At 42.0% G+C, this 142,400-nt stretch overlaps 10 protein-coding genes and 3 non-coding genes across 17 annotated transcripts in view; 2 read left to right on the forward strand and 11 right to left on the reverse strand.

Moving 5' to 3' along the window:
* LOC128458094 (TBC1 domain family member 10B) overlaps positions 1–2,422 on the reverse strand; it is a 9,399-nt gene extending 6,977 nt beyond the window's left edge. The window contains exons 1-2 of the mRNA XM_053442743.1: positions 1,937–2,422; positions 1–952 (exon numbers count right to left, since the gene is read on the reverse strand). The exon at positions 1–952 is cut by the window's left edge and continues 80 nt beyond it. Coding sequence (XP_053298718.1) covers positions 1–933 — 933 coding nt within the window. The 5' untranslated portion in view covers positions 934–952; positions 1,937–2,422. The remainder of the gene's footprint in view (positions 953–1,936) is intronic.
* A 2,056-nt stretch (positions 2,423–4,478) lies between these two features.
* Positions 4,479–12,228, reverse strand: hsd3b7 (hydroxy-delta-5-steroid dehydrogenase, 3 beta- and steroid delta-isomerase). Its single transcript, XM_053442745.1, has 6 exons — positions 11,975–12,228; positions 9,936–10,091; positions 7,606–7,714; positions 6,839–6,938; positions 6,567–6,729; positions 4,479–5,568 (listed from the first exon to the last, which is right to left on the reverse strand). The coding sequence occupies exons 1-6, from the start codon at positions 12,132–12,134 to the stop codon at positions 5,156–5,158; spliced, it is 1,101 nt and encodes a 366-aa protein (XP_053298720.1). The 5' UTR covers positions 12,135–12,228; the 3' UTR covers positions 4,479–5,155.
* Positions 12,229–22,848: 10,620 nt separating this feature from the next.
* On the reverse strand, positions 22,849–42,374 carry setd1a (SET domain containing 1A, histone lysine methyltransferase). Of its 2 annotated transcripts, none has more exons than XM_053443073.1 (21): positions 42,342–42,374; positions 41,159–41,303; positions 40,976–41,074; positions 40,603–40,873; positions 39,858–40,000; positions 39,466–39,722; positions 37,176–38,838; positions 35,472–36,458; positions 35,138–35,305; positions 34,204–34,288; positions 33,975–34,117; positions 33,641–33,680; positions 33,375–33,552; positions 33,218–33,261; positions 31,351–32,651; positions 29,812–30,160; positions 29,505–29,686; positions 25,662–25,772; positions 24,611–24,730; positions 24,327–24,464; positions 22,849–24,234 (listed from the first exon to the last, which is right to left on the reverse strand). In XM_053443073.1, the coding sequence occupies exons 2-21, from the start codon at positions 41,294–41,296 to the stop codon at positions 24,061–24,063; spliced, it is 6,591 nt and encodes a 2,196-aa protein (XP_053299048.1). In that variant the 5' UTR covers positions 41,297–41,303; positions 42,342–42,374; the 3' UTR covers positions 22,849–24,060. The 2 variants fall into 2 exon arrangements, with proteins under 2 accessions (XP_053299048.1, XP_053299049.1); XM_053443074.1 differs by having other exon boundaries at positions 42,213–42,354.
* Positions 42,375–44,451: 2,077 nt separating this feature from the next.
* ccdc47 (coiled-coil domain containing 47) lies at positions 44,452–49,294 on the reverse strand. Of its 2 annotated transcripts, none has more exons than XM_053442941.1 (13): positions 49,141–49,294; positions 48,026–48,324; positions 47,807–47,908; positions 47,265–47,439; positions 47,031–47,152; positions 46,873–46,938; positions 46,640–46,741; positions 46,402–46,512; positions 46,134–46,219; positions 45,974–46,032; positions 45,775–45,884; positions 45,506–45,673; positions 44,452–44,948 (listed from the first exon to the last, which is right to left on the reverse strand). In XM_053442941.1, exons 2-13 carry the CDS (start codon positions 48,314–48,316, stop codon positions 44,868–44,870), a joined length of 1,473 nt encoding a protein of 490 aa, XP_053298916.1. In that variant the 5' UTR covers positions 48,317–48,324; positions 49,141–49,294; the 3' UTR covers positions 44,452–44,867. The 2 variants fall into 2 exon arrangements, with proteins under 2 accessions (XP_053298916.1, XP_053298917.1); XM_053442942.1 differs by having other exon boundaries at positions 49,146–49,266.
* Positions 49,295–49,917: 623 nt separating this feature from the next.
* Positions 49,918–54,138, forward strand: dcaf7 (ddb1 and cul4 associated factor 7). Its single transcript, XM_053442917.1, has 7 exons — positions 49,918–50,301; positions 50,607–50,765; positions 51,331–51,442; positions 51,538–51,656; positions 51,747–51,956; positions 52,512–52,629; positions 52,879–54,138. The coding sequence occupies exons 1-7, from the start codon at positions 50,164–50,166 to the stop codon at positions 53,049–53,051; spliced, it is 1,029 nt and encodes a 342-aa protein (XP_053298892.1). The 5' UTR covers positions 49,918–50,163; the 3' UTR covers positions 53,052–54,138.
* A 1,329-nt stretch (positions 54,139–55,467) lies between these two features.
* Positions 55,468–80,473, reverse strand: kcnh6a (potassium voltage-gated channel, subfamily H (eag-related), member 6a). The gene is given in 16 exon segments (XM_053443466.1): positions 55,468–55,749; positions 56,510–56,717; positions 57,324–57,513; positions 58,200–58,487; positions 58,586–58,685; positions 58,946–59,139; positions 59,744–59,996; positions 60,680–60,879; positions 61,644–62,061; positions 62,771–63,196; positions 71,042–71,244; positions 72,724–73,033; positions 73,504–73,607; positions 73,818–73,991; positions 75,950–76,180; positions 79,924–80,473. Coding segments are annotated over 16 exon segments (3,657 nt in total). The 5' UTR covers positions 80,000–80,473.
* Positions 57,216–57,287, forward strand: trnac-gca (transfer RNA cysteine (anticodon GCA)). The gene has a single exon. It is a non-coding gene; the product is annotated as a tRNA-Cys (tRNA).
* trnac-gca (transfer RNA cysteine (anticodon GCA)) lies at positions 60,455–60,526 on the reverse strand. Its single transcript has one exon. It is a non-coding gene; the product is annotated as a tRNA-Cys (tRNA).
* Positions 80,474–87,129: 6,656 nt separating the features above from the next.
* On the reverse strand, positions 87,130–92,150 carry gfap (glial fibrillary acidic protein). Its single transcript, XM_053443430.1, has 9 exons — positions 91,630–92,150; positions 90,259–90,319; positions 90,059–90,154; positions 89,739–89,900; positions 89,522–89,647; positions 87,947–88,167; positions 87,817–87,860; positions 87,392–87,474; positions 87,130–87,171 (listed from the first exon to the last, which is right to left on the reverse strand). Exons 1-9 carry the CDS (start codon positions 92,148–92,150, stop codon positions 87,130–87,132), a joined length of 1,356 nt encoding a protein of 451 aa, XP_053299405.1.
* Positions 92,151–97,796: 5,646 nt separating this feature from the next.
* trnac-gca (transfer RNA cysteine (anticodon GCA)) lies at positions 97,797–97,868 on the reverse strand. Its single transcript has one exon. It is a non-coding gene; the product is annotated as a tRNA-Cys (tRNA).
* Positions 97,869–102,872: 5,004 nt separating this feature from the next.
* Positions 102,873–123,565, reverse strand: map3k3 (mitogen-activated protein kinase kinase kinase 3). Of its 2 annotated transcripts, XM_053443041.1 has the most exons (17): positions 122,266–123,565; positions 117,967–118,038; positions 117,306–117,427; positions 115,262–115,302; positions 114,719–114,818; positions 114,066–114,179; positions 113,718–113,838; positions 112,814–112,947; positions 112,333–112,406; positions 112,074–112,141; positions 111,447–111,542; positions 111,160–111,321; positions 110,406–110,554; positions 108,550–108,681; positions 107,323–107,452; positions 107,005–107,182; positions 102,873–105,485 (listed from the first exon to the last, which is right to left on the reverse strand). In XM_053443041.1, exons 2-17 carry the CDS (start codon positions 117,968–117,970, stop codon positions 105,257–105,259), a joined length of 1,854 nt encoding a protein of 617 aa, XP_053299016.1. In that variant the 5' UTR covers positions 117,971–118,038; positions 122,266–123,565; the 3' UTR covers positions 102,873–105,256. The 2 variants fall into 2 exon arrangements, with proteins under 2 accessions (XP_053299016.1, XP_053299017.1); XM_053443042.1 differs by lacking the exons at positions 117,306–117,427; positions 117,967–118,038; positions 122,266–123,565 and adding an exon at positions 116,516–116,663.
* Positions 123,566–124,054: 489 nt separating this feature from the next.
* limd2 (LIM domain containing 2) lies at positions 124,055–130,765 on the reverse strand. The gene is given in 5 exon segments (XM_053443163.1): positions 124,055–126,894; positions 126,897–127,035; positions 127,124–127,260; positions 127,503–127,547; positions 130,618–130,765. Coding segments are annotated over 5 exon segments (345 nt in total). The 5' UTR covers positions 130,621–130,765; the 3' UTR covers positions 124,055–126,873.
* Positions 130,766–139,389: 8,624 nt separating this feature from the next.
* The window catches only part of ddx42 (DEAD (Asp-Glu-Ala-Asp) box helicase 42), a 7,544-nt gene continuing 4,533 nt past the window's right edge, over positions 139,390–142,400 (reverse strand). For both annotated transcript variants that reach the window (XM_053442860.1, XM_053442862.1), the window contains exons 15-18: positions 141,824–142,050; positions 141,613–141,723; positions 141,301–141,411; positions 139,390–140,800 (exon numbers count right to left, since the gene is read on the reverse strand). In XM_053442860.1, coding sequence (XP_053298835.1) covers positions 140,057–140,800; positions 141,301–141,411; positions 141,613–141,723; positions 141,824–142,050 — 1,193 coding nt within the window. In that variant the 3' untranslated portion in view covers positions 139,390–140,056. The remainder of the gene's footprint in view (positions 140,801–141,300; positions 141,412–141,612; positions 141,724–141,823; positions 142,051–142,400) is intronic.

The raw sequence follows: 142,400 nt of genomic DNA on the forward strand, positions 1-142,400 counted from the left end.
TGAGCCAACAGAGCTCCCATCCTCTCCCAGCCCAGACAGGGACTCCAACGTCCCTGACATAAGGCTAGCCGACTCCAGGTAGCTGAGGGTATCAGGGGCTGGGCGGGGCTTGGGGTTGTACATCGGGAGGGCACAGGCTGGCTCATGGATCAATGGGACAGTGGGGCTGGGGTGTTCGCCTACGGCCTGGGTGCTAGGCTGCTCTGCTTTCTCTGCTTGCTTGGAGGCGTCGGGCTTTGGGGACAGAGGGGGAGGTTGACTTTGGGGGTTTTCTGTTTGTTGAAGTGGCTGAGGTTTCTCCTCTTCGACTGTTGCTGTCACTGTTGGTGATGCTGTACTGGTGGATGCTGGAGGAGCAGGTGTGGGATTGGAATCTGCAGTGGTTTGGGGTCGGTCTGCTGTAAAGTGACCACCATCCAAGACGGGATTTGGGGCATGGGTGACATGCACATTTGGATAAAGGTTAGGAGCGGGATTAAGATCAGGAGAGAGGGATGCCTGTTGTTCTTCACTCTGAGCTGAGGGCTGACCCGATAGTGCTGGTGTCTCTGTTGCAGTATTCACGATCTCTGCAGCAACGTGGTCACTGGACAGAGACTCCTGCTTAATGTTAGAAGCTCCAGGTTCTACATCTCTCCCTGTCGATTCCTCATTCCGAAGAACCTCAGGTACCAATGATGGGAGGGGGGTCTCGTCAGTGGTTTTGAGATGACTCAAGGGTGGTAGGGGAGTCTCGGGTGAACTCCCCGACAGTGCTGTAGAAGTGTTTTCAGTCAGAGTGTTGTCATTGTAGAGGGCAGACTTTGGTTTAGACTCCAGAGCAGAGTTGTTGGGAACAGGGAGAGAGGATGCAGAGGATGGAGGGATGGAGGGAGCTGCATGCGGTTCACCCAGCGCAGATGGTGATGGGGATAAGGTGGAGAGTTCAGCCATGGTTCCACCCTGATCTCTTCTGTACAAGTAGAGAGAAAATGATGGAGGACAGTTATTCTTTTGCCAAAGGGAAACTATCCATTATGTAATAACTTCAGCAATAAACCATCTCTCCAACATCTACAGAGATGATAGCATGATGCTGAAAACTTCAAAGGTCAACATTTGACATAAATTGAGGGAGAAAACAAATTATAACTGTTAAAAAAATTTAATTGAAAAGAAAAGCTGTAGGAGCAGTTGGAGAAGAGAACTATTTTAAAAGCATAGAGCTATGATTCATACAATTCATGTGAAATAATGTGCAGATAAATACATTCTTATGTGCAAATACATATCTATATATATATATATATATAGTTCTATAAATCTATATATATATAGACAGAGAGATAGAGATTTTGCAAATAACAATAATACGACAAAAACATTTAAAGTGTCAAGCAACCTGTCCTATTTACCCACTTATACAGAAGCGAATTCCACAAGGTTAATCTATTTTTGCAAGATTCATGTTATTTATCATTATTATTATTATTAAAGAAAAGCACGTGAAAGCAATCTGTCAGCAGACTCCACATTAAAAAGGAAAACACACAATGATATTCGGCTTTATCACAATAATTCTTTACTGTGAGCAAAGCTGCATATAATATAATTTGAGTTTATCAACAAAGCGCCATGGAGAACCATGCCGGTGCTGTGTTTTGCTGATGTAGCAAGGCGCCGTCTGCAGCGGTGCTCTCAGACATGCTAGCGATGATCACAGCGGCCACTTTATTCTCACAGCCTCTGGAGGCCTCGCTCGGAGCAACTTCGCTCTTTAGCACACACTCTCGAGAGACGGTTTAGTAACAGCTAATGGTCACCACCCTCCCGTCCTCTCTGTCTGTCTGTCTGTCTGTTTGTCTGTCTGCCAGGCCAAGGCCGAGCAGCTTCCACGGCCTGGTCCACCCCGCTGCACCCGTCAACTGCAACTTCCAACTCGTCTGGCTCAACTCACCGGCGTGTCACTGCGATCCGTCCGCCTGGACAGCCAGGGGGTTCCTATCCGCACGCCCCCCCCGCCACAGCTCCGGCTCCGAAACTTCCTCCGTGAAACGACAACACGAATGACCGGGGCAGGAACCGCTGGACGGGCGTGAGGACCAGGGAGAGCAGAAGTCCGGTGACAGGCGAGCTAGCTAGCAAGCCTGCTAAGTAACCACCTAGCCAGGTTAGCTTATTTTAGCCTGCTGTAACTGTTAGCATTAGCTCTGGTAGTGTTCTGTTTGTTAGCCTAGCTAGCCACGCTCAACTGTGCCCGTTACTTCAGTCAGACGTGTAGACTCGCAGAAACCTCCAGATTCAAACAAGCCTGTAAAGTCACAGTTTTCATCCTGTAGCGAAAAGGCGTCTCGCTGATGGATAGATCACAGCACAGCGACAATCGAACACCCAGCAGTGCAAGCACCAGCCGCCTGCATTTCCTACTGACAGCTACGTGCGTGCTCTCGCCAGTGGGGTCGGAGACGCGCACGCATCCGCACAGGAGCCTCCCTTCCACAGCAGGAAAATACGGAGGACTCTCATTCACGATATTATATTTTTTCAAAAATTACAATTACAATAATTTACCACTATTCTGTTGTCATTACATTTTTAACCTTTAATTTATTATAAACGTAAATCGTAAACTGAGAAATTACAAAATCTTAACTTACTTACGATTAAAAAGTCTGGGGGTAAATCGATACATGTACTAACATATGATAGAAAACATATTTGTAATGTTACAATGGTATTTCGCCTCGATGTTTTCTAGTTGCACCAGTAGATGACGCAATTCCCTTTCATAAAATGCTACTCATAGCCCGTTTATGATTTAGCCATGTGGTGATTCACCGTAACACAGCTGACACATACACACACGTTTGTACTTCTATCTCAGTGGGGACTCTCATTGGAATAATGCATTCCATAGCTCCTTACCCTAACCATCCAAACTAAATGCTTAAACCTAATTCTAACCCTAAAGCCTGAACCCGCAAATAGCCCTTTTAAATAACCGAGGACCGGCCAAAATGTCCTCACTTTGTAGGGTCTATGCTTAGAATGGTTCTCTTAAATGCAAGGACAGGAACAGACACACGGAAGCACCCACGCACGCACGCACACAGGTTTGCACAACTATTTATGCTGGAAAAGGTCTTAGGGAGGTAATGAAAGAAATTAGGATGCACATACACACACACACACACACACACAAGTACACACATTTGTACTTCTATGTTAGTGAGGACACTTATTGGCATAATGCATTCCCTAGCCCCTTACCTTAACCAGCCAAACTAAATGCGTAGCCCTAAAACTCATTTTTAAGCCTCAAATAGCCCTTTGAAGAAGAGAGTAACCACCAAAATGTCCTCACTTTCCAAAAATGTCTCTAATGGGGCCTACGCTTAAAATTGTTCTCACCAAGATATAAACGCAGGAACACACACAGGTTTGCACAACTATTTATTCTGGAAAAGGTCCTAGAGAGGTTATGAAAGAAATGAGTAAGGACACGAGCACTCGCACACACATTGTTCTTCTATCACTATCGGGACACTCACAGCTGAATGAATAAATAACCAAACCCAACTCCTTTATCACCTAAACCCAAGTATCAACTCTAATAGCTCAAGGAGCGAAGATGAGCCTAAAAAGTGAGACCTCATGCTCCAATTGGTCAGAATAAAGAGGTAAAGATTAGTACACAAACACACCTTTCATTGGGCACACACTGAGAAATGCATACTGAGGACAGCGGTGCCTCAGGAGGAAGGGAGGTTCTACATTCCAAAGTGTCCTTGAGCAAGACACTGAACCCCAAGTTGCCCCAGACAGCTCTGCTCACTGTGTGAATGGTGTGAGAAAGAAAAAGTGCTGTATATAGAAGCGCTGTATGAATGTGTGTGTGCCTGGGTGAACGTGGCTTGTCCTGTAAAAAGAGTTTGGAAAAGCCCTATACAAATAGTTGGTTTACCACTCCTGCAGGCCTGTGTTTGAATAATCCGCAATGATTTCCACACTTCCAAAGACCCACACTTCAGAATGTTTTGTTTTCGTTCAGGGAGGCCGTCAGAGGTTCAGTTGGGGATTGTGAGTCATTTTTTATGTTTTCCCTTTCATTCCAGCAGGCGTGGAACTGTCATGAGGATTGCCATGGAAAACCACAGAAATGGGGGACACCCCTTGCATACTGGAACACGTCAAGTTATCCTGCAAAGGCAACTCCCATATACTCATAAAAACAATACATGTTGTCTAGCTGGTTGTTATGGAGTATGAAGGTATGTTTCCAGAGGGAGGCATGCCTGCATATAAACAAAGATCGTCATATCCATGGAAACCCAGACGTGGTGAACTCACCACAGTGAAGAAATAGTGAGGGCATTGGACACAAAGAGTAATGTCTGCAGAGGGACCAACTTTCACAATGGCACATCAAAATAAAAACATGTGAATGAAATCACGGACATGCAGCGTCTTCCTGTAAAGTGATTCAAATACAAAATCTCTCCAAACAAAAATAATCTTTATTTAAGATTATTCTATTAGACAGGATCTGTTTCTGTCATTTAAACGGTAAATGTTCTTAAAGTATGCAGTGTACAACATTTATATCAATCAAATATATTACCATATACATGTAATTGATTGCTTTTAAATATATCACAGTTACAATGCTGATGTAAAAAAATAACATAAATGTTAATAAATGAACAAATAATTAAACTATATTTTCTGTATAACTAAGCTATAAATGCTGGACACACATGAAGGCATTAATAAAGGTTTTGCACCAATCTGACTATTGCCTTTACAGACAAAATCAGTGTCATATATTAAATTAATGCTACGGTTTCATGTGCAACATTGGCTTTTTCCTTGACAACACCCTTTAACGTCTCCTTTTATTTCTGTTCTGAAAAGTTCTTCAACTATGTGCACATTTCAGGAAGATTGGAAGCTGTATTAGTTAGTGGTACACAATGCCCTCTTTGGGAGATTGCAGACCAAGACAGCTGTTGTCATTGAATAACATATCATTAAAGATCTGAAATTGAATAATTAATAGTATATAATGTCCCTCTTGTATGGTCATCAAAAGCAGGGTGCTCCTTTTTCATGCGGCATACATCTGATGTCTTGTGATTCTACATACCAGCTTCTGATGCATGTTGCAGTAGTCGCATTATGATTTTTTTAGGTGATCCAGAGGGAATGTATCAACCCAACTCTGTGTGCGGGTTTGACACTGATCCCAGTCGTACAGGGGGCGATACTGGAAGTAACGTAGGGCTTTGTCTGTGAGCACGGTGAAGGAGGTAGAAGCTACGGCGCACGTGTAACTGTTCAGCAGCGGTGTGAAGTTATAAACGGGGCTCAGTATCCAACGGAGCAAGTCGTTCATCAGGGCCATGAACCAGACCACCAGGACCGGAATGCGGACTTTTCGGAAGTTAAACTTGGAGAGGAAGAGCATGTTGAAGTTCTCGTAGCTCTTGTAGGGTGAGTCATCGTAGCAGAAGAACGCCTCACCTCCGACCGTCTGCGGGCTCTCCCTCAGGGCTCGGGCTGCAAGCACATGCATCCAGGCCACGTTGCCTAACACCACATACAAATGGATAAATACCAGATTGAATCATCAAAGAAGTAAACTTTTAACTTGAGAGAAATAACAACAAAGATTAGAGTAGGACCCTAGTTGCTTCATATCTATGACAACATTACACAGATATATTCCTATCTGTGCATCTATTTTTAGGGTCTTATCTTGTTTATTGTTGCATTTGAGCAGATGCTTCACCTCCTAACAGAGATCTACAGAGTGTAATGTACTAACAATTAATCAGTATTCTAGATTATTTTGTGTAGGAGCCAAACTATATAATTTAATGTATACTACATGTACAACTACAGGTTGGCCCTTACATCTGTATGTTTTGAGGCTGCTTAAAATATCAGCCACTGACACATGTTGGCTGATACTCAGGGTCAAATGCAATAATGGGGATGATGAGATTCAGTCATGATACCACGACAGAACTCTGAGAGCTCACACCTCTGTCTGAATCATCAACACTGAAACAAGCACGTTGAGCCTGAACCAAAATATTGTTATCTCTTCTGCCAGTATTCAGTGTGTTCATTTTGCGTCACGCCCAGATGACTGGATGATACTGTTCACGTAGACTTGTTATCACAACAAAAAAATCCGGATCTGGCTCCTCTGACTGTGCATTCTATTTCATGTTGTACCATCTTTCTTTATTTTAATGTGATTACCTCACTGGCTGGTTGTTGTTGTTGATGCCTCAACTTGAGAGACCATCAGGTTTCTAATGTTTAATGTCTGCTGAACTGCTCGTTAAAAGATTTCCGGTGACTTGCAGAGGAAGTGGCTGCATGTACTTCTGCTTTTAGTTCTTGTCCTGAACATAAGTCGTGTGAGGCATTTATCAGTTTCTCCTCTGCTGAGTTGTTCTACATGCTTTCAGAACTATCAATAGATCACAAGTTGGTTTGACTTGTAACGCCGCGCTCAAGAGTTTCTCAGACACGTGTCTAAAGCTGGGGTTATATATCAGTAATTTTAGACTCACCTGCATAAACTCGCCCATGTTCAGTACTGTCTGGGATGCCCCCGATAATGAAGCCACCACATTTAATTCCCTGTTTGTAGAAGTCCTTTATCAGCTCGTGCCCTTCGCCATAGATCCCCGTCGGCCTAAGGGAGCACGTGTGTAAGAACTTTCCACCTTTCAGCTGGAAAGAAAGCAAAACTAGAAGTCAGTGTTAGGAATCGGATGGGGAGGTAAACAGAACATGTACAAAAACATGTACACAATGTTTTCTTCAGACTGTAATAACTTACCTCTGTGCCATTAGCTGCAAGCACAATTTTCTCAGCCTTTGACTTGGACTTGGGATAGGTCATAGAGTGGCTCACATTGTAAGGTGTATCTTCATTGCCCCTGAGAAAAATAAAAGTAAAACATTCGAAGGAAGTATGCAGGTGATTTTTTGAATTTGTCCTCTATGCGAGAGAAATGTGAGCATGAAAGATCAAGGGTGAGGAAGGAAACAGATAGACTGATTCTGGTCTGTGCCACGTCTCCTCTTGCAGCTTTCCACTCAGTCTTTCCAGCAAGAGCAGACAAGGGTTAGTTCTTTTCTTCCGACACAGCCTCATGATGTAATCAGGGAAAGAATGTGAAAATTGCTCTGGAGGTAGAGCTGCAGCTGTGTAAGTGCAAACACACACGTACTCACACACTTACAAACAAACAAACAAACACACACATTTTCACACACCATCAGAAACAATGCCATGATCCCTGCACATGACAGGTGGAAGTTTTTCAACCTCCTACTTTAAGCATTGATATGTAATGACTGCTAATCATTTTAGTCAAACATATTGGAGTTTAGGATCTTTCCAGACAGCCATTAACCAGTTGATACTGTGTGTTGCCATCTCTGTCTTCACCCTATCAAATGTCACCTCTACCGGCGTCACACTTTCCATGATGGTGCGTTCCAGCCAGGACAAAGAGGATTCAAGAAGGTGAACAAAGAAGCACAAGACAAAGAGCCAAAGCAAAACCAAAGGGAAAAATGATGACATTTCTTTAGGGCTACCTGATAAAGTGGTCTCCATTGACGTTGGGACCAATAACTTCCATGCTGCTGGTGTAGACCAGACACTGAATGTCATTCTCCACACAGGCATTGATGACGTTCTCCGTTCCTGAGAAGAGAGATGGAGGATACTCAAATTGGAAAAACAAGACTTGAATATCATTGGGTAACATAAGCAAAGTAAATACGTTTCTAATCTTCCAAATTCTTGGGATAGACCTTGGCACAGTCCGTTATCTTACATACACACATTATATATATAGTTTCAGAAAAGCGGCTCAAACCATTAAGACATAGACATGTTAGCAGTGGTGTGTGAGGTGGTGCTTTTCGTTGATTTGAGCTAACTGCTAATATCTGCGTGCCAACATCTTGACAATGGCAATGCTAACTTTTGGATTAAAGAAAGAATAATGTCCAGCATGTTTGACAAGATCAGATTGTAACCTCCACCAAGGAGGCTATGTCTTCACCACTTTCCATTTGATTGGTTTGTTTGTTTGTTTGTAAGCATGATTATACAAAAACAACTGGAGGGACCACTATGACACTTCGAAGGATGCAGTACGTTTCTGGAGAGAACCAGTTCAATATTGGTGTGGAGCTTTTATTTATTTTCTTCCCTTTTCTTTAAGAGGAATGAGATGGACTGATAGTGGCATACAACTCAGACATATGCCCTGAATCAGAATATATTATTTAAATACCATAATCTGTTAATATGAGCAATATCCTCAGTTTGGATCTTACATGGAGATTCAAATCAATAAAAAACACATTTATAGTTTTAATAAAAGCATCTGACATCCTGCTGAAAATGAGATTCATTATGTATTTCCTTAGAAACACAGGTCACAGCAAGGGAATTCCAACAAATAAACAAAAGAATTTCCTGATAGGATAAGGGTGGAAATAGTTTCTGTTTTTGTCATAGTTAAGTCCCATTTTACTTCCAAACCCCAAAAATGAAGCAATTTAACTATTGAGTGTTGTCTGAGCATCCAAAGCCTGAAACATCTTATTCCTTTCATTGTTTGAGAAAAACCACACCAATGAAACACCAAATTATACAGGACAACAAGTTTCATCCACATGAAAACAACAAAGATAATGTAATACACCACCCTGCTTCCCCAAATATTCCCGAGAACCAAACAAAAGTCCCTAACAAAAGACCTTTGTTCTTTTTTTTACAAGATCTGATACAAACGAAACACCCAGCTGTTTGAGGAAATCACAGAGCCTTTTCAAACAATTAAACTTTTATGTGAAATGTTTTTGAGAACTGTGTCTCGAAGCAACAAATTGATGATGATTGAGATGTAGGACATCACTGGAAGACCAAATTATAGTTGAAATATTTCCGGATACCTATACCTTGATTTATTGGCTGAGCACCAAGAACCAGAGCTTTAAAAAAATAGCAGCTTTTAATATGCGGGTAATATGTGTAATATGCCACTGACCCTGTATGGAAGTGACCATAGCCATCATTGTTGTTTGGCATATTACTAGTGTTTAAATTGGCAACACTAGTGGTTGCCAAAGAAATATCCAAGTTCTGGTGAGTGTTTATGCCAAATGCGAAAGAATTCCTTCACGGCGTTCCAGAGACATCACTTTCACAAGATAAGAAAAATAAGCTTTTTGAGTCCACCGTGACCTTGATCTGCGACCTTTATCCACCAAAATCTAATCTGATCGTCCTGGTGTCCAAGTGAATATTTGTACAATATTGGAAGTACTTTCCTCAAGGCATTCTTGAGATATCAGTTAAAATGGACAGGGTATTATCAGATGAACTAATAAACTTCAAACCCATGTGTTTTAGTACTTAATTCAACTAATCGTTGAATTTGCAGACTGTTGGTGTGAGTGTTGTTGTTATGGTGGATTGTACCATGTGGTTTTGCTGCAGTCCGATGTGATATTTTGGGCAAATGATTCACAGCCTCATTAAACTACCTCAGGTTTTTGTTTGTTTTGTCTGGCAACCAGACATCAATGAGTCAAAATAAAAACACCAGGTCACACACTCCCACACTGACACACACACACACGCACGCACACACGGCTTAACAAGAATCTTCATTTCAGTTATATTTTCTGTCGGTCACTCAGTAAACCTGCCGTCTACCCAGTTTTAAATATCAAGATTAGAACCACACCAGAAATGAGCAGTTACAGTAAAAGGATATGACACTTTTTTCCCCACAAGTCCTTGAAAAATCCTCAAGGGCGTGGATTTCCTCTGAATTTATCCACGCTTTCCACAGAAACTAAAAAAAAACACCCACACGCCCAGCCTCCCTTTCAACATCTTGTCTCACCTGTGAGATTAACAGCATAGATTAGGGTCGCTGGGACTCTGTGCCAGACATCCACGATACTGGCCATGTGGATGACGACGTCCACTCCCCGCGAGGCCTCCAACACGTTGCTGTAGTCTGTGATATCCCCCTGGATGACCGTCACCTTTGTCCGCTCTGAGGGAAAAACAGGAAGACACAACTTCAAAATGTGGCACTGTATGTGACCCAGCATCATGACGGTTTCCCTAATAGCTCTACAAAGCATTTCCATACAAATGTCCCTCAGTAGAGCGTAGTGTTCCACCCAGGCCCAACAGTCCCCTTAAATTCAATAAACTCTTGATACCCTACAGAATTCTTTGCAGGTTTTTAGCTCCATTCGTCATACAGCAGCTGAAAAAACATTACTACTCCTCAAAAATTATTTTTAAATCTGTAAAATCAATGTTTTTCTTTTATTTATAAGGATTTTCTACCCACTCAATCAATATTAATCCCCTAAATTTGTCTGGTTTTATTCATCAAGATCCATTAACTATTGTTTAACGAATTTGTAGAAATGTCAAATACATTTCTATTTGGATCTGCAGCCAATCTGTCAAGGTCCTTATGACAACTTTTAAACTAATGATGATATATATTAACTAATGATTCCCAACCAAGTCCTTAGTATTATGAAACTTACAAACCTCCATTGTGGTTACAGTTGTAAGAGCACACCCTTTTTTCAACAGTGATACTCTTTTAAGCATCTGTGTAAAACTGGAAATATTACTACTACTACATAATACAAATCTTATAACTACTATAACATGTGATGCTTTTTCTGGACAGTGTATTGGGAAACCATTACTGAGAAACCCAATGTAATCTTGTGCATACAATATAAATGTGTCTTCTTACATCAATCACATATTAACTTGTGTGCACAAGATAATAACTTATGTGTATAAAAACCTGAGGAAGAGCTTTGTACAACTTATAAAAGCAAATAGCCAAGAAGTAAGTGAAATTCAGAATCCCCCTCAATGTCATAGAGATACACTCCCTCCCTGGTGGACACAATACTGCGAATTCCCACCCTGCTTTCCCTGATGCCACTTAAACTTATCAGATTTCATGGTATCTTGTTATCACATATGGAGGTCATGTACCGGAGGTTTATCTGAGCTCTCATTCACTGTCCTTGAAATGTTGAACGATAACAAATAGTGCACAGCTACTTTTCAGGGTCAGACGTCTCCTGAACTTTGAAATTCCATCGGAAACATTTACTAAGGATAGAATGGAAGATGTTTTCCTCCAGATGGAAACATGACCCGTGTAAAAGCACACGTTCATTCTGTCACCTTCCTGTGGGACGCCTCTAATGGGTGTCACTGAGAGTGAACTTTAGCTGATCTGTCACCGGATCAAAGTGCACTGCGTCTACAACAGAGCCCTGCACTCTGACAATGAATACTGGAAGCTGAACGAAGCTATTTCCACTGAGGGCTGAGGCGTCCCTTGTTTCGAGACACAGACTTCACACTCGAATGTAATTTACTGTATTTATGTAACTTAATACACACTTTCTCACCAGGAGAAACACTTTCCTTAGCATTTTTTTAATTTATTGACTTTTCTCAGCAAATAAATAAAGAGCAGTCACAAATGGAAGTTCAACCACATCAAGTCACAACTCTGGTTCCAGCACACGCCTATGACATCAAAAAAAGATATCCCCTCTCACAAAATGCTCCGGGGGTGACAACATTGACAAAGTATAGAATGAAAGGACAGCTGCCTGAGGATGTGCCTCAGGAAACGTATGGCAGTTGACACTCCAGGATATGCAAAGTTCAGATGTTATCTAAGCGGAGTATAATTGTTTGATTACATAGCATGTTAGGGAAATGAATATCATGCCCTGTTGTTTTTACTAAAACACCCATCACTGTTTCAGGACTTGACACGTTTTTTTTTAATTCACATTAATTACCTCATGTTCAAGCTGATGGTAAGAGACTAAAATCGTGTTTTAAACCGAAACACAAGTAACCCGACTCCTTCTTTACCTGAGCTCAGTGCGTTTAAACTGGGATCCACGTGTTTGTCGAACACCCGCACCTCCTGCAGGTTGTCCTCCTTCTCCAGCAAAACCCTCAGCATGTGCCGGCCGAGGAACCCGCATCCTCCGGTGATGAGGTAGACGAGAGGCCGCTGAGTGTCGGACATTGTGCCGCTGAGCTGTGGAGCAGAGTCGATATCAGCTGCTGCTTCTTTGGGGTTTTGCAGTTTGTGAGCCGAGACCCGCTCGGCTGTCAATATGACCGGTTTAGACCGGACGCGGAAGCGCTGCACCCGCCCCCTTACAGAAGTGTGCTGTTCGTATAGGCTGCGATTTTAAACGATATAAATTACATATTGTTTATGATAGAAATGATCGAATATGCATCCCATACTTTGGATTTCCCTTCTGTTGTCCTGGAGTTTCAATTTCCCCGATTTTTCACCTCCCATTATAATATGTCCCAATCTGCCCATCCCACGTCAAGCACACACGCAGACAGACAGAGAGAGAAAGAGAGGGTTGGGGGGGGGGGGGGGGGGGGGGGGGCTATGAAGAACATCACCATTTACCCCCGAAGCCTTACATTGAACGGGTTATACAACGGGTTATACAAACCTGTGTTTGTAGTCTGTGTCGTGAACAGGGCTGTTACTGGGTGTGAGAGAAAACAAATGCTTCTCTTACATTCATCACTTTTCCTGCCAGAGTAAAGTCGAAATGTCTAAGGAAAATGTGGACATCAAAGTCATACTGAAATGGACACATTTTCTTAATTTAACATTGTGAGATTAAAGTCGAAATAAAATATATCAAAAGAGAATTTGTCATATAAAGACATTTTGTTAAAAATTGTTTTGATATTAAGTCAAAAAAATTATGTCTGAGAATGAAGTCGATATCTTTCCCGACCTGGCAACCCAACATTCTTCGTATTGATGGATTTTAGCTGATCTATAAACGGTTAGTGATTCTTTATTCATTGAGCCCCTGTGTTTTTGTAAATTCCCACTGATAACTGTCAAGCTGTTAACATTGTTGTGAAAAAATAAACAAATCATTTGACATGGTTCCAACATCACATATAAGTATCACCTATTGTGATTTCAGGGGGTCTGTGGTGTGTAGGGGAGAGCGGGGTAATGTGGGACATGTTTTACATTTGCTCCCCTCTAGAGGAGAAAAATGACATCAATAAAAGGTTGTCTTCCTGGTGTATAGTTTCTTGGCATGATGGCTTTTCTACAATGTTTATGATATTAAAAATAAAATACATATAATGTAATATAACACTAAAATATGTTTAAGACTAAACTTAACTTGTGCTTCATGGTGGGGTAAAGTGAGACACTGTCCCACTTTACCCCACAGCCACCGTTTTAGAAAAAACAACATATCTTAGCAATCCAGGCTAATCTTCAGCTAGCATCAATCACATGGTTTTATATGTTGGAAGTTCATCAACATATATGATATAAGTTTTTCTACCTGAATCAATTTGTTTTGACACAACAGTTGATTAAGTTCAAAGCAAGAAAATTTACTTTTACATGCAAAAAACATTTTTGTGAAAAAACATACTTTCCACAGAACCAGCACCAACTTCTCCTTCATGGCAAAGGGGGGGGGGGGGCAAATGTGTTCTGTTGCCTAGAAACAGGGGGTGTCTCACATTACCCGATGTCCCACATTACCCCGCTCTCCCCTATCAACGGTCCCAAGTCTTGCCATTCATCTTTGTTATGTTTGACAGTAAGTCACCTGAGTGTGAACCAGGAACATCAAAAGGGAAAACACCCCTCTAAACATCTGTGAAGGAACTGAGAGGGTGACTACAGAAACAGCACATCTATGTTCATTCCAGAACATGCAACTCAGTGTTAAATTATCTTTCACACAACTTTCTATAAAACATATTTTTTCAAACCTGCATCTCTCCCTTTCTGTTTGAGTGCAGTGAAGTTTGGATCTTCTGGATGCATATACGTGGTGTCTGTTCTTAGTGTGACTGATCGGCCTTATCCACTAGATCAGTGTTGATCGATGTGACAACAGATGAACAGAGCTTCCATTCATACTCATATACCAGTGAAGCAGCATTACACTTACACTCAATATCCAAAAGACACATAACATCTCTTCCCATCATATTATTTGGACAAAATGAGGATAGCAAAAAATGAACACTTGAATTTTTCAGTGATGCCTCATATTGTACTTTATTATAATATCTCATATTAAGGGAGTCATGAATTTTCACCCACGGTGCTTCCTGAATCCAACACAGATCTAACAACTCATTCGCTCATTTTAGGATGTGTGTCAAACACATCACTGTTGATGACTGAATGTGTTGCTCCTAAAACTATAAGGAATATAACTCTTTCCCTAATATTGTGAGTGTGTGCGCTGGCATATGAACATATACATCTGATTGATATTTAACACATGTTCCTATCAGTAGTTTGTCTTTCTTTTCTAAAAAACAACAACAAAATTGTTACTTCTGTGATAAGTGTTTGTGTTGGTGTGGTGCATTCACCCTCTTGATGTGTGATGTGTTCCTCATGGTTGAGTTCTCTGTTCAAAGCTGCTGGTTCCTCCCTCTCCTCCATCCCCGCCTCGGTTCAATCAGCTTTGTAAAGTTGCTTTTTCTTTGGACAATTTTTTTGTTTTGCCCAATGTCCCTTGTCTCCACAGAGAAAACAAATGTCCCAATCATCATTCCACAAGCGTCTCCCCTTCTTCCTGGAAATCTTCTTCTTTTGCATCCGCGATGTACCTGTGAACATTGTCAGTGAGACTTTATGCAGATCAGTCTCTCTTTTCTTTTTTCTTCTTCGCATGAACTGCATGTGCTTTTTATTAAGTTCTTCCTGAGTCACCCTTGATGCCTGTACGTTTTAACAGGCTGGACAACATCAGGTCACTTCAACAATTCACGATGTCGGCTTGATCCTGTCCCAGTCCATATTGCCCGCTTGTCTGGTGCGAGGTGAAGAGAGGAGTTGCGGGTCTGGAATGTTATCAGCTGGAAAAGGTTGTTATGGAGCCTTGGCTCCTGTCTGTGGAACATCTGCCTCTGTTGGAGCTTGGTGTTGTTCTGGTTGTTGTCTTGTCGGCGGGGAAGAGTCGAGGACGGAAACCTGCATTTTGAGACACTGAGTCATACAGTGCCTTGCATAAGTATTCACCCCCCTTGGACTTTTTCCCATTATGTACTGTTACTAACTGGAATTCAAATAGACTTAAATAAACTTTTTCCCGTTTGATCAACAAAACATGCATAGTACTTTGGAGGTGCAAAATAAATTTTATTGTGACACAAACAATAATGAGAACAAAAAAGTTGACATCTGTTGGGTGCATAAGTATTCACCCCCCTGTGTCAATACTTGGTAGAACCCCCTTTCGCTGCAATTACAGCTGCAAGTCTTTTGGGGTATGTCTCTACCAGCTTTGCACATCTAGAGATGGAAAGGTTTGTCCATTTTTCTTGGCAAAAAAGATGAAGCTCAGTCAGATTGGATGGAGACCGTCTGTGAACCGCAATCTTCAAGTCTTGCCATAGATTCTCTATTGGATTGAGGTCTGGGCTTTGACTGGGCCATTTTAAGACATTAACATTCTTTAATCCAAACCATTCCTTTGTAGCTCTGGCTGTATGTTTAGGGTCATTGTCCTGCTGGAAGATGAACCTCCGCCCCAGTCTCAAGTCTTTTGCAGACTGCATCAGATTTTCTTCAAGGATTTCCCTGTATTTGGCTCCATCCATCTTTCCCTCTATTCTGACCAGTTTCCCTGTACCTGCTGAAGAGAAGCATCCCCACAGCATGATGCTACCACCACCATGTTTCACTGTTGGGATGGTGTGCTCAGGGTGATGGGCAGTGTTGGGTTTTCGCCACACATAGCGTTTTGCATTGAGGCCAAAAAGTTCAATTTTGGTCTCATCTGACCAGAGCACCTTCTTCCACATGTTTGCTGTGTCTCCCACATGGCTTCTGGCAAACTCCAAACGGGATTTTTTATGGATCCCTTTCAACAATGGCTTTCTTCTTGCCACTCTTATATAAAGGCCAGATTTGTGGAGTAGACGACTAATAGTTGTCCTGTGGACAGATTCTCCCACCTCAGCTGTGGATCTCTGCAACTCCTCCAGAGTAACCATGGGCCTCCTGGTTGCTTCTCTGATTAATTTTCTCCTTATCCGACTCTTCAGTTTGGGTGGACGGCCTCCTCTTGGTAGGTTTGCGGTTGTGCCATATTCTTTCCATTTTCTTATGATGGATTTTATGGTGCTCAGAGAGATGTTCAAAGCTCTGGATATTTTTTTATAACCTAACCCTGCTTCATATTTCTCCACAACTGTATCCCTGACCTGTTTGGTGAGCTCCTTGGTCTTCATGATGCTGTTTGTTCAGTAATGATCTCCAACAAACTCTGAGTCCGTCACAGAACAGGTGTATTTATACTGAGATTAAATTGCAGACAGGTGGACCCTATTTACTAATTATGTGACTTGCAAATGTGACTTGTGAATGCAATTGGTCGCACCAGATCTTTGTTAGGAGTTTCACAGTAAAGGGGGTGAATATATATGCACTCAACACTTTTCAGATTTTTATTTGTAATTAATTGTGAAATCCATGTAATATTTCCCCCCACTTCCAAATAATGCACCATTTTGTGTTGGTCCATTACATAAACTCACGATGAAATAAATTTTAATCTGTGGTTATACCATGACAAAATGTAGAAAAGTCCAAAGGGGGTGAATACTTATGCAAGGCACTGTAAGTGAGGTGTTATCTGTCCCTGTCAGTGTGTGTTTTCTGTCCCTTTGATGCAATTCTTCCAACCACTTTCCACATACCTTCCTATCCGCCTCAAATATAAGTTTCAGTCTCAGCTGTTTCATACTAAATCTCCCCCCCTCTGGAAACCCACAGTCTCTCATTCACACTTGAAACAGACCTAGTGCTTTGTCACCATAGTTCTTTCACATGAAATTCATATAAGGACTACTCAGTTCAGTTCCATTATCCAAATCTTATTTTTTTCATTTACCTTTTTATTTTATTTTAAGTATTAGTTATGTAAAGTCTAGTTACCTTAAGTCTTCATCAATCTCCTAAACGCTATTGTAAGGAGCAAATAGGAAACCTAGTAATATAAAACACCCATCACTGTTTCAGGACTTGACACGTTTTTTTTAAATTCACATTAATTACCTCATGTTCAAGCTGATGGTAAGAGACTAAAATCGTGTTTTAAACCGAAACACAAGTAACCCGACTCCTTCTTTACCTGAGCTCAGTGCGTTTATGTTTGTCGAACACCAGCACCTCTTGCAGGTTGTCCTCCTTCTCCAGCAAAACCCTCAGCATGTGCCGGCCGAGGAACCCGCATCCTCCGGTGATGAGGTAGACGAGAGGCCGCTGAGTGTCGGACATTGTGCCGCTGAGCTGTGGACCAGAGTCGATATCAGCTGCTGCTTCTTTGGGGCTTTGCATCTCACCTGTCCTAATGGGGAGGCTAAGGCTGGAAACAATTTTTCCAAGATGATCAGTCAACCATAGACACCGAGTCCAGATCCGTCCAGTCGTGTGATCCCACTTCTGACACCAAATTGTGATGGAAATCTGGAGATACAAGAGGCTGGACACAACAAAGTTATCTACGTGTATTAAATAAGGGGCTTTCTGCAGAAAGGATCAACACAGGGAAACCACAAGGATCTCAGAGTGAAGATGAAGAACAGTCAGATGCGCACATTTTATATCGCAGGCTTTAGGGCTGTCTCTCTGAACCAGTCCGGCCTGTTTCCATAGGTGGGGGAAGGAGAGGAATCTAAATATAAACAGCTGATTCACATGTGTTTCCTAAGGTGATAAGAAGACATACACTCCTTCCTGTGATGGGTAATTCAGTCGCACAAGGCTCTGGCAATTCTCATGTCATTAACAGTTCAGTCCATAAAACAGCTCAGGTCATAAAGTCATTAGACAGGGATGCATAAGGTTACTCTTCAACTACTAAATAGGTTTCAACCATAGGGGAGAGCGGGGTAATGTGGGACATCGGGTAATGTGAGACACCCCCTATATCTAGGCAACGGAACACATTTGTGGTCATTTGACCATTATGTTTTCAAGCCCCTCCCATTCCCCCCTTGCCATGAAGGAGAAGTTGGTGCAGGTGCTGTGGAAAGTATGTTTTTTCACAAAAATGTGTTTTTAAAACCATGTGATTGATGCTAGCTGAAGATTAGCCTGAATTGCTAAGAAATGTTGTTTTTCTAAAACGGTGGCTTCGGGGTAAAGTGGGACAAATGCTGTGGGGTAAAGTGGGACAGTGTCTCACTTTACCCCACCATGAAGCACAAGTTAAGTTTAGTCTTAAACATATTTTAGTGTTATATTACATTACATATGTTTTATTTTTAATGTCATAAACATTGTAGAAAAGCCATCATGCCAAGAAACTACACCAGGAAGACAACCTGGGGCCAAACACCCCTCACAGAGATGGAGAGTGCAGCCGCTGAGGTCATGCAAGGAAAGAAGTCCTTAAGAAAAGCTGGAAGGGATAGAAATATTAATAAGACAACCCTCAAAAGATTCATAAAGAAAAAAGAGAAAGGGAAAGTAAAATCAGTAGCCTGGGGTGCAGTAGCTGAGGTAAAGAGAATATTCACAGATGAGATGGAGGAGGAGCCAAACACTTGAAACAACTAGCTGACCAGTTCCATGGCCTTGCTCCAGTTAAGTGCCGTGAACTGGCATTTGAATAAGCAGTGAAAAACAATATCCCTGTCCCTGCCAATTGGACAGAGAAACAATGTGCAGGTTAGCTAGGGTCTGCAAGAGATCACATTAATCATAATAATCATAAATGTGGTTAATTGACCAATCCCTATGATTCTGTTACTAGTCCGATATTAGTGGTTGTCAATCTAGCTGTCGGGATTTTAACTATTACAACATGTGTTGTTATGGTAGTTTTAAAGTGGAAAAAGTAAGTGGACCACTTTACCCCGTAGCTGGGGTAAAGTGGGACATGAGACCACTTTTTTAAAACAATCATATTTTCAGTGCCGTTTGTCCTGAAGACATTCTGATCATTTCCATTTCTAGAAAACATCCTGAATTAATAGGAAATGTGTAAATTTGACTGATATATCATTTTAGCTCGCCTAGAGGGGAGCAAATGTAAAAAATGTCCCACATTACCCCGCTCTCCCCTACTTAGTTAATTTTCCAAATACATTGGGTTTAAAAAATATTATATCAAATGAAGAATATAAAAAATGGCAATAATAATGAGCAAATCTGTCATTTATTGTCTGCTGATTTTCCCTATGAACATCCAATATACCTTCTTCATTTGACTGGCTTTATTTTACAAATGTTGACTGAACAAACCTAAACTGTCTTTCGGAGGAAAACTGTTCAGAGTCCCATCCATGTGCGTTCCTAGGAAACTCGCTATTGACAGTGAACTCACCCGTGGGTTCTGACGCATTCTGTACTTGCTTCACAGGTTTAAACAATGCAACCCCCCCCCCCCCCCCACACACACACACACACACAGTCATGATACAGCCTCCCAGGGAAATTTGTATTGAACAGAATTTGCCTCTGAGGCAGAAATGTTAGAGGAGTTTAGGTAAATGTAGGTAAATGTCAGAACCACTTAAATTGGACTAAGTCAAAACTTTGTAATTCTAGAGGTTTGGTTGAAGAACAGAACAACTGAATGTGTGTGGCGTGTCTGAGACGATGGTGGAGGTTTGCACTTGAACTTTACTCCTTTTCTATTATTTATATGGATGCAGACTTACTCAACTATACTTAATAGTTTGACATGTTATGTGGCCAATAGGCTGCTTGCCTGAACAACAGATAAGTTGGAGGCTACAGAATTTCTAAAGTTGTAGTCCCAACTGACCCAGATTTAGGTGACATCATGGGAACACTATCAATGACACCTCTAACAACAAGGAAACTGTGGTGTTAGTTGCAGAACACTGGTTTGTACCGTCATCACACGCCGACAGGCAATATCCTTCCATTTCCAGTAAAAAACAGCCTTCCTCCTACCCAGAGGAAGATGATGAATAACATTTCCTGCATATAAGTAATGTGTCTTTTCCACTTTAAATTCTGATAAGGTGTGCATTTTTTTTTTTTTTTTATCTTAATAGAATAACAGCACAATGGCTTGGCAGAGACATGAGATTTTGTAACTCGGGCCACCATCATCTGATGAAATCAGAGTTTTCAAATGCTTCCTCTGACGCTCTTTAAAAAAAGTTGCAGGTGCAGAGACTTCCACAACTTCCTGTTGACTCTACCAGCTAGGTACAGTGCCTTGCATAAGTATTCACCCCCTTTGGACTTTTCTACATTTTGTCATGGTATAACCACAGATTAAAATTTATTTCATCGTGAGTTTATGTAATGGACCAACACAAAATAGTGCATCATTTGGAAGTGGGGGGAAATATTACATGGATTTCACAATTATTTACAAATAAAAATCTGAAAAGTGTTGAGTGCATATGTATTCACCCCCTTTACTGTGAAACCCCTAACAAAGATCTGGTGCGACCAATTGCATTCACAAGTCACATTTGCAAGTCACATAATTAGTAAATAGGGTCCACCTGTCTGCAATTTAATCTCAGTATAAATACACCTGTTCTGTGACGGACTCAGAGTTTGTTGGAGATCATTACTGAACAAACAGCATCATGAAGACCAAGGAGCTCACCAAACAGGTCAGGGATAAAGTTGTGGAGAAATATGAAGCAGGGTTAGGTTATAAAAAAATATCCAGAGCTTTGAACATCTCTCTGAGCACCATAAAATCCATCATAAGAAAATGGAAAGAATATGGCACAACCGCAAACCTACCAAGAGGAGGCCGTCCACCCAAACTGAAGAGTCGGACAAGGAGAAAATTAATCAGAAGCAACCAGGAGGCCCATGGCTACTCTGGAGGAGTTGCAGAGATCCACAGCTGAGGTGGGAGAATCTGTCCACAGGACAACTATTAGTCGTCTACTCCACAAATCTGGCCTTTATGGAAGAGTGGCAAGAAGAAAGCCATTGTTGAAAGGGATCCATAAAAAATCCCGTTTGGAGTTTGCCAGAAGCCATGTGGGAGACACAGCAAACATGTGGAAGAAGGTGCTCTGGTCAGATGAGACCAAAATTGAACTTTTTGGCCTCAATGCAAAACGCTATGTGTGGCGAAAACCCAACACTGCCCATCACCCTGAGCACACCATCCCAACAGTGAAACATGGTGGTGGTAGCATCATGCTGTGGGGATGCTTCTCTTCAGCAGGTACAGGGAAACTGGTCAGAATAGAGGGAAAGATGGATGGAGCCAAATACAGGGAAATCCTTGAAGAAAATCTGATGCAGTCTGCAAAAGACTTGAGACTGGGGCGGAGGTTCATCTTCCAGCAGGACAATGACCCTAAACATACAGCCAGAGCTACAAAGGAATGGTTTGGATTAAAGAATGTTAATGTCTTAAAATGGCCCAGTCAAAGCCCAGACCTCAATCCAATAGAGAATCTATGGCAAGACTTGAAGATTGCGGTTCACAGACGGTCTCCATCCAATCTGACTGAGCTTCATCTTTTTTGCCAAGAAGAATGGACAAACCTTTCCATCTCTAGATGTGCAAAGCTGGTAGAGACATACCCCAAAAGACTTGCAGCTGTAATTGCAGCAAAAGGGGGTTCTACCAAGTATTGACACAGGGGGGTGAATACTTATGCACCCAACAGATGTCAACTTTTTTGTTCTCATTATTGTTTGTGTCACAATAAAATTTATTTTGCACCTCCAAAGTACTATGCATGTTTTGTTGATCAAACGGGAAAAAGTTTATTTAAGTCTATTTGAATTCCAGTTAGTAACAGTACATAATGGGAAAAAGTCCAAGGAGGGTGAATACTTATGCAAGGCACTGTATCTGTACACTGTGTAGCTGGTATCCAGCATGTAATCCACCGCTTGGCAGACAGCATTCTTGAGACTCACGCTATATCATTGTCGACATAACCTTAAACCTCTACTTCTAACAGCAGGACACTGAAAATCATTTTTAGAAAAAAAAGCAGGTTTCATTTATTTAAAAAATATTTTAATGCACCATTAATAAAGGGTCCAACGCATTAATACAAGAGAAATATTGCAAATAATATTAAAATAATCATCAAATTAAAAGGAAAAACGATACAAAATAAATGAATGGAAGGTATGAACATATTTCCTCCTCGAGAGAGGAAATGGAACAACATATTTACAGCTTGGAATCAGTGTGTTTCTACGAGAAACAAACACCTCTACAATATTTACAAGATCTCATTTTTTTTTTCCTCTTGTCTTTTCATCCTGTATTCAAGAGTGTTGGTTTGTACTGAAAGGCTTCCTTAACAACAAGAAATATCTTACACTTTTTCCTGTTTGGGCGGGAACAAAACAAAGAGTTTTCTGCTAGTTAAGAGTTAAACTTTGGACGGCCATATCCATTTGAAAAACAAGAGATGCAACAAGGAGGCCATAGACGTCAGTCGGCCTGCAGCATATCACAAACCTGCTGAGGCTCATTTTTCCTACAGGCACAGTTTGCAGCTACCACCAGTCTACACTGCAAACAGATGGTGAGCGGGACAATTGTTTGCCTTAAGCTGATAAAGCTCTTCAGTTGGAGGTTTTTTCGATACTACACTCAAAGAAAAGAGTTACTAATGAATTCTGGAAAGGGGGAAAAAAAAGAAACTAAACCTTTAAAGTGACCTGACCTAAAATGTGCATTTTAAAAACATCTGTCGCACACACAGTGACTCAAGTCAAACAGCAGAAAATGTTTATACCCTCTTGAAATAAAAACAGCTGCTGGTTAAAAGAGAACAGAAGGATGCAATGGAACAAACAGGTCAAAACAGACAGACAGAGAGACAGACAAAGATCCTACAAAACAAATACTTGACTCCGTACAAGATTTTGTAGTTGATGGAGCACAAACTCGGGGAAGAACCAGAAAAAAAAAAGAAAAAAAAAAGACAGGCCAATTTTGGTTGTGCTGATCCTGCAGACAGAAATCAGCAGCGGTGTAAAAAATAACACACTGAGCTTGAACTTAACTCACATATGTTCACTTCGGGGGTTAAAAACAGTTGAAAGGACTTTACTCTCCAGACAGGAGGTTGTGGCAAACCAGGAGAGTAACGCACAGTGAAGAAGGGAAGCAACAGTTTTATAGAGCTGGTGAATCACAAGCCACTGGGGACAGTGGTTGGGTACACTGAAGCTTATTTCACTGTAAGATACTTACAGCCAATGCAACTAAATAACAAGACCATTAATAACAATAATATTATCATGATATCGTGAAATAAAACAAGAAAAAAGCTTCGAAACAAATCTTCACACTTGGAAATCTTGCATAACTGAAGACCAAATTGATTGAAGTTTGTCGTCTGAAAAACCCTGAATTCGTTGGATATTCCTGTGCGTCTGTATGCGGATCTGTGGGGGTGGCGGGTCAGTGGGTGCAGGGCGGGATTTGACACTGGAAGCGTGATCCCAGGCTGTAGAATACGTGAGCTGATGTAGTCGTAAAATACTGGTATTTTTTAATTTTTTCAGTTTTCATTGTCTTCCTGCAATCCGGCTTCCTGGACATTGGCATGGAAATAAAAAGGCCCTTCGGGCCTGGCTGCAGGGATATTACCCAATCAAGTCAAACAATACTGCCACAGAAGAACTCATGCTGAAGCAGAGGCCCTCTCGAATTATTTTCACATGCCAGGTTGCACAACCCTGCCACACACTGGTCTGTGAAACTGCCAAGGGAATTTAAAATATACGTGAAAAGTGCAAGAGTGTGCGCGTCTCTAGTTCCTGGGTATTGTGAGGGCTGCTGCAAGGCCATCCGGAGGAGCGTCTGGGGACATCTGAGGGTGGCTTTTTTTTTCTATGCACAGTCTGAGGAGGGCAAACCATATGGAGGGAGGGTTTCCATGTTTGGCTGGCCATTGGCGAGTGAGGGAGAGAAATGTGTCCACTAGTTGAGTGTCCCACGGCAGTTCTCTGTTCCACACAGGCAAGGGATCTTGTTGTCCTCCAGGGGGAATTTGTAGTCGTAGGTGATTTCTTCGTTGACGGCGATGGCCTGCTTCGAGTAGATCACAATCTTTTTCTGAGACTCTATTGTGATGACCTTGGCGTAGCAGCTTGGCTAGAAAAGCAAAACACGAGATACGGATCAGCCACAGCTCTACAAATAAAACACAATAAATCTAAAACGTGAGTGAGGACGTTCAGACTTACAGTGCAGCAGTGGTTGATGAATCGTGCCAGGTTGCCACACTTGGTGGCGTCTATAATTGTGTCGTGGTCCACTCTGAACAAGTAGCTGCTCCCGATGCCCTGCTGTGCGTACCGCTTCTCTCTATTGTCAGCAACCATCTGGACACACAAGAATTTGCTCACTGATCCTATTTCCACTCTGAGTAACATTGCACTAACAAAGCTTAACACTATAATGCATTAATAATAATTCAATATTATTGTTAATGTTGTCGCTAGAAATAAAATATTAGGGGAGGTTGTACCTGTCGGATGTTCTGACCCACATACTCGATGACCATCTCATCAGCAGCAATGGGCTCCATGGCGAACAGGCCCCACTCATGGATCCTGCTGCGTCCGAAACGAAGCCTCTTTTTGCGGAACTGCATGGGAAGAAAAACAGAGCCACTGTAACAATGGTCTTGGCAGTTTTATAAGATTCATAAAGGAGGAGATTTCAGATAATCGGATAAATTCTGAGTTCCAGACAGACGAGAGAAGCTTCACTGAGCACGATTGTAGCATCTCTATCAGAGAGAATAACCAACTGATATATATGAAGAGAGACCATGTTTTTGACTCAAACCAAAAGGTTGGTTCCTCTAAAGAATAAAAAAAACAATTTGGTTTACAATTTAAGCAAACTTTACATCCTTCTGAATATAAAAATCAGTGTAAACATATATTTTACAGTACAAGTAAGCAGAAAGGGCTACTTTGAGTATCCAGGCTTTGGTAATCCACAGTTTGCAAGAATGTTCTAAGTCAGTATTTATCACAGTTCCAGTGCCAAACAGCAAACACCCAAATATCCATTTTCAGGGTGGTTTTATCTTCCATGAAGATTACTTCACTGTTTCTGTAGTGCACAGTTGCCAAAGCCAGAATTTTTTTTTCACATGCTCTCAGTATTTGTTTGTCAGTGTCTTGTTTGAACCATCATTTCAGTTAAGTACTTTAAGTAGGATGTAGCTCTGCCCTGTGTAAACACTATTTATATCGTGACAGTTAGTGCAGATAATAATGTTTGAACAAATTGAAAGTTGAGAGAAACATTTTAAGTGGCAGCCAAATGCAGGGACAGGAACTTCATTTCTCTGAGGCATCTTTTTAGTGACTTAAGTTAATTCCAAAGCTGTGGGAAGATTTCTTCTTTCTAAAAGGGTTTATTAGGAAAATATTGAATATCAAGATAATTATTATATACAATTAAAAGGGTTATGTGTAAAGCATAATGGCTGACTATAATGCCCAATAGTTTCAAACACTGTATGAGGTGCATGTGACGGTGTTCATAAGGAAACGCAGCTGTACCTTGAGCTGGTTGAGCTTCAGCAGGTCAGAGTCCATGAGAGCTGTGGTGCCGATGGCTGTGAGGAGGCGTCGCTGCTCCGAGCGTCTCTCTGACAGCACCCGGTTAACACCCTGAAGGGAAACAAGACAAGGACGAGACTTACAAATGAGCCTATGACCCATTATCATGTTATCAACTGGCCTTGGACTGGAGGAGAATGAACCAACATAGCACTGAACAGCCACTCTGTGTGGGTCAGGGTTATTTTGAAACCAGTGGCAGACAACGTAGACATGACTGAGTAGAAAGAGGAAGAACGGAGGGAAGTTTCTCTTCTGTTTCTGCTATTTATGATATTATTTATGATACTAACTATAAATACAGAATACGAACACAGATTTCTTTGTCTTTCTTTATGATATCAGCAAGTATCTCAAGTTTTTTACATATCAAACCTTGTCGAAAAAAAGTGTAAAAACCTCTCAAAATCATTATTCAATGAACAAAAATGAAGATTAGTTAAAGCAATGAGTTGAATCAATCCACTGGTCAATCAACAGATGTTAACATGAAAGCCCCCTGGTGCAAAGTCTGTGTGATGCCCCATGGAGCTGATGTGTAAAAAGAGCAGCTCCCTGTCAGAATTCACAGTGAGCAAGTTTGTTGATGACAATTCTTTTCTGCCTCCTGCACACTGGACTCAGGCGCCAACATCAAAACACTAAGTCACCGGTTATAACAAATATTGTGTGATTGCCTTGACTATGGACACACGTACTTTTTTTCCATGATGACAGTGAGACACAGCACGAAGCCAGAAAGTCATTCATAGCAACCAAACACATTTCACCCAAATATCAGTTCCTAGTTTTCCTAACAGCACTTCTGGCAGTGTGTGAAACAAACTTGAGTTGTATGTCAAATCTATAATGAATAAATTATATGTGGGTCATTGACGTGACGCCTATATTTTCTGTCCGACTTTCTTTTCCTTCTGTTAAAAAAAAGTATTAAATACACTTTAAATTTGCAAAAAACATTAGTTGTTTCAATGTTGTCACAGCTGGTATGTAGTAGTTCCACATTTGGAAATCATGTGGTATGACCTCAAACAAACTGTGAATTTGAAGTTATTTCTAAAAATATATATTTTGATTATAAATTTCATAGTGACCTTTTGTGCTGAACTAGTCAGTTTTTTTTAGGTGGCCAATTCTGTGGCTGTAAATATTGGGTGAACCAGAAAATATCATGTGGTGCGACCAAATATCATGTGGCGCATCATTCATTTATATTCAATTAATTATTTATATACATAAAGTGCTTTATTTAAGTATTATTTATGCAATTAGTCTTTTTTTTTCATATTTCAGAAACAACGGTTTATGTTACATTTTTGTTGCAAATTATTGTTTATTGATCTTTTTAAACGATAGGTTTTCATATCATGTGGTGCGACCAATAATACTATGACCTGTATTAAATTTAACATCAAATATGAAATTTCTGTGGCTGAAATATTAATAACTGATACAGTATGCTTAAATGAATGGTAGATCCATTTATGCACTACTTTACCGGGAAAATAAGTGTAAGCAGTTAACTACATTTAATAAGGGGACGTTGACATTATAGAACACAAATATAAGATCATTATTTACAAAAACTCCAAAAAATGCAACTACTTTGTTACTAATGACTTTATATTATTAAGAAGTTAAAAAAAATGTAAGCATATAAAGGAAATTAATTAATTTTAGAGATAAATTACGGATGCACCACTTGACATTAATAAGGCCACGGCCAATTCATCTTGATGAAAAAAGACTAAATCAAATAATTTTAAATGTTTATATGATTTTAGGTGTACACAACATTCACATAATAGGTTGGAAATTATTCAAACATTTTTGGTATTTTAAAATTGGCATGTTGAAAATCCTTATACGCCATTGAACCATATATGTGGCTGTAAGAAAAAAATTGTTTTTTTTAAAACAAAGAACTAAATGCCCAACTGAATGAATCATGGCCTGATTGCCTAAACTGTTATCTTGATGTCATCAGAAGATCCTGACCTTTGGCTTAGAAACCCTAACACAAACCAGAGGGAGAGAAAGGAGCCAACTGTATAAAGAGAAACAACAGCTTTCCTGGATGTCTGGGTCAGAATAATTTCCTTTGCTTATTTTAAACTGTGCTGTTTATCATTGAAATGCATCAGCAGGAAGGAATAGAGTCAAGGCTCAAAAAGATTTAGCTTGTCCTTGGCACAGACCCCACTTAACTGTTTTCAGATAAAGTCAACGCGACAGGTATGGTTTTACCAATGGTTTGGACATGAAAGATAAAAAATATGTTTATGTGCACTAGCTCTCATGCAAGTAAAACCGATAAGGTTTGAAAAATTGTTTCTTGACCACTTAACATATGTCTGGAAAATTAGTTACATCCATCCGTTCAAGTCAACTTCAATACACAAGTAATTGCACACCACCTGATTTCAGCTTTTCTCCTTAAATTTAGCCAAACAGGGTTTTAGCTTTTAGTTGTCAATGATGTGTGACATTTTGTTTCCTTACACCATTTTTTTGCTGAGATGCTTCACAAAAACCGGAACTGAGACTATCATGTCCTTCCCAAATTAAGATAATGCATAAACTATGGATTTTGACCCTATCTTTATTCAATAGCGTGGTTTTTCAGTTTGATAGCAGGTCTTATTGATTTCATTTTCAGATTTTGGAATCCTCTCACTCACCCTGCTATTATATCATAATAACAGTTAATTCAAAGTGACCTTTGACTCCCCCAAATCTATTGGTTCAGTGTTAAATTCAACTATGGCAAATATGAAGCATTAACTGGATGTGTTTCTGAGATATTGTCTTAAAAACTGGGAGAGACTAAGCGGAAAACATCATTCCTCCAACCACAGCTATCGCCAATGTGGCGGCATTATGAGCTTCAACCAATACTTACTGTTTCATATAATTTGTGTGAATCCTTTGGACTCATCAAGACTATTAGAAAAGATATAAATCTTTGTGCTGATCCGCTATTTAGAAAAACTACATCACATCCAACTACTTCCATTTGGAAATCCTTATTTACCACCTTGAATCCAAAATTACAAGTTATCTGAGCCAAATGACTGAGGACCTACTCTGGAACTCCAATGGTCTATTATCAAGCGCCAAGTTCCCCATCTGTAATTATCATACTCCGCAACCACCGGATCTCCAAAAGCTGGTTTACAGAGCCAGCTTGGGACCGAAGAATAGAATTCTTCCCACTGCGTGGTCTTGAATCCCGTTGGGAATTTCTTGTGAACGTTGACTCATTTCCACAGAATTTCACTGCAAAGGAATTTCAGTTTTGAAATCTTCCTTCAAAACTGACTCTGTAAGGATAACTTATTAAACATATGCTTGACTCCGACTATAAAATTACAGGTTAACCTTGAGGCTGTATTTTATTGAACCCTCTTGAACCCTGTTATCAAGATTAATGCTGAACATTATCTCAAGAATGTCCAAAGCTCAGTCTGATGCTCGATGAAAAATCCCTGGCATGAGACAGACTGCCCAAACTCACAAAAAGAGAGTATTTATTTCCACATGGAAAGTCTGGCAGAATTTTGGGAAGTATTACGATTTATTTTACTTTGTTTCTCAATTAGATTAAATCCATATGATAGATATAAAAGAGTCATTTTAAAAGGAATTTGTTAAAATCTTCGGAGAACCACAGACTTTTAAGTGTGTTGCTATACATTTCAATTGAACAGAAACATGGTGCGGATAAATACAAATGGTTAAATACTGTAGAGAGAAAGACAATGAAAATGGGCAGAGGCCTACCATGTTGTCAACGTTCTCCACTTCCCGTATGACCTGCTCAGGCAGATCCAGGTCCAGATACACGTCCTTCTCCTTGCGGCTGATGGCGTAGTAGCCCTCGCTCCTGGCACAACCAGTAACGTGCTCACGAAGCTGCCCATCCGGGGTCTTCTTCTTACGCCGAGGGTTCGGCAAATTGGTTAGTGCAGCTCAAGGTCAAGGTCATTACAAGGTTACCACACAATGAAAATGTAGACTTTACAAACTCTCTCAATTTAAAAACCCAAAGGTGTATTTTAATGAAAAAGGTAGTCATTGAAAAGGATATTGGTGTGGCCGACCCAGTGAGTATCATTGAGCCAGTCAGAGCTGTGGTCGTCCTGGAGCAGCTTCTCATAAGTCTTCTTCAGCAACATCAGGTCTTCACCATCCAGCCCAGAGTTCCAGATGTCATACAGGATGGTCATCTGCTCAAACTCACTGCGGTTGTCAAACTTCATGGCTAGGGTCTCAGGGGCTGGATCAGGTTTCGGCCAACGCTGGGGCGTCGTTATGCCCGCCTCCTGCAGAAAGAGGCGTTCGCTCTTCCTCACCTCTTCAACCACATCGTCCTCTGTGTCTGTGCTGGACAGCTCCCCGGACTCAAGCTCCTCCACGTCCACATCTTCCTCAGAGTCCTGAGCAGAGGAAGAGGAATATTAATGACAGTGAGGGGACCACAACTATCATCCAGTACATATCCATGTTCGTTTATAATCTCTTTTCCACATGGTCCAAACTAAGCAACCAAACAACTATCACTGGCCTTGCAGTTACCGCTCAGTTGAAGATGTCACATGACAGATAACATCTACTGGACAGTTTCAGTCACTAAAAATAGTAAATACAATGGCTTAATATTGTAAAGTAGGTTCATTTCATTTTCACAGACTTGCCTACACATGTATGTGTATATGATGGATAATTACACATGTCTAAAGTTTCATGAGAAACAAGCACAATCCACAATCTTCTATCTCAATTGATGCCGAAGGATCGATAGAAAATAATCTATCAAAAAACAGACATAAAAAGAGAACCTGACAGACATTCATCATTGATTCAATCTCTATCCTTATCTTGTCCTCTTGAGGGTTGAAGGTATGTGAGGGTTGTACACCCGGCCTGGACAGACCATCACATGGCCAGCATACATACACAACCAACCATTTGTACTCACATTCACACCGACAGTCAATTTAGACTTCAGAGTCTCCAATCAACGTAACTCAATATGCAGGACTGTGGGAGAGTCCGAGTATGCAGTGAAGACCAATGGCAACCGGGGGAGAACACGCAAACTCTACAGAAAACTACCTTAGCTGAGCCTGGAGGGGCAACATTGCTAAACAGCAGCCCACTGTGCTAGCTTGCAGACAGCTTTAAGTTTTAGAATCGTAATATCCCTGGTACCTTTTAAACTTTAAAAATCAAATCTATACATATTATAGTTATGCAGCATGTTTGTATTTCCACTGATTAAGCCAAATGATTTATTTGAAGATATTAGAGCCTTGGGATGGACATCATTAAGAGTTTAATAGTACTGTTATTGCTGCTTCTCATCGATCAGTTACTTTTGCAAAACAATTGTTTAAATCAATTAATAGAGTTTCAGTGCTTATCTCTGTATGGACATCTGCGCATGCACAAGAAAAATCTAGAGAATAAATTATTTCCTTAACTGAGGATTTACCCCCAAAAACTTTTAAAACTTTCTAAAGTCTGAAACGTCACACGCTATTGTAGCATGTTGTTGGACACACACGATTAAAACATGCAGAAACATTTATAGGAATGAACCTGAATAAACAAAATTTCAACACACCTCTAGCTTCCGCTTCTTCATTTTCTTGCCCGGGTGCTCCTGTTTTTTTGTATGATGAACATCAAGGTTTTCTTTGTCTTTTCTTCTTCTCTTTTTGCTCTCCTCCTTTTCATGTTCTAAACCCTTACCGACCATGCTCTTCTTCTTTGATGATGGAGGTACAGCTGCAGCCTGGCCAACATCCTCAGAATCAAAAGGCACTCCAATTGCAGACAAGTGTTCTCCTGCATCTCCCCTTGATGGTAGCGCCTCTCCAATGACCTCCTCAGGGGCCTCAAGCACCCCAGAAATGGTGTTGAGGTCTGCTGGGAGCAAGACAGAAGAGTCTTGTCTGGTGGAAGTCCTTTTGGTGCTGGGTGGTGCTGTGAGAACAGGGGGTTTGCAGTAGTTGTGCTCCGTGAGGACAATTACACCCTCTGGGTTCATAACCAGTGCCAGTGACTCTGGGGAGAAGAGATCCTCTTCCATCTTCTGCTCCTCTGCCTCGTCAGACGTCTCTGTCTCCTCTGAGTCCCCAGCATCAGGGTCCATTTTCAAGGCTACATCAGCCAACACAGACAGATCAGTGGCTGAGGCTGAAGCCAGCTGCAGGAGGCTTGATGCCCCAAGCTGCTCTCTGAGTCTTAACTTCTGCTCACTTTCCTCCTCATCCTCATCTTCCTCTCTGAGGGAGTGACAGGATGAAGCAGACAGGCTGGGTGTCCGAGCTCTGCCTCTGGAACGTTTATTAACAGTAGGCAGTGGAGGAGCCTCCTCAAAGGCCATCCTGCACATAGACGAGTGATCCAGTGGCAGGTTCTGCACAGTGCGGCACACCATAAGAGGAGATGCAGGAGATTTGGGAGAGTCTTTGCCTGCACCCCGTTTACCAGGGGATTTGACAGGGGTGGTCTGGGGAGAAACAGGGGGTTCCTTTTTGGATTCATCAGAGTCTTGAGTTCGTCCAGGTGGGGGCACAATGAGGGCGTTGCTTGCACCTGGTTTTGAGGCAAAGGGGAGAAGCTGGATGCCTTTGGAGGGACGAGTTGAGGTGGTTGCAGCAGCAGATACATGTAAGTCTGGGGGTCTCCCAGGAGAAAGGAGGGGAGACTCACCGGCCATTTGTGAGGGAGATGGAGATAATGTTGCAGTTGGCAGCTGAATCTTGCTGTCGTTCTCGTCTGTGGAGAACGAGACTGTTTTCCTGCGTTTCTTGAGGGGAGGCAGAAGAACAACAGGGGACGAAGGACGCGGGTATGGTGGTGATGGAGGCCGTTTGGTGGGTGCTGCTGTTGTGTCTGTCTTGCTGTTCTTGGCTTCACCTGAGAGAAATATTTAAAGACAAGAGAAATATTAAAAACAAAACACTGTTAAAATCGCGAATTTTTTTGTTTCCAAGAAGAAGCTGATTTTGTCTGCTTGTATACAAAAAGAACTAAGGAAAACTATTCCTTTATTGCCTCCACTAGGGAGGTTATGTTTTCGCCTCGGTTTGTTCCCTTGTTTTTGTGTTTGTTATTTACCGGGATTACACAAGAACTACTGGACGGATTGCCACAAAACTTGTTGTAAGAACACAGTATGGGGCAGGGAAAAACTCATTCAATTTTGCAGATCCAGGAATTGTTTTTTTTACTTTATCATTGTGCGCTCTTTGACATTTCTGCCGATTTCTCAGAGTAAAATTAATGGACCTTGTTTAAAAACAAAACGTATGGGCCTGTTATTGAAGAGTTTGTGCAATTTGGTGCAGATTAAAACATAAATCTTGATCAAGTGAATTTAAGTGTGGGTTCATGATGGGACTGTTTGCATTGAGGGAGGTGTGCTCACTATTGAGAGCCATTCTAGTTCCATTTGTGTATGTTGATGAGCAGTTCTGACAAACCTGTTTTTACTCCTGCCTTTGAAACTGCAGCTGCGTTATTTTGCCTGGGGAAAAATTGGGAAAAAATTATATTAAACAGCAATAACAAAATCATGAAAAGTACAACTTTGAAATAAGTAATACTGGCAAATGAAAGATTTCTTAGGCTGCTTTATACCTGTAATCTTCTTTCTCGGTTGTGCTGTCTATGGTCGACTCATCCATGGTGTCTGCTCCTTCACTATCAGGCCGCTCTCCTTCCTCATCCTCAGAAGAAGATGAGGATGCAGAAGAGGAAGACCCATCAGAGGACGAGGAGAGGCTCTCATCATCACTGTCAGCGCTAAGGCCATCATCTAAAAGATAAATAAATATGAAATTTGGTTTGAGATAAACAACACAGCTGATGAAAACATAATAATGAGATTACTGGTTGTGATTTACCATCAGAATCCTTTTCGCTTCCCTCTTCTTCCTCATCCTCCTGCACATAGAAGAAAGGTTGTAGATACAACATTAAAATAATAGTGAAATGCTGCCATCTAGCGAACAGAGATAGGAAGTAACATGATTCAAATCAAATTGAATAAAAAAATGCCATTTAGATCAACCAGAGATATTAATGTAAACTTTGGTCAGCCGTAGAATGAAACTAATACATTTGAAAGATGCACTTGCGCTGGCAGTCACCATTGACTGGGAACACACCTACCCTGTATCTGTATTTGTTTCTGTTTGCTTTAAAAACAAAAACAGATTGAATAAACCCCCCCCTCACCTTTTCCGTCGAGGAGCCATCCGACGTCTCCTCTCCCTCGCTGTCAAGCTCCCATGGTTTACGATTCCTTGGCTTCGTTTTCCTCCTCTTGTTGTCCCTTTCAGCTGCATGCCTGTCCGCCTCTGGCATTCTCCCATCAGCAGCTGGAAACAACAGTGTCAGAGTTATATGCAGCAGGCATATTAGTCTTTACGTTCTTTTAAAAACTTTCAACGTCAGCTCAGCAAACCTTCGTCATCCTCGTCTGGTGGGGTCGAAGGTCGTGGCCTTTTCATGTCTCCTTCTTCAAGCTCCTGAGGTTCTTTCCTCTTCACCTGCACATTTGGATACAAAAAATATTCAATGTTTCCATAGATAACTCAGACTGTTGCCCCTGCAGCTAACATTACAGATAAAAGTGGTTTAGAAGCTGCAAATTTTCTTTATTTGACCACAACAATACAGCCCTCTGTTGACACTGCTTAAACTGACAGGAGTCTTGTGTTTTTTTGTTGAACAAATATGTATCTACAGAAGTTGCTTCTTCCACTCAGGGAACTTTGCCTCTGTATGGTGATCCAATTTCTCCAAGGCATTTTAGTTCTCTTACATCTTTATTATTATCTATAATAATATCATCTACTACTCTATAAACCTTCATGAGCTTAGCCATCAAGAAAGACCCTCTGGGCTTAGAGAAACAATTGAATTTGTGACAGTTTCACTTACTGTAGCTCTGATGCTATTCTTACCCATAGCACAATGCTGCAGACCAATGATCTGCTTAACATAAGGCATGGCCTTATTTATGACATGAATGGTGAATACTGGCTGTCAGGCGAGTGACTTAAATAAGCAAGGGATCAGTCGAGGAAATCCCCCGCAGTGTTGATCGCATGCTTCAATGAGAGAGATATAACTCGGAGGCACAAATATGTCATCTTCGTAGAAATAGTGCCAAAACTTAAATTTGTTATTTCTTTATTTTATATGACATCCCTACTTATGTTTTTACATGTTTCTGATTTATTAAACTTTCGGGTTATTTCCAGGTATACGTGAAAACTTTAGAGTTTTTTAATGTGCTTTTAGACTTATGGACATCTCTGGAGATGCATTCATTTATCAACTCAATGTGTGCGCTGTCAAACATGCAGATACAGTCCTTGTGTTTTTGTTTTTACCTTGAAGGAAGGCAGTCGTAGTGCTCCTCTGAGAGAAAAGCCCTCCACGCCACCGCTCTTTGCCCAATCCACAAGAGACGTGAGAGGCTCCCGTGGACGGTTGACCTTTTCCTCTTTTTTCTCATCATCCCGTAAGGCAGACACCCCCCTGACCATCGTCTGGAAAGGCTGGAGAGGGAAAACATTAACAATTCAAACTCATTTATAAGAGACATGTGATCTTTGTTTTTCATTTCAAAGTAATAACGACGATAACTACAGATGACAGCAGCTTGAGTGCTTACTACTGAGAAAGATAAAAGCTATTTGAAAGGATTAGGGTATTCCTCCTTACCTTTGCCTTGGTCTCTTTCCTCTCCCACCACTCATCAAAGGTGGCAAAGGCAACGTTCTCCACCATCTTGCGGTTCAGGTCTCTCTGCATGATGTTTTTCATTTCCTGGATCAGAGTGGCCAGGACCATCTGCACCGTGGCCTCATGTGGATTCTCAGCCAGCATGGGCATATCCTCCCCTGGAGCCCTGTACTCGTCTCCATCCCCGGGCAGCATAGTGCCATATTCAGGTGGGGGCATGTAAGATGGGTAGTGTGTTGGCAAGACATGTGGCGGCCAGCCTGTATGGGGAGGTTGGATGCCATGGTGTGAATGGGGTGGTATCTGAGTGCTATGAGGGTCAGGGTATGGGTAGGGCATATGAGAGGGCATGTAGCGGTGGTCCTGGTCGTAATGAGCACCCGCCCCGCTACCCTCTTGGTCCATGTAAGGGTGATGTGAGTGTGGTGGGGGTATAGAGTGGAGGTGGTAGGAGCTATAGTCAGCAGTGGCGGCCTCGCCAGGGCCCGGAGTGCTGTTGGATGACGACATGCGTAGCTGATGTAGGCGACTTAACATGTGGGTCTGCATTTGGAAAGACATAGGAGCTCCACCGCTGTACTGATTCATCATCTCCATGGAGGTGGCATAGTCATACATGTGATGGGGCATGGGAGGGGGATACTCAGAGTGCAGCTCCATATGGGGAAGGGGAGGGATTCCTGGGAGAGGTGGGGGCTGGAGGGAATAACCAGGAGGTGGAGGCAAATGAGCATGGTAGGAGTTTATGGGTGGATGCATGGAGGTACCAAAGTGCTGTGCAGAGTCAGAGATGTTTGGGGATGAAGATGAGGGGTCAGCTGTTTGTGAAGGCATGGCAGCCTGGGACGAAGAGGGTGAGGAACCTGAGGTGACCAAGTGCTGGTGTGAGGTCACCGTTGTGATGGTTGACTCCGTTTCCTCCTCATCGGATATCTCCATGTCTTCCCCTGAGGAGGGAGGGGAGGACTGAAAGAAAACAGAGTGTCCTGTTTTAAGTTTGGAAATCACCCATGTTTTTATGGACCACGTTGAGGACTTTTAAATATATCTCAATGCCACAAAAAAGGTGTGTATTGTGCGAAGATGAAGTATAAATGCCTTAACCACCAATACAAAACACAACGTGCACATTGTTTTTGTATAATGCCGATCTTAACATTCTTTCGAACATTTTTTTTACAGTTATTTTCATTTACAAAAAAGCTTTTCATTCTTATCATGCATGTAACAAGATTGAGTTTAGTTACATTTTTTGTTGCATTCAACAAAACGATGAGCTTCCCTCGAATGTTATAGCCCCACAGCAAAATAAATAATCAGCAGCCAACAAGTACCTATACATGTATATATGACAAGAATTGTGGTAGGTATAATCAGTTATAACAATGGTTAACACAAATGCTGAGGAAGTCTATATGTGTCTTTTTGACAGTTTTCAAAATTTAAATGTAGATATGCGAGTTCTTGATATGTTAATTTTGTGGACTTGCGCCACTGGCTTGTAGCACCCTCTAGAGTAGTGCGATTCTTTACTAGCTCTATGCAAGACTTGTATATGTCTACACACAACTCCAGCACTACTCACACCCATATACAAACAAAATACATTTTATTTGTCAGCACAAGAAAGGCAGTCCCAATGCTTTTGAACTCTGAGGTTTCATTATGTGCTGCTGATCTTACCTGACTCTGTCCGTTAAAAGGTGGTGTGTGTGCTCCTGTTGTGCCTTGTTTATCAGCAAATCCAGCCATTGAAGACTCGTGCAGAGCTCCAGGCCCAGCGAGGCCAACCTGGGTCTGGGGCTCCTCTGGTGGCGGGATGTGCGGAGAATAGGTGGAAGAGGATGGTGCGTTTGCATTAAGTACAGTGGGACTTTTTCTACCCTCTCCTCCCTTTCCCCGTTTCCTCCCTCTGTCTCTTTCCCCTCTCCTCCGTTGGTCCTTCTCTCCATTGTCTCCCACCTGATTACCACCTGTGTGCTCCCCTGTTAAATCACCTGACCCACCTCGTCGCTCTCCTCGGTCCCCACGTGAGCCCCTCTGCTTGTCCTCTTTCCTATCATCTTCATCTTCCTCATCAGAGGCAAGGAAGGAAAATTTAGCCTTCTGTTCCTTTAGGAGCATCTCAATACGAGAGTCAAGGCTGCTGCTATGGTAAGCGAAGGGTAAACTCTCATTGGTGGAATCTGGTTCTGGTGAAGAGGAGTCACGTTGGGGAGGGTGTGGGGAGCTGGAGGAAGAGGGTAGGCGATGAGGGAGTGAGGTGGAGGAAGGAGAGGCAGAGGAGGAAGTAATGGAGGGGTGAGGCGGTGAGGAAGGTGGCGGTGTCTTCGGCGGTGCCGGTGGGGTGCTGGGACGGCGTTTGGGCTTTGTCCACTGCTCTTCGCGGGCTGGACTATCCTGGCTGAAGTCCATTGTTCCAAGTGTCTCTGCTACAGCCGCTGCAATAACAGAAGCTGGTGGGAGGGGCGGTGGGGGCGGTGGTGCTGGAGGCAGAGCACTGTGGTGACCAGCATGATAGTCTTTGTCAGCACCTACGGAAGGCGGCGCGCCCCTCTCTGCAAGGCTTGGGCAACCTTGAAGGGTGGAAACGTCCAATCCCTGAGGAGTGGCTGGGGCAGGCTCTTTGGAGGAGTATGCGGAGTAAGATGAGGGTGGGGGAGACATACTGTTAGAGGAAGAGCGGTAGGAGCTGGAGTTGTATCTGGGGTCAGAGCTGTTTGAAAAGTCACCGTCTCTTTCTCGATCTCTGTCCCGGTCGTGGCTGCTCCTTCGGCGGCTGCTGCTACCATGGTGGTTGTGAGAATGGTGATGATTGCGGTGTTTCTGGTGGCTATGGTCACCTGACCGGGAGCCCAGGCTGTCTCGCCGGTGCCCCCTGTCATCCCTGCGTTCTGAGTGGTGACTGGAGTGATGTGTATGGTACTTTGAGGAAGAGTTTGTGTCCTGTTGGTTGCTGTAAGACGACCTTCTGGAACCAATACCCCCTGCACCGTAGCGCCCGCCTGAGTCTCTTTCTCTGTCCCTGTCAGACATTGCGGGCTGATCATATTGGGTGGCAAGGGGTGGTGGAGGCATTGAGGTGTGGTGTGCCATGTTTTGCCCAGGCCCTCCAATATTTGGGTATGGGGGGAAGCACGGTGGCTCATTGGGACGGTAAGATGTGGTTGGGGGGTACATAGGGCGACCTCGATGATACACTGAAGGCTCCTGGGCTTCCTCAGAATATCGGGACACTTTGTATCCTCCGACAGTAGATGAGACTGCAGAAGACGAGGAGGAGGAAGGTAACATGTCCTGGGGAGGGTAACCACTGCCCAAAGTGCCAGTGTTGAAGCCAGTATGCCTGCAAGATACAAACATGGGAGATTTTAAAATTACTATTTTGTGGATCTAAAAATGATTTATATCGACAAATATGCTACTGCGGAGTCAGACTACTACTCTTAACCAATCTACCAATACCACCACTACCAGTTGAGCAGATTGATCAATGGAACAAATCCCTGTTTAACTTTTTCGTGCTGTTAAAACAGCAATATTCTAGGTTGTATTTACATAACTTTAAGTTCAGGACACAGTGTGCAAAATACCGTAATATAATGGTGACTAACATTGGTGCACTGTCCAATCATACTGATGATGCAACAGCGCTCTTAACATGAGCTCATTTTATTTGAATACAAGAAAAATATTTGCCAGTTGTATGTAAATCAGCAGATAAGATTTGAAAAGTTGTACTAACATTTTTTAAGTGATTTAATCTTAATGGCAGTTATTAATACATCACAGATATAGATATAACACATATGATTTGATAAAGAATGCCTTGAGGCCTCATAATGTATAGATGATGTTTGAGTGCCTCAGCTTTGACTGAGGGATCTAAATTCACCTCAAGATATCAACACCACTGACACAGTGATAACATTCTGACATGCAACTGTTTATCTGCTAAAAATCAACAACTAACCTGGCACCGGCGTAACCAGAGTCTTGTGAGAAAGGAGTCCCAGATCTGGAGCTGTAAGGTGTTCCTCCACCACTCTGAGTCGAAGCAGAGGAGGCTGGGGTGAAGGGGCCTGCCATGGTGGAGGGGGGCGTGTCCAGGCGCTGATCACTGAAGACAGTTTCCGCAGGGCAAGGGGTAACACTTCCTGATGTGAGAGCCTGGACCCCTGCTGCCAAAACAGCAATCTCACTAGAGAGCCTCCGCCTAGTTTCTGATGACTGTGCACAGAAAGTAAAAATATCTTAGAATTGATCGTGAACATGTGGAACTAATAATAGTGCTGATGAAACACTCAAATCACTCTTAATATGCATTCACATATTAGAAAAATCGAGATGACAATTTTAAAGTACCGTGTCAGGCTGTGGCTGAGGCTGTGGCTGTGTTGGGGCCGGGGGCTGGAGCCTCTCTGTCAAAGCCTTGCCTCCCAGGGGCACTGTCTGAGGTGTGTAGGACCCATTCACCATCAGGTCATAGTACTTTTGCCTTTGCTGTCCTGGATAAGACACAAGATTCAGAGAAATATAAATACAAACTTAGAAAGGAGTTCATCACACATATAAACGGCCTCTACCTATAATTTCAAGCCAAATACCATTAGGTTTAACTACCACCAAGAGACAGCATATGTGTTTTTAGGTTGTTGGTTTCTGCAGGACATTTCAGAAAAATGATGACACATCTCAATTTACCGGGTAGTGGATATTTCCACATAATTTAAAATTAAGTTTAAGTATTTTCTAATGAACCATAACTCTTTCTTGCATGAAATAAAAAGCTGGCACACATTTCTTATAAGGTATTTAACTTTTGTATTATGTGCAGATAAAGACCAAGACAATGAATTCCATCTACAAATGTATGTATGTATGCATACATGTGGTTGTAGAGCCTTGGATGGGTAAACAGGGTGCATTGTAGTTCACTGTGCAGTTAACTAGTTTGTATAAAACGTGCTTATGTTATATTTAAATTTGTGCTATAGCATCAGAGTGTTTTGCTGTGTTTTGAGAGTTTTAAGCAGAAGAATCACTGTTTAACTTGTTACTCATAATCCACTCATACTAAAGATGCCTCAAATGAGGTGTATTAACTCACCCTTTATATCCAGTTGCGCATGAATGATGTTACCCATCACAGAGGTGTTGTGGAGTTGCTTGACGGTGTCCTTGGCTCCTCTCGTGCTGGTGAACAACACTCTGGCCAGGCCCAAGTGCTTCCTGGTCTTTGGGTGAAACAGGATCTCCATCTCCTCCACTTCACCAAACTTGGCACACATGTCAGCCAAGAAGGGCTCCTTGATGTTGTCATTGAGTCTAGCAAAGGTCACCTCCTTGAGGGGTATGGGACCCACATAGAACTCATCAAGCTGTAAGTAAAAAAAAGACAGGATCGGGGTAAAGATTGTGAATCAAGTCAAGAAATGAATTAACTGGGATGAGTGAACTGAATGTTGACTTGCTTTTCTCACCTTAAACTTGGGCACTGGCAGGGACATTTCTGTATATCTGGACCATAACCTCCGGGGTCGAGGATCACGCAATTCACCCACAGGAGGAAATCCAGAGTCCTGGGAATAATGTGCAGATTACAGTATGACGATGCAGGCAGAGCATGGCTATTATAGAGGATATACAACTGTAAATCAACTCACCGGCACACTGAAATGTACTCCATCGTATCTGTAGATTTTCTGTGTCACACGCCTGATAGCGGGGTCCTGGACGAGTTTGTAGCTTTTCCACTGCAAACTGACAGCGTTTTGTGTTTCTGCCCCACAGCCTGGATCCATCCTACAACTGAGAGCCAAAGGGAAACCATGACTTTACACAGTGCTGCAGCCACAGACTGGGAACAATAACCACAGCAGAACCACCCCCAACGGCTGAGTGAAGCGTTCACAAATGAGTTGCTTAATGATGATACACTGAGCTGAAATGCTGCGGTTACTATAGAGAAAGTATATTTGGCCACTGGCAGTAGGTACTTCGTAAAGTAACGTAACACAACAATGACCTGCGTCACATTTACTTAGCCAGATATCCCCTGCTCCGACTAGTATCTCCTGATGAACATATTCTACGCAGAATAACATTTCAATTTAACAGAATAACAACCCATGGCCAAGATGCCGCGCGCTGTCAAAACAATGACCAGCGTTACGTCACTAGGCAGTTAGTTCAGTTAGCAACCTGCTGCTAGCACATGCTAACATGCACCAACAAAATGCAAAGAAGCCCTTCGCCCACGTCTGAAAACATTTTACGTAAAATGCACGTTACCCCCGGTTCCGAGTTACTCCGCAAGAGTAGCACGATCGTTAGCTACAGCGTTAGATACCGTTAAAAGCTGTTAAATTACTTATACCACATCTCGCTTTAGCCCGAGCAAGTTAACCCTTCGAATGCTAATGCTAACTAGCACGATCGTCCATAGTCAAAACTGTGATCTTGTTGACCCCCCCGTCCACATCGGCAGCATTTAATAAGCAGCATTAATGTGAAGCATTTCTCTACGCGGCTCTGGGGACTTGGTTTGCCCCCGTTCCGCCTGAATTCAGACCCCACATACTGCCCGCTCATCCGAAAGTGGCAACCCGCCGCTAACAGTGTAGGCAGCCGCGGCCAGGCCCGGGAGACGAACAAGAAAAACACTGAGACCCTAACAGAAACGGGACATCTCCGGTCCCGCGTTAAAACAAAACCAACCAGCTTAAATGATGCCGCTAACATTCCGGTAGTTAGAAAAGACAGCAGCGGGCCTCTCCGAGCCTCGAAGCCATTGTTTTCGCGTTAAAACCCAAATACTGATGAGAGAGCGGCCATCGCGTAACCAACCTGAAAGCCTCGCCTGTTCTCCATCAGTGTACGTGAATGCAACCTTGTATTTCTCCCCGGCACTTTCCTCAAGTCCTGTAACTGGTGTCAAAAAAATTAATGCAGCAACACAAAACGCTAGGTAAATGGTTTAAAAAATATAAATATGTTAAATATGGGAAAAACTAACTATGTTATTTTTATGGCGGGATTTTTATACTTGGAAAGAATATGATCGAATCTGCTTATAGGAACTCAAGCTATGTTAAATAACTACACCGCCCCCTAAAGGCTGAGTCGTGCCAGGTCGGCTAACTCAAAATACTGTTGATCCGATTACTGACCCAATAGTTGTTACATTTTGTATTGTTATTAATATCTAATATACAACACAGATAACAATAAATACAGTTATTTATTATATAATTAACCTTTTCTCTATAGCCTTTGATAATAAAACCGACTGCACATGGTTATTACAACAGTGGAAGAAGTATTGAGAATCTTTAGGTAAAAGTAGCAGTACCACAGTGTAAAAAATACTCCATTACAAGTAGATCACCGCAGTAACTGAGTAAAAACTATTATCTACAAAAAGTACTTAAAGTATCAAAACTAAAAATGTTGATTACAAAAATGGTCATTGTCAGTATTTTTATTATTGTTGTATTAATATTACTGAAGCATAAACATGTAAAGATTATTTTTATTTATTTTTCAAGTTTTATATGTGAAGTCAGCAAAGCATCACATAATCACATAAAGCGAACTAGAAAGGCACTGAATAAATTCACGAGATCTGGATTTTCATAAAGAACTATTTTCATAAAGAACTAAAATAGATTTCGTTGAAACATTTTTTTATTTTTACACACCCTATCTCACAATATTAAGTAAAAAAAAACTGGATCCACACCAAGATTTAATGGTTGGTTTCAAAATATTTTGTGATTCAGAATAACAAATTCAGAAATTGCGTCAATGAGAAGCAAACCTCTAAATTGTTCGGAGTTAAAAATTACAGTTTATTACTACTTAACAGTTTAAATTATGTTTTTTTGTTTTTTTTACCATAAACTGTGATATCATTTACTAAAATTATGGACAGGCAAGCCAGAATAGCATGTGAAATAAAAACCTGAGCAAGAAGGCAGAAAGAAATTAAGTACTACGCATTTTTATTAATATTTGGATAATTTTGAAGATGTAGTTTGACGTGCTGCAGGTGGTGCTGGGCCCTGTTTCACCTTGTGGATCTGAACCTGTGTCCTGAAGGTATTATTGAGAAGTGGCAGTTGGGTGAATACACAATCTCCTGTGCTACTGAGGTCTTGATGTGAATAATGATGGACTGGTGTTGAGTTAACTCAGTTTATATAAGTGTGGTTAGACCAGAAAGAACCACCAGTCTGTTGTTGAAGTCTCCCGTTTCCACTCAATGTCTTCACTAGGGCTCACTTACACTAATGTTTGTCTTTACTACATAGCTACATCATCCACAATGTCCATGCATAAGAGCAAACCCCCTTAAAAAACAAAAACTGGACATTACAACCGTCATGGGAGTATTGGATGGCATTAGTTTTAGATAAGTATCCAGAACCGGCACCTGAGTGTATGTCTGCAATATCATGATTTATGAAAGTTCATTCTTATCGTCTGCACCATTACCAATGGACACTACTACACTGGGCAGTTTATACATTATTCACTTCTGTACACCTGTATAATGTACTGTTATTAACTTAGGAGTTAAGTTTTTGGGTGACTTCAATATATTCCATGGCAACTTCCCGAGAAGGTACTTTTTATTGTTTCAGATTTACATTATAAAAAGCTTCTGACTAGACAGGGCTATCATTACCTCTTTCAGCTTGTAAAGAGACGACCACACTGATGTAACCAAATCTAGTTCAGACTCTGCTGACACAACTATAAGTTAAATTAAGCATCGAGCCTCTGGTGCCTGTTTTAGTCCCTCACTCTTAACTGCTGGTTCCAAGGGATCTGTGTATAAGTTACTAGATTGCACATTACTATTACTACACCATTATTCAATGACTCACAGGCCATATTTAATTCAGTAATCATCAGTAATCAGATATTTAACATAAAAAAAAAAGAGACAGTATTCCAACAGACTCCAGTGCACTTTATTATTTTTGCTCCGATATTCAATATAAACAGCCTGCAAGAAACAAACTTTAATAAAAAAATTAGTTTAAAAACCTCATCTAGCTACACAGCTTTCAAACAGAGCTTTGATTAGTTTTGAGAAGATAGTTTTAGAAAAAAAAGAAAACAATGAAATATCCTGGCATGATTTGTGGCGACAGATTTGATGGTGAAAAAAAAGTCCCTCTCAGTCATTAAGCTTTAGCCACACCAAATGGAGCAGGTGGTGGCACGAGCAGCAAAGCTTGACACATCCAGAGGCACAGGATGTCTGTTTGGAGCGACCGTGATCCAGAGCTGTGGTGAGAGAAGCTGGAGAAGACTGAGCACTACTTCCTTGTGTGCTTGTATCTCAATCCCTGTGGTGGAATTTCACATGGCTTTTACTTTGATCTGCTTCATCTTCATCTGCTTCTTCTCAATCTTCTTCTGATCACGGCGCTGGGCTGCTTCCTAAAAGACAAAATTGTATATTCAACTGACATGTTTTTGCAGTGAATAGCCAGTTAGCACTGCTAAATAGGTAAAAAGATACAAAATCTAAAGCCAACAAAGTATAACAGAAGTGTGAATTTTGACGTTCTGGTAGGCAGATTCTTATCTTTTGACAGTGCTACACCTATGATGCTTTCAGAAATTCACCGAACTCTTGACATTATCCTGAATCTATCCAGAGGGGCAATGCAAATGTTTGAGTCAGCTACTCAGGACAGTTTATTCTATTCACCTCCTAGTAAAATGTCAGGAGAATATCAGAGTGAGCCCATGTGAAAATACAGCCTGATAAGTCCAGAGAATTCACAACCGGCAAGTGAAAGCTTTTGTTGATAAGGGACAACACTGGTGTCAATGTGCTGTATACAAAAATATAGGATTTCTGCAGAAAAATGTCTATGTTATGTTCTGCTTCCAAGAGTGGTATCAATCTTCTCATCTATCGGTGAGCAAGAAAGAGAATAATCATAAATCCCACAATGTTGAATGATTCCTTATAATTTCCTATTTCAGACCTCCAGACGACGTTGTCTCTCAGGGTCCTCCTCAGCCATGATTCTCTCCTTCTCAGCTCTCTTCTTCTCCTCCCGGCGAGTCTGAGCTGCCTCCTGGCGCTGAGCGTGAGTCTGCTTCAGGAAGTTCTCCTCCACCCGGGCCCGATTCCTGTCAGCTTTCTGTTTGCCCTAAATATACAGTAGTATAGAGTGAGTAACAGCTGCACTTAAAACTTCAATTTAAAATTTGGGTGCACCATGTGCCACAAGTGCATTTGAATCCTGCTCACCTCCCTGTTGAGTCTGAGCTTCTTGACTTTATCGATGCTGTAGATCACCATGTTCATGAGAGGAAGCAGAGAGTCCATGTCTTTGGGAGAGGTGTTGCCCATACCCGGCACTACAAACAAACACACCAAAAAAATTAAATATAGATAAAAGCCACCAGTTAAATCTAATTATGGGGTAAAGGAAAGACAGAATTCTCACCATTAAATGTAAACAACAGCGTCTTCTTGGTCTCAGGCAGCTTTAACGGCTGACCCTCCCTGATAGACAAAACAGTAACTATTAGAGCCACATAGAGAACAAGAAAACTTTTAATAACTTGCAGTTGAAAGATTATAAAGGTGGCGTGAATAATACTCACTCTTGCATAACCTTTGGACCTGAAAATTGGTCCGAGAAGTGGATGGACTCGATCTTGTCAGCATTGTTGGTGATGTAATGCACCATCTAAAAAACAAACAAATGGATCCATAGGCAAAGTTGTCATGGGAGAGTTGGATTTAAGTACAGGAAGCTGATACAGGCCAAAGTCAAGAAACTATTCTCAAATGTTCAGACCCTTTGTAGATCATTTTATAATAATAATGAATTTGAGACAAGGGTAAAAATAAAAGATAAATAAACTTCACCTTGTTGTCCATCACTCCATCTGTGACCTCACCCATCTCACTAAGTATAGTGAGGGAGTCAGGGAGCCCATACTTGGCCCCAGACTTGGGCTTGTCACCGCAGAACTCACTCTGAGAATAAGGGGAGACGTCAAAATTATACAGAGATTTTCCTGTAACAGGTGGAACCGAAATGAATATATCAAATGTAGCTGCAAAATGCAGCGATTTATTGACCAACGTTATAAAGGATATTTACCAAGTCCTGCATCTCCTTCTGATGTTTTGCCATTGCCTTCTTCGTGCCCACAGCAAACACAAAAGTATCCATGTCCTCATCATTAAGAGTCACTTTTATTTGCTACAAACCAACAGACAGATGTTGTGGGTTAGAAAAATAGGAACAGTGATAATACTCATATATTCCAGAAATTCTGAACTTTGAATATCACTTCAAAGATGCCAAACAATCAATGTTTGACAGGCACGTACTACTTGGTCACCGGCAGGCCTCATCATCCTGGCCAGAACATTGAGCAGGTCCTGCCTCTTAAGAAACTGAGGAAGAAAATAAATATATTGCATGTCACTATATTGAACACAATGCTCTAAAAACAGAACACAAATCAAGCGTAACACATATCCCATACCTTGAGTTGGACCATCATGCCTTCGCAGCAAACACGTCCAGAGCACCACAGGTTGTAGATGTGTTCGTTTTCCTGATTGAGCTTCCCGGTGCTCACCGCTTCTTTACTGGTGCCATCATCACCTTTACAAACCAATTACGGAAAATTAACTGACCTCCCCCGCTTGAATCATTTGGCTGCTACAGACGCAGTGGATATACAGACAACGGGGAACAAAGATGTGGAAGCACTCACCCACTAGTGCAAAGTTACTCTCTAGAAGTTCTCTGTGTGAGTTGAACCAGGCCTGCGCGAGGCGGCTGTTTTTATTCTTGCCAATGATATAGTTCATGATGTAGGCCAGCAGGCCGGTCACCATCAGGATCTCCATGTAATAACTCTCCCAGCTGTTCTGCAGATGGGCAGGAACCTACAGACAAACAGCAGGTTGTATATCAATATCAGTGTGAATAAGGAGATGTTAGATGTTGACAGTTGAAATAAGTGACACAAATCCTATTCAACAGCAGCTAAAAACAGTGCGCTGACCTGCATTCTGTCTGCTTTAAATTAAATGTATTACAATGGCCTCCTGCAGATGCTTCCCAGAATTCCCATTACAGCATCACCATTACATTGAAAGAGCATTACAGTGCAGCATGCTCTAAAATACATTAGGACATTTTTTGTTTTTTTTTACAAGCAACCTAAACCCTTTGGTGATGTAGATCCTAAGCAGATCACAATCAGCACGGTTTTTCTATTCCGAGAAGATTTTAACAATAAGACCAGCTTACTGTGTGGATTATAAGAGGGTCCTTCATCGAGTGGCCAGTCTTCTCTATGTCTTCAAGCCCCTCAAACTCTTCCCTGTCAAACTTGCTGTACATGTCTTGATCCTGTGGAAACACGTAATTAGTTTTACTATAGATTCTGTATAGATTAATATAAAACCATAAATATTGAATAACAACTGATTAATGAGCTCTGTCCCCCCCCCCAACAAGACAATATACCTGCGTCTCAGAGTCCTCAAAGCCATCCTGGCCATCCTCCAGTTCCACGGTGGCTTCATCTTCATCCTCATCCTCATCAGGCTGCGAGGACTGTGAGACTCGAGGCGGCGGGTCAGTTTCGGCCTCAGCTGCCTGCTCCTCATTCATGTCCTCAAACTCAGCAAAGTCATTGTCATCAAAGTCCACTATGTCCTCGCCATCGTCAAAGTCATCATTGTAACGCCCTCTTGTGACAGGAAAGACCAGAAGGAGGAGCAGCGTGGGTATCAGGAGGAGATATGCACTTCGCATTGTCGGACCTGCATGACGTAGGAATAGCAGGGTGTAAAAGAAAACACAAAAATAAGGGTGTTTAAAGGCTAATAGGGGAAGGTCAAATAGAGACCGTTTACATGTGGAATACAGAAAGAAATCGCACAGTGAACACAGCAGCAGACCAGTCCCTGCTCACACAGTGGGTGTTCACGTGATGACCCCATAGACTGTATATGACCCCCAAAGACCAGATGATCCCTTGGGATAGAGACTAACTAGCAGGAGTAAATGAGCTGTAGTGCACCTCCACTGAGAAACATTGTTTAAATGAGAACTCGTTTCTAGTGAAGCACTTTGGTGGCAATACCAAAAAATATAGGCATATCAATAAATCCACATAAGATAGTGTTGGCCTAATGTGACGCTGCTGGGGCAACATACAGGCTTAGCTCAGTAGCCGAACCCTGTGTCGCTAAATCCGGTAAAGATTCAACCAGATAGCCGCACCAACTAACTTTAGCTAACACTGGAGATATACTTGCTAACAGGCTAAATTAGCGGATTATGTTTGACTTTGCTCGCCTCTGTACTGGCACATTACTTCACGCTAAAGGATAACTAATGTAGGATTAAACCAAAAGCTGTATATCACAGGGTCCGACCCATCCCCCAGCACTCTCTCACTTTAATATTAGCTCTTAGCTAATCTTGCATTAGCATGCTAGCGGTGGCTAGGTAGCATGGGACCATGTTGCGAGCAAACAGCCTCTGATCCTGACCGGAAAACAGCCGTTTGTCTCATTGACACATCTCAGAGAGTGAAGCGCATACAAAACGACATGACAAAATGTCTACATCACCTTGCCTCGAGATTATCTGTCAGTAAACGGGACGCTGGCTGGGCTTCACCTGAACTGTCCTTGGTAGTGACGTACAGGAGGAAGGGGGATATTATTTCAAAGTAAAAGCAGTGGTATCGGCTGGTCTCGCACCGGATATCACGTGACCACGGTGTCAGCTGCGTAATTATAAAGTTTTATTTTGCAGGTTTCTACCGGAAGAGTTGTGCTGCCCTATCTGATTATGATGCTGTAGTGCCGCAGGTGGTCGTAGCGCGTAACTACAGCTACAATAATTATAACAGAATAGCGTTATGAATAATTCATGATAATACATATAGCGTAGACATTTATAAAAACCGTTGTGACCATGTAAATGATTACAAATTATACTGTACATATCATACTGAACCTAATATATTGTCCCCGTTCAAACAGACAGCTAGGACACATGTAACTACTTACTGACAATATAACAAAGAATAGGACCGTAACAAATAAAGGAACTTCTATAGCATATAACAAATCAAATTGACATGGGAAAGGAACTAATAATAAATGATTATATAAATAATAACATAAATAAACAAATACATAACTGAATAAAAGTATTTAATGTGTAGTATAATATGATTAGAATATTATTCTTACAAATGTCCTATAATAACACATTCATTATCTGTCTATCTATATAATCATATCTATTTTTAGACTACAATGTAAAAGAAAGACCTAACTTTTGGGGGGAATTTGGCGATTTTATAAAACAAAAAAGAAAAAGAAAGAAAACCCCAAACCGGAAGTCTCTTGTGTTTGGTTCAACTTGACCGTTTATTTAGAGCACAACGAAGCAATGCAACTCTTTGTTGGGTGAAGTGGTGAGAAATCTTCCTCCGGAACAGCATTCGCTTGATTAAATGCTCCTCTTCACACCGCAGGCTGACACCCGTTCGTGTCAGTTGGAGTAGCGGCTCATAGACTGCGCAGACGAGCACTTATTCCATAGTTAGCTAACGCTAGCGTGCTAGCTGCAGTTTGGGGGGGATGTCGCTCCACGGTAAAAGAAAGGAGATCTACAAATACGAGGCGCCATGGACGGTGTATGCGATGAACTGGAGCGTCCGGCCCGACAAACGCTTCCGACTGGCACTCGGGAGCTTTGTGGAGGAATACAACAACAAGGTGCGTAGTGTGTTGTGGATGTGGCCATTTATTAGCCGAGGCTAAAGATGGAAGCGTTGGCGAGCTAATGCTAATGCTAGCCGTCCTGCGCAGCACTTACTCGTAAAATCCCAGTTTTGGTCTCACTCCACACTAACGCATTAGTAACTATGTGGAAAATAGGCACCAGGTCTAGTTTGTGTCTTTAGTTGCACTGACCCCTGTCTAAGTAATTCACAGGAATGTTCATTTCCAGTCCTCGTAGCTTAGTGAAAAGTCAATGGACTCGCGCTGAAACTGGTGTTTGTGTGTTTGCTCCTGCACAGGTTCAGCTGGTGGGTCTGGAGGAGGAGAGCTCCGAGTTTGTCTGCAGGAACACGTTTGACCACCCGTACCCGACCACCAAGATCATGTGGATACCCGACACCAAGGGGGTTTACCCGGACCTGTTGGCCACCAGTGGAGACTACCTGCGCATCTGGAGAGTATGTGGATCATTTCTCTCCTGTTCATCAAATCCCCAGAGCAGGATCAAATAAAACACGTGGCAGACAACCCCAACAAGCATCGTCTGTTTTGTTGAAGTCATTCAAAGCTGTGCAGTCGACAGCAACTGTTTGACAAAAGCTATTTTAAGCACACTGCAGCACACGTTCCTTCATAACCAGTTGGCGGCTGGAAATACTCATATGAGAAATATCTGCTGCTAGAAATAATCTCCAGCAAATGTGTTGTATAGACTTGTTTTTTATCAAATATGGGATCTTCTTAGCCTTATCTAAATTGCTTGTGTGTCCCTGTGGACAACAGTTTCAAGAGACATAGAATGGGAGGAGAGATCTTTAAAGACTCTTTTCAAGCTGCATTTACAGGGGATACTCTCAAATGTAGGTGTAAAAGAGACATATCTGTCAGTTATCAATCATATCCAGAAGTAGCCATGTTGTTATTAGTTTGTGTACTGAGTCAGCTTGGCCAGATAGTTGTTGTGAATTGGTCATATTGACTTGACATTGGTACCAATTAAAGTCCTGTGCCTCCGTCTTTCAGGTCAGCGACACAGAAACGCGTCTTGAATGTCTGCTGAACAACAACAAGAACTCAGACTTCTGTGCGCCCCTCACCTCTTTCGACTGGAATGAAGTGGATCCCAATTTGCTGGGTAAGAAATCCTCTGTAATGATTTATAGTTAGAAAGCTAGAGCTTAATTCTTCACGGATGAAGTTTGAGTTTCTAAAGTGTTGTTCAACCTGCAGGCACATCCAGCATTGACACCACCTGCACCATCTGGGGGCTGGAGACCGGTCAGGTGCTGGGGCGAGTTAACCTGGTCTCTGGACATGTGAAGACTCAGCTGATCGCTCATGACAAAGAGGTGTGTTTGTGTCTGCACTGCAAAATGAAGTGGGGTTGTGCTCACAGCCCGAAAGAACATTTACTTTAATGTGTTTCTGTGTGTTTTCAGGTGTATGACATTGCGTTCAGCCGCGCAGGAGGCGGCAGAGACATGTTTGCCTCTGTAGGAGCTGACGGGTCCGTCCGCATGTTTGACCTCCGACACCTGGAGCACAGCACCATCATCTATGAAGACCCCCAGCACCACCCGCTTCTCCGCCTGTGCTGGAACAAGCAGGACCCCAACTACCTGGCCACGATGGCCATGGACGGAATGGAGGTGAGTTTTCTTTAACGATGGAGCCTTTGATCAAATCATTTATTTCACCCCCAAAAAAACTAGTTTCCCATTTGTCGATCATGCTCAGATTTACATTTTTCTGAGCAGATGAGCACTGCAAGGAGTTGTTGTTGAAGTTGGCTTTGAAGTTGGTATTAACAGTCCTCCATTTAGTCAGTCTTAATAGATGAATAGGTACATAGTGTTTAGAAAAATTACATGAAAAATGTAAAGATCAATTAAACAACCACTTGTTTAACCATATTCGCAATTAACAATCTGTTCTGACCCCTCAACTAGAACGAGGAAAGGATCTCAAACCCCTTTTTTAAAAGGGGAAAAAAACACAGAAACTTCAGAGAGAGTTGCAAGTGAGGGATCCCTCTCTCAGAATGGACAGAATTGCAATAGATGTCAGTTGTAATAGAGCACATCAACAAAAGAACATTATTAACAACATTTATCAGAGGGATGGAAGGAAGATCATGTGGTATAATCAAAAGCTCCAAGCTAAAGCTCTATATCTAACCTATCATCAATATTTGTGTGTCATAGGTGGTCATCCTGGACGTACGTGTGCCTTGCACACCAGTGGCTCGGCTGAACAACCATCGGGCCTGTGTTAACGGCATTGCCTGGGCCCCTCACTCCTCGTGTCACATCTGCACTGCAGGTAAGCAGACACTTAGGCCTAAAGTGGCTCTTTGATTAAACACCTCACAAGGCTGCGTTGGTGGAGGATGTGTCTTTTCAGATAATGGACCAGAGAGACATACAATACCAGCCAGGAGACCCAATTGGAGCAATGAGTTTAAAGTGTAATTAGATGCCTGAAGATTTGTCCACAGATGAGCCTCTTCGAAAAAAACGAGGGAGCCGTGTTGTTTCTTATATTTTTCTTCTAATTCTCTTCTTCCCTCAGCTGATGACCACCAGGCCCTGATCTGGGACATCCAGCAGATGCCGCGGGCCATTGAGGATCCCATCCTGGCCTACACTGCTGAAGGGGAGATCAACAACGTGCAGTGGGCCTCCACACAGCCGGACTGGATCGCCATCTGCTACAACAACTGCCTGGAGATCCTGCGTGTCTAAAGCTACGGACACTTAGATGAAGAATAGAAGGAGCTTTTTGTTTCAGATTTGGACTTGTCCCCCCCCCCCCCCCCCATCCCACTTCTTTCAAGACGATGATGAGGTCATGAGTGAACTGTCTGAAGGTGTTCGGAGTATCACATACCAACTCCTCAATAACCTGTTTTACATTTTCTTCCACGTCTTTACTACATTCTTCTATTAAATGTGTTTATGCTCTTATTTATTTTGCTCACAAGGTAGTGTTCAACATCAGCACAGCAGCTAAGACGATTGAACTCTGAGCTGTTGTCTTTGAAGATCCAATGTTTTTATACTTCTTGGTGGGATTTCAGCCAGATGTGAGATTATCATAAAGGATTTAGATGTTGTGTGTTTCATCTGTTTGATTTGTAAAGGTTGATTAAAAACTACTCTAGGTGGCAGATGTCCTCTCGAATACGTAGGAATATGTCGTAGTTTTATTGTGGACTCATACCATTATTGCTGATTCAAAGAATATTTTTGTCTTGTTGACCTCTGTGGCAATTTACATTTTCCGGTATCCCCTCTCCACATATTTGTATTCAGGCTCTAACTTGTGACCTGTGCAACTTTTAAAAATTGTAAAAATGACCAGAGGCGGCTTCATATCGTCACTGCGGTGGTGTCTGTCATCATATGGTGTGTTTAAGTTGGGCTGTTGATACTGTGAGTCAGCCGTGTACAGCAACACTGAGAACCTACCAGAGCAATGTTGTTCAGTCTCCCACCTCCCTAGTTCTCCTCCTTTTCTTCTTCTTCTTCATTTTATTTGTAGAAGATTGTGCTTGGAAAGCTGCATTTTCTTTGTGTTAGAGTGCTTTGTGAAACGAGAGGAGAGCGAAAAACAACTTTCTGACGACGCCTGCCTCTCTTTTTTTTGTTGTTTTCAATAATTAAAGGGTCATGTCCTTGTAGCATGCCATTACAAGGCAAAATGTACATACATATAAATATATCAACTTGAGATGTTGGTAAGCCAAGTGTTCATGTTGTAGCTTTTTTCATAAAGTTTATTATTGAATTTGCTCTAATAAATTGTATTCCTCCATGTCTTAGGAACAAACCTGTTGATGTTTGGCTTCATTTTGTTAAGTTGGAAGTGTGTTAACGGTCACATCGATCTTCCCCTGCATTAGGTAGTTAGGCGATGTCACCATAACACTGCCAAATAATGCATTTAAGGAGAACGCAAAGGAATAGCTGGATTTAAAATATATTCTAATATCTGCGCATACTGCCAAACACAGACACTGATGTGTCTGTGAAAGGCTCCTATCTGCCCGTTTTTATCAGCCAATGCCTAAACTGGTGTATTATTCTGTTGAGTAAATACTTTCACTCAGGTCAACATTTGGAAAATAAAAGCAATGTGGACTCCTGTTGTAAATCTGCAGTGTCTTTAATCAAAGATAAATAACAGAAATTTGTGCTTCCAGAAACAACATACAGATTTATAAATGCTTACAAAGGCATTACATTCACCTCAGGGTTGGAACTGTTACTTCATCTCCACAAAGGACGCCCTTGATTGACATATACCATTCACAGGACCCTCAGCAGTGTTAAATATCACGGTCCAGTACAGTATCTGGTCCTTTGTGAAACCACGTGACCGCTCCATGAAGACGTCTGACACATTTTAGCTGAACAGTGCAGTAACAGAAAAAAGAAACCGGGGGGAAACCGAGCAAAGCAGCCATGATCGACCAGCTAAGTGTGAGTGTTTCTCTGCTTGACTGTGTGTTGTAGAAACCCTCTGGAGTACAAATGTCACACCCAACAAGAACTGCTGAGTCAAAATGTCCGAGCATGAAACATGAGATGAAAATTGTTATTCTTTCTAATACAGCCGTGAACCTCCATCGTTCACAGTTGTGGTTATGCCTTTTGATATTTTTTCAACACTCATTAAAAACAGGGAGTTTTTTACACTCATAGTTACATATGGCTCTTAATGTTACTAACACATCTCTAATATTATGAAAATAATTTCAGTACAAGATAAATGATTGTTTTCTATAATCTAATTGTGCAACTCTTTAACAAAGTGAAAGCAGATAACTTTTCACACGTGAAACACATGAGTCCTTGTCATTTCTCCTCTCTTCAAGGAAACCTTGGCCTAGGATGCAGTTGATTGCCTGATGTTTGTGTATGAACCTGCGCTTACTCTCAACTCATGTTTCATAAAATTCCCGGCCCAGCTGGACAGGAATAATCTCTTCATTCACGAGTGAATAGATGCTGGAGCACAAAACCCCAGCAGCCTGTGAAGGCAGCGTTGAGTCCCAATTGATTTTAAGGAAGGTAGAAAGAAGTAACCATCTGGGGAACATGTGGCCATCCAGTCCAAAGGACCAGGCTTTTTTGCTGGTGGTGATGGTGGAGTTCTCTAGCTGCCTGGCAAGACAGGGTCAGAGACGTGCCTCTGGATCTCCTGCATCTCGGTGGAGGTCTCCAGGTGCTCGGGGAGGGAGGGGAAGCGCTGGCTGCCACATAACAGTCCAGGAGGCTTGTTGATCCTTGACAGTTGAGGAGTGGAGGGGTCCATGGTGGGCAGGTGTGGTGGGTCCGCCTCCGGTGACATTGACATGGTGTCATCAGAGGCCACAGTGAGATGGATCCCACTCGACAGGGAGTCCTTGGATTTGTGCTTACAGTCAGAGTCTGGACTCTGGAAAGACAAAAATGGATGAATTCAGACAGGACTAGGTGCGGTACATCAATAACCTGATGGATCCCCCCCCCAGCCTTTGTGTTTCATAAAGAAACTGGATGAGAAAATTGTGGCTGTTACGGCCTGGTTGTCATAAAGGTTTAATCATCAAACTTTCCAAAGTGTTGATTACTGCCAACTCAATCAAACATCAAATCAGAAAAAGATGGTTTTCTGTCAAATAAAAAAAAATTATGACATTGTCAAAAATTATGCAACAAAATTGACAGGTAAAAATGATCATTTACAATATATTCAGTTTTTTATTTATAAGGATTCCAGTAATGATTCTTAATGAAAAAAAAAATAAAAAAATGATCTGTCTTAGATACAAATGAGGCATCTTTTGAATATATCATTGTTAAATAATGCGGATAATAATGGTTCATATCTGTATTTCTAATAAACAGAAAAGTTCAGATACTAATTGGGAAAAAAATGAAGAAGGAAAAGCTCCTCTTACATTGAAATTATTCCTTGATCTATAACTGACAGATAAATTAACCATAGACAGTCTGAATTATTGTTATTATTGTTATTACTAAAATTGTTTGGATTGGACTTCACTATCTGATATGTGTTCAGATTTCTGTTTAATCTGCACAATTAATATGAATTTGATTTACATCATTTTGACTTTCAAAATGACACATTTAATAAAAGTTAACATCAACATGACAGACAACTTGTGGTAACGACATGCATGTAAACTCACCACCTGCAGCAGTGAGGCAGTGCTGTCGATCTGCACCGGCTGGACTGGGGGGACAGCGTGAACTGTGGGTGGCCCTGTGCTGTACAGGGTGGTGGGGTGAGTCGGGTGAGGGCTGGGGGACACGGTGCTGTAGGCTGGAGGCACCGGGGCCATCTGTCGCTGGAGGAGCTGCAGGATCACGTTGATATCTGCCGTCATCCGCGTCTCCAGCCTGGCAGAGACGGAGGGAGATGTGAAATGTGAGCCGAGGAAAGGATTTATCTTCACGATGAGAAAACACACTGTTTAAATTTGTGTTTCCATGCAGCATGAAGGGCGACATTACATTTGTACGGTGAGTAATCTGCTATTTCAAAAATGTCCACTAGGTTTCTCTGTTGCTCTCTCCACAGTGTCCCTCCCTGTCGTACATGTAAAAGCAAACAGGCGGTTTACAGGACGTGCATTTAAACATATATGAAGACATTTTTTCTACATTTTTCAGCTTCACCTTTGACCCCTCTTATATTGTATCTCTCCTTTCTCCTCCATTTCTCTCATACACATGCATGTCAGACAGTTCACACCACGTAAGCAACCAGCTGGGAAATGATACAGACACACAGCAGGGGGGGAGGGAGGAACAGCCAGAAACAGACACACCTAGAAGGTAAACACACTCCACTGATAGAAGTGAATAATGAACCAGTGGCCATTAATTTCCATCAAAGGGGGTATAGCTCAGTGGTAGAGCATTTGACTGCAGATCAAGAGGTCCCTGGTTCAAATCCGGGTGCCCCCTCTAACCTTTTGACTCCCGCACAAAATATTGACTGACCGATTTAACTGTGATTGCAGCAGCTCCAGTCTGGATTCCAGCTCACTGGGCCGCTCCTCAGCGCACGGCGGTGGGTGGCAACTGGCCCTGACTGCTGACGTCGGTCTCTGTCCTTCAGAGGGTTTGCGTCCCGGACAGTAGCCATACAACCCTGAGATGCTGATTGGTGGTGCTGCTGCTGCTGCTGCTGCTGGTACTGTTCAGAAAGGGCAACCTGTCAGTCAAAATCCTTTTTATACTCTAGTATTTCCAGGAAACTCAGTTATGTTTTGGACCAAATGCTTTACTGGATTTGATAGTCTGGACATTTTCCAACGACTATTTATGTTTGTCTGCATTATTGCCTGCCTCTATGTCTGTAAGTCGTTGGTGTCGTTTTGTTCCTGAGAATTTCAGCTTTCCAGTGATGTTAAACATTAACATAATCTCAAACACAGTGTTTCTATGAATGGATGTGGAGTTGACATGTAAAATGCACTAATGTACTCTCTTTAAAAACAATTGTAATTCAAATGAATGAATGAATGATTCAAAGAGATAAAGGAAAGAAATTCAATTTTAATCATTTAAATGTAATTTACATGTCTAAGATTTTTAATAAAAAAATTGAACATATTAAAGTTTCTCTCATTTCATAAAACACACGAGGTCCCTAAAATATCTGGAGAAGGATGGAACCATCTGATGTTGCTATAGTGGAGAAAGACACAGTAATAGTGTGTTGGTAAAACCACGGCCTGCATGTGGTGAGAATGTCAAGTAATGAGATTTAAATGAACTTTGTGCACATTGAAAATTATTTAAAGCTCCTTTGAGCTTCCTGCAGTCTTTCCACACATGACTGTTCAAGGGATGGTATCAAGGTTGATTCTCTACCTGATAACGGTGGTCCTCCGCGGTCTACGGGCGGTCCCAACCCAGCAGAGGGTCCACTGTGAGGCAGGATGTTGACCACTGCTGGGGGACAGTCTCTGGTGTCACCTGTGGGGGGGTACAGCTCCCCTTTGCTGTGTCCCATGGGCTTCATCTCCTCATCACTAGACTGTGAACAGATACTGGTGCTGCTGCAGAGGTCATCCCAGTGGGCTCCTGCCATCGCGCTCTGGTGGTGGTTTGCCATTGTACAGGACTGATCGGGGTAAGAGTCCTCACGGTCCATCCCGTCTGTACAGAGAGGGTCAGGGGACAGCCGCATAAAGAAAATACAGAGATCAGACCTCCAACAGATGTGTCAACTTTCTTAAACTCTGACCCTCACTCACCTGGACGGTTTCGGCGCCGCATGGAGCTTCTTCGATGCCTTGTCCGGCGGTAGCCACATTCAGAGTCCCTGCTCGGGGTGGGCTGGTTTATTCTGTCTGCCTGAGACATATCAGCTTCAGTAATTCATAAACACACAGCACATCTCATCTCACAACATTTTAAAGAAGGCCTTACAGAGAGTTCAGTGAAATATGTTTAATGTGTACAAATTAATTGCACCATTTAAAACTTTCTGTCATACACAGATAACTGGTTAAAACCTTTTCCCGAAGCCTTAAAACACAGATACTATGAATGTAATTGCTTGTATAATGTTTATTCAAATATAGCATTTAGCACTGCCCTCTAGTGGAACTCACATCTCTCAGGTTGAAGGTGATCTCCAAGTTGTTCCAGAACACGTCAGCAAAGTCGGGATACATGTCCAGCACTTCCAGCAGGTCATCTCTCAGGATCTTGTGCAGGTCGCAGTAAGTTAGAGCTCTGACGTCAGCGCTGGACTTCCCTGGTCGGCCATAGAGACTGATGGGTTCACCAAAGATGTCGTTCTTTCCTGGACAAAGCACAGAAGCGAAAGAGAGGAACATTATGGGAGAGGGTGAACATTTGTTGGTCGGTCAGACACTGCTAAATTATTTTACTAACAAAAGAAAACACGGAGCCTCAACAGCACCAGAGCTCAGCGAGCATTAATAGTGCCCTCAAACACAGCTGAAATAATAAATAATAAAATGACCTATGCAGCTTGGATGTGAGTGCTGGCCCTATTGATGATCGATGCCACTGTGAAATGGAAGTGGAGCTCTGCCCAAACACCTCTGGCAACTCAATACACAGAATTGTTGTGCAGTGTTAAGGGCAGAGGGAGATTGTTGGAGAGTGATGAGAGGATGGAAGACAAATGTCAGTTTGACGTAATTGTGGTTTGAGTTATTTAGCAAAAATACAGCAGATTTTTGTGGTTTCAGAATCACAGATTAAGAAATTCACAACCTTTTCTGCTTTTCATGATTTTTATGTAAACTAGTTATTTTTGACAGATTTTTTTCTTCTAAATATTAAAACTGATTGAAACTGTAATTACTAATCACAGATTTGCAAACACATTGGAACAAAAGACAAAGTGGGCATGGCCTTCGTCATGCCTTGTAGCTCACCCAGTATTGCCACCACCACGTCGTCCCTGAGGATCTCGATGGACCCTCTGGAAATGAAGTAGACGGCGGTGAGAATGTCCCCGCTGTGGACCAGAGTGTCCGCCGGGGGAGCGTGGGTGGTCTTGAATCGCATGGCCAAAGCGCGCAGGCAGCCCTTGTTGGCGCCGCGGAAGGCTTTGCAGTTCTGAAGCAAGCTGCGGTTCAGATGGAGGCAGATGTCAGCCTGCAGACACTCAGGGAAACCCTTTAGAACCTGCAAGGCCAAAAAGGGCATCAGGTCAAATCATTGTCCTTGATACATTATTCTTTATTGTGCACTTTCCTTTAGTGACATAAAGATGAAGAATAAAAACTGAAAAAGAAGGCGAGGGGTAACAGAAGGAGAGCAATCAGTCAGTTTGAATCAGGTAGGGCACAAAGGGCAGCTGCTCCAACTGATTATCTATTCTCACATTGAATTGACAGGCGCTAATGTTGATCTCTACCTGCGTCATGCTCCAGTGCTGTTAGGAGCCCGAGCAGCCATATGACGCACTACATAAAAACTGGGTCTCCAAATGGAGCAAGCTCAGTGGAAACACTCATTTCCATATTTCAATGAAAGGAGGGTTATTTTGTCCAAAAGGACGTCTTGATCAGATCAAAGCTATCCCCTTAACTGAGAGGAAGTCTGATAGTGTATTTTATTTTCAGAGTAGTATAATATGGAGAAGGGGGTACCCAGAATTGAACTAGGGACCTCTTGATCTGCAGTCAAATGCTCTACCACTGAGCTACACCCCCTTACATTGAAAAAAGCTATATATACAGATGAAAATGAATCTTTTTGATAGTCTTAACTTCTATGGTCCAGCAAAAAACTGTTTCCAGCCATTATCCACAACCACAAATAGAGATCTTTCCTCCTGAATGTGTATGATTTTCCTCAGGACTTACAGCATTCATGTCGATGCCGTTGGTGTAGGACCAGGCGTGTTGGAAGTACTCCTCCAGCCGCTGTTTCAATCCTCCTGGGATCTGATGGAAACGTATGAACTCTTTGACCCGCAGCATCTGGGTGTGGTAGCGGGCCGTGCCCGAGTACAACCTCTGGATAATGGCTGACACGTTACCGAAGATACTGGCGTACATCAGAGCTGCACAGGACAGAGGAAAAAATGCTGCAAGTTCTCCTGGTGCAAATGATTTGTCAATGTCATCCTAATGTCCCTGGTTTGAGTCGGTGAAAGCTGTTACTGGTAACATCCGCTGTCTTTTTACGCATGTGTCTTGTCTATCTCTCTACAAAAGAATACACATATATGTATGCAATCAGAAACAATAAAAAAAATTGAAGAATGCGAACGATAAATAGGATTAATTGTAAAAAAAATAGCCAAATCTGTTATACTTTAGAATGATGAGTCAATTTGTCAACTTGTAAGAACAAATTGATACTTATGTTAACGTCATCATCACTGAATGATGCTGCATAAAATTTTCTTAAATGTACCAGTTATTTTGAATAACTTTGAATCAACTATCATTTAAAAATGTATTTATAAACCGATTTAAATCCCTAATTAAAAAACTAAACCTGTAAATATTGATCATCGATCATATAAATACGTATACATTTTGTAGTGTCACTTGTTAATCACGGTTCACACACTTTTCAACCATAGAAAAATATAATTCTAAGAAAAACATGAGACATCAAAAATGTGAGAGACTGAATAGTGCCATTAAATTAGTTCTGTCTTGATCAGGATAAAAAAAATAAAGATATCAAAGTCTCTGACTCTGATTTTGTCCCTTTTAAAGGAAAACAATTAGATTAAAATACCCCTGCTTTAAAACTGAAGGTATTTTATTTGTTCTAAAACATTTCACATTTCAGGTTTCCTCCCACTCTACTCACAGCCAATGAGCATGACACAGATGGAGAAGATCTTCTCCGGGTTGGTGTTGGGCGAGACGTTCCCAAAGCCCACGCTGGTCAAGCTGCTGAAGGTGAAGTACAGAGCGGTGACATACTTGTCCTTGATGGAGGGGCCTGAGGACGCGTCGCTGTCGTTGTAGTTTTTGCCGATCTGGTCAGCCAGGTTGTCCAGCCAGCCGATCTTCATGCCGCCGATGTGCAGAGAGCCGTGGCGCTCCACGTTGCCGATGGCGTACCAGATGCAGGCCAGCCAATGAGCGATGAGGGCAAAGGTGCACATGAGAAGGAACAGGACGGCGGCTCCATATTCAGAGTAACGGTCCAGCTTCCTAGCCACTCGCACCAACCTCAGCAGCCTGGCTGTCTTCAGTAAACCAATCAGAGTGGTTGTCTGGGGCTGGTGGAGAGAGTGTAGGCTTCATGTTAGCAACAACCAGTTAGCTTACATACCACTGTGTACAATTCTCAAACCTGTGACAGTAATATTTAGCTGCAGATGTGAATGTGTGGTTCTTGGATACAGGAATCGTTTAATCAATCAAGCATGGCACTCAGTAGAGCACATTCCTCCGCCAAGGCCCAACAGTCCTAAATGCAACCACGCTGCACAAATTGCACAAACTTAAAGACAAAAGTCGGACATTTTTTCAAGTAAAAACCATTATCATTTTGTTATGATTCACTAACAACATATCCCATTAGTCTAAAAGTGGATATAACGCTCTTCCTACAGTTCACTCACTAGCATGTTTGACTAGGATACTTAGATAGAGGTCACTGTGGCCTTGACCTTTGACCTCAAATCACCAAAATCGAATCAGTTCATCTTTGAGTCTAAGTGAATGTTTCCTCCAAATTTGAAGACATTCCCTTAAGAGGATCTTAAGATAGTACGTTCAAGAACAACATCGACATTCTTTGCTAGGCCATCGTGATCTTGACCTTTGGCCTATTTAGGGAACTGACATCTATGATTGTGTGAATGCTGGTCCCCTTGTCTTTTTTACTTCATCAAACATCACTGGATGAAGCACAGTTACTGTAACAGTATTGCTGATGAACAGCACAACAGTGATGCTGAAATACCCTCTCCTCGTCTTCCTCACCTCCTCTGATCCAGAGCGGAATATGAGCAGATCGAAGGGAATGGCGGCCACGATGTCGATGAGGAACCAGCCCTTGAAGTAGTGCTGTGCAATGTGACCCGGGTGGCTGACCACCTCGTCGTTGTGGTTGACGTAGGTGGTCCTGAAGTTGATGAGAATGTCCACGATGAACATGACGTCCACCACCAGGTCCACCACGTTGAGCGGGTTGCAGGTGTAGCCGCAGGTCCTCCTCCGCTGTTCCTCCACCTCGTTGAGAAGGAAAGCAGCCGAGTATGGTGTGAAGATTGCGGTGTAGATGACCAGCAGCAGGATGACCCAGTCCCACACCGCTTTGAATGGGCTGTAGTGCAGGATGGTCCATTTGTGGATGCGTGGGGCCTGGAGCTTGTACTCTGGCAGCACGTCAGCACCGAGAGACAACACCTGAGACACAGGGAAGGGACGGAGAAGATGTTAGAAAGGCGTTGTGTTTATGCAATCATTAAATTATCTGTTCAGAGCTGAGGGTGGACTTCAAACCAGTGACAGCTGAGATTGGGTCCAACCCGCCTTGAAAACATTTAAAAGCTGTTAAAGTGATAAATGACCTTACAATTATCAGTATAATTTCAATTACTATTAACTAAATAAAGCTTTCATAGACAGGTTTAGGTCAGTTTTTTAGAGCAGATATAGGTTCCTAATTTCTCATTTCTGAGATAATGGTAGTGGCCTACTTTAACGTTGTATTCAAATATTTGTATATTAAAACAGACCACATGAAGGTTTTTTTCTGTCCAACCCTGCTTAAGTTAGGAGGAAGCAAACAGAGTTTTACAGGGACATTGTTGTTTATTTGTTTAAATTTAAAATGTCCTGAGCTGCAGAAAGTAGGAAATGTTCAGGTCTAGTCAGCAGCAGTCGCTTGTCTTAGGTTGGTTTGGAAACTGGTTTAGATCAGTGCAGTGCAATTTTGAAAGAAATACATGAACTGTTCCCATTTCATGCAAAGATTAAGCAAAAACCTAGGCTAAAACAAAACCAGGCAATCAAATGTAAGATGTCATTCTCAGCAAAACTCTTTACTTGAAGTGAGGAAACTGTAATCAAACTCAAGAATAATTCACAGATTTTGAAAAAGCTCAGGGAAAATATGTATGACAAAATTAGCGGCTGCTGCACACACTCCGTTATTAGTGCTTGTGCCTTCACACTGAGCCCTGTATGTCACAGGCAGTCAGACTGTAATTTGCAGCCTTCTGCACCTTAAGGTAAGTAACCAACCTCCTGTCGCCATGACTCACCAAGTTTGGCAGGAGAAAATGTCACAGCCTTTACCGACAACACATCCGCACTCAGGCAGTTGCTCAATATACTAAATTGTTGGTGCAGAAAAAGCTACAGCAACAGTTCCTGTCTTTAATGAAGCAAAAAAAAAAAAAAATACCAGTATGAAAATCCATCCAGTGTTGCTAAAATCAGACAGACCTAAATAAAACAGGAAGATATGAGTAACAAAAGCATCGAGGTCCAACTGACCGGTAGGGCGGTGATAGCCTCTGTGTCCAGGTTCTCATCCCGGTGAGGAGCACAGCAGCAGAGGTGGAGACTCCTCCAAACCCTCTGCCACCCCCTCCTCCCCTGCATCCCTCACACCAAACTCTACACACAGGATATATACCCTGTGCAGCTCTGTCCTCTCTCCACAGTCACTCCACTGGGTCAAAGCTGCGGCCTCACCTGCCTCTGCCTTACCATGTGATCCCTGTATTATCTATAGACCACATGACCCCTCCTGCCAGTGCCCTGGTTAATTGTGGACCACAACAAGTGCAGTCATTGATTGCGCTCCATGCAGAGCACCCGTTTTTCAGCTCATTCTTGTTAACTACAAGGTCGAGTGGGTTTGTTTTAAATAGTCACTCCTGGTTAGAAAAATATGTGTTTTTCTGATGCCCCACTGTTTGCAGTAGTCATCATGGTCAAAGTCAGTGCAGTGTTATACAAGCAAAAACTCACACAGGAATCATTAGACTGAAATATATTGAGTTTTTTTTTTCACTTTCCCAGCTAGTATGAAAACAGTGCCCAGAAATAGTCAGAGTAAATTGCTTCTTCAGGACAAAGTACACCATTAGAAAAGCTCCTGAAAGTGCACTTGGCCTTATTTGGTTAGAAGGGAAAAGAGGAGCTAGATCTTCACAAGGAATTACCCAGGCGCGTATAGTTTTCCATTATGACATGAAATACCCTTTAATGGCTTTTTTTTTATGGCCAGTATTTGAAAATGAGGTTAAGTCAAATATTCATTGAAAGACAAAAAGCTGTGACTCTCTTTTTGTGTATCAGTAAATGACCGCGGCAGCTGAACAGATGCGAAGAGACAACATAGTAAAGAGAATGTAAACACACAAATAGGCAAAGGCTCACTCATCCAAGAAATTCTGAGGTATTGATGTTTGTCCACAGCTCTGTTTCATAATGACCAGCAGGGTCACCACTCGTTGGCACGCAACGGCTCGGTGCTGCTGCTCTGACTTCATAATCATGAGAGGGAGAGTTCACCGTGCATTTTCAGACTAATTCGATACAACAGACAACAGAGATGTGAATTACGTCAGTGTGAAATAGAAAACAAACACGATGCTTCTGGGTATTAGAGGGAAAAGGTAATTTAAATCCTGAAAACACAGTCATGTTTAAGAATTCTGAAAAAAAAAAACTATTTACGTTTAAGTCAGTGAAGCTTTCACGTTTTTCTCCCTCCATTCACACAGGACCTCTCTTTAGTGAACATGGAATACAACTTTTAAGTCAGTGCATCCTCATCCTTCATCTTATTCCTCTCCAAACACACATAGACCTACTATTCCTGAACCAAAACACCATAAGTAAAAATAAAGAAGGAGCGACTCTTGGGACGAGGGCCCATTAGAATGACGGTGACATGGATAAGGCTGACGTTGCTCACGTGTGGAGCTTCAGATAAGTATAAGCAGGGAGGGTGAGGAGGAGGATGAAGACAGGGAGGGTACAAATGAAGAGGAAAGGGGGACAACAAAGAGGGAGAGAGTGTGAGCGAGAAGACAGTACGGCTGAAAAACTCACAGGCTGTAGTTTCTGCTTGAAGCTCATGCTGAGGCGCACTGCAGGGTAAACAAAGGGAGAAGACTACAAGACTATGAGAGACGGAGAAGTAAACCTCTGTCCATCCGTCTGTATCTCCCTCCCTCCCTCCCTCCCTACTGCTCCCTCACTTATCCTCCCTGCCTGAAGCCCAGCCCTCTCTGCTGGGTCGCTGTTTCAAAAAATGACCCAGTGATTGTATGAATGACGGCATCCTACAGATGAAGTTGGGCTGACAGTCAAAGTAAAGTACGTGTTTATACTGCAACCAAGTCTATATATCTTGCCACTTTTAAGTCATTAAATATATTATATTAAATATATTAGTCAGACAACTTATTTTGGTGGATTTGTCTCAAACACGGACGTGGATTTTTTGTAACAATGGCACGTTTTTGAGAGAAACAGCTGCTCTTGAATAAGAACTTTCACAATGCTGAAAAACACAGATCTGACTTGTTTCAGGCAAAGTCATCCCAGTCAATTCAAACTAATATCCAGATTTTCTTCATGCTCCTGTTATGAGCTAATTCAAAGCCAGGGGGCACCACATTAACACACTTCTGCTTTCCCCAAAACACAGGCACAGGCACACAGGTTTTGCCGGCTATCCTTATTCGGACATTGCAACCCTCACCCTAACCCTAACCCCATTGTAGACAGCCTAACCAAACCGTATCCCTAACCTTAACCAATTCATGCCTAACCCTAAACTTAACCTAACCACAATTCATATTTTACCCACGACCTTAACCAGGACTTCAGAAATTAGCTCTACTGGTCCTGAGAAGGTCATGTTTAATGCTGGAAAATGCACGCACGAACGCACACACAAACAAACACACAAACAAACACACAGCTTTTCTACAATTATCTGTCTTTTACAAGCTACAGTCTGGTCAATCACATTGTGTGCTTCATGTTACGCAGACAAATCAATATTCCCAAAGATCGATGACAACCTTCATTTCCCTTTTTGTAAGGTGCCAATCGAAATCCAATTACCAAGAAGGGATTACAAAAAATATTGTATAACTGAACAATACAAAAACAAGGTAACATATGTTTAAAGATTTGGTTTTAAGAAAATAAAATGGTAGATTGTTAGATCTGATAATTGATCTCCTTCCCCCGCATGGCAGCAGCAATGATTGCCCTGCCCTATGATCCCACTGTCACCCCACCACCATGATCCCACTGCGATACGGTAAAAAGGGAGCCGGGTGGTGGTGGTACGAGGCTGAATGTAGTTTTGAGAGTTGGAGCATGGCCGCTGCCCTCCACTTCCATTAGCTCCAGAGGCCAAGGTCACAGGCAGCATCAAGCCAATGAGTGCCGATCAATAGCCTCACGGCTGCCGCCCTTATTCCCTCCCTTTCATAACTTCATCTCACCAGACAGCTTCAGCAACAGTCTGTGATCCCCAAACACCAACACAGGCTCCATATGCATCCTCACACGTTCAGCAGAGCCTGAGCCTTCACTGTTCTGCCTAGTTACCACTAATACTGACATTGCATACATCACATACAAGTATTTTCAACACAGATTTCTTCTTCGATACTTTTTTTAATAAGTTATGTTAATTGAGGTTTACGATTTTTATATGGGTTTCTGAGAAAAATTGATTTTATGCCTGGTTTGTTTGAAAGTTAAAAGAAGTAGATCTGTGTACTATGTATGGACAAGATAATACAATCAGCACAATAAAAACCTTTTCATTTCCAGTCTCTGTTACTTCACTTGTATATGTAAGTGTCACTATGGGGAGTATTTGCAAAATTTGACCCTGAAAGGTGTCAATCTGAATTCAAGACAAGCACCCGCAGGATATCAAAATAGTCTTTCAGCTAGTTGAGGTCCAATATGTAACTTACACATGTTCGACATGGAAACTTGAAACTTTTGGTGGTGGTGGAGTTAGGAGATATCTTGGGTGCAGTAGTTAGTTTGGAAGTGAGGAGTAAGAAGGCCTAGAAATATTTGATAGAATCTTTAACAAGGTAACAAGGCATTTTCTGTCGATAAAACGATATCAAAGAAAAGAAAACGTATTCAAACTACTGAGTATTTTTTACTACTGAGTAGTGTCTCGGTGCAAAAATCACTAAACCATCACAATAAATTGAAATAAAGTATTCTATCTAGCTTTGTGCTGTTCATCAAACTACACATTGCTAATTCTAGACACACTCAATAATGGCACTCAGTAAAGCTGCAGTAAATGTCCGCCAAGTCCCAACATTCCTGTTACATTCATCTGACTCGCAGTCTTCAGAAAGGGATAAAAAGTTCCTGGGTTCATGCCACATCCTATCACCCAGCTTCGTGGTAATCGTCAAGTAGATTTTGTGTAATCTTGCTCCACTGTACCTCCGGCAGAAACAATCACAAAGTCACAAGCTTCAAGACAACGAGTTAAGGGAAGTGTTCTGCCAGGCCTGTTCGGGGGGGCCTTCTGTTAGCCGTGTCACTTTCTCCGAGGCAACAGAAGCCATGTTGCCCCCACATTGTACGCTGAGTCACAGCCGCCTGTCGACACCGTTCTCCCTGCTGGTGTGAAGAAGTGAGATCTCACCACCAACACCAACACCATCGCAGTGGCCACATAAGGAATCAGTGCTGTGTTAATAACAGGAAAACATAGGAGCCTTAGACTAATATTTGGGTCCAGAACTGAATCAAATAAAAGATTTTAAAAATATTTCTTTAGCCCTTTTCCAGTCTTATCAACCACTCAATACTTCGCAGAACAAGTCACATTCACACACACATTCATACAGTGCTTTTTTCTATCATACCCTGTTCATACACTGTCAGCACATCCATCAGGGGTCACATGTTGTTGGCTTGACCAAGGACACTGACAGGAGTGCAGACTGGAGGAGCTGAGCTGCTCTTCCTCCTGAGCCACAGCTGCTTTCAACAGATCATTTGTTGACAATCTCCAAAATACTGTCTAGACATATTAGGGGTTTGTATGATGATGAACTGGTCTTTGTGTTCTGTCTATTTAAATAAACCTGCAGGGATGACCTGATAATAATATTCACAGGGCTACAGTTACTGTGTACCTCACACAGACATATATCCCAGGATAACACGTATTATAATAAAAAAAGTCCAAACACATTTGGGAGTTAATGCCCATGTACAACATGCCAAATTTGTTGGGAATTTAATGACCTATAATTGTAAATTTTTCTTGAAGTGGGTAAATACAAGGTTCTGCACCACAGCATTCAGACAATCTTTATCTCAACCTTTTTCTTATAAATGGTCTGGGAGTTCTTTGAGATATCCTGCGAAATAACAAACCAACAATCACAATAACAGATTTAATCCGAGCAGCACCACCACCTCTTAGTCCAAGGTTGGTTGGAAAGGGAGTCAACTGATATGATTCGAAGTACTGCAGATAGAAATGTTTAATGTTATGCACTAAAGAAGCCCATGACAGTGATTCACTACCATCTCTATGATGAAACAGACAACAGGCCATTGCATGCCATTAAGTATATACATTTATTCAGTCTATAAGTTGTACATTATTACTGTACGTTTAATGCTGTTAAAAGGATGTTTCCCACTTTTTCTCCGCATTTTCAGATGCTAACATTGTGGTTAGTATTCCACTGCATTAACCGAGCACGTTACTTTGCATATTGAGACTTATCATTACATTTTTAGATTTCATGGAACGTATATTGAAAAAATCTCTGAAATGTCCACTTTCTAGGAACTCAGAAAATGTACTGACATTTCACAGCATCAAAAGTCTTTTTTAAGAGAATTATCTCAACATGCAGATGAGCAGGTAATTCTTCAACTGAAACATGTATCACTTCTATTCATCATTTAATTATCTCCGATGTACTTACTCTGGAACTTTGTCACTTTTAATTTTAATAACTGAGTACAATTTTACTATTGATGCTCATAAACGAATCCTCCAGTCAGGTTAATAAAACAGTGTGTTCTTCTTCCAATGTTACGTGCGAGATGACGGTGAGCCAAACCGTGGTGTGATGACAGGTGGCTGATGAGCATGTGCATCTGCTGTGGATGCCATGGGTGTCGCACCTCAGGTGAGAGCGTTGGTTTACACTCTCACCTTGTAATTACAAGTGTCTCCGAGCAGCTTCACTGAGATACACGCAAATACCATTTATAGACGTCTTGGTCTGAACTCTGTGTGTGTGTGTGTGTGTGTGTGTGTGTGTGCAGGGACAATAACTTGATGTGACAATGAAAAGCTCAATAATAGCGAAGACCCTGAACGTATCAGACAGGATGACAGCAGCGGGAGCATTGCATGACAGCAAGCAGACACAAAGCTCAAAGTTTGACACCGTGACTTGACACGACATCAACCTTTTAGAAAGTCTACAAACTGTCTTATCTTGAATGAGGCGAAATATGAAAATAGAGGGGGTTCAGAACGTTTTATCTGCCAATCGCCAAGAACGATTATCTGACATCCGAACAATGACGGTTAGCAATATTATTTCTCGGCATGAGAGAAACCTTTTTGGTCAATTTTCTATTAAATATCGAGTGATCTTGTGGAATGAATTTATCGGATTCCTCTGTGACATGGTGATTTGCTGTTTAACGCTCTTTTAGATTCTTTCATTCATCGTTATATCATAGATTCTTCCCTGTCTGTATTTTTTCTGTCATACTAATATATGTCAAATTTCCTCTTACTTGTTACCAGTATTCAAGAGTTTGTATGTTTTGTATTGTATTGTTCATGTCACAAGTGGTTTCTACCACAAGCCAACAATTCCTTTATGTATTTATGTTGTGTGAAGTAAATGAAAACTAAACAAAAAATCTAAACTGAACTGACATCAAGTGACATTATCTCATCTCATTGGCAAAAAGTCTTGCAAACTTAATACGGCATCAATTTCCCTTCTTCAACGTGCACTCCATTCCTGACGGTCATTCCTGAGCAGGAACATCCATTTGAACATTTAATCAAGCAAAAGAAAAAAAATTATATCAGTCCTCTTTCATTACCTGCATCCAGTCATTTGGAAAAGCTCTTCTTTTAGTTTTCAAAGATATGAGGTCTGGTATACTTGCATTTTTTAAATAAAAAAGTTGATTAGAAGTCAAGACTTACAGCCTGACGTGATAAAGGACTCGTCTTACCTGTGTGACGTGAGTGACCTTCTCCGTGACGTTCTGGGTGCGGTCTTTCATCCTGCTGGGTGCGATGATTTCGATCTCCGTGGGCGAAGGAGCTCTCATCCGATCTGAGCCGAAGGTGAGGGTCACCTGAGGGATGCGGCCGATGGTCCGGTGTCTTATCAAATCCGAGTCTGACGTGGAGTTCAGAGTGCCGGGCTTCAGATCTGCAGCAAAAAAGCAGCAGCGTCAGCGACTAGAACATGGTCGTGTGTTGCGAAAAATAGAAACAAGGACGGAAGAAACACAAATATGAGAATATTTATTTTGAATGTTTTACCTACTTAGTAGGAGTATAGACAGACTGTGCCTCACAGAGACAGATGGACGTGATGTATAGAACAAATATGGTGAAAACGTGTCGGACAGGGTGAGCGTGTAGAGCGTGATTGGATTTCTGTATCCTGCATTAAAAATATCGTTTCTCACAAAATATTTCCCCTGAGAGAAGAAGGGCACAGATGTGCAATGATGTACAATTTGAACACAAATGGAATAATAATGAAAACCACACACACACAGACACACACACACACACACACACACACACACACACACACACACACACACACACACACACACACACACACACACACACACACACACACACACACACACACACACACACACACACACACACACACACCAGGATGTCCCTGCTGGATCACATAATTGCACATGATCAGATTGATGCTCTCTGTGTTATGAATGAAAAGAAAACAGCTGAGATGTATGATCAACAGTTTAACAGTTAAGATTCTTTCTGAGAATCAAGGATGGAAAATCGGGCATTTGCTGCTTTAAATGTTCTTTGCTTGTAGATAATTTACTCTACATCTGATATCATTGTACTAGTGATAAGGATGCATGTTCTCTGGGATGTCCTACAGAAAAACAATGTTCTTGAGGAGAAAGTATATTTTTTGACCTCAACGTTTTCAAACAAATTTTGTTTCATACAAAACACAAATAAACCAAGATACAATGATTTCAAAGGGTGATGTGTGGGTTCATTCACGTTGTACAAAAATGAAGATCATCATTGTATGTTGCCACTTGTTTGAAAAGCAAACAAACCTTCAGTCTAGATTTAGTGAATTATGTTCCCTAATAGGCCGATATGCAAGTTTACGTGATTTATAGAATTTTATTTTAGTCATAAATGTATTATACAGGGGCAATAATACCTACATTTTATCAATGTTTGTTAAAATTCACATTATAGCGAGAATAGCTCATACGGAGATCAAGGATCCCAGCCCTCGTGTTCTATCACAGCTTGTGAAATGTTTTGAACATAATAAATACCAAGATAATAGAATCATGAAATTCATTATTCTATATCACGATAATCAAGATTTATTTATTTTATTAATTATAGTATCACTCTAAAACATGAGGATGATGTCATGCTTGGTGTCACCTGATTTAGAATTGTTGTGTTATATTCCAGTCAGCTTAGTGAAATAATCATATTAGTGAAATAATCATTTTTCACTAATAAATGAAAATGTGCATTATAAATAGATTTTTGCTTATTGGAGAAATAAATACATAAATAATAACCTCATTGCACTACAATGAAAAAAAACTAAAAACCTAAAATTCCCACTGAGACACTCACAATGTCCCACTCAGGTACTCACTGCTGTTAGTTCGAGGGTCTCCAGGTCGACTGCTCCACTCAGCCCTCATCCCTTCGATGTCGTCCAGTGATGAAGCGCGTCGGAGGCTGCAGACACTGTCCCTGGAGCAGCTCCGAGGTACAGTCCCCCGGGGGAAGGCGATGCCGGGGTCCAGGCGGTCCGTCAGCAGGGCGCAGTGCTTGGTGGAGGACTGGGCTTCAGGAGACGGAGGATCCAGGTCCTGTTCTATCAGAGCTTCTGTCTCAGACTGCATGCAGCTCTCCTTGGATGGGATACGGAACTCTTTCAAAGGAAACTCTTCACTGTCCGGCTGTCAAGCAGAGGAGCAAAAGTACTTGTAATTTAATTCATTTTTAATTGATGTTTATACAACGGCCTTGAGAGGCAAAACACAACACTTCAGAAAATAAATCCACAAACGTACCCAGAATGGAAATTAGCATTTAAAGTAACAGGGACCTATAAATGTCACTGTATTTCCTTTTTGTTGATTTATACATTATACATGCAAATTTTTGGACTGCACTAGAATGGTACATCTTATCCCTGCCAAAGAATTTCAATATGTAAATATGCTCTGGTTTCAGGTTTGAAAACTTAGGCTTGAATTTAAAAAAAACTTCACCACTAATTAATTTAAATGCAGAATGTTATATGTAGGTCTGTTTTTTTGTACAGACGTCAGCAAAGTTTGAGGCATACATACAAACTAGAATGCTTAAGATCCTCGTGTGTGTTTCTAGATGTTTGTTTGTGTGTGTATTGCGTACACCAACGCACCTGCAGGTAGTCCACTACGACCCCCTCAAACTGATCTTTGGAAAGTGATGCCTGTCGCATGGAACGCAGCACTGGCAGCCTCATCTTCAGCCGGCGATTCTGACCTGAGGGGGAAAGTCTGGGTTTTATGATGTTGATTATTATTATTTGGATCTATTTGTCCGTGTATCTGTAAAATGTTAACTTAACATTTGTCAGTAAATGTCTGATATTGTCCATGACCGGAAACTAAAACCATGGTTGAGTTAATAACTAGAAAGATCAGCACACATCACTATGACGACATGTGACACAGATCGATTAATGTTAATCACAATAAAGGAAGTGTTAATGTTTACAGTAAATCCATCCTTGGGTTACTCTCTGCCTGAGGCCAGATTTTTTGAGTGTGGGATCAATCAGCTCCTGGAAGTCGAGGATGAACATGATGACAAAGCCTTCCTCATTTTTCACAGGGACAATGTCCACCCGACAGGGTCTGCAGGTCCCTATGAGGACAGAAAGAGATGCATTAGTTAGTCAGCAGGGGAGACCCAGAGTTGAACCAGGAACTGCTTGATCTGCAGTCAAATGCTCCACCGCTGAGCTACACCCCCAAAGCCTGAGCACCGTCATATTCTTTTCTAGGTCATGATTGCAGGATAACACTACAGGAGGGAGAGTGAGATAGTGACAGAGAGAATCAAAGAGTACAAAGGCGGGACACTGACAGCTGAAACAGGCTAGATGAGTGACACTTCCGTCTGGTCTAACTTCAGGCTGTAATCAGTGGGATCTAAAAATAGAACGGGGGATAGGGCAAGCACACACATGAGAACATACATCGACATATAGTGAGGGCCTGCGTTCGGTGCTGTCCACATGTCCACTTTACATATACAAATCAGCCAGGGAGAGACTCGTTCCTGAATCGCTGTTCAACTTGTTCACAAATGCTTCAGATCCGAGCGCAGCAGGAAGCAGGAGCCAAAACAAATAGATTTCTGATGGATTTGAGACGGCATGCTGATCGCATTTCCATGACAACGGCTCTCCACAATGCACTCCTCATGCCCAAGTGGCCAAAGTAACGAAAGATGTGTGTGTGTGTGTGTGTGTGTGTGTGTGTGTGTGTGTGTTTGAGTGTATATGTATGCTGACATTAAAAGTGTATGTGTGACTGTGGTCGTCCTGAGCTTGGTGAGTTTGCGTCCCTCCATCAATGTGGGATTAACAGGTGAAACACAGACCTCCACATAAATAAGACTGCAACTGGTGGCAGCATCAAAGATGAAGTCAGAGGGTAAAAACAAAATGAGGCTTTTAGAGGAGAGAACGCTCAGTTAAATGCCACAGTGTCTGTCTTGATGAATAATTCCTCTGTGTTTTCTCATTCACTTCTCAAATCACAGTTTTAATATGGTCAGCTTTAAGTCGCTTTTTATTCCTTCTTTCTTTCCCATCTGGTTTTCAACGACTTGTTTTCATGTTACGTTTCCAAAACTAAAGTTGTCCACATAAGATAAACACAGGCTGAGCATTTTGAAAGAAGATAGTAGGGGAGAAACTGACGAGGAGGGAGGGAGGAATGGATTAATGTTGCACCAAAAAAGCAATATGACAGAAGAGGAACAGAAAAGCTATTAGGCATCATTAGGAACAGGTTTTAAGAACAAGTTAATAATATGATGCTGAGTATGTGTGTCACTAGGGAGGTGAGTCAGAGTCCAAAATACTCCAAGTTTATATCCAATTTCTATATCATGAAGATAAAAAATAAGATTGCTGTCTTATAAAAAAGGGATGATTAAAGGTAGTAAAAAAAATCCAGTAGGATTTAAAAAGCTTCCTGCATGTGCCAGGAATGATGGATTGTCTCATAAACTGGATTAATCATATTAAAGATACTTTACATTATGTTGAATGATTGTTTTGATCACATTTTTAGAAATAGTAATAATCAAATTCAAGACGTTGTCAGAGTTTGAAAGAAAAAACGGAAATGAGATCGTAACCCCACCCTCATCTCAACGTGCATTGAATTTCTGACTATAAATCCATTGCTCATTGTAAAATATAACTTTTAGATATTATATAAAATTACTTGACCTTGCTCCAGCAGTTGATTAGATATATTAAAACTTTGCAGATTTTCAACTAGCTCTCCATTGTAACAATACTGATAGTATCTAAATTAAATGATGTTCAATTTCCGACCGTGTTGCCTGGACCGACATCCATCTTTGTTTTCAAAAAGTCCGCCAGAAGATACTCACCATGTGTTTTGCTAAACCTTAGATTTTAGCAAAGAGAAGAGGCTTAGTTCTTGTCTGAGGAAGGAGGGCAAACTAGTAAGCAAGCCGTCCAATAATGACTTTGTGATGGTCAGGACATTTCTACCGAGAGATCTGATTTTGACTTCTTTACCAGCCTCCTCCTCCACATGTTTCACCTTCGCTCCCCTTACCTTCCTTGGCGTAGTACAAGATCTCCACCTTGTGCTCCTCAGAGCCGAGCAGGGCCTGGGCCAGCTGGGCCAGGGCGCTCTTCATGGTGCCGGGCCCCACCAGGAACTGGCAGGTGCAGGGCTGCTGCATGATCTCCGCCCTGGTGAAGCCAAACATCTGGCAGAAGCCTTCATTGCAGTAGATGATGCCACAGTTCTTCATCTGAGCATTGGCGATCAGAAACTTGCGATCTGAAGAGCGACACAAGCTCAGTGTCATAAATCTTATATCATAAATGTCAAAAGAAACTGAGCCATTTTCAAACTTGAAATATGTTAAATTGATTTGTTACAACTGGTTTCTTATTTCAATATATATAAAAGAAGGATAAACAATATACATGTTTGTGTCATAGACACCTAAATGAATCAGGACAATAAAAATGTATTTCAGTGGAACTGTTTTTTGTTGGCTGATGCACAGACATCAGTATCATTAATACTGGTCAAGTCAATACAAAATATACTTTGCATATATCAGTAAATTGGAGGATGATTGGGCTTAAAAAGTATTAAAAATGCTACAAATTGTAATCAAATTTGGCACATAATATTTTTTAGAACATATTGATACTCATATTAATGCTCATGGCAGGCATGAGGTTGATGTGAGGAATAAAAGACTAATCTTACCGGGAAACTCAAATTGGCTTCATTAAAAGGTGTTTAACGTAAAAATATATAACTGTATAAAAGTAGGAAAAGGAGGATTAAAGTTTTGCTACTGTTTCACCAAACCATGCATAATAGAGGCATTACAAATTAAAGCTTCATGAAATTAATTTATCACTTTATACAAAGTTGTCAAGATACAGGGCTACATTGTACCGTGTACAGTAAGATTTCTGATAGCTGATTTCAGAACCAAAATAGAAATAGAAAGGGTTAACGAAAATTCCTGTGGCACTCAAATCACCTTAACTTTTTTAATTTATTTTGATATCTTTTTTTAAATTTACTTTTATATTTATTCATTTTTGGTCTTTTTTGAACAGTCGTGTTTTTAATCTCTGTTTTGTAGTTCTACAAGCTATTCTGTTCTGGCACAATTATATTTTACAGTGCAAAACAACAACAACAAATTGGGTTTACGGGCGCACACAGGTTCCTGATCAAAGTGATCACATTAACAGCACAACCATCCTCACACTGTTCTCCACTGAATCAAGGAAATACACAGCGTGTTTGAAAGGGTCTGCAGGGCTCAGTTTCTGATGAGCTCCAACGTTATATTGAACAACTCTTCCTGCTCTGCTCTGACAATCAGCTAAAGTGGAACTAATGAAGTCCACCTTTCCATGTTGCTAATGCTATTAGCGTCACAATTTCTCCCAGTGGACAGTGGAGGAGCAGGTGGGCACTCTAATAAAAGAGCCCGTTTCGGATCACACCTGTTTTCACATAGCTTATTGTAATTTACAGCCTGGAAGATTTAAGCAGACAATTTTTAATTAAACTGGAAATTGCCACATGTTTGTTCCAGGGTTTAATTACTTGTCCATATTTTATTCCGCTCTACTGATTTTGTTATTATCTATTATTTATTCTGAAAGGATGTTTCCGTTTTTCTGCATATTTATACTTCATATGTGTGTGTATACTTTTTTGTTAATGTGCTTTTTATAAGTTTCATATTTAGTTTGATAGCCATTGTGTTTGCATTTTAAGCACATTAGACATAATCTTTGAATTGTTAACTGATGTACAGCTTGTTTGGGCAGCCTATCCATATTTGCCCGTATCCAAAGTTAAAAGGAAATTGTTGTAACTCACTTCAGCTGCCCCAAGTTTTACATAAGAGTTCCGGCCTGAAGGCATCTACTTGTCAATATTAATTTATATAGCTACCTACCGACAACAGGATTTCTTATCATATGTTCATATTAATTGTTTTATGTACTTCTCTTTGTCTGTTGATCAAATGTGTCTCAATATCTTGATGATGCTTTATGCTGCAATTCCAAAGTTAGTGTCATATTCATAGCAAAAAGACATATACACCCACCCATTAATTTGTGGATAAGGCGACAGGATTATAATTAAATTTTTTAAGATTGTGAAATAGGATGTTTTTTATATTTTCATTGATTTCTCAGAGAATAATTAAAGGATCTTGATTAAGGAAATCAAACATGTTAAGGGGACTGACTTTTATGAGTTTGTGCCATTTGGTGCAGATCCAAATAAAAATGTAAATGTTGTTTCATGAGGTGACAAACTGAATGTCATTCTAGTTTGTCATGATTACTTTTCCCTTTTGTAGTAACAAACTGTTGGGTGATATAAATTGGGTTGGGCTGGGAGCTCCTGAATACAATGGACTCTGATATGTCACCAACACATGACCTTGCCTTGGGGGTCAACCACCACTAATAATCATTTGACCTGTGGGCTGAGCTCAGCAGTGATGTGTTTCCCGGGCTGTCAAACCTTTGATGCTGAGTATCTCAGAGTTACTTTCCACAAAAAAACTGAAATTCAAAGCTCATCTAGCATCTAGTTCCTGTTATTGATGATTGTAATGTACGTGAGACCTCCAACAGCCACTCGGCCAAAAACACCACTGTCTACCATGAGAGCGAATTAGGACGGTTTTGTTCGAAGGCCACTAATGGAGGAGTTCAATGAAGTAAATGAAAAGTACATAAATAACCTCTGTGGCCTCTGACTGGCCCTTTTATTATCCTGTTGTGGAAGTGGTTTAAACAGCTCTCAGGCACACAGACGAGAGGAGGGGACTCTTCTCTCTGGCCCTCGCTTGAAACTAAATGGGTGAGTTTCTCTGGTGGAAAGCAGCATCCTGTCCAAAGTCATTATCTGGGGCTCACAGCAGAAACCATGATCGTCACACTGTTGCTAAGCAGCACCACTGTGGCACATGCACTCACCTTGCCGTGCACGTGGCCACGCGTGCACTCTCACACATTTGGGGGCATACAGTAAAGGCAATTACATCATGGATGTTTCACAAAGCGTCGCAGAGCTAATCAGTCCGATTCAGATTGAGAGTTGTCATCCATCAACTATTTTTCCATGTTTGGTCAGAGCTACTCTGTGAGTGGTCCACAGTGAGATAAGTGAGCTTCAAGGGGGGAAATGTGCCTTAAAAGATAGACTGAAGAACAGAAGCTGCACTGATTACACTCCAGCAGTATTAAGATTATGGTGTGTAGCTTTATGCTGCAAAAACAGAGATGTAACTGATAAATGAATTGTACAAAATCTGAGATCTAGCGCCTCAGAGGTTTCAGAACAAAGAGTAATTTCCCTTCCTAAGTGAGTCTGTCCCTCTTTGGAGTCTGTGGAACATGTGAGCTAATGGGACATAATGTCAGGCATCAGGTGAGCGTTCACAGACACACAGGCAGGTGTAATAACGCTCAAACATGAAAAGAGCAGCGGGGGTCAGTCAGCACCCCTGATACAAATCAGATAATCCACCTCAGTGTAACACACAAAACACCTGCAGCCTTTAAAGAGACAATAAAACTAGACAAACATGCACCAAATAAGAACCCATGCACAAATAAAATTACAATTTACTAATTTGTATTTATGCAAAAAAATACATCTAAGCCTGTATTGTATAGGGAACAATGATCATTGAATTAATTTGTATCAGTCAGCAGCCCTTTATTCCCCCTGATGACAACTATGAGCGTGAGAAACCCTGACAACATTCATTATTTATTTATGATAATGATTAATCCTCTTTGACACATGAGGAACACGAGGCTCACACATTGAACCGATGAATTTAAATAATTTAATATAATTCAATATTCAACATCATCAAAATACTGGACACACAGGACGTTTAAAAGTGAATGTATGCATGTAGTTTATGGTAAACCGCTATGTTGATGTGTGGTGCTCTGTGTTCATCATGTCAACAACACATGGTCCTAACTTCACTCGGCCTCACGTCCACTTACTTTGCTCGTCGAATTTCCTGATGATGGTGTCCAGGTAGGTGTTCTGGAGCGCAACATGACCGCGTCTCACAGGCATCGTGGTGCTGAGAGAAAAGACTTCTCCGACACATGAACCTCACCATTTAAAAAAGCACAGTTCAAATATAGAAGGGAGATTTCAGGAGGTAAAGAAAAAGCTGTCTGTGTCCATCAGCAGGGCGAGAGTAAAAAGCGTTTTGTTCTTTCTGCTTCTCTCGGAGGGTGAGGGGGGGGAGAGGAAGGAGGAGAGTCCTGGTTGCCAGGGTGATGGCAGATGCAGGATGCTGCGCGATAATAACGTGAAGAAAAGTGGACTAGGAGGCGGAGAAAGCGACATGTAGCATCATTACACCTTTGAAACGAAAAAACAAAGTGGTTCCCGCGGCGCGAGGTCCTCAGAAACCTGCTTTGGTTCAGAGAAGTTGTGAAAAATAATCCTGAGAGCGCAGCATCTCTGGGCTCGTTTCTCAAAGGTCCGTCAGGTTTGGACAATAGGATGAAGACCGCGGAGGGAACGCTCCTGTCAGCTCGAGTCCCTGGATCCACTCGCCTTCCACCGCCCCCGGGCTCCACCAGAGCGGCTGTGCTGCCACGACAAGTCAGCCAGAGTGAGGAAGCAGGAACATAGAGGTGAGCTTTAATTAGTCCTTCAAAATAAAAGGCTTTTTCTTTCCATAACCCCCCCCCCCCCCCCCCAACAGATGGGTTCTAGGTCTCTTCAACGTGGCTGGAGGAAAGTTCACCACCTTCAGTCTTCCCCAATTGCAATTATAATAGACTTTTGCTCCTTATTTGATTAAATATAATAATTCAAATCCCAAATATGAAACCTCAGTGCAGCACATCCATTTGTAAACAAAATCTAAGTTGTTAGCCTACATCAGGGCAAACAAATATTTCTTTTAAGCTATTCATCTTCTTATTATGTTTCCATTTGATAAATTGTTAAAGATCTTCTGCGATGACGTAACATTTCCCCCCCCCCGAAAGTGAAGCTAAAGAATCGTGATTGCCACCTGGTGGCTGTCAGCTGACACCGCCTGATTGTATATAAATTGTAGTTGCTAGAAATGTGTCAGATGACACCCAATTTAAAGTGTCCCTCACATCAAGATATTTATGGACTATTAAGTGGTTTAAAAATCTATTTGCAGATTATAAAAGAAACATGATAATCGCACATATATTAGGATTTGGACACTGCTAAAAATGTGTTAAAAAGAGTGTTTTATTTTGAAATTGCTCTCCTGCAGGTTTGTTACTTGTATGGTGGATGACTTAACAGTGGTCTGACACTGACAAAGGGCAGACCCTCACCATTCTATCCTGCTGCTGTTCACATCACAAGTCTCTGTGCTTAAAAATAGCTGCATCCTCTTTCTCTCTTACTGTCATCACACGTCTGCAGAATCATCTATATTCGCGATAAGCTTTGAAAGTGTGTGTTTGTGTCGAAAGGACACATCCCGATATTCAGTTGTTATCCAGAATGTTGACGCGCTCCAACATTATAAATCACGATGAGCTGGATAAGGCCTGTGCCGCTAAAGAAGAAACAAATCTTTACAAGGCGGTTGTAAAGTTTACTGAGTAGATGAGGTGCTCTGGTTTTTTTGAAAGGCAGGAGACTGCAATTGGAAATGTATAGTCTGTATTTTATTGTTTGACACAGGCAGACAGACTACAGTGGACCTGAGTAGCCTGGTGTGATTTAAATAAAAAATGTGACAAATACAGGCTTGATTAAATAAATAAAGACTTGTGTTTTCACCTGGATCCTGATCTTTGCCCTGAGAGGTCCCAGCGGCAGCATTCAGACACAGAGCAGACGTTGGGGCCAGATTTGTTTGTATAACTACTTAAAGGTCACCAGGAGAGTTTCGAGTGGCCTCTTGACATACACTACACATTGTTAGTTTTGTTTGGGAGCAGCTGCCATAAAAGAGTTTCATTGACCAACTGAAGCTTTTCTGTTAAGTGGTATTTACAGACTTCAGCCAAATGTTTTGACCCTTGTCCGTTTCTGTATTGGTCAGTTTTTCAGTAGGATGGATTTTAGTGAAACTTAGTGGAAGGATGGGACCCAGGCCAAGAAGGAACCCATCACATTTTGATGTGCATCTGTGAAACCTTTCACTTCCTCTAACATTGTTGGATCGTTTTTTTGTTTGTTTGTTTGTTTGTTTGTTGTTGTTTTTTTTACATTTTAACCAATTTCCCTGGGAATCACTCTTGGATATTGATGAAAAATCAGGGGACTGATATCTATGTGTGAAAGTTGGTGCAGATCAAAGTAAAAACTTGGAAAGTGGATCCAAATGTGCAACATCTAACCTGATCAAATGAAAAATCAAAACAATAACATCAGACTTTGTTTGATGACATCATGGGGTCATGGGAGTTGGGGTCCTCACCACCATTGCTGATCTACCTGATGCTACTCAGGCACAAATCATGTTCACGGATGAGGTAATGAATCAAAGCTTTATTCACGTTATGCAGCTAAAAGCACTGAATAATCGTGCAATGTGTTCATCACATAAATTGGAAGTTATAACAGAAAATCAAAGCCCCAGAGAAAGCAGATTTGACATAGTTAAAAGGCGACCAAAATAAAATGTCCTGTTACTTTGAATAAAATTGGGGATTACTCTAGGTTTGAGCATTGTTGGGAACATTTTGTATGATTTAAGCACACATGTCAACAAAATTTGATATATGCTGCGTTGTTTTCCGATGTTTTCATGAAGAACTGTTAGATATGTCTTTAAATATGGTCTCATAAGGGGACTGTTGGGCCTGGGTGCTATTCAGGTTGTCTTTTCTTTTTTCGTATGTCATTATCTGAAAAGCTTACTTACAGTCCAGATGTGACCTATCGTTATCTATTAGAGACCATTAGGAGAACATAGATTAGCTTTCAGGTCGGTGACCTACACACCTAAAAAGTCATCGCTCCACTTTTTCCAAAGAAAAGCAGCTGCAATTTGCACATGTTCTCAGATCCAGCGGTTCAGTCGGTGCAGGGTGTCCAGAGACCGTCTGCCAGAGTGTGAAGCCACACTCCCTCAGACGGGCTGAGGTGGTTGCTCTGTGTTTTCTCTCAATGGCCCCGATGAAACGTGGGCTAAAATTAACCAAGGAGGGCACATGCCTTCCCATGACCCTTCGGTGTGAGAGCCAAGTGAGACAGGAATGTGAATGAAGGAAGGCAGCGTTTGTTTTGTTGGACCTGCTGCAGCATCTCACTGATTCTTTCCACGTATGAGAGCTTTTATGACTTTGCTGGTAATTGTGTGATAATAAGTCACCTGGAAGCTTAAAAAAAACTAAAGGTACATCCATTTCAATGGATTCTGGTGAAAAGTTTATGATGGGTTTATTGAAAAAATATATTATTGGTTTGTCTCCTTTTATTATTTCCTTAGTTTATCCTAAACCCCAATTTATAACAATAACAATAATAATATTTATACAAATTACATATAATTCATGTTAAATTGTAAAAAACTTTTTGGATTATTTTACTGGCAGTTTACTCAAACTAAACAACTACAATTTTACAAACTGTACAGCTTTGATGGCAACATGAGATGTCTACAATGTGGAAATATTTTGCTGCACCAATTCGACACATCGCTCAGCCTGGAAGGAAGGAATGTCCTGGTGAAAAGAAATTTATAATTATACCATGATTAACATGTTAAAATCATGTGCACACCTCCTCGGTGTCCAGGCATGTGCTGACATCGTGTGTATCCATGTTTTCTCGAGCTGATATGACAGCTGTTGTCACTGCACCGCCTGAGGAAACATAATTCATTTTAAAATGCCCATCTCCGCCCCCCCCCTTCCCAGTCTGTGGAAAAAGGACTGGACGGAAAAAAAAATTCTGAGTCAGACACAGAAAGTCCCGCAGAACGCCTGGGAGTTTTATTTGCCTGGAATTCCTTCAGCTCAGGGTCACCTTCAGTGCAGACCTGAGACCTTCCATTCCTCTGATAAGAGCAGGACAGAGGAGATACATACTGTACTTTATACACACTTCAAAACACACACATCATCCCAAAGGAAAATAAGAGCAGGAGGAATATGTTTATCTACAGAGACGTGGGTATCTTATGTGAAGGTGATATGATTTTCTTCACAAATAAGCTTGGAAGGAAAATGACGTCCTTCGTGATTATCTGAATCACAATATTCAGAGACTAATACCACTGTGTTCTTGTGGAAAGATGGATTTCATTATGTAATTTACTTCAATCAAATGTTTATTTTAGCAAACCTCAAACATTTGTTTGAGTGTTTTTTACCCACGCTGACCTCACATTGTGTTATTACTGTCTCAAATCCCCAAGTAGCAGATAAACACCAGGAGAGGAGTGAGGACATGATCTTACTCTTCACTTTAATCCATTTTGAGCTGTCCTAACTGGGAGATTTTTTTTGTAAGATGTTATTGTAAGTGTGCAGCACAGTGGTTTAGTGGTACAGCCCAACACCACCCTCAAGGGTTAAGTGGTACTTTGCGGATGGATTTTGAAATGCAGTAGCATAATGTGCAGGAAGGGTTTATATTATTTTAACTCAACTGTCTAACCTACTCACACACACACACACACACACACACACACACACACACACGCGCGCGTGGAAAGGATCTGTCTTTGTTGCCGTTGTCCTTTTCAACAACCACCGTCCTCATTCCATACAAATAAAACAAATATCCCAGAGTTTATTTGAGGTTAATATGATGCTTTAACTGTCAGAGCCAATTCAATCTAATGGGTATCTTGCAGTTCTTTAAATGAGGACTTCCAGCAGAGGAGTTATATCTCCAAATCTTGTCCCCATCAGGAAGAGATATTTTAACAGAATGAACAGGATGAACAGAATGGTTTGTTTTTATTGTGCCTATGGGTATCTGATTGTTCTTTTAGACACATTTCTTCTTTCAAGAAATTCCCCCCCTGACATTTAACGGCCTCGGATCCATAGCTTTTCAGCGGAATCAATACAGTGACATTTTAGATATTAGACTTTTTTAGGAACTGTTTGATCAGGTGCATCTGAGGCAACACTTGTCTCTCTGCCTGCGTACAGTAACTCATAGTGAGCTGATACTACAGGAAGCGAACCCATCAGCTCTGCAGCACAACCATTTGTGATTGAGCCTGCCTGCTGATAGACAGCCTAAAGTTGACTATCAGTATATTTACTGTTCATTTCAGTGAGATGAGAGCTGACATATGGGTATGTGCGTCAGAGGAAAACCACAAGAGGCATGAACTCTAACAAACACAATCTTTTATTGTTGTTAAGTTAACATGGCTCCACAGATTGCAGTATTGGTCAAAACGATGTTATATTCACATATGCAGAGGTTTCAGCAGCTGTGTCTTTGCTAGGAGACTCTAATAAACACAAAACAAAGTGAGAGGGCTGGATGTTAATGGGAGAAAGAGAAGAAAGGGTCGTGTGATCAGGGTGGAAGTTGCGGAGGGGAGAAGAAGGTGGGAGGCACATGGGAACACGAATCACAGTGTGTCCTTGGCGATGAGCAGAGACAGCCAGCCACGGAGTAGAGTACCATGCTCATTAGTGCCAGGGCCTGTCAGCACGGCTACAGTCAGCAAGGGCTTCCAGAGAATCACAAGGATTACAGTATCTGAGCTGCGATGTCCATCCATCCATCCATCCATCCATCCATCCATCCATCCATCCATTCATCCATCCATCCATCCATCCATCTATTCATCCTTACAGCGGCTTTCTACAACATCCTCCTTTTCAAAATGAAAATAAAAACAAGAGTTCCAGCTGCACTGCTGGGTTGTGGGATTTGTTGGAGGTTATCTCCACAGCACCCTCCTCCACCTCTGAGTCTCGCTCTGCTATCAGTCAACCACTACAGAAACTGGCTGGTGAATTCAGAGGATTAACTGGAAGCAGTGGGAGCAAAGGTCGAGTCAGTTTTACCAAACGCCCTCCTCCACACCTCCAGCACGGCCCTGTACCTAACACCACTCGTGCTGGATAAGTGGGCAGACCCTGACACGTCTAAAAAATGATCATGTATTATCAGGTTGTGTTGGAGACACACCATCAGATGAGTGTGTGGTGGAAGAAATAGGAGCAGACGAGAGGTTAATTCATGAAGGGAAGACATTTGGTTGTTTTCACTTATTTGTGCTAATTACATTTTTTTAATTACAGACAATTGCACGTGGTTGTAAAAGGTCACCAGGGTACAAAAAAGAATCTAAACCAAGGTAGTCAATACATGTCATTGGCACAGTCGCAGCGGGAAAGAATCGAAAACAAAAGTGTCACGACCACAAATTGTTATTGTTTATTTATTCAGGTGAAACTTTTCTCACAGATGAGTGCACGTGTACGTATCTTTGTTTTCCTCTCGGTTATGTAAAGGACTACACATTCACAGCAGCAGCAGAAGATCATGGAAACAAACCAGCGGAGCGCGGACAAATTCAAATCCGAGAGCAGGTCCAGTCAGAAGCATGCAAATCTTGTTCCTGTGTGCAGGACCTTAAAGCAACGTGTGGCTGCTGCAGCAAGCAAATGAGACGTAAAATAGCACCAGGTCAAAAGTAAAAAAAAGAATCGGCTTACATTCACTTTCTGCCAAACGTTGCTCTGACATACACAAATCTCTCATTCTCTGCCCGAAACCCACTCTGACATCCGCGAAAAGCACCAACTCCCTCTTGCATCTTCCTCACCCTAATTCACATACACAATAACCACATGTCGACCTCCACCACGCTACGTATTAGCTGATCGCTACGTTTCGAGGCCTCCTCTACGCCAGCTAATCAGAAACAAAGCAAAAAATTAGGTCTGTCAGTCCAAGTTAAAGTTAAACACAGTAAATTCCAGTCCCTTTTCTTCACTGGAACTAGCTACAGACCATTTAAGATTAACTCAAGCTAACAAGTACAAAAAGCTAAACAGAAATTAGTGATGACGTTTCGTGGTACTTCAGGGTTACAACATGAGTGTAAGGCAGTAAATAGTTTAGTCCAAGGATAACGATAAAGGAGAGACATATGAAATGGTGTGATGACTCTGACAGGGCAGCTCTGGGGTTTGGAAACAACCACAAGAAGTGATAATACGCATTGAAACTCCTCATATCGTTACGGAGGATGCGATGGGAGAGCTGGTTTAAGGCAGATCTTTGTGTTCAGAGGTCGAATCCTTGATGATCTGTAAAGAAAGAAGAGAAAGAAAAAAGAGGTTTATAAATAAAAGTCTCGGGTGAGTTTCGGGATTAGCTGTTGCACCAGGCATCAGGTGTGGTGAGCCATGGTGAATAATTGTGAGAGCCTGCAGAGGGGTTCGACATTGCCCTCCAGAGGGACTGGGTGAGAGGTGCAATGTGCAGCTGTAAATGAGAGCGGGAGTGTGGCTCTGTGGGAGCACGTACCTCCCCGTCTCTGGTCTCCACAGTTCGAACCAGGATGCTCCTCTTCACAGGGGCCTCATGGGTTTTGGTGTCCAGATTAGTTTCTAAAATGTGAGCGGACGGAGAGAGGGGCAACATTTAGACCAGAGCAGTCACCTACATAGTGGCACGAGTGTTCCTAGGAGGGCCTTATAGCTTTTACCCCAAGAAAACACATCCACCACATTATTCTAATCTTCACACTCAAATGGCATCAGAGAGTGCACACCTCTACCAAGGCGTAAACAGTCTTCTCTTGAAACCACATTCAATTCAACAAATCCGGATTTGTATTTGGATCCGGATGGGCACTGTTTTTGGAAAACCTGAACCATTTTTGTAATCATCACCACAAGATTTTCAATAATTCTACAAAAACAAATGTGTGGGTCTCGTTTGATACTGACCTCGAAACTGCACGTTGGAAAAGCTCTGAACTGGAAAAGCGATCCTGGAGGAGCAGAGGAGAAACATCATCATCACACGCACCTGTCCACGGTACACCAGTACACTCCAGTCCACAGGGCTGTTGCTCACCTGGTCTCCTCTCCCTCCAGCAGCTTCCTGTAGGTGGCGATCTCGATGTCCAGGGCCAGCTTGACGTTGAGGAGGTCCTGGTACTCCTGCAGGTGCCTCGCCATGTCATCCTTCAGGGCATGGATCTCCTCCTCCAGACGGTTCACTGTATCCTGATAACCGGCGGTCTCCATGGCGAAGCGGTCCTCCATCTCCCGGTGCTGGCGTTCCAGAGAATCGTTCTGACGGAGGAGAGACAAGAGTGGATGATGAACTCTGGAGCCAAAACACAACTCCCATCTGTCCCACCATTCCCGCCAGTCCCAGCAGTCCCACCAGCCTCTGATGAAGTTAACTGAGGTGTCATTTAATGTTCTGGTCAGATTAACTGTAAAAGCAAATACACTAACATTGTTTTAATACTTTCATTACTGCTGTAAATCCACCAATTAATTCTCCTTCTACCTGATAATATAAGGGCAGTCTCTACTATGTTTTCAGTGCAGATTTTAAATGAAACAATGATTTTTATTTGGATCTGCATCGAATTTCACATGTTCATAAATATCAGTTCCCAAAACCAGTCAGTTGTTTTGTCATCAAGAACCGTGAATTATTCTCTACCCTGAGACTTAGACCATAAAAGAACTGCAGCAGAAAGCCAAGTCTTCTGAAATCATACAGAAAGGTTTGGAGGTTGAGTTCACAGAGTGGAGGAAGATACTGAAAATGAAGGAGAGAGAAATCTGCAGGACGACACTGAGACCATAAGAGTTGGACACCATCAACAAAGAGCTTCGGATGCAGTAAGCTCCTCATCCTGAAAACCAGTGAGCTCCAAGTAGGTTTCATCAGATCCCTTTGATTTGAATAATAACTTTTAGTGACACGTGGGTCTTTTCAGGAACTCGCCTCAAGGTCCGACAAAGACAAGGCGAAGCTGAAGGAGCAGAAGATCGCAGAGAAGGAGGACGGAGCGAAGAAGGGAGCTGATAGAGAATAATGTGCCGGAGAAGAGTTCAAGGAAAGAGTTGGAGAAGTGAGAGAAGGATGAAACGATGGAGAGGGAAAGGGAGGAGAAGAGAAAAGTGTTTCCACAGAGTGAACTGCAGCTGAAACCTTTCATACATCAGAGAAACAGCACCTTCCAGTGTTTAAAGATCAATACTACGTCAAAATGTACACACTGGAAAACTATCATTGTGTGACACATATTGACCGTGAGTTCACTAATGAAACATTTAATTCGAATTACTGCAGTAAAATACACACATTAATACACAGTTATGGGAATTACATTATAATTGAGTCATATGGAAATAGTGTTTGTTGATGCTGATGGTAAAAGCACAAAATTAGATTGGTACTCGAGCGCATACAAAGGTCCAACAGTCCAGGGAGAACCCGGAGAAAACCCACAGACAGGAGGAGAACATGCTCCGCAAAGAAGGGCCTCTGGCTGAACCAAGGTTTGAACCAAGTAGAGCAGTAAGGTTGTGAACCCCTGCTCCACCACACAGACTCATCGGACATTGGTTGTTAGATAACATAGCAGTATAGTGTCTCCCAGTCTTTTCCGTGGTTTAGGGGACTTACTGCTCCACGGAGAGCCTCCATGTCACAGGTCACCACTTGGACCTGGCGCCGGTATTCGTTGGCCTCTTGCTTGGCTTGGCGCAGGGCTTCTGCGTTTCTATTGGCTGCATCTGTCAGGTCGGCAAACTGTATGGGAAGACACACAGTCAGTTGGCCTGCTTCTGTTCCATCTTTTCTACTTCGTGTGGCTCTGTGCTACATATCAGAGTGTTCTGACCTTGGATCGGTACCACTCCTCCGTCTCCTGCATGTTTGAGGAGGCCATGGTTTCATACTGGACCCTGATGTCTCTGAGGGCAGCAGTCAGGTCGGGTTTGGACACATCCAGGTCAACGTGCACCTGCTGGCACATGATCTGCTCCTGTATATCACGAATCTCCTGGTGAGGGAAAAGGATATTGGGAAAAAAATGTTGAGATCAAAATAAGAATCAATGTGAGCTCCAGTGAGTTGTAATAATTGGAAATAAGCCAACTGGTGGTAAAGTTGCCTCACAATTTGTTATCTGTCACCTTGTTCTTTTAAATTCCTCCTTACCTCGTCATGGATCTTCTTCAGGAAGTTGATCTCATCCTGCAGGGCATCGATCTTCCTCTCTAACTGGACTCGATTTAAAGAAGCCTCGTCCACATCCTTTAAGCAAGCGATGAGAAACATGGAGGAATGAGTGCGGACGGAGGACAGACATGCTGAATATCTAAACTGTTTAGAAGATGACGCCTGGGGGAAATAATGACCTGTCTGAAGGCGTTCAAGTTGTTCTCTGCATCCTGTCGGAGGCCGATCTCGTCCTGCAGCCTGAGGAAGAGGAAAAGCTGGAATCAGCAAGAAGCTATTGAATCAAATTTTTAGCATTGGATTTACAGCCTGATAACTTCCAGACACATTTTAATTCAAGGTGTCAAAATTATGAATTCATATACATACAGTAAGTTTTACAGAAAGATACATAAACATTGTACAGAAAAAATGTTGGGGCTTAAAACGGCAAACGTACAGATTTGAAATTTAAATGGGACTTCTCTTTAAAATAACGAGTCAAATTGTGAGGACTGAAACCATATTTCAGGGGTTTTGATCAGTGCTGCTCTCTCCGTGCCACAGGAGACGACGGGGGCTCAGCTGAAAGGACGGCTCACGCATCACTACACATTCACTCCGATCTCACAGCCAGAGGCCTTTCCCACGGGATGGCGTTCACACAAATACACGTACACACACTCACACACGGGATGCCACTCCACCACCCTGCGGACCATCTGAGACATGGGAACATACACGTTCACACTCGGGGTAACATCTGTACGGCTTCACACAAAATCCACCGAATGGAGTGGCTGGAGGAGAGAGGTGGTGACCTTTGACCCTCTCAGCCACGACCATCCCTATACACTCGATTGGACCAGCAGCTATGTGGTAATCAGAAGGCGGAGAGGAGTCTGAAGTCAATTTTCTAACCTGACTAAATCAAATTATACATTCGTGCCACATGTGCACCTTCAGTGAAAACAATTCTGGATGTGCAACTGCAAGAAACACAGGGGACAAGAGAACATCTGCCGGAGTGCGGACTCCCTTTGTGTACGGCCGCCATTGTGTTTGCCTCATTCCTCCACACTCGTTCAATAACGAGGGGTTCAGCCAGGATCAAGTTTGTAAAAAAAGGGATCCAGGAAGAAAAGCCCGGGCAAAGCTCAGTGGTCTACATTCCAAACAGCAGAGTCCAATCAAATCTGCATATAAATAGATTTGCAATTAGTTTTGGAAGACAAAACTCGCAGCTAAGTCTTTCAGTTCATTTAAATCCTGTCTTTATGTTAATAGGGATTTCGGCCATTATTTGTTGCCTAAACTAAGAGCTTGTGCATTAAATATCTATTCTAACATAAAACCTTTTGCAAGAATTTGTCAATATTTATGATATTTATTTGATTGTCAATTGTATCATTAACTAAACCAAAAGTAGAAGAAAGCAAAATGAGGATGTAAAGATCATTTGTTGCATTATTCCCCTGATCACTGAGCAGTAACAGGGTTGATTTTTCTTCTCTGTTCATCACATCAACATCATCCTCCGCCCACTGGAGCCCCACCCTTTTTCCTCCTACCTCTGCTTCAGTGTTCCCACGTCTGCGGCCAGGTTGTCCCTCTCTATCTCCAGCCGAGCTTTGCCGTTAGTGAGACCGTCCACCTGCCGTCGCAGCTCTCTCAGCTCCTCCTGGTAGATGTCTCCCAGGTGGCTGGGCTCCCTCCCCTTCACCTGGTTCAGCTCCACCCCCAGAACCTTGTTCTGCTGCTCCAGCAGGCGCACCTTGTCGATGAAGCTGGCAAACCGGTCGTTCAGGCCCATCATCTCCAGCTTCTCGTTGGTGCGAGTCTCCTTGAATTGGGCCTTCATCAGGGACTCGGCGGGGAAGTCCAGCCGGTCGGCGGGGCTCCCCAGGAAAAGGGCCGGGTTGGTGGAGCCCAGGGAGATCCTGGATATGGGGCTGGAGTGGGTGAGGATGCGAGGGGAGCCATGCCAGGAGAAGCGGTTGGAGGAAAGGCTCCCGATTCTTGGGGCTGTGGAGCTCGAGCCCTGAGGCCCATAACGCTTCCTGTACGAGGACTGGACTCTCTGACTCTCCATGATGGGGAATGAAGCTCGCCTGGGGCACAGACGGGGCTTTTATAGAGGCGGGGTGAACCCCTCAAGTCCAGAGCAGAGTGGCACAGGGTGGGGCAGAGAGAAGGGAGGGTGGCAGGCACTGAATGGGACAAAAAGGGAGAGCGAAGGGGTGGTTTACATGACACTCACAAAGCTGTGTGCCAGGGATTGTCTGTGCTCGTCCACTCAACTAAAAACTTCTCTGGGCTTTCTCCCTCTCTCCCCCTCTGCTCGCTTCTCCCCGGGCCACTGAATCACTCTCTCCGGTTCTCTCTCTCTCTCTCTCTCAATCTTACATTCACCCCGTTTTTGTCTCTCTCTCTTTCTTTCTGTTCCAACTGAATGAAAAGGAATTTGTGAGACGGGCCACCAATTCAACCTGACCACACATGCACTCTGACAAAAACAGAAACAGGGAGAGAGTTGGATCGGACAAAGGGAGAGAGTTTTTGAGAAGAGTTCTCCACTTTTTAACAAGAGAACGTATCAGCAGATTGATGGAGACGCATAAATAACACCCAAATATTACATAAGTTTCTATGTGGCACGTTTTAAACATAAAACCTGCAGGGTTTTATGATATCAAACAGTGTTGGGAGGCAACTGAAAAACGCTTGTGTCTCTCCTCTCTGTTTATAGTACAGTTACATAACAAGGACACCACTTAAAATAATTCAGTAAAGACCAATGAACTGTAATGGGAATAATTTATCAGAAAATCAGGGTATTCATTATATGAAATCTAAATTTGCAGTTTCATAGTTTTTATCAAATAAACATATGATTGATCTAACACAAGGATTATTATTATTATGTTATAATAGATTATAACTGATACAATTATTATTTAGTATTTTAGGAGGTTATCTTATAGCCTTCAATAGACAGAGTCACGAGATGTCAGTAGACAAGAGAGAGACAGAGGGAGATGTCAAAATGTTACTCAGATAATATCAGACAATTTCGGATCGTGTTTTGCTCAGTTATTGACCATAGGTTGTATTCGATGCATTGTGGGAAACAAGAAGTCCACTGTATACCTTATAACAAATTTCACTAAACATTCGGACACCACTACAAAATGACAAACTCACTATACAGAAAATGTATTTCTACATCTATTTTTCGATCATTTTTTATTTATTCATTACAATGTCATGATGAAAGGGGGTGATGAACATATATGAGGTAATTAATGGGATAATGAAAATAATTTTATTCTAATAACTACTTCTGCTTTCTCCAAGCGTGATATCGAAAAGAAAATATGTCACAAACAGGAATGTCCCAACATTGAACTTGTGCTCAAAATTAGGCACAGACCTGTTGTCTCGGCAACATGACAGAATCGTATTACCCAGTAAACACCAGCATCGACATTGGTTTGAGCATCATGCTGCACACTTGTATTAGAGCTGGGGTAGAAGCAACCAAGGCTCCAGAGCGACTGCAGGACTCCGGGCTGTTCACTGAGTGCAGGTTATTAGACTCTGAAAGATAGATGGTGGAGGCAGTGGAGGGGTGGGCCGTGAGGAGGGGAAGTTCAGACCTAATCTGAACTCCAGGACCGAGAGAACCGACTGCGTCACAAAAACCTTTTTCATCCATTTCCTTGACAACTGCATGGCCACATACACGTCAGAACACTTCAGCTGATCGCTTTCTTGCCTCTGAGGAGGAGCTGATTAATGGAGATGATGAGACTGTGACTGTCTGCGAGGGAAAAGCCCAGGGGACGAAGAAGAGTTGAAATAAAGACAGTGAAGTACGTAGACACAACCACTCTCACGACAATTATGTTTGTGTAAAACAATGCTTTATCATATTAACAAGCTTGTTTATTGCAAATACAATAAAATTTGAAAAAAATTATATAAATTTCAATGAAATTAGTCTTAAGTTAAATTTATGCACCGTCTGTTCGATCATGATGGGTTAAAAGGAATTATACACATTTATACTTTTACTATAGCCTTTAATTAGTTCATTTTTTCTCATTAAATCCTTTCTTGATTAATCACTTTTAATGTTTTAGATTAGATAAGATTAGATTCAACTTTATTGTCATTGCACAGTACAAGTACATATACAATGAAATGCAGTTTAGCATCTAACCAGAAGTGCAAAAAAAGGCAGTAAAAGTGCAGAGTATTGTGCATAGTGGAATATGTAAATAAATAGGAAGTACAGTTAGAAATATAAATGGAATATGAACAGTATTAAGAGGTAAGGTATGATATAAGAATGATGAATACACTATGAGCAAGATAAATATATAAATATGAATACACTATAGGTGGGATAGGTGGGATAATACAGTAGTAGAAAAAGTCAGTTTTACTATTTATCTGTCACTTTACTGTTTAGTAGACTTTAAATTTAAATTGAGATGGCCCCCTTATAAATCCCCTTCTCCGTTCAATAGATCAAGACTATTGGATCTGCACCAAATTACATTATCAGTCCCTCAAACAAGCAGATCATTTTTCATCAGGATCCATGAATAATTCTCTGAGAAATCAATGAAAGTTTTGAAAAACATGATAAAGAATTCAATGGTCTCTTCCCTGACCTATACCATATTTTCCCACCAAGTTTTGTGGTGATCCAATCTGTAGATTTTGAGTAATCCCGCTGACTAGCGAACAAACGGACAAGGGTGAAAACTCAACCTCCTCGGAGGAGGTAAAAACAAGCTTGCTCGAATGGACACCCCTGATTGGAGGAAAGAGCGAGGGAAAAAAAGCAAACTGTAAAACATGCATTTGAACAGTTTACAGCATAAAAACAAAACGCTATTTTCCGACATAATTTAGAATCAACAGGATAAACGTTGCAGGAACACTGGCATTGCCATTCACAGGTCGTAAAACAACAACGGCATAGGGAAATCAAGCTGCTCTTTGTTGGTGGGTCGTCAAATCACGACGAGTGCAAACCAGTGGCACTAGGAGACAGTGAATGAAGCCGCTACAACTCTACTATCTGGCCTCATGAGTGTTTTCTACTTTAAAAGCAGAAACACAACAACACAGTGTCTTGAATTCCAAGTGGGATCTGTTAATAGAGGTTAAATGACTCTAAGTCTGGCAGAGGCTTGTTGATTTAAAAGGCTCCGCGGTGACGGATTGATGGCACGGTTGCATCATTGTGGTGACACTAATTGTCAGGGCCCTCTGGATTTTTCAGACAATCAGGGCCGTTGCCTCAGATCTGGTCACTGAGGGAATATGTCTGGAAGATTAAACATTCATGTACAGAGGGGAGGAGGAAGGCGGGTGCAGGCCTCCTCCTCCTCCTCCTCCTCCTCCTCCTCCCTCCCTGCTGCTGGAGTCACAGGACGGCCAAGTCAAACAGCTGATTCATGTGTCCGACATGAGGAAAGCATCTCATTTGAGGGACACTAACAAGGGAAGAGAGGTGTCGAGCAGAATCTTAACACCGCTGCCGCTGCTGCACCCGAACTAAACTCAGGCCAAAACAACATGGCTGCCAGCTAAGATTGACCGAGCGCCACTCAACGCTCGCTTTGTGCTCTGGCATTTTACACCCAGAGTCCCGCAGTGTGAACTTCACAACCTCTCATCCCTCAGCCCCGCTGAAGGCTGAATGTACATGGCCACATACCAAATTGAATCCCGACCAACGAGCCGGAAATACTGCCTCGCCTCCGTCACGACATCGAGGGCGTGTTTTCCTGGACAGTGTGAAAAAGAAATGTGGGGCAGGCTTAAATCTGGAATACTAGCTTTTGGTTTGAACACTGGCTCACTGAAACACAGGCTGAAACAAACGTTAGTCACTTATTAGGCCTGTACTGTTCAGGTCTGCACCTGTTTAAGACTTGGGAAGTTTCGTGTTGGGGTAAGGGGTTCGGTTTCGGACCTCAAACTCATTATTTCCTGTTTTTGTTCTTTCATCATGTGTGTTTTGCTTTTTAATTCATGTATTTTGTCCTGTTTGACGCTTCTATTGCTTTGTCTTAATTCAGGGGTTGCATCCTTCAGAGGACGTGTTCTACCCGGTCCACAAAGACGGCTCCTTTGTGGCCAAATTGAGATGATCCGGTCCACGGAGAATTTCCCGGATCGGTGTCACCATCCCATCAACCCATTATTATGTAACTTAGCACCAGAGCTGAACATGGACACGGCGCGACAGTTTTAATGAACCTCAGCGTAAGTTCAGTCAGGAAGACTTGACCTGCTTATTGATCAGCTGATTTTGGGCCTTCCTGAAAGGCCAATCAGATTTACCACGATCTCTTCAAGCCAATCATTCTGCTGAATTTCAAACTTTATATCCCTTCTCCCCACTTCCGCAGTCAGCCGCCATTCAGTGATGCACAAAAAACACCTCCACCCCAACCTCCTCCAGCGGAGGGCTGGGCAGGGATGGATCCATCTGTTGGAGCAAGTGGGACAACTTAGTCCCACCTCTGTGACACAATCGGTCTTGAATGAGGAGGTTGCAGCCCCTGAATTGAGACACAGCCTATAGTATCCTGCTGTGACCTTTCACCTGTGCCTAATTCTCCCTACTTCCCTTATTTTGTTTCTTTGCTCCCCAGTCTTCCTAGTCACTCCGTCTGTTTAGAATTCAATTCCCTGTTGGTTCATGTCCATGTCCCTGAGTTCCACCGGCAATTTTCTGCACTGACTTCACAGTGTTGGATTCTTGAGTTTCCTCATGTCTGCCACACTGCAATCAGAGCCTGTATGCTTTGTTCAAACACTTGTGTCTGCCTTGTCTAGTGCCTGTGAAGTGGCTGCGGTGACTCCTCAACCTAACATGTACCAAACTGAACAAGAAGCACCTGTGTTAGTCATTAGAGAGAGAAACTACATGGTGCCGTGGAGGAGTAAAACCGCTGGAGGCAGAACAGAAGAACACGTTCCCAAAATATGCAATGCCGAAATGCTTTTATGTAATCAACGGCTAGAGACGTGTGTTTTCTTCACTGAGACACAGTCTGGGATCTACGCATTTAAATGGTCCCCACAGTTTGGTTTGTGTGTGTTTTTGTAAGATTTTGAAAGAAAAAGTGGAATTTGGTTTCTGGCTGGTGGTGCTCCGTAATCACCACAGAAATGATCCATGTGCTTCATTACAAAACTAATAGAGTCATATAAAGGCTCCATATAATCTTGGTCCACCCAGACTTGTCCGCTGGGGCTGAACACATGACAGCTTAATCACTTTTCTCACGGTGATGTCTTCTAATTTTCAGCATCGTTGAACCTGAGCAGAGGTCTAATGAACCAGAATAAGTCAAATCACTGTTGCCTTGCTCCAGGGCACCACATCATTTGAATTAATAAATATGTATAATTTATTTTAGACCCTTTTCACGGCAGCCATATTGACATGAATTTCAGATTTAGTTTGAGATGTATTCAAGCAACAAAATATGCAAGTTATTTTTCAAACATGTTATAGTTGTCCCACTTTATGATATATGATTGATAATGTAGACGTGCCACCGGACACAGCCAGAGACAAACCTGTTGCTGTTCAGCATCATTTATTGCGGAACTTCCAACATAAACTCAACTTGCATTACTTTCTGCTGGCGTCCAGCACTCTAACCCTATCACATGATAAAAATTCCAACCAGCATCCTCAAGCAGGGGGCACCCAGATTTGAACTAGGGACCTCTTGATCTGCAGTCAAATGCTCTACCACTGAGCTATGCCCCCTGTTGGGATGTGTAGACCCTAGTGGTTATTTGACAAACGCATGAATGTGTTCAAACTTTGATTGATGAATATTTGTCTCGCTCTCTAGAAGGAGGAGAACTTAGGCCACAATCACTCTCCCCACTCCAACTAGTTCAGAACGCAGCAGCTAGGCTCCTGAACCTGATCCTTGCCTCTCTCCATTGGCTCCTTGTCAGTTGTAGAATTGATTTCAAGGTTTTACTGATCACTAGGGTTGCAAAGGGGCGGACAATTTTCCGGTAAATTTTCGGAAACTTTCCGGAAACTTTCCATGGGAATATTCAGCTCGGGAATTTTGGGAATTTTGAAAAAAATATATATACGCAAATTAAACGCTGAGCAATAAAAACATCATTCAAAACTCTATTTTAAAGATGTATGAAATGCAGCACACGCTGCTCGTTGAATTTGAACCCTCCACTGTGCCTTTCTCCATCACTTGTGCAGATAATTCCCAGCATCCTGCACACTACAGCAGGGCTATTGAGGCCTGCTGTAGTGTGCAGGACTAGTCAGGTAAGTTTCGATGATATTACTGGGGAGAATATATTAACATGCGGATTGAGGATTCCAATTGGCCAACTATTTATATCCCTGGCATTGCATTAGTGTTTTTTTACAAGCTATTTTCTCATCTTATTCTACAGAACAATGCCACGTGCACCGTCATGTGTGGAGACACTTCACCCCAGCCAATGTAGAAGGAAAGGCTGTATGCATTTGCAAATACTGTGCAAAGACCTATGTTAAGAATGACACAAAGATGCAGAAGCATATAGTCAAGTGCCCAAAGTTTCCTCAGGGCTCAAATCAGCCTATGACAAAACAAATGTTTATATTTATGTCTGTATATGACAAGGTAAATACAGTTAGTATAAATTACACACAAAATGTCCTGTTAATTCCCGTATATTCCTGTTAATTCCCATGGAAAGTTTCCAACTTTAAATATTCCCAGAATTTTGCAACCCTAGTCACTGATATACAATTCTGAAATGTTTCACTTGGGATCTACCGAGATATGAAAATGTTGTCATTGATTATCGTGGACATTGGAAATCAATTTATCCAGAATTTCCAGTATCTGTTGACAGTAACACATTTTGATGCACTGTGGGCTCTGTGTTTATTTTTATATTTTTTATTCTTCACATCCTCAAGGTCAGACATGAGTCTAATCAGCAACATCAACATTGCAACAAGGTAACAGGCCTTTAAAAAATGTGAGAACTTTCTTCATAATCTTCTTTGGGCGAACTCGTCTTCTGCTAGGGGCCGATGGCATGTCCGGATTGGAGACACACTCACTGGGAAGGTTCTTCATACTCTTCTTTCTGGGACTAATTTCAGCATCACCTTTAGTGCGTTTTTTAGTGCAAGAGATTTTCTCACCATGACCACCTCTTGCCCTTTCAGGTGATGCCTCAGCTTTACTTGTGTTGGGAGATGAGTCGTAGCTTTCTTTCACCCCTACTACACAAGTTTTATTGCCCTTTGAGTTGCATCCTGCCGATGGGCGAACTCGTCTTCTCCTAGGGGCCGATGGCATGTCCGGATTGGAGACACACTCACTGGGAAAGTTCTTCATATGCTTTTGTCGGGTATTTTTTTCAGCATCACCTTTGGCTCGTTTGTCAATGCAAGAGATTTTCTCACCATGACCACCTCTTGCCCTTTTAGGTGATGCCTCAGCCTTACTTGTGATAGCAGATGAGTCATATCTTTCTTTTACCCCTACTACACAAGTTTTGTTGCCCTTTGCGTTGCATCCTGCCAATCGGCGAACTCGTCTTCTCCCAGGGACCGATGGCATGTCAGGATTGGAGACACACTCACTAGGAAAGTGCTTCATGGTCATGAAAGGATGTCGCAGAGCTTCGCTGGGGTCGATTCTTTTTTTTGCATCGAGATGCAACATCTTTTTCAGGAGGCTTAAAAAGGCCTGCGTGTCCTCATTTTCAGCCGCACCTGGGCGAGTCAACACAATGTCATCGAGACTGGTAAACTGCCCGGGCTTCTGAATCGTAGAGGATGCTGGGCTCCCCTTGCTGCTCTGCGAGGACTTTGTGCGTTTCCTTCCTGGTACTGCACACTCCTCGCAGCAGCAATGTTCCTTCAGGCTCCACCATTGTTTTTCGATATATTTTGTCTTTGTAAAAAACACATTGGTGCACCTTCCAGAATTCAGCAGGTTGTCATTGGGCTGACCATTTATCTTTACCAAGTTCTTCATGGCCTGATATTTGCAAGTCCCTAGCTTATACAAACATGTGCCGAGGTACAGGTAGGCCACAATGCAACCAAGAGACCACATATCCATGGCCTCATTCAGGGGAAGTCCCAGCATTACTTCAGGGGCCCTGAAACCAATAATCTGGAAATTATGTCCAGTTTCCAATTCGGAGACCCGAGTAGCCATGCCAAAATCAATCAGCTTCACCTTTGAGGGCTGTCGCTGTTGATCCACCAACATTATATTGTTTGGCTTGATGTCTGCATGTACCATCTTAAGGCTCTTCAGGGCAGTCAGAGACACCAACAGCTGCTTTGTGATGGCTTGAATCTCAGACAGAGGCCGCCCCTTGCCCCCGGACATTCCAATCCAATCAAACAAAGTCTTATCCAGCTTTTCAAATTCCAGAAGTACTTTGTCACAGTGTGTGAGATGCCCGTTGAATCTGACGAAGTTATTCTTGTCTTGACCGATCTCCCGGAGTGCTTCAAGAATGTCCAGTTCCTTTTGGCCATCTACTTTCGATAGAATCTTCAGAGCCACAATCTCCTTAGTGTCCACTTTTAAGCACTGTTGCACTATTCCAAAACTCCCAGAGCCCAGTGTGTCCAGAATGTAGAACCCATTGGGTAAAGCTGGCATACGAAGAAGTTTGACATCATCAGGTCTTTTCTTGTTGTTTAAATCCATTATTGTTTTAGCCATTTTAGAGACTGTATTGGCAGGTTCCAACCAACATCAAATAGTATTAATGGAATATACTGCATTCTAAGCTAAGAGGTGGCCACTACCTGCCTAATCAATAAAAGGCTTTCTTAGGTTGCAAAGACTTTTCTTTTATATGAGCGATCATATTAGGACATCATAAAGAATGTGCCTTTAGTGTCTGATTTATTAAACTTTGTAACTAGAAACTTTCAAATTACAACTTCATCAAAGTGCATAACATTTCTCCTTTGTAGTGGTCTCTCTTGAACAATTTGGAAATAAAAAGATATCAAAATAACCAAAGACTTCTTAAAAAAGAAATAATTATCTCAATTATAAATAGAGATTTGTGCAAATAAAAATAATTATCATTTTAAAGTGCCCTCTTTCGGGATCATAATAAAGATATGTTCTCAAACTGAACTTATGAACTTAATTTTAAAAACTTCTTCACAAAAAATTCATTATCTCTATAATAAATAAAGATTTGATCACTCCAAGCTACATCACAGAATTGCTGACCCCGTATATATCTGCACGCATCCTTAGATCCTCAGGCGGATCCTGTTGGATGTTCCAAAGTCAAGGCTGAAAGATAAAGGTTTTTGCCATCAGGGCGCCTCGGCTTTGAAACAGCCTACCTGATGAGAGTGATCAGGATAAAAACAACCCGGCTGAATGTTCGGGTGCTACTGAAGCAGCAAGGCCTCCTGGGAATGAGCTGTGTGGAGAATCAGGGGGGCTTAACTGGGACAGACTGGCCGGCTAAATGACTCAGCACCACCAGGTCCAAACAGAGCGCTGCCACAAAGAGGGCCGGTAGAGAGCTGGTTCAGGCCCAAAGCTCCAGTCTGCCTGTCAGCAGGAATCCTGGGGCCCTGAATACACCACACACACACATTGATCTGCATACCACACAAACACATCACCTCAAAGGCACAGCACTCAGACACAAACACATTTAATAATGATGCCACACTAATTACCCAAAAATCTTTTAATATGATCATATGCCGGGAATTAGAAGGCTTCGACAGTCATGTCAGCAGCTCTGAGGTCAGTGCTGTCATCACCCTGTTTTTATCAGGGATATTTACTGTCTTTCACATGCTAATGTGCTTACATTTGATATTCAGGATGAGATATAAAGATCACCTGAGGCTGGAAATGCCATTAGATGTAACTAGTTAATTCATGGAGGTAATAAAAAAACAAAAATCAACCAATCCCTGTGTCGCACCATTTCAAGAAAAAGGCAGAAACTTCTCAGCCTCCTGTTTTTCACCACGAGTCGAGCAAAAGACCCGAACGAGAGGAAGAAAGAAAATGAGGGAGAAAGAGGAAAGAGGAGAAATGGGTGCATCAATCAAGTGGCTTCCCGGTGCCAACAATGAGCTCAGTCTCCTGCGTGCTTTCATTTACTGGACTCACTGGGTCCGGACAAGGCACAACTGTACTCTGATGCATGTAGACAAACCAACGGACTACGAATGTATGCCTCCACCAATCACAGCATTTTCCGTCTACATACATTTTTCTATATCATGAGAAATGTCCTAAAGCCAGACTTGAGATATCTTGTTCAAGATGTTCAAATACATGTTTTGTGAGGCCACAGTGACCTTTGACACCCAAATCAAATCTGTTATCAGACATGCAACGGACTACACAAGTGCACATTAGTGCCAAAATAAATTAAAAGCATTCTCTCGAGGCGTTCCTATGACCTTTGACCACCAAACTAATATCACGACTTACTTGAGTCCAATCGTACATTCACACTAACTTTGAAAGGACTCCCTCAAAGAGACATTGCGTTCATAAGGCAGAGAAACATTGTTTATGTGGTTCCAATGATTTTGACCTTTGACAACCAAAATCGAATCATTTCACCCTCGAGTTCAACTGAACCAAATTTGGAGAAATTCCCTCCGGGCACCTTCTTGAGATAATGTCTTCACAAGAATGGGACGGACGTACAAAAACATAAAGCCTCCGATCGCTGGCTGTCGTCAGCACAGACGCATAAAAACAACAAACAGTATTTAAAAAAAATCTTTATTTGTTTTGTAGAGGCCATGACAAATACATATACATATGTATATTTATACATATAAGTCATTAAAGTTACTATTCTTTTCTTGATGTAAAATAAATTTGATACATTAGACTTTGCACTGCAAGTCCTGTCATGATACATAATCATACATTTACATATATAGATATATAGAGAACTAGTTTGTATTCCTTTGATTATCCCAGGGTCCTTTGTCTTTGTCTTCAACACTGAACTTACTCGAGGTGCCTTTATCCTGTAGAAGCATCTTCATGTTAAGGCAGCAGCCCCCGAAAACCATTTAATACTTTTTGTCCGAACCCTGGGATAAACAAAGTCGTCTTCTGGTTTGAACAGCGAACTCTGACATCCAGCACTGGCTCTGATCCTGCTCGTCTTTGTCTCTCACACACCCCTCAATTTCATTTTAATAACACAGATCAGAGGAAAATATTTACCTGGAGCTTCTCTTGTAAATTAAGCCTTTTTAAAGGTTTTATTCATGAGACCTCGTCGATGTTAGAAGGTACCATAGTTGAAGGATGCAAAGTTTCCATAAACTGTCAGGTGATCATTTTAATGAATCTCTTTGGATGTGTGGAAAGTATTTTCTTGGAGCTGGAACAAGAAGCGTGCAGCCAGAGCTCGTTTTCCACCCATTTTTCATTTATAAACCCCATTTCTGTAATGTCCGCAAAACCAGCTGCTTCCTACAATTGAACGAAACTATGTCTTGAAAGTATCATTAACTTTGACACAGTCGAATTATAAAAAATATATTTATACATTTATATTTGCTTATAAAATCTAATTGGAATGGACGTGGGGATATAAATAAAAGTGAAACAATTTTCACATTTTAAGTCAAATTTGGTAACGAGAACAAAAAAAATCAAAAAAACAAACATTCATTTGACATAAAAGTGCATCTGATTGAAAATCAATCATTAAGCTAAGGCTTCTCTGTCAAGGATGTTTGGGCCGGACACACACGGAGACTATGATCCTCAGCAAAGGAAGTCCCACATTAAGGCTTTTACTTTGGATTTTCTCTGAACATGAAAAGCCCCGTCTGCTGACTGATACCAAGCTCAGACCATGACCCTGTTCCGTCACTTTTTGGCACATTGTAGGCTCAGAACAACTGTGATACTGAAGAGCTGCGAGAGGAAGAAGGCAGCTGGAAGGAAAAGTCACACTAAGGCAAGAGGTAGAACCACAGACGAGTCACTTTAAGAAGAGAAATCCACACTCAGCTCCTCTTTCACTGTTACACGTGTCCTCATGCTGTATATGATAATTCAATTCAATTCCTTACTCTGTACTGAAGTGCACTGATTTTCTTAATTACATCCACCATGGAGCTTATGTTTCGCAGGATGATACAAAAATTACTGAAGCTTTTTCCATTACATTTTTGGAGGGATGGGGAATGACCCAAGGAAGAACACATTCAATTCTGGAGCGGGTTCAGATTTTTGTAGGGCTCCTTATAGATAAAGTCTGCAATAATGACGGTGAACATTTTTTTTCGTGCAGAAAGATCAAGAGTGAAATCTCTTGCGTCTCTCTCTCCTTTTGACTTGAGCGAGGAGCTGCAGTGCATCGTGGTCTTTGGAGCTTTAAGATAGTGGACGCAATTGTGGCATTTATCTCTTGTCATGAATTTGTGATTGCTAAGGAACATCCTCTGTCATCTGAGGGGCTCAAACCAAAACATGACTTAGCTTATTGACTTCAGAGGTTTTCAACAGCTGAACAATATTTTGCCATTAAACTCCAGTTAAAGACAAAACTGTGATATCACTTCATCTATTGTTTTTTTTACCACCAATTGGTAGCCAGAAATTGAAACGGAGTTCTAACTCTGAGGGTGGAGTTTTCTTTGTTCCAGAGCAGGAACAGAAACAGGAAGTAGCTGCAATTTGCCAAAGTTGGAAAAACCTGTCCAATTAACACTGTAGTGCACTGGGGGTTGGGGGGGGGGGGGGGGGGAATCAATCTTCACTGGCGAAGGTAAACACAGGGGAGGATACGTTATCATGTGCTGAGACTCACTGATGCTGCAATTGGAGTGTGTGTATCTGAGTGATACTTCATCTGTGTTTTGTTTCCCCCTGGTGGTGACTTTTGTACTTACACTGGTTTTAAAGGCACCAATGTTTGACAGTCTGGCTCTCTTTGTCTTTATAAAAAGTCTGAGCGAACACCGATTCGGCTTTGAAGCACCTGCATTGTGGCAGAGGCTCAGTGGGTTTCACACTGTTCCAGGTCTGGACTCCTGTCACGGTTCGATTTCGAGGAAGCTGCAGATTCTGCCGAGGCTGCCGTGCCACTTAATGGCAAGAAAGTTCAGGAACCAGGCGGGTTTCAGCACAAAATCTGAGAGAATGGATGTCTGAGCAGTTCCTCAGCGCTCGGCCTGTGTTTGGCCTCCACGAAAATGCAGCGGATGAAGTCCCTTGCCTGGTCGGAGGTGTTTGAGGGTAGAACTGGGTTGGTGGGCTGGGTCGCGATCTTGAATATGGCTGCCATGGCCTCATATTCAGCCCATGGAGGCTTCTCTGTCAGCATCTCCACGACTGTACAACCAAGGCTCCTGTAGAAGATGTGCATGATTAGTAATTCATAACAAGCTGAAACAAACACCACATACTTTGTCCCAGCTGCTTTGAAGGAATGTTTGGAGTGGAAACTTTCACACTTGCTGTCTGCAGAGGGCCTCCTCCACCTGTTGGGGAGGTGCACGCCCTCCAGGGAGCATCACTCCCCCCCCAGGCCTCGGCTCAGAACATGGAACATACCAACCTCTGTTATGACCTGTCTGACTGGCTGTCGGCCAATCACATGACTCGCCCTATTGGGTCACCCACAATCACATTCATAAGGGAATGTTCTGTGCTCTGTGTGTGAGAGCGTGGTAAGAAGTGAGATACATACAGAAGACACCACACTTTATTAAAAATGTGTTTTACAAGCATCAAGCTTCTGTCATTTAAAGAGTAATAAGTAGATATTATCCATTCTTTCAAGTTCACACGTTTCCCATCAGCCCCTGCTGGGCTCAGATCAGATAGATCAGTCAGTACATGTACGTTACCTTTGTTCCCATTTCAAACTGAACTAGTTTAACTAAGAGATGCAAAGCTGTTGTTAAAACAACACTTGTATGCAAATGTTTGACGTTCCCACCAAATTGTGGCCTTCACTTCAGCAGCATTTAACAGATATCATTCCCTTACAGGACCAAGTGCTCCAATGTTTGTGACACTAGATTATCAGAGAAGCTTCAATAGTTAACTTGTAAATCCGTTAAAAATCCCAAATTAAAAGTACACAGGGATTTGTTTATTATGTGTTTGGCCAAAAAAACAGTTTCATTATTTGTATCTGTCACTTTTGCACTGATTGCAATAAAGATTTGTTAACGATGAATCCATTCATATTAGAGCCAGACCGATGAGCTTATAACAATAACAGGGAAAGAATTCCCAAATTAGATATAATAATAATATTTATGTATATAGAAAATTGGCAATGTCAAACCCTTATGAGGAAGATATATGGAATTCAATCTAAAAAATAAATCTTTTACATTTACATGCATTGTTTTTTTTCTACAAGATGAAAGTTTTCATATCGGCAAACATGAATGCTGATATTAATATGTCTGTGAAAGACTCATATCTGCAGAATATAAAACATGCTCCACAGCTTCTATTCTTCCAGTCGAGAAAACTATGTAAGTTAATTCTGTAATTAAATATAATGATAGATTTTGATTATACAACACCCAGCTCATGTTGCTTTACAAGACAAAAGTAGTTAAAAACAGAGGCTTAAAACAGAACATATTTACACAACAAAATATTCTTTAAAAGGTGGTAAAAAGTACCGTAAATGATAAAAATAAGAAAAATGTTAGATCAATCAAAATTAAGACATGAGGAGTGTCTCATTATCTTATTATTTGCAAAAATGAAGGAAAACACCCTTTAGGATGTATGTTTAAAACTTGAATTTAAAATTGTTCTAATAGCTTTGAGGGTCAAAAAGGACATCTATCCAGTTGTGTGATGAACTTTAAATGACACTGCTGTGTATTTCCTGGGCCTTACCAGACGTCAGCCTTCCTGCCATAGCCTTCTCCACTGATCACCTCCGGACTCATCCAGTAGGGGGTGCCGGTCACTGTGCGGATGCCGGTGCCAGAGATGCAGATGGTCTGAAGCCTCTTGCTGGCGCCAAAATCTCCCAGCTTCACATTGCCCACTGAGTCCCGCAGGATGTTGGCACCTGAGAGCCACAGTTGACATGGAACACATCAAACATTTGAACTCATCTTCAATCATCTTCCGCACGTGGGGAAACCCAAGCATCTCTGTCTGTTCATGCATCTCCTGTATAAACAGGCTCGTGTATTTAAACCGCACTACCTTTAATGTCCCTGTGTACGATCATGTTGCTGTGCAGATAGGACATCCCCTCCAGGATCTGTCTCGTGTACTTCCGGGTCACATTTTCCGTCAGGGCCCCGTATGCCTTCAGCTGGTCTTTGACTGAACCCTGATAATAAGAAAAATGCATCCTTCAAATTCAACTGTTCTAAGATGTCAGTGCAACAACTAACAGACTGTGAATACGCACAAGTGTTACGATCACCAACAAGCTCCATCACTTGAGATTTGAACCAAGGATGTATGGAGTGAAAGAGCCTGAAACAACTCTTCACTAAGTGTCTCTGAACATATCTACACCCGCCATACAACTTAACGAATTTCCACAAAACTTGGTGGAAGGATGTGGTTGGGTTAGAATCCATTACATTTTGGTGTGCATTCGGGAATCTGTTTGCTTTTTTTAGCATTGTGAGTGAGGGTGTTTTTCAACATTTTCCCTTGATTTCTCATTCAATGTGGTTTCATAAGGAGACTGCCTTAGGGGTAGTACTCTAGTACTTCTTGTTTGTTTGTTTGTTTGTTTGGAAGCAGGACTATGCAAAAACTACAGAACTGATTTCCATAAAAACTAGCAGACTACTGGAAGACTGCACAACAAAATGCTCAGTCTTTTTTTTTCTATAGTTTTTTGGACAAGTGATATGTCTACACACTGGTGGCAGGGTTTTAATTGACATTCATTATACATTTTCAGGAGGTTCTGTTTTTATTTTCTCCTCCAGGGGGATTTCTCACCTGAACTCACCTACAAACCACCCAACCTATTGTAATTTTTGTTTTACTAACAAAAATCAATGTCTTTTTCGTCTTTTACAGCATTGGTATGTGTCGCTCTACTCATTTTAAAATGCCTGAAAACACTGGACAAGGTTACTCCAAAAATTGTTAATCGAAAAAGTGTTGTTGAAAAGCAGCTTAACTACTATTTCTTTAAATATTTAGAATAATTTCAAGGGGAACAATCACTTTTCTAAATGCCTACATTTCTTAATATCACCCAATAAATTATTTATGTTAAGCTGGTTGAGTTATGTGAGCTTAAATTATAATTGTTTTGTGATATTATAATCTTATTGATGCGATTCCATCATATGCAAATGTTGTGGAGCGCAAAGGCTCAAAGATTTGAATTCTAGTTTTCAACTTGAGAAAACACACTTTGCTCTGACCCCTGGTTGAACCTGTGACGTTGCTTGGACTCACCCCCGGCATGTACTCCATGAAGATAGTGAGGGTCTTCTCATTGAGATCCCTCAGACAGCCGTAGTACTGCACAATGCGCTCGTGATGTAGGTTTTTCAGCAGCTGGATTTCACACTCCAGAGCACTAACCTCCTGCAGAGAGACATTGAGATGGAGAGAGAGATCACAACTCAGATCTCAAAGATTAAACATGAAGGCTGTCATGTCTGAACTAAGCAGCTTTATTCATTTCCTGTTTCTGTTTGCATTTTTCAGGCATGACAAATCCCTGCCATCTCTCTCAAACAAATAACCTTAAACACAGTGATGAAAAAGAGTCATTTATGGCTGCATGTGGACTCTGCGAAAAGTGACACCGACAGCAGAGAGTGAATAAAAGTCAACAGCACAGTTCCCCAAAACAAGTGTGTGTTTACTTCAGGGAAATAGGCCACAACAGAGAGAGAGAGAGAGAGAGAGAGAGAGAGAGACGCACAGAGTCATCTCCAAGTCCCAAAACCGAGGCTGCTTTAACAGAAACAACAACTAATTCCCATCTGCTACAAACTGGGGGAGTAAGAGATGGTGAGTGTGTGTGCAAGTGAGTGGCAGGGTGATGGAAGGCCAAGGGGATGCTGACCTGTCGCCCTCCTCCGCCACCACCACCACAACACACGTATATACAGGAAGTGACAGTGCATGTTTTCTCTGTGGCAGACAGGAAGACACATTAAAATGGAGGCCAAGGGAGGAAAGATAACCTCTTCAATACATTCCTCCCCGTGGGTTATTGAATTTGTTTTTCCTGTGCTTTGATTATCACCTCCTACAAGGACGTTGTGTTTTCACCCCTCTCTGTGTGTGTGTCAGCAGGATTGCACAAGACAAGAAGACGAGGAGTTGCTTTTTCATTAACGTTTCTTTTTTTGACACCATTTCCCAGAGAATAAGTCATGGATCTTGATGTGAAAAATCAGGCATCAAGGGGGATCGATAAATGAGTGTGTGCAATTTGCGAATTAAATGTGGTTTCATAATAGGGGTAGGTTTTTTTCATGCAAACAGAGCTACAGAAATGTTATACTGTGGATTCAGGAGGGATTCGACAGTTTAAATGCATCTTTAAAAGACAGATTTGGTGCAGAATTTAAGTGGAGTGATTGACCTTGGCGTAAGTTAGCGGTCTACTGATTCTCATTCTAGTTTGTTTTCTGACAAAAATGAAGGTAAACTCATTAATCCATGGCTCAGTCAGTTATGCTTACTACCTACATTCCTACACTTTAACATTCACAACACATGAGGTCATTCTTATTGTGCCAATGTGTGATTTGATTAACAACCAACCTAAGGTTTAATATTTTACTCTAATGGTTCGAGAGATGAGTTACTGTAAACTGTGAGAAAAGCATTATGATGTAATGCTGTTTCCTGACAATGAGAAGTGAGCTTTGGGAAAGTGGTGGTAGCAAAAATGTCTACATGCAATGTCAGCAAAACAAACAATATATTTTTTTAAGAGGTAATCTCCAAAGCAAAAGTAGAATTGGGAGAATCAAAAAGAGACACTGCACATGTTGTTTCTGTGAAAACAAGCATCAACAAGCAGCGGTCTGCAGAAGCGCTCGCTGGGACTCAACAATGTAAGTTTGTCATGACAACATTCTTTTCACAACAACAACTGATTCTCCAGTTCGGGGTTCTGCGTACTGATATGTACTTCACCAAACTTTGAATAAACATGTGAACGACTCTTTGTGCAGCAGCAGCCAGTCCTAATAGAAAACTGCTCGCAGCTTCACCACAGGCCGAACAACAGTCCTTTCCAAACAGGCAGGTTTAGATACTCCATGTTAAGATACTAGCGAGCATCTCACCTTGCTTGTCTCAGGGCTGTCAGGATCAAACTGGACCTGCTTGGCAGCCAGCTCTCTCCCAGTATCCACATCGTAACACAGGTAAACCCGTCCAAATGCCCCCTGGCCCAGGAGCTTCCCCCGCCGCCATGTGACCGGGGCGCTGGGTGCTGCAGAAAAAACAAAACACACCTGTTAACCTATGTTTTACATTAGAAGAGAAGTAACATGAAAAACATCTAATGGCTTGACAGATCTACAAAAGCATTGTTTTCACTTTTACCCTTTAGCACACTTTCCTTACAAGCTTCTCCCAGACGCTGTGGTTAGGCTTAAAATATCCCAGATTTTTCTCTCTATTGGATGTAAGAAGTTCACCTTATTCTTATCTGGTTATGATAAGAGAGCGAACATTGGTATTTTCCAAGGTGTTCCTTTAACCTCATGTGCTGTTTAAATTACGCACAGTAACTCATATGGTACAGCTAGAGAAAACATTTTAAATTCTTCTTTTCCTGCATCTTTCAGGTTTAACTATTTTACTTCACTGGAATCAGTAGCACCATTTTAATTGACCTACCATTTCAAAAAATGTCATCCCTGCTAAAAGTTAAATTGGTTGTAACTGACCAAAAGATTATCAGGAGCTTTGATTTGAAATATCAGCATTGGCCTTTACCGTTGAACCTTCATCTATTCACTTCTCATGAGTTCATGTCCTCCTAAGAAGTCAAGTGTACTTTCTGAGAAACAGCTAGTGCAGATCAACGCTCACACTTATGGGCAACAGAACGATCCTGGGGACGGAGCCTGCCCTGGGCATCCACCAGCTGCCAGCTGCCCAGACTCTCCTCGCTGCCGTTGAGTGACCGACGTGAAGGCACGAGGGTGAACAGGTTCCCCTGGGGACGGCGAATCCGTGGAAACGTCCGACGACCTGCAGGAGAGCGAGACAGAGGCTCAGGTGAACGTCCCGTGATGACCAGGAGAGATTAATGGAGTAAATACCACAGAGGGAACACATGAGACCAGGTACAGAGTGGATAAATGGAGACATCTTACCTTCGCTGTGGTCCTTGTGATGCAGGGAGACGTGGTACCTACGAGGATAGGTGCCACCCTTTCCAGCTACCCTGTCATACACATGATTCTCCCTGTCTGAAAGCAAATATCAACAAGTCAAAGGTCAGCAGGATTACTCAGTTTTTCAACCACAGCTTAGCTCAGTTGCACGGTGAGTCACACAGCGTTCATGTGAGCTACTTTATGACTCTCCCTTACAGCTTATACTTAAAATGAAAACACTGTTCACATGAGCTGCTTAAACACTGCTTGTGTAAATTAATGAGGTCACTACAGGCGATCACTGAAGATCATGAGCCGGATTCTTTATCAAATCAGTGATGTTGTATTCTCAGATGTTTGTTTGGCATTGGCTGGACTTTTGTGTACCCATGCGGTTCACAGCAAAACAGTTTCAATGTCTATATCAGTCGCGTACGTCCTAAATATTTGCAACACTTCCTGTTTCAGGCATTAGTATTTTAACATGGTTTTTAAAGTGAAATATTTGCAGGACTAAATCATGCACAACTTCATAACGCAGAGTCCTGGCATTTAGTTGAGGAAATTCAGTAGTCATACCAAAATGGTGTTGTTGGAAGAATCTTTGACTGTAGCTGTTCTCACCTGAGCACTCCTGACGATTATCAGGGTGACTTTTAGCTCTGTGCATGCGAGACTTCCTCAATGACGGGCTGTGAGAGAAAAAGGGTGTGAAAGAAGTAGGAACATGTTGAGAGGTTTTCCAAAGTAAAATAGCCATTTCCACAGATCGTAGTTGGGTATTGACATAGAGAAGGTTACAGTTATTCCAAAAATAAAACATGAAATGGACAGGGAGTTCCTGTGCAAGTATTAGTGTTGGCGGCCAGAGTTTGATCCTCACCTGTCTGAGTTGCTGTCCAGAGACTGACAGCTTCCAGAGACAGAGTTTTCTGCACTGCTCCAGGGATCCAGCACCTGCACAGGGCACAATGGAAAATAACAGCTTTAATTGTGTGTGCGTGTCTGTGTGTGTGTGTGTGTGTGTACATGTTTCGAGAAGAAGAGTCTGTCCTAAAATGAATAAGTGTGGAGACTCAATGAATGCCTAGCTTGACCTTCTACTCACAAATTAATTTAGCTGCTTTACAACTCTTACCATTCCTGCATAAAAATGTAACCACAATCAGCCAAACAGCTTTAGTGACTGTAAAACTTTTGATTAGCAAAACAACTTCACAGACCAGAAAAGGTCCTGATTTCAAGCTGTTGAGGCCAAAGTTGTTTATGTGAGCCAATTTTAATAGTCTCGAGATCATAAACACATCACATGAATTCTTTTTTCACAGCGGATTTTCCCCATTTATTGTGAATCTATGACTCACACACTGATCGCTGGTCTCTGGGATGAACTCCCCCTCACTGTTTATGCTGGTGTATGAACCTTGGCGGGCGATCCTCTGCTGGCGCTCGGGCACATAGCCAGGAGGCGGCGAGCTACGCCCCGTGTTCTGAGAACCTGGGATTAGACAGCAGTTATGAGCATAAAAGTAGAAATTAGATGTAGGAAAAATAAGATTCAAAACAATATTTGTATTTTTAAAATTGCAGCAACAATGTACTTTTTGTGTGATTTTTTAAACCAATGGGCCCATGTTGAGATTTATTTATATTGAGAAACAAGCAGCACAAAGCAACCACGCAGACACTCAACTCAAACACAGATCCATAAATAATGAAAGAAAAAAACACTCCTTACTGGAGTAACGGCTGAGATTTTTAGAGCTTTTACATTTATGGCCTGGTGCTGTCATGAAGTTCAGAACTCACACCCCCCTGCAGTCACTTTGACCCCCCCCCAGTGCTCTAGGGGAAACAAAATAAAGATCCTAAACCAGGCCACTGGCCCACCATACTAATAGAGCTCCGTAATCTGATTGGCTGCTATCCAGCAGGCATCGTCTAGTGATGGTGAACAGGAAAAGGAAGAGGACCCATTGCTAGAAGGGGAAGCCAAAGAAAGAACAGCCAGAGAGAGAGAGAGAGAGAGAGAGAGAGAGAGAGAGAGAGAGAGAGAGAGAGAGAGTGGAGGCAACAGAGAAAAGGAAACTGAGGTAGTAAAAAAGACCCGGCAGGGTTTCGCTGACATGACAGCTGCCTATAAATTAATATTGACTGTATTTATGTTGAGGCTTCTTAGGTGATCATTTTTACATTCAAATCTGGAAAAAAAAGTTGCTGCATTTAAATTTCAGTTTCGGACCTTTAATGACAGTTAAAGATATGTACCGGTTGATAGGTGACGCCCTCTGGGCTCGGCAGATTGGTACGCCGCGCTAACGTCTCCAGTGGATTGAGATGACTTGATCCTCACCTGTTTACATGGCACATGGTGAGAGGGGGAGGGGACCTAGAGTCAAGAGACAGGGGGGTGGGGACAAAAAGTTTAAACATGAACACACACAGAATTAAACTATGGCTTCATGTCAGCGAGTGCAACGTCGAAGAAAGAGGAACCTGGATTTGTCACAACAGGGCTGTGCAATGAAGTAATGGCAGTGTTGCAACTGTTCACTGTTAACACACACCCAGTTTGTGGGTGTGTGAGCGCGCGTGTGTGTGTTTTTTGTGTCTCACGTTGCTGTGCTCCTGAGTCAGCAGCAGGATCTTGATGCTCTTCATGTTGGAGCTTCGGTCCAGCAAGTCGACTGCCTTGTCCAGGTCGTCCTGGCCCCGCAGAGGGATCGACAACTGCCACGACACAAGTCCAGCACATCAACACTCGCACAAACACGTGAACCAACACATGCATATGCAAACATATGAAGAACAAATGTTTGATAAATATGAAAAAACACAGCATATATTCAGACACATTACAACAAAGCAAAAAACTTAGAAGGCACTAAATGCCGTATATAGATATTATTGTATTGCAATTATCTCATCTTAGTGAAGTTTATTTATTGTACTTCTTTATAGTTTTTGTTGATCTATTTTGATTGAAAAATACCAAATCATTCGTTGATTTTTTTTAATTTCTAACTTTTCTTTGACAGTCAAAATCTTAAAATTAAAGATTAAGATGGAACCTTTGGCCTCAGGGAGCTGTAACTGAAAATCTACATATCACTAGATTGTATTAGACATCCAATTGGATAAAATATGAATTCAGAAAATAATGTCAAAATAAGTGAAAATGATTGTCTATATCAGATTTCTTTGCACACAAACACAATAAACAATCAAGCCGAATCAATGGTATACCAGCAGCTGAGTCTCCACTTTACCTCATTGTTCATGTAATGGAGATCTAACTGCTGCCCAAACACAGTCTTAACTTTCTGCTGGATTTCTTCGAACTGCACAGGCCGTCCAAACATCAAGATCCTACGCGTGAAAAGAAATGAAGAAATCAAACAGACAGACAGATTATGAGAGCTTTGCAGCGGCAGCTCAGGAAACTGCTTTCGAGTTACATGCACACATGCAAGCAGAGTACACACGAGCTGCTGTTTTTTCAGAGAGAGCGGATTCCTCTCAGTACACCTTGCATATTTGTAGTTTGTACTGGCAGCCGCAGAGTAACCACAGTCCTTTCCTCTGTGTTCTCCAGCTCACATACCAGTCCGAATTAAGAGCTGGAGCCTGTGTTTGACTCTGAGATGTGCTCGTTTCTCATGAGCTGAAACGTGACAGGAACAGCTCGTGCGTGAGTGTGTTTATGTCTGCCTCTGTTCCTGCTCGCTCTCACTCACTTATGGATGTACCGTATACAGGCATGTGTGTAGAATACCTATTCAGCATGTAAACAAAGCCTGAGACAAACTCACCGTCTCTCCCCTGAGAACTCAAACTTTATCCTGACATCGCCCTGGGGGGAAAACAGAAACAGAAAGGTCACGACGTGGTCATCAGAAGCAATCACATAAGATAGACTGTGCTGATATTTTAACTCCAGCTAATTCCCCACAAACCAGTTCATTATCTACACCGCTTATCCTTACGCTGGGAGCTGGAGCCAATCCCAGCTGACATTAAGCGTGAGGCGGAGTAAAGCCTGAACCTCGCAGAGCCAACAGACAGGGAAGAGCATCCGACAGTTTCACACTTAGGGCCCAGTCACATGGACTCAGATGCATCAGTGGCAAACCTTGGGCCCCTGGTTCATTTAAGGAGGTGGAGAAAACACTCACTTCCTGTGGTGAGCCAAATCTTAGTGAGGCTTTGCGTGGAGTTCAACCTTGGTGGACTTTGACCCACAATGTTCTCTACATACAGTATCTGCGTATGTGTGAGCTGGCCCGTGTCTTTGGACTGCGGAGGACGCTGCAGTACCCGGGGCGAAAATGCAAAATCCACACAAAAAGACCGAGCTGGGATTTGAACAAACCTTCTCAATTAGTTTGACTTTTGGGAGCTGAATTACTTCAAGAATGACTTCCACATGTCATGTCGTCTTCTGTAGGTCTTACTCAATAATGGCCTGCTGGGAACACATGTCCCTTTATGCTTCTTTCGTTGCTTCATCATTAGAGAACACCCACTTCCACTCATAACAAGCACAAACAAAGTTATAAAGCGGAGAAAATGGTGGAGAATGTTATCCTTGGGGGACAATCTCTGGTTTTAAGAAAATACAACCAAGCACATGAGTTTCTGTAATGGTTATTTTCTGTGGCCGCGACTCAATGATATTGGTAAAATGAGAGGGTGGGTGGGCTACTGGCCACTTTCCAGACAGGCAAAATATATATTTTTAGAGAGAGTAGATGAAAATAACTGGATTTAATCTGTTTCAGATGAAGGGGTCCCAGAGTTGTGGTTGACTACTTTGGAAATTCATCTGTCATTATGCTAAATTAGCGAACTGTGTGGGCCAGAGGAAATTCTATAAGCAATGAGAATATTCCTGAACTGGTGATACCAAATTAAACTTTTTTTCAAGTAAAATTGTCCATCGTAAAAACTCATTACTTGACACACCAATAGTCATACGGATACAAAAATACTTTGGCAGCTTTTCGGACCCTTCGGAAATTCACCATCACTCATATTAGACACAACCTAAAAGCTGTAAATCTCACCCAGTTTGTTGAGTTTTCACAGATAATGGACACTTGAAGATTTAAAGTGTGGAGAGAAGACTTTCGTCTTTATCACCCTTCATATTCCTCTTCAAGGACATCCAATGCTTGTCAAGTTTTCCGTTCTTCTACTCGATAAATAGTTTTTTGTGGATGTTAAATTTCTGCTATGTTCAAAAGGGTTAAGTCTGTGGTTTAGAGAGTTTCTCTCTCGACAGTTGTCTTGCCTTCATTATGCAAACATGGAGCATTATGATGTCACAGGTAAAGTAAGAGCAGAGGCTGACATTTTCTACATGCATGAGAAACAGTTGACCAATCAAACAGTGTGGGCAAGCTTCCCAAACAGAGCAGCCCAGGCTTTATCAGAGAAAGGGGGGGGAGGCCTCTGTCTGAAACCAAGTGTTTCAGATCGAGGCTGAAAAGAGGAGCTGCAGCAACGCTCAGTGACAGGCATTTCAGCATGTAAACCTTTTCAATTAATAACACAAATTAACATTATCCACCTGAATAGGATTTAGGACTTGGTGAGTGTGATCTTGATTCAGGCTTTTATTCTGACAGTGCGCAGGCACACTGCGTTGCTGAGGGACAATACAAACAACAACAACACACAGCTGTTCATGGACGTCTGTTGGGATTCATTCAATTGTTAAATTTTAGGACCAAGATGTTTAGAGTCTTGATTGTAACTGACTTTGGTGAAACTTTGGTCCATGGTTCCCAGGTTCATATCATGATTTATAAACACAACTTTACATTGATGCACTGGGATGGACTGTTACAGTACCTGTCTGTTGGACTGAGCCGGCACCTTGGGCTTGCTGTTGTCGTACGACACCACTGGCTGGCGTCTCGTCATCTGGAGGGCAACCAGGTCCTTCATTATAGAGTGGAGGGCCTGCCTCTCATCTGGAGAGGATAATACGTTGGGGAAAAACAACCAATTAGAGTGCAGATTGGAAAAAGGATGATCTGAGTGTGTAATAATGACAGAAAGTGAGAGATAAAAAGAGAGGGGTAGGAGCCCGTAGCTGTGCACTAAAAGGTGAGTGGAGACATTTAGTCAGTTATCTTTAACTAAAGCCATATTGAGACTATCCCATGACATGGTACTAGAGCCAGGGAAGGATTGCAGTGTTTTTGATGTGCCTGTTCCCACGTTTGATTTCAGGGCAACCTCTGCCTTGGCTGGACAAACTCACGGAGAGAAAATATTCTCCTTGTGTAGCTTGGACAGACTTCATACAGCCACAGAGCAGTGGAGAGAACCAGACCCCATCTATACAACAGTGGAAACCAACCCTGTGTCCGCAACAGCAACAGCAGCTCGCACAGGCTTTGGCCTCAGGGATTGTGTTTGGTGTGATTGTGTGTTTCTGTTTTTATCTCACACTGTGAGGAAACCATGCAGCAAATGTCTGCCTAACAGCAGAATTCAGACGACTTACTCATTGTGGCAAAGTTTGTGTACGATGGTGCCCCAACAGGCCCTCAGAAACTTGCCTCTGCTGTCCCACAGCCTGTAGTAATACAAAAACAGAAAGTGGTTATTAATAAGCTCATAAAAACTGAGGCTCTGATTGTTTTTGTTAGTACGGAATTGCTTAGAGACATGAGTGTGAGTGTTGACACTCTCTGAGTCACATGGGAGATGACTTATGACCAAGGTTGTCAAGAACCAATGAAACATCAACTAAGTGGTAAACATCATTAAAATACAGAGGTTGGAAAAAATGTGAAAAATGTATTCATAGTATCCAGTAGAGCCAAATAATCAGACAATATGATGACAATATGAAACTCATTGTATCCGCGTTTATGAGAGCTTGTACTTCACAGCATAAACTAAGCAGATAAGATGTGCCTTATGTTAATATTTATTTTTCTTAATTGAAGTTTTATATATATATATATATATATATATATATGTATCAAGCCATTTCTTTGTCTTAAGGGTTTCATGACAAGATCTTAGAAATGATTGCCTGAAGGCTGGCCTGATAAAGTGACTGTCCTGTGCCCTTACTATAAAAAGTATCTCTGTAATTAATTTACATGATAGAATGTTTTAATGTGATGCAAGTTCCAGTATTGTCTGATTAAGAGAGTCTAATTTCCATTAACAGCACAGGCCTTTTCACGTTTGATCCCTTACAAGCATGTAAAAAATGTAACCTAAGCTCTCAGAACACAGACCAGAAGATCTCTCTGACTGAGGACCCGAGTGAATGCGAGTGTGTGCAGCACATGAGAGAATGTGCGCTGTGTTTTTTGCCCATGAGAAAGAATGACAATTGGAAACGGCTGAAACTCAAACTACACTGGCAGACATCGCTCTGGCACAGCTCACATGGGAAGAATGAATTCTAACGCAGACTTTTCGGCTTTTTTAAATATCTACCAGCTCTAAACTACTTGATTGCACGAGCTGCAGAAACCAGATTCAGCTGTTATAACTCCATTGTTGAGAGGGCAACATCATCTGCTCTGTTCAAGGCGTCAACGGCGTTAGAAACTGAGGCATTTCCTTCAATGGACAGGGTTTCCCCTAAGTTTGGACCAATAAATCCAGGGGATTTAAACTAATTCAACAAAAGATGAAAACAATTGGACTTGTCTTCTTGTGACTTTGATGTCCTTAAACATTAGTTTTTACAAGTACACCAGATGATGAGATTTGACCGACTTTCCTTCAGGCTTAAAACAGTCCAAGGCTTTCTCTACCAGAGAGATGCACTGATTCTTCCCTTCTCCAGTACTTCAACTCATGCTCATACTGATCCTGAAGTTGATCTGATACCATTTCTTTCCTTTTTTATTTGCATCCATCACTGCATGAAACTTTTTTGATGTACAGTAACTTGAAGCATTGATTGCAGGGGCCTTAAAAGCTGACTTGGCAGCTTGTTGTGCCTAAATGAATGCAACTGATGACGATAAAGAAAACTGCACGACATGATCTGACGCATGTGGCCGACATTTGATCTGCTTCGTAAGATCAGTATCGGGACAGATATTATTGCGGTTCTTTATATACTCATGGATGGCGGCTGAGGAAGTAGACAGAAGATTAGTGGTTTGATCCACGGCAGCTCCAGTCTGCATTCTGAAGTGTCCTAGGGGAAGGTACTGAACCCCAAATCCACCCTGACAGCTGTGATGACAGTGTGTGAATGGTGCGTGATAGAAAAAGCGCTGAGTATAAAAGAGCTGTATAATTGTGTGTGAATGGGTGAATGTGACTTGTACGTTGAAGAGCTCTGAGTTCTCAATAACACTGGAGAAGCTCTGTATAAATAAAGTCCATTAAGCATTACCATGGTTGATGCTGTAGCAAAACAAATCACTGCTGGTGCAAAGCATGTGCTTTAATCATGCTGTTTTACAAGTTTCATCTCCAGCAGAACTTGCAGGTCAATCATTTCTGAAGGTCAGCTAGAAAAAGAGGAAAAGCCACATGCAGCAGGTTTGTCTACAGTAGCTCTGTGGTGATGTGCTCGGTGAACCTAGCGAACCAGTGACAAGTTACTGTCAGTGTCTGAGGATGGAGGCTGCAGAAGCCTGAGATCTGAGGATCGGTGAGGCGATCGGAGAAGAGAGCAGCTAGGTGAGCGGGAAACGACTTCTGTGCATGAAACAGGCAACATCAGCACCTGAGGCAACACACTGACTCTTAGGGTTTCATGGTAATAATCACCCACAGGAATGTTGGGCACATCCGACTGTGGTCAGGAGACCGTGGCCACGTTGCTTTCAAGCTTCCGCCACTCTCATGTTCCCCTGCCAAAGGAGTGGGTGCCAAAGACTTTTGTCCTTCAACCCTGAGGACTTCACGCTTATGGCGTTTTCATCCCCTGCTAAATAGCATGGAGTCTATGAGGTGTGCAGATCCCCCACTAGTTGCATTGATGTGGTCCTTTCCGGTAACAAAGAACCATAATCTCTTCTCTACGAAACAAAATGTTCCCAAGTAGCCTGAGTGCTGGATCTGCTATCCGATTTAAGAAACCTCACTCGCTCAAAACATGCACCTCAAGGGGTCGTTGGAATCAAAAAACAACAATTAACCTCTCTGTCCAATCCCCCGCAGACCCTCTCATCTCTCCTGACTTTAATTACCTCCCAGGCGGAATGCGGGGAATTTGAAGGCGAAGCCGGCTGCACTGTACCAGTCCAGTCAGCTGTGCCCACTTTATTTTCCTTGTATCATATTTCCAGGACTTGCAGGATTTACATGGATTTTCCTCCCCCCCCTCTCCTCTCTGTCTGCTTTGAGAGGTGTTTAGTCTGAGGCTGTTTTTCCCAGCCACAGTTCTCGCTCTGTCTCTGGCCGGTGATGCATCTGAACTCAGAGCTTCACAGAACCCCCTCCCCACCACCCTGATGTCTCTCCTGTTTCAGGTGCCGATGTGCTTTGGATTCAGGGAAGCCCACCATGTTTGAATATTTTTGCAATCTGAATAAGCTGCTCGTTCTTGGCTTGGGTTTCAAATGTGCTTGGCGGGGTTTAAACACAGACGGACACACTGGAATATCGATTTCAAAAGATAAAATTATGTATAACCTCAGTGTGAGTTTTGGAAATGCTGGTTATACTGCAGGTTCGGATAACTATATTTAAAGGTCAGAAGAGGTCAAATATATGAAGGAGTATGATGATTTTCTGTGGCCTGTACCTCGATCTATTCAATAAGATTCTGATCATATCATTGAAAAACATAAATCCATAATCCAATATTTCTTTATCTGAATTATACACTCAGCTTGTTAGGTAAACCAAGATAAAAAACCAATTCAGTGACCTTCAATAAACCTCCATGGTGATTCAAATTTTTTAGAGAGGTGCTGCTTCATGATCATTTTGTTTTTCTATCATCCCATACATCTCTGTATAATGCAATACAGCACACCAACACCACAGACTAACAACATTGTTACTGGTTCCAATAGAAACATTAAATGCAACATTTCAAGCATAGTCTAGAAATTGTACTTGACGTATTAAATGTAAAAGTACTCAATTATGCAGAATAATGCCCCCTGACTGGCAGTTTATTATTATTAGTCGTGCATTCAAAAAACCTTGTTGAGGTGCGAGCACAGTTTTAGCTACTTTGTATATGACGAGAACTAATGAGGATTTTCATTATGGATTCATCTGCTGATGAGACAGTGACACCATCGTGATGCTTGTTTTGTCTAATGAGACCACTGTCATTTGTTTCAATTATTTCAACTGCAGTAAGGACTAAAAGAGTGGGAAGAGTATTAATAACGTTGGGATGTGTTCAGAATGTTTCTAACAGTTGTACAAGTAGTGTGCTATGCTGGTTGTTAATAATTTAACAAAAAGTGTGTCAGTAGGAGATGTTGTTCTTTTATCGTGGTACAGAAAGTTGCATCAAGTACCAGTTGTATTATCCTAGTATCGTATACAAGTCTAAAATTGTTGTATCATGACGGCCCTACACACTACACCCCCCATAATGATCACATAATGGAACAAACACCTCCTTTTAACAACTGATGCAGGTATGATTCCTTGCAGGGTGAGACCAGGTGTTCCTATTAAACTGCTTATGCACACTTTGCTTTCTGTCCCTGTGTTGCATTTTTTAGATTGCATCCTATTTCATTAAAACAAATCTGGGTTGCCATTGTTTCCCCCATGTGTCCTGACTGCTGCAGGACTCCCTCATAGTAAACCCGTCAGCCCTGTCACGTGCACCGCAGCTGACAGTCCTCACCTGTTGCCCTGGCGACCCGGGTCAGGGCGAGACGGGGCTTGTCCCGAGTGGAGCCGAGCCGCAGTGGGTGCACAGGTAGTTCACGTCCATTCGCTGTCTTCGGGTCCTTCTCACACCGGTGCGCGTGCGTGTGAGGGCGCCATGGCAGGGGCTGACCCCCCCTCCCTCCCCTCCCCTCCCTGCAGGTAACAGGGGGGCTCGTCCTCCTCTTTCAAGTTGGAGCAGGAAATAAAACAACCACACGCTTCCCCGGGTTGTGAACACAAACTGAGTCACATGAGAGGTTTCACAGGGGGGAAGAAAAGCCTACATCAGACCGATCCAGCTGCGGAGGTCCACACCTCTGCTCCTCTGCAGCCGCTCCAACACATTCTTCACTGGCTTCATTCGAGCTGAACTGTGTCCCACAAAATGTGAAAACAAAAACAAAAAGAACTAACAAAAAAGGTGCAACAACAACCGTGTGGCCTTTATGAAATCCATCTGCGAGGGGAAAGACAGCACACTTTCCGTGATTTTGATTTAATGGCCTCTCTTCCTGATCACTTTGAAGCTTTTTCCTCTCTGGGTTGCCAGGTTCGAATCCAAAATAGCCCCAGCACCAACAGTATCTGTGATAATATCAGATCCTGTGAATATCTGAACTTTTATGATTAAACAGGATATAACGAAATAAGGAAAAACACAGGCCTGTGTCTGACAGTCATAAATCTGACTCCCATGTAGAGACAATGGAGCCAGAACGGACTAAAACAACAGTAAAGATGAATGATTGAGGCCTTTCAGTGTTTCTGGTCCAAATACCAGGGATGTTTTTAGTCAAGTTGGACAAACTCAACCGATGTTCGGAAGAAAATCTGTCTTTAAACTCGGTCTCTGGAGTGTGGACAGACTTTCCCTTGCTTCCACGACAACGTCACAAAGTCCCGGTGGTGTCCCGGTGGTGTCCCGATGGTGTCCCGGTGGTCTAGCGGGAATGTAACGGTGGTCCCCCGGTGCTCTCACAACTTTCCCCGACCAAAACAAAGCGGAGGAACGCTCCTGAGCTGCGCGCGTCAAACTTCCTGACAGACGAACACTGTCACCGGAACCCACTTCTTACGTTTCCAGCGCGTCGTGAAAACATCGCTCTCAGGTCGAGTCCATGTTCTTCAGGTGTTAGACTGATCCCTGCTCCGTGCACGTAGTTTAGTAATTCTCGCTTTTGCCTAAACTATCCACATTAGCGCCGTGCAGCCGCGGGGACGCGCTGTTACTCGGTCGAAGTATTTTCCACGGGAGCGCGCTGCATGTTATTGGAGGGGGCGGAGCGGCTGTGACGTGGGTCAGTCACGATGCCTTCACGAACTGTCGGTAAATCACAGGTTCAGTGAACCACTGGGTCCGTATTAAACGCTGCTTTGTGTCTGCTGGTCACTAAGTGGTGGAAATCCAGCCAGTTACTCACAGGATTTAAATCTGCAGCGCTCATCTCTATGTGATTTTATATGTAGTTGTACTTCTTTTTACAGATGTCATTTTTTGAATCATGTCATAACTTTGTTTAGAACAATTCTATACAAATGAAGTTATTATTCATCTTAATAAGAGGATTTCCATTTTTTTCATAACTTCACTATATCATATAAATTCAAGTCCTGCATTCAAAATGTTAAAAGTCCTCAAATATTGTTGCCGCAGTTTATTTTTAAGTTTTACTTTTTTGTATTCTGGAGTGAAGGTTCTCAGGACATCAACCGCCTGGAAATTATAGGATCTCTACATAAATAAACACACTAAAGTCAGCGAATTAAATCAACACCAGCATTTTTATTTTTCTCCAAAAGCATGTAAAAAGAAAAAAAAGAAAGAAAATGCACAGAATGATTGTGTATATAGGCGCAGAAAGGAGGCGCTTACATTTGAAAATGTTCCATTACACAAATAAGCAATAGAGAGAGAGAGAGAAGGGAGAAAAGAGGAGAATAGACATCAAACACAGTCCGAGTGTCCTTTTGCTGTAAGGCCACCTCAATCCACAGGTCAAGTCAGTAATACAGAATACATTTCCAAAGATGCATACATTTAAAATGTCTCGATGACAACAGCATTGAAAAGTAAGTCCACATCAAGTTTAGCACAAAAATGAAATGATTCACAGATCTAACATTGAAAACGTTACACTGCAATCATTCACCTGAGCCTCTTGGCACCAGTGTAAAGTGTACCTTGTCTGCTCTGTTACACGTAGACGTTGCAATTCACAGATTTTGCAGCTGTACCTTGGCGAACTGCTAACGGAGAATGACAAAGACAGCATTTCTAGATACAATACTCTTGATTTTAAAGCATTCTCAGGGATCCAGAGGACCGGTTTAAAATAATAAAAAAAAGGAGGTAAATATAAGATTTACATTGTCACACAGAAGGGTTTTAATTGGGGTACATTATATGTGGATAAAAAGTGGTTTGATTGGAAAAATGAATGCTGGTAAAGTGAAGTCAATATATGTAAAAGAGTGGGACTCAAGAGTAACCAGGTCTGCTTCTGAAAAGGCATGATCAGGAGATTTTTCTTTGTAAAGATCTGTGCACTCAAAAGGTCTCAATTGAAAAAAAAAAAAAGCAGTAAGATCAGCTATTTGTTTCATAGGCTTCTCTTAAAAAAGTAGCAAATATCCATCCGTTAAGTTTAGCTTTCTATTCTGCACAGCATGCTTAAATTCACAGTTACCCTTCAGTCACAAAAAGTACTTTGTGTCATTCAAGTGTCATTCAAGTCTCAGTGATATTCAGACATTTTGTAAAATGAGATATTTGAATGGCTTTAGACTCATTCTTTGCACCGAATCAAAGAAGAGTTGCGGAAATCTTGTCTAACTGGATTTAATTTCTCTTAGGTGTTGCAATTAAATACGATCAAAAGTGGCTGGAGTGCAGTAGCTGCACTGCAAGCTGAGGCAACGTATTCAAAAACATCAAATAAAGGCTCTGTGGAGAACTTCTTGGGCAAAGTAATTTTTCTTACTCTTACACTACTGTCGCACTTTCCCCAGCAGGGGGTGCTCTCCACTGGGTTTTGCAAGAAGCACATCCGGGGACCAACAACCAACTGTGATGAACCCTCCATCAGCCACCTACTGTAAATTCAATATTAAGAAATAGGTCCAGGGGCTAAGATGTATTTAGCTAATAAGACATGAGTTGAGAGCAGGAAGGCATTTATTTAAAAAGGACACCTGCTCACGCTTAAGGGGATGAGTGGGGAGAACGAATAACAATGAATCTTCAAGTGGGCGTGTCTATTTCCCCCTTAAAAACTGGCACATTATAGGAAAACACTCAAATACAGCAAGAAGGGAACTCATCAGAGGATGCCAAGAACTGAGTGTGAAGTAATAAAGGAACGAATCTGCGTGGTTTCTTGCTAAGATTAAGCTCCGTCCATCAACCTCCACATTTGTAGCACAGAACCGTAATTGAAGTTGAATTTAACTGCGTTTACAGCTCCTGTTAAAATGTTTCATACGATGAAGTGAAGCATGTTCACAGACGACGTCTCCCTGCGATTACCAGAACCTTGTCTGGTGATCACACATGGTCGTATGTGCAAGACTAGAGTACAGCATGACGGGGAATGTTCACTAATCACGAACTACAGCTCTATGTACAGATAGTATACAAAACACATTTAGAGAGTTCCAGAAGAATCTCGAGGGTAAAAGCTCAGAGAGGATCGACTTATGCCATGACATCGGAATCCAAACTCAAGTGCCTTCTAAAAAACGTTAAAAAGTGGTCTGCTATGCATCATGAGACAAAATCATTCACAACACAAAAGATTGATACAGTCATAAGATAAGGCTATTAAGACTCAGTCATACCAACATGCAACGATAAGACTCAAATCGGTCATTAAGATAAGAACCGACGATGGGATGATGCGAACAATAAGTGAAATAAAAAATAAAAACGAGAGGTGAGCTGTTGCTGATGTGTGCGGTTATGTTACAGTACTCTGTACCCTGTTTGTTCCTCAAATATATGAAACCTGACAAACTGACCAAACTGTCACAGCAAAGTCACAATACCGAGGACTATTATTTTGATTTGTGTTTTGCTAACATGACGAAATGTTAACTATTTGTTTTAAATCCGTGGGTGAAAATTGACCTGAGTGTATGCTCGACTGCAAAACATGGATGCGCCGTAACCCCTCTGATATGTTTGCCTGAGCATACAATTCATATATTTAAGAATTAATGGGTGCAAATCATTAAAAATAATAAAAAATATTATTATCGGAATACTCCCCATACCAGAGAATGTTTTTGGTCACAATCAACAACCAACTCCATAGAGGAAATTGGAAAATAAAATTAGGAAAATACAGATATCAATAATCGCAAACCCAAAATATATCCCTAAAGTAAATTTTTAAGCGGTATGGATTAAGACTGGCCAGTCTTTTCCTAGCTGTTTGTGCATGCATCGGTTCTGATGGCATTTAAAAAGCGAGTGAGAGTGTGGGTGAGTTAACAGATCCCCAGCATACGAGGGATGTGTTCATTGTGATGTACTGGAGGTGTTAGTTACGAGGAGGAAAGGAAGAGGCAGAGGGAGACATGATTATGCCGTCTTTGTCATATTTTTTCTGAGTCCTTGGCGGACCAGAGCTCTTTGTGCTGTTTGCGTCCAAAGCCCTCGTCATAGTTGCCTTTGCTTTTGAACAGCTGTTGGAAGTGGGGCTTGCAGTAGAATTCGCCTTGAAGAGCTGCAAAGGAGCCAAGGCTGCAGGAAAGTGAGACGTTGAACAGTTAATATACAAACCAAAATGAAGTAAACACAGGGATAGTAATATAATATATAATATAATCACCTGAGTTTGGCATTGCAGTGCTTGCAGCAGAAGCATGTTGTATGGAAGACCAGGTTGTTGGCAACTAATCTCTCCATTGGGTAGACAGTCTTCTCACATGTTGTGCAGACTTCCTTTTGAGTCTTAAAGCTGAAAGACTGAGCAACATAAATTCACAATTTACTACCAGATGCACCAACAAGAGGCGATCTACACCTTGATCTTCAGTGAGATGAAAGCTACTCTTTTACAAAGACACAAAATGAAGGAAGGACTTCCTCTGCTTTTTTCCGAGATCAAAAGCTGATGAAAGTGAAGCGGGGGCAACAATAATAACAGACAGATGATGAGAGGACTGTGAATGAGGGATGAGAAAGAAGACAGGCAGTGTATATTTTACCTTTGATCGCTGGACAGGTTTTTCTTCGGTGGGGCCTCTGGTGTCCTGGGAAAGCAAAGAACAACAAAGTGTAAGACATTCGTGTACAAGATGAATTTGAAATGTTCTTGTGCAGGGCCCGTTCAAAGACCTTCTGGTTGGGATGTGCTGTTTGCTTGTCCTGTAGTAACGCTGGTTGCAACTTTCTTTCTGTAACTGTTAAAGTGGACTGCAGTAAAGAGCCGCTGCAAAGTAAAGACCTGCTGCTGAACTCGGTCCACAGAACCCTGAAGCTGCAGCACCGCTGCTGCACAAACAGCTGTTCACCGGTTTATACAAAGTGAGCAGGACCTCGAACTGGGGAATCGGTTACTGTTACTTTTGTCAGGAACGCACTGCTGTTGTGATCGCCAAGGTCATTTACACTGATTAGTCCCGGCCAGCGTTGCCTTTAAAGCAGAAGGCTGATCCAGGATTTTTTTTTTTTTACTTTAACATTTCAAGATGTGATTTAAAACATTTTGACTGTTTCCCCAGGGATAAATGCATGGATCTTGATGAAAAACAACAAAAACAACATCCCCAATGTTAAGGGGAATGATATCTTGTGCAACATATTTGAATTTAAGGGGACTAGAGGTATGTACTCTACTGAGTGACATTCCAGTTTAAAATGTATATATATATTAAAAGTATCAATGTGTCTAAATCCTACCAAATTCTTTTTTATGCTCTTACACTTGCTAAATGTGACGCTTCTAAGATGGTTGTGAAGATAAGGGTTTCACATACAGACGTACAGATTTTAATTAGAGAATAGATGTACAGACTTTGGTTAAGTTCTTACACGGAACTACAATTATTAGGTGAAATCCGCTCCACATATCTAACCCATGCAGATAACAAACAGCAGAAGAACTTCACACGGATGGAGGTTTTCTACTGTCCTCTTGTTACCTTGACCAGTCTGTTAGTATTGTCAATCTGATCTCTCCACCTCTCCTTCCACTTCTATTCGCTCCATCTGTCTCTTAGCACCCCAGGGAAAGGATCAGGTGCCTTCTGTCTGGTCATGTGAGCCGCGCTGTGGGACGCCCAGCATGACACTGCTCTCAACATAACATAGCAGAGCGGCTAAGAACCTGCCTTCTAATTCAGGAACTCCACAAGGCAAAATAACTGGAAATCTAATAAAATGGTGGGACATTTCTCAGTGAAATAACATGAATGACACTTATCTGTGAAATTACTTCACGTTCCTTCCATGCGTATAATAAAGAGTTTCTATCACCCAGCTCCAATTGGTAGGTTTTATACTTTGATGTTTCTGGCTGCCATTTAACGCAGGCCGCCAGCATTTCTGTGCACACTATAGGTGTCGTCGTGTTTGTCATCTAATTGCAGTTTGGCTGGCGATGACAGCAGGAATTAAAATACTTCCCCCAAGGCGCTGAGAGGGTTCAGAGCAGAGAGAAAAGCTTCAATGATCTCTGAAGCAGGACAAAGTTATAGGGTAGTAGTAAGTGTGTGTGTGTGTGTGTGCCCTCTGAAGTAGTGCAGCCTGTCCCCAGCAGCCACGAGCAGGGCCTCATCTTTAAGCAGGACTAACAGGTAGTTCAAGCGGATAATAAACTGACAGAGAGACATTCAGACGCTCGCACAGTAACCGCCATGGAAAAGCCAGTGTGCAGGGAAGAAGGGCAGCCTCTGTTCAGGCGGGGGAAAAGTCCACTGCAGACTCTGCTAAAACCCTGTTATGTAAGGCCGCTTGGCTGGAGCAGGAGGAAGGGCTGGATGAAGGGGCATTGTGGGACTGCGACCAGACTTGCAAAGATGGCGAGCGCTTCGACAGATAACTGCTGATTGCTCTAACTCTTATTAGGGAAAAATGAAGAATCAAGCAGATGCACAGCAGCAAGAACGTGCATCCACCTTCTTCATAAAAATATTGACGTGCTGACGTGAGTTGAGCTCAAAAGCTGATTAACTGACTAATGAAAAGCATGTAAAAAACTTTAAACTTTTCCTTTTAAAAGTGAAGCAAAATGGCTGTATAAGGGTCAGACAAATGGGATTAAGCTTTCTATCACATTAATAAACTAGAACTCAGTGAGTCTCCTTAAATTCAATCAGGCTGCACCAGATTTTTTACATCAAGATCCATGAATTTCTGCATGGGAAAATCTGTGAAAATGTCAAAAAAGATTCCTGGATTCGTCCCAACACTTGGATCTTTCCTAACCGAAATGAGATCCTTAAAGTAAGTCCAGAGGTTGCCTCAAAACAAAATGGACAGGGGTTAAAAAACCTAACCTCATTGGCGGAGGACCAAATGTCACAAGGAGATAAGTAATGAAGCTGAGTATATTAACAGTTTCTCTTCAGAAGACATCAGCACAAAATTGGCGCTGTACATTAACCACAAAAACTGCTAACAAAGATGTTGGATTCACTGATGTGCAACATATCTTCCAACCAAATACAGCCTGAGGTATGCAAGTCATTGCTACCACACTGTAAAGAATAGAGTAATATCTCTGACTGTTCCTCTTCATATTGTCTCATGTTGTACAGTTGACAGCCATTTCCTTCTTTGGTAAGCAGCCACTTAGTGCTTTTGATCTTGTTGAGTGGTGCATTAAAGCAACAGCAGAGTGTTGTCTGCACTTATGAGAACCGACGACATGCTTTAGAAATAAACGTCTCATTAACAGTGAGGCCGTGCAGCTTCCTGTAGATGCAATCATGTCTGTCTCCTCTCTATCCCTGGATCCTCCTGAGTTCAGTTAATGTTGCTGTTAGCAGCTCAAACTTTGCTGGTTATCTAGCCGGCTGCTCGCTCAACCGACCGACCACTTCCTGCTGCAGTGGGACAACTGCTGAGCTGACACGATGCTGATCTTCTCCAAATTATTTAACACGGTGGAAAAATCAAGTTTGACTCAGAGAAATTGCCACGGTGTATTTGTAGAGAAGGTTTACTTCAGTGAAGTAAACCTGAGCACTTAAAAGAAGTCAACAGCAGGCTATTTGTACATATGAAATCAAATTTTGCTAGAAAAGGAAAACTGATCTGAGAGAGAGAAGATATGCCAATGTTTTTTTGGAAGTTTAAAAAAAAACTAAGATTAGTTACCATGTTAGGGAGTAGGCACGCATTCCACGCACACCGGCAGGCTCTAGATAAGCTTGTGACATCTAGTCTTCTTTGGCCTTATATGTACATGAGTCTCAGTTGCCACCAAACTGCTCAAACGTGGCAGGAAGTCATTATGACACATCTGACTTCCTCTGTCATGCAGGGTCCCGACGGGAACGTCAGTTTTGCTAGCAGCTAAATTCCATCCTAATTACCAACCACTTGTTCTGTACAAACGCCTCATCATGCAGAGGGAATTAACTGATCAGAAATATACATCTCACACAGCACCACAATGGAGAGAAGACGTTGCATGGTGTCGGTGAATGAAACGCCTTCGTGAGCACAGAACATGGTGTTCACTGTTAACATTTGTTGTGCAAGTAATTAGCTCTGAAATGCCCGGCACCGCTTTAACTGTGAAGCAATTGGACATAGCAGAGTGTGAAAAGCTGGAGCCTGCTAGAGAGTTGTATCTTACCAAACAAAGAACACTTTCACATAAGTGGGGAAATCTTGCTGCAATGGAGCTTCGGCTCTTACCTCACAACGAGTGCTCGCTTTAATTTTCATCACACCTGATCAGGCCAGCCTGGGCGTGTACCATGTTGTGAGTTCATGTTGAAAATCTTCCATGAGCCTCCAGTCTAAGTGGGCGACCCTTTTCTCTTAGTGTTTGTTTAAAGACTTAGTTTAAGGAAATACTCTCATTTTGCTTCCATATATTCAGTGTCAAACTACAGCCAGCAGCCGCTTCTCTCAGTGTGGGAAAACAGCAATTTTTTAACACATAACTGCCCAGTAGAATATAACTTTTGTATTAATTTGTGCTTCTAGCGCAGATCCAACAAGATCTAAAGAGTTGTTTATAAATGTGTAATGAATTGATGTTCACGCTGACTAATCTGATTCTGCATCATGCGAAGCTGCAGAAGCTGTAAGCAAGGGAAAAGGTCGGAAGCTTTCTCGTTTCCAGTTCTAGTTTGACCAATCATTTTTGAGCTAGGTTTCGGTTGGCCCGCAGGTGACTGAAATGCATCAGCTATCTGCTTTTTGAATTTATCTGCATTCAAAGGCAAGTAGCTGTTGATAGAGATTAGCCAAAATGTCATCTGGACTTAATACACCAACAAAAGTTTCCCTGTTTGTTTGGTGTGTTTGATATAATAAACTAGACGAACTCTTAACAGTGAATGACAAACAGAAGATGGAGTCTTGGCCCAGGTCTTTACTGTCTACACTGGAAGCCTCAAAATATTGACTTGCTTTAACTGAACACTGAAGATCTTGAGTATCCCCTGAAATTATTCTCATCAATATTAAGGGTAACAGGAGACAATTTGAAGATATATGCAACAAGCATGCACCTCAAAATAATTTCTGTACATGCTTTTTGAAAGGAACCAAAACTACAGTCCAGACAAAACTCTTTTCTAAATTACAGCATTTTAAACGTCTGCCAATGTAAACTACAGCCATTTACACCAGCTACAGCAACTGTAAAGACTATTAAGAGGGTGAAAGAGTTCAAATGGGAAGAAGAATCTCCTCTTCCTCTTGTTGTATTCTGCCCATTAGACCTATAAAGAGAGCCCCTCCCTCTCCCCTGCACTTGCTCATCACTGAATAGACACCATGGTACGCGAGTCACTGCAACAGGCCCCTAGAAGGGAAGGCAGGCGCTATGTTAACAAATGTCTTATGTCATTAATCCAAAACAAGGCTCCCAGTCTTTCTCATACCTTAAACTCCGAAGCATGATCATTATTTAATGTTTTGGGAAAAGGTGGTGCAAAAAATACAGTTGGTAATAAGCCCAGCTATCAGTTGTTAAGCCAATTGTAACAAACAACATTTTTCAAGGCAAGTTCTAGCAAATAAACCAGTTTTGAGGAATTTTGTTTCAGCCTGCATTATAGTTTTTGGACCCAGATGCCATGGCACGGTTTCAACAACTAAAACTGCTGCTGCAGGGAAGATATGCAGCCGCGTCTTGGCAGCAGTCTTCCATCAGCAACTCTGCACATGAAGAGACTGGGCAAGATATGTGGACGAGATGACTGAGAAGAAGAAGAAAACCATGCAGCCCTAAAGGAAAACCCCTTCCCTGTGCGGCAAATCATTAGTATTAGCACAACATGAGACTGACTGGGGAACTGGGTAGTGGTAGGATGAAACTGTCTGGTCCTTCCGTGCAGATTCACGTCACCAGTCTGCAGAGTAATCACATCTGGGAGAGAGCGTGTCAGGTCTTTTGGTCAGACACTGCTTCTCTTCCCTTTGACCAACTTCCTGTGTGAAGCGAGACAATGACGGGGCATTTTGTTGTGTTTTAAGACAAAGGGTATTGACCGTTTGTGTGTCTCATTACTAAAACTGAAACTTTTTTTTTACTTGTCTGCAAAAGCTTTTCAGTTCCAGCTCCAAAAAATGCCTGATGTATACCAGATAACAGGAACTTCAGGATCGACTGATGGGAAAAAAATTCTCCAGATTTTTTCAGTGGACATTGAAAAGCTGCAAAATTGCTAAAATAGCCGATTGTTTTTTGGCAAATACCTAATCCACTGATTACCTTTTTGTTTCACCTTTAGATTCTGTATCTATGAAGGTTTCTATTTTAGTGTAGTTCTGTTCAAAGACGAACTGAAAGTTTTCAGTGGTGGAAAATCCAGAACACACATTCACAAATAGCATTTCTGAGATTTTTACTAGTAATGAGTAGTCAGGAACTTTGGCTCCCACGACTCAAGTTTTGACCTGTGTGTCTTTCTTTGCCAGAAAACCCTCAAGTGATTCCTGGAATTCAAATCACTTAAATTATGTAAGATCTGTCCAATACCAGACTGAAAACTGGTTCTTGTCTATTTCTAGTTAATAAAGCCAGATACTAATGATTGAATCATGAATAAAAAAAAAGCATCAAGTCACAGTTACTTATCTGTGAACCTGAACTTATAAACCAGTGGTTAATGATGGTTTGCTGTAGCAGCTGGTCTCTTTGTAATTTTACTTCTTAAAAATCGCAAAGAACAAAACATGTGACGGCCTGTGAAAGTATGTGTTGGGTAGCTGGAGCCTGTGTTGACTGGCTCGCTGTCATCTGCAGCCTCTTTGAAGGGGTTGTGAAGAAAACTGCCTCCAGTGCTGCAACTGATCAGACGTTATCACGGAGCAGAGAAGAGGGAACACCTCATAAAACCAAATTCTCCTTCAGGACTGGAATTTAACATGACTAGCCCTGTCCTGCAGGTAGCTACTCTGCCATCGCAGAAAATGTCCATCACATGCTGAAACTAAAGGGTCCTTAAACTGTGGATCCAGATTTTAAAGCCAGGGACAATGAAGGACTAATGCTTCTAACCCGTTTTCCACATAAGGCTTATTTCCAAAACATTATATGTGGTTAAAACACACAAATTTCCTTAAGAGCTCAACAGACTTGAAATGTGACATGTAAGCAGCATTTGGTCATAAATGTCACTAGACACCACAAATTTTCCAATATTAAGAAGATTGGCTGCTATTTCTGATTACCTGAACCCAAATAAGGTCATTCTCAGAATAAGCTACAATCTAATTAGTCCCATTATGTTGACATGTCTTAATCTCCTTCTAACGTCGGGTCGAAGTTTTCAGTTTCCAACTGCTTGGCGACACGTGTCCTGGGTATTGGTGTCCGCAAGTTGGAAAAATAACAAGGAGTATAAACTGTTGCAATATTAGAAAGAAAACACTCTAAAGAGGGAACGTTAGCATCGTGCTTTTAACTATTAGACCTTTGGGTTTTAAATATATCGTAGGATCTTCGTCCGTATATTACGTGGTGGAAGTAATGTTGACCTGAGCTTTGTAATGGTAATATAATGTAACAGGAATATGACTGAAGTATTCTATCCAAAAATCATTTAAACATCATAATCTGACTAATGTCTGACTCAGTGTAAGGTCAATAGCCCTCTTATAAACATAGTAGTCACTGAAATAAACGAAACATTACATGTAAACCAGATTTCCAAAAATAGATTAGTGCTGAAAGCCAGAGGCAGAAAGCAATGAGAGTTAAAAAAAAAAGATATGATCACAATGCAGCATTTACCTTTTGTCATCTTATTGAAACTGATTTAAAGTTGTACAGGTTTAAGAGCTAAACCTTTACAACAAACTGAGACCTGACTTTCTGAAGATCAAAGACATCCAAATAGATGAATCAAATCAAGGCGACAGGACATTAAGTGTCTCGCCTTCAGTGTCTGAGCTCAATATAGACTTAAGTTTGGCTTAAGTGATATATATATTCTCCAGAGGACTAGACAAACAGAAAATTGCACCTTTTTTAAAATTGAACAGAGGAATAGTTCATTGGATGCATGTATGTGATGCACTGGTAAACAGAAACAAAATGTACACAAAAAAATATTAAGCCATCAATCCGAAAAACAATCAATTACTTATAGCCGCCTAGAATTGTCACACAATAAAGGAATGGGAGAGAATTGGATGAGAATGCTTCCAATACAAACTATTTATCCGACCACTTTTCCCTGCAGCTCATTGGCTCGGGACCTGCTGGCGACCCATTTAAAACTGCTCTTCACATCTGACAGCAGGCGAACACCCCCTCTTCCCAACATATGGTGCCTCTAACGTGCCCAGCAAATCAGGTTGTTGTGCCGTTAATGGTCATTGTTTGACAGATGAGCACATGGTCAAACAAAACGAAAATGATATTAATCCTAATTTTGCAGATTTGTTTAATGGGCCTTTTTTCCTCAATCTGCATTATTAAATTTGTGTTTTTTAAGAAACAAAGTCAGTCAAATTACCACAGCAGCCTGGCAAATCCCCCAGATCACTGACGTAAATCAGCCAGCAGAGCAGGGTGTCAATCTGGGCCGTCAACTCTTACTGAAAAATACAGTCCACTGACAGTGGCAGGAAATGAAAATCACCATATACAGTGTTTACTTAAGCCTTGTCACCATATGCCAGGGTTATAATGACAGACTGCTGTTGATGTGGTGGCCCGGACGGATAAAAAGTGGTTTTAACCGACCACAGGGCAGCTTTTAAACTATGTGACAAAACAAACACAGACAAAGACATTTGTATACAGGCAGAGTGGAACACATGTCTTCTCCCACCCGGTGTATAGTTTTGGATCTAATGTTGATAATCCTGTTGCTCGGCCATTCAGGAATTACTCACAGCAGCTGTTAGCGAGGTCATAAGAGGCTGTGGGTATTTAACGAATCATTTAACCTCAGGTTTTAATGGAGTGTGGTTACACGTACTGTAACCACATGTACATGCATGTAAACACTATCTGTTGGTTCAGAGGTTGAGGAATCAAGACACTATGGACTGACCTTATATGGTCATGTATACAAGGATAGGAATAACCAGGTCCTTCATGCTCCGTGCAGATAAGATATGTTGAATTGGGCCGAGTTGATATTTTGTGAAATTATATAACCATAAAAGAAATCTGTCCGTCAGATAATGAGAAACATTTTACAAATCTTAGGCAGACATCACATGTGTTATACCACCTCAAAATTTACAAGCATTACATCAATATATTGGACTCTGGTTATAGCGCTACTGATACAAATGCTATTGCTATAACTGTTTATGCTGTTCTATTATGACTGTGTGGCTGAGGCACATGATCGTCCTGACTCGGTGGGATCATGTACAAGAGGATATTGATAACCATGTTTCTCATGGCTCCTGTAAATATGATATCCTGAATTACATCAGCACCAGGGTAAACCTCGAAAGTGGGATGGTGAGCTCGATGTGTGGATACGGTCTGATCAAGGGGTTCGGTAAACACAGCCGCCATTAAAAGAGTGGCATCGGATGAATATTCTGCTTTTGTTCGTGAGCTTATTCGTTTAATTGCGTTTGCTCTTTGTCTCCAGGGTTGGATCGTTGGCAAATCCCTCGCACGGACTGCTCGGTTGTGTTGCACTTGGTTTACCACACGCACCACTCAGCAGCAATAGCTCGAATCGGCAAATACACATGTTTATCTGCTTTTGTTCCAACCAATACCGAACAATTAAACCACATGTCAATTAACACCAGGGGCTAATTTGGAGGAGAATGGCACAATAGGTGACCGGGTAGTAATGGAGCTGGTTGGAAAAGCAGGGGTAACTCGAGTTGCATGTTTTATTCAGTATGTTTCAATCACAATCTGGGGTTAATATTAATTAGCCACCAAGCTAGCTGCCTAACAGTCGTTTTAACGTGTGGCACGTTGCTAGCATTAAGATCAGCATAGCGGCGGGCGTTCCAATGCCCCTAAAATAAACCAAATCTCCTCCCGTGCCTTGAACACCGTGTATAAATGAAAGATTAACACCGTGGCTTACACAACACGGAGGCGGCTGCCGCTTTGCTAAAGCCTCACATCATCACCTCACCTCGGCTCCGAGAGAAAAGAGGAGCCGGGAGGAGAGCGGGGCTGCGGAGGGAGGGAGGGAGGGAGAGAGCGAGGGGAGGGGAGGCTGCGGACACACAACAGCCGAGCAGGGGCACTCACCATCTGCGCTGCTCGTGTGCGACACACCGGCTGGGAAACACGTTGGCTCGGGGGCTGGAGGAGGATGAGGGCTCTCTCATTCACCGCGGTGAGGGGCTTGGAGGCGGACGCTGGTGCTGCGGTGCCGGTGAGTCTGTGCTCCGCTGCTCGGCTTCTTCAACCCTCTGCTTCGCTCGTCTCTCTCCGGCAGGATGTCGAACCCGATTGGTTCTCATCTGCTGGCGGGGCGTTCACGGCCTGCCGGACAAACCAGCGCTGCGTCTGGAACGAGGACGTCACTCTCTGTCTTGTATCACAGTTCCTTCCCGCTGGGGTCGGTGGGTTGTTTGTCTCGCTTCTGTTTGTCGTTTCCTTGATGTGCTCTCGTCTTGTTTGTGTGTGTTTTTCTTTTGTCTCTTTTATTCCGTGTCAGCCAGAAACAGAATTATTGATGAAGAAAACTGAACTGTGCCTCGTTTGTATTTGTAATATAGTTTCATGAATAATAATTTAAAAACAATTTTGCTGAGTATATTTGGTTTAGTTTTATTTCAGACTCATAGGCCCCTATTAGCATACGAAATAAAACACACGTTAATTACTGTTATTGTCATTAATTCATTTAACATGTTTATGTTACCTTCTACTATTGTTGCTGTTTAGACTGTGGGTGTGACGGGATGGAAGGGTGTGTGGGAATACACGATTGTTGTAAAACTAATTGAATGGTTTTATACGTTTATGTGTTTATGTGTTTATGTGTTTATATTTTTATGTGTTTATATCTTATGTCTTTTACCCCTTGCTGTAAACACTAATTGCCCACTGACGACAAATAAAGTTGAAGGTTGAAAGTTGAAAGTTGAAGTTGAAGTGAATTTAAACGGGGATTAGGAGACAAAACAAACACAGAATCTATTAGAATCTTCCAATTATGGTCAGAACGATTTGGAATAATAACATACAAAATTGCATCATATGTTGATGTTAACATCTCCCTTCCCTACAGTCTGTATGTGTACTTATTCGTTTTTTACTTTTTCCTTCTTGTTTCATGAGTTTGTCATCATGACAAAATATCATTAGTATATTTTCATTAGAATTACTATAATGAATGTGATGAGAACGATCTTTGTGTTCTTCTAAGTAATATGTGTTAACTTCAATAAAGGTATAAAAAAAGTTTTTATGACATCTCTTTGTTAAATGATAGGTTCATGCTCTGACATAATGAAAAAGGTCTGACCTCCTGAAATCATTCATCCCAACAATATTGGTCTCAAAATGTCCAAACCACTCAAATCAGGTGAATTTTTTCTAATGTTTTTTCTAAGTTTTGTAAGTATAAAATTGCCTCTGTGTTCCTTTTGCAGTATGTTTAACATATTTTGTTGTTTGTTTTTGCGAAGATTACTATTGGCCTGATATCAGTGATCTATCCCTTCTAAATCTGTTGAATTTCGGCTGTTTCTCCATGTCGGTGTCAAAAACAAACCTTAAAACTACTTATTAACTCAAATACTATTTTGCTTGCCTTTATGATGCTTTAATTTATATTCTACCTTCCCATCCCACAGGGCACCTTCACTGTTTGTCACTAAATAAAGGTGTGAGCAATAGAAATGAAAAAACATCCCCTGAAGCAAAAATACATAAAAAATACAACCTAAACCCTACAAGGTAACCACCCTTTGGCAGGTATCAGCTTGAAAATGTTATTTGTAGCCGGCTAACAGACTTTCCATTCTTCATTTAGGAATTTTCACACGTTTATCTGGCAGATCACTTAAAGCTGTGAAAGAGGTCAAGTGTCAGCCGCAGTGCACAGAGATCATGTTTAGGATCTACCCACAGATGTTCAGGTCAGGGATCTGAGGACCATTTCAAAAGCTTCCCCTTATGTTTCCTTACATTCTATTTTGTATGTTCATAGCCCATTATTAGTTTATCTGTTCACAACAGAGATGTATTTATTTGTTCTCTAGGTGTAAGGTCCCTGTCATTTTAAAGCTGTCATAACGTCTGTTGCGCAGCCTCATAAATTCCAATAAAACCACATCAGCCATAAAAAACAGCAGAGTGTAAAATAGAAGGTAAAAAAGGATTTACAGATGGTGGGTCCTGTGATAAGAAAATAAATCTCTGAAGAAAATAAACCTCTGATGTACATTTGTTTTCTATGATTGAACCGAAAGGCTGACAGATTGTTTGTGACAGAAAATACACAAAAAAACAAATGCAAGAGAAGTGTTTTTATTTAAAACTTCCCCTTTTCCATTTGAACACTTGTAATCCCCTCGTTCCTGAAAACACATGTCGAAAGCAGACGGACTAAATGCCAGGGAAAGGCACTTCACTAAAACTTGAATACAAGACACAAAAAGAGCTACTGATAGGTTTTTTTTATGCACTTGTGTGACCGTTCATAAATCACAGAGCGCCATAGAAAAAAATGAAACGGTTCAAACAGTTAGCTTTGTAGAACAGAAAATGCAAATACACAAACACACTTGGCAAAGATTCATTAAAGGAAAAGAAAATTTGTCAGGTTTGCAAGCACAGAAGCATATTAGGGGCTCAGTGAGTAGAAACAAGACAACAACCAACACGCCCTAATTTGGAATTGTTCACTGACAGGATTCGTTACAGCTCTATTGCTTGATCCTATTGACTTATAATAACAACAGTCCTGATGGTGTATGTACAGTGGCTGTCTCCGAGCTGCTTGTGTTGATCTGTCTGACACTGTTGAGGCCAAATTGACACTGGTGTCAGTAAACCTACCCCTCCAGCCTTGTGCCTGCAACAGCCTCTGATATGCTCTGCTCTCTGCCTACACAGACAAACTTGTCATGGAGCAGTTGTTGCATCAATTATTCTACTGATGTGTTGATTCTTTTTTCTTTAGTTGTCCCACCTGCTCTTTCTACGTTTTGGTGGTTCAGGAATGGCAAAGCTATCATCTTCCCTGTCCCTCCCCTCCCCACTCCCCCTGTCTCCCCCTTCCCTGTCCCTCCCCTCCCCGCTCCCCCTGTCTCCCCCTTCCCTGTCCCTCCCCTCCCCACTACCCCTGTCTCCCCCTTCCCTGTCCCTCCCCTCCCCAATACCCCTGTCTCCCCCTTCTCTGTCGCTCCTCCGATCATCTCTTTCCCTCCTGCTCCCATCTCCGTTGCGACTGTCGCCGTGGCGGCTGCTGCTGTGGCGCTCCCGTTCCCCGTAGCGGTCACGCTCTCTGTCTCCGTGCCGATCGCGGTCGCTGTGGCGATCTTCACCGCTGTGCCGGTCGCTCCTGTCACTGTGGCGGTGGTGACTGTCCCCATGGCGCCCACGGTCTTCAACGTGTCTCTCCCGTGAGCTGTCTCTCTGTGAGGGAGGTGAAGGTGGAGGAGGGGGGGGAGGCGGAGGCTGAGGCTGAGGGAAGCTGTGCTGTGAACTGGTTAGACTGGGGGGCACTGAGCTCAGGGTGCCTGCACTGGTGAAGCCTGACATTGACAATGTGGCACTGTGGGACCTCTCTGAGCCATTAGGAGACTCTGTTGGCACAGAGCTCAGACTGCCAGCACTGGTCCAGCATGACGAGCTGTTAGACTTGGTAGTGAGCTTAGGAGGGCCGCTGGACGCTGCCACAAAGTGGCTTTTATACTGAGCCTAGAGGAGGAGGAAGCATAGAGAAGGAGATATTAACCGCCTGGAGGAAAAACAAGGTGTGATGAAAGTTCAAAGTAAATATTTTACTGCCTCGTAACATAAAACAATCAAAATATATATTCAGGTTGGTGACAGGACTGATAAATCTCCGGGTTTTGAAATGTCAGTCATTTCTTAAGCAATTCATTTTAATTATTTAATAACTGCTGTGAGTGCAAATTTGCAACTGCATAAAAGAAAACGGAAGGCAACAAAGACAGTTTAACATGATGCAGGTGACAAATATGGAAATAATAAGCCTGTGCGGTACTAGTACAAGCACAAACTAAAAGCTTATTTTAAAATAATTACAGTACATGTGCAAAGTCTAAGGATAGAAACATCGGAACATATTAAAACAGCCACTATTAATACGTTTTAATAAGAAATCAGGTAGGGGAAAAAGATAATTGTATCAAAAAACCATGAAACTATATTTAGTGGAAAAGACAGAATTGTACCTGGAAGGCATTTTTCATTGCAGACATGCGGTCGCCCATCGCCCCAGTAGCTGGTTTGCCGTAGCCCTCAAAGCTGCTAGTGGAAGACAAGAAGCTGCTGCTGCCACGCTCCTGCAAACACAGCAGAGCAGAACTCGTTCCTTAGAGTCTTCTAAGGAAATATCTTAGCCATCATAGAGGTTTCTGATAGTCAGATGGTCAGAGATCGGATGTTCAGTCAGCAATAATCATTGGTTTATTTTTATCAAGCATAGAATAATGATTGCATTGACAGTGACAAGCAGATTTCCAGTCCGGTAATCAATAACTTACAGAACTTTCCGCTCCCAAGCCTGGTCTCTCTTTGTAACCAAGACCACCTCCTCCAATGTTCGGCCTCTTTCCTTTACCCCCCTTGAATCTGGATTTCCTAAACCATGGATTCTGAGAAACAACAGAGAGAAAAATTATTCCACCGCAAAACACAAATGGTTTAGGCTAATTAACGAAAAACTTTGCTTATTCCTCTCCTTATTTATCTCACCTGCATGGCTAAATCCATCAGCTCTTTAGTAACAGATTGATTGGCTCCCTCCAGATTTCGCACAAGGTCTCCAGCGAATGTAGTGTCTTTGTTGGTAAGGAGGGTGTAAGCTACACCCTTCTCCCCAGCACGACCTGTTCGACCGATCCTGTGCGTGTGTGTGTCGATGTCTCGCGCCACATCGTAGTTCACCACCGTGCGAATGGAAGGGATGTCCAGACCACGAGCTGAGGAGGAATAACAGTTGTTATAATCGCCTGAATTCTCTATCGTACAGAAAATGTTGCAATGATCATGTTGTCCGTTTTATTGTTTTCACATATGGAAAATGTACAAAAAGTTAATTATCAGAGAATTGATGATATATGCAGATGGTAAAATATGTTTACTATTGCTTTCAATTTTATTCTATAGCACAAAAAGTTATAAATGGGTGAGGGAGGAAGTGAAGCCCTCGATGTTTGAAGCCGGAGTGTGGTGCGCTCAGACGGGGGAAGAGGCCAGTCTTTGTTTATTAGGGGTACTTTCCCCTTAGGGTATTTTAAATAAGGTTACACAGTTAGGCTCAGATGCCAGA

Source organism: Pleuronectes platessa, chromosome 16 (assembly GCF_947347685.1).
Source record: "Pleuronectes platessa chromosome 16, fPlePla1.1, whole genome shotgun sequence".
NCBI classification, from domain to species: Eukaryota; Metazoa; Chordata; class Actinopteri; order Pleuronectiformes; family Pleuronectidae; genus Pleuronectes; species Pleuronectes platessa.

Excerpts from the sequence above, each read along its gene's own strand:
- hsd3b7 (XM_053442745.1), bottom strand. The coding sequence starts at position 12,134 with ATGTCCGACACTCAGCGGCCTCTCGTCTACCTCATCACCGGAGGATGC. Across the intron at positions 7,715-9,935 it reads CTATGCTGTTAATCTCACAG|GAACGGAGAACGTCATCAAT; the intron begins GTGAGACAAGAT and ends CTCTCTTCTCAG. Across the intron at positions 6,939-7,605 it reads AATGGAGACCACTTTATCAG|GGGCAATGAAGATACACCTT; the intron begins GTAGCCCTAAAG and ends TATTTTTCTCAG.
- setd1a (XM_053443073.1), bottom strand. The coding sequence starts at position 41,296 with ATGGATCCAGGCTGTGGGGCAGAAACACAAAACGCTGTCAGTTTGCAG. Across the intron at positions 34,289-35,137 it reads TACGACTGCCTTCCTTCAAG|GTGAAGAGGAAAGAACCTCA; the intron begins GTAAAAACAAAA and ends CCAAATGTGCAG. Across the intron at positions 33,262-33,374 it reads ACCGAGAAAGAAGATTACAG|GCAAAATAACGCAGCTGCAG; the intron begins GTATAAAGCAGC and ends ATTTTTCCCCAG.
- ccdc47 (XM_053442941.1), bottom strand. The coding sequence starts at position 48,316 with ATGCGAAGTGCATATCTCCTCCTGATACCCACGCTGCTCCTCCTTCTG. Across the intron at positions 46,742-46,872 it reads GGCCTGCCGGTGACCAAGTA|CAAATAAAAGTGACTCTTAA; the intron begins GTACGTGCCTGT and ends GTTGGTTTGTAG. Across the intron at positions 45,885-45,973 it reads GCTGTTGTTTACATTTAATG|TGCCGGGTATGGGCAACACC; the intron begins GTGAGAATTCTG and ends GTTTGTTTGTAG.
- dcaf7 (XM_053442917.1), top strand. The coding sequence starts at position 50,164 with ATGTCGCTCCACGGTAAAAGAAAGGAGATCTACAAATACGAGGCGCCA. Across the intron at positions 50,766-51,330 it reads ACTACCTGCGCATCTGGAGA|GTCAGCGACACAGAAACGCG; the intron begins GTATGTGGATCA and ends TCCGTCTTTCAG. Across the intron at positions 51,657-51,746 it reads TGATCGCTCATGACAAAGAG|GTGTATGACATTGCGTTCAG; the intron begins GTGTGTTTGTGT and ends GTGTGTTTTCAG.
- gfap (XM_053443430.1), bottom strand. The coding sequence starts at position 92,150 with ATGGAGAGTCAGAGAGTCCAGTCCTCGTACAGGAAGCGTTATGGGCCT. Across the intron at positions 90,155-90,258 it reads ACTTGAACGCCTTCAGACAG|GATGTGGACGAGGCTTCTTT; the intron begins GTCATTATTTCC and ends GCTTGCTTAAAG. Across the intron at positions 88,168-89,521 it reads TGGAGGCTCTCCGTGGAGCA|AACGATTCTCTGGAACGCCA; the intron begins GTAAGTCCCCTA and ends CTCCTCCGTCAG.
- map3k3 (XM_053443041.1), bottom strand. Across the intron at positions 112,948-113,717 it reads AGGGCGTCACCTATCAACCG|GTTCTCAGAACACGGGGCGT; the intron begins GTACATATCTTT and ends GTCTAATCCCAG. Across the intron at positions 108,682-110,405 it reads ACAGCCCTGAGACAAGCAAG|GAGGTTAGTGCTCTGGAGTG; the intron begins GTGAGATGCTCG and ends GTCTCTCTGCAG.